Source organism: Drosophila tropicalis, unplaced genomic scaffold, assembly GCF_018151085.1.
Source record: "Drosophila tropicalis isolate 14030-0801.00 unplaced genomic scaffold, ASM1815108v1 contig_952, whole genome shotgun sequence".
NCBI classification, from domain to species: Eukaryota; Metazoa; Arthropoda; class Insecta; order Diptera; family Drosophilidae; genus Drosophila; species Drosophila tropicalis.
This window is the reverse complement of record NW_027173453.1, coordinates 61,935-206,113: the sequence shown is the minus strand read 5'-3', so window position 1 is coordinate 206,113 and position 144,179 is coordinate 61,935. Positions and strand designations below refer to the sequence as shown.

The window sequence follows — 144,179 nt, the reverse complement described above, 5'->3', positions numbered from 1 at the left end:
CAGATCAGACTAGAGTCGAGCTGATGGGGATGTTGTTTCGTCTCTCCCTCTCCACCTTCTTCTACTCCTACTTGGGCCACTCTACTCCGCCTCTCCCACTTGGACTTTCAGCACTTTGACTCGTTCAGATTTCAAGCAATTCGCAGAAAATTGTAAATGCACGACAAAGTCAAAGCCGCAGTGAATGATGCGGATGATGCTGATGATGATGATGACGACGTCGCCTCCACTTTGGTTTCAAATTTTGTCCGATGTCTGGCAATTGTGCCACTCATATACTCTCCCTCTCTCTCTCTGTTTTTTGCTTATTGTGTGTCTGATTGTTTAGTGTCCTGAGAATTATTAAAGGCCAAGCAAGTAGACTGAGAACTGGTGAAAAGGGCGAAAGGGGGAAGCAGGGAAGTTCACATGATGTTTTGTCGCTTTATGTGGAAATTAGTGGTGGCATCTTCTCTCTCTCTCTCTCTCTCAGGCTATTTACCATATTGACCTATCTTCGACGCATTATCAATTGAAAGACCACCCAATGCTTAATCAATAACGATGAGGAGAGAAAGAGGGAAAGAGAGAGAGAGAGAGAGCAAGACATACTGAATATTCTCGTCATTTTGAACCAAACTGTTTTTTCTTTCTATTGTTTCGAAATAAATCCAAATTGAAATCCATTTGCCAGCCGATAGACTTTCACCTAGAGAACTAGCCAAGCATAACTACCGCTTTGGGGCTACGCTTGTGATCTTTCACACACTGTGACAAAACTGTCTCTCGCATTCGCATCCCACATCCCCCGCACCCCGTAATCGTTCAGCTACCGCAATCGGCTACCGTAGCCGTAACCGTAACCGTCAGTGCAGTCACCACACAACAATTACATTGTTCAAGTGATGGGTTCGCATGAAACTCTCCATTATGTAAAGAGGCGACGCAACTTGTGGGCGTCAACTGAAGTGTCCAGTGGACCAGACCAGACCAGACCAGGCCAGGCCAACCCGGGCCAGACTAGACCAGAGACCAGACCATTGGAGCGCATTGCGTGGACGTTGTTGTCACATATTTTTACGCTCTTGCGATTTGCACAACAAACGACAACGAAGAAGCAAAAAGAGATCGTAAAAATAGTAATTAGGGGGCGGAATTAAATGGTTGTTGTTGTTGCTAGTGTCACTAGCCGACTCAATTGACAATACAAACAGTTGAGCAACCCGAATGCGTAAAGTATGGTCTGAGAGTCGATCTGAAACCAAAGTTAGGCAAAAGTCTCAAAAAACAAATTAGTTTTTCCTCTTATATCTGTATATAGAATCTGCGAAATCATCGTACAAGACATCTTATCCATATCCCTGTAGAATCCTCAGAGGTAAACAATGTCGTCCATGTCCAAATCAACGACAATAATCGAAATAAAATGAATAAAGACACTGAAACACATCTAAAAATTCTTCACAAAAAAAGTTTGAGTCCTTTAAATTTGTGACTTTGAATACATTTATAGGAATATAGAAGTGCCAATGAGCTATAAACTATATCAAAACCTTTCCTTATCTATAACCGTCAAAGTGGAAAACGTTTTATCTTCCAAGCCCAATGGTTACGAAAAAACGGCCTATACTGTTCGTGACTTTGCTGTTAGTGTGGGAGCTATATGATATAGTGGTCCGATCACGCTGAATCCGAGATGTACAACTGTAGCTCTGGGATAGGAGATAGGATAGGGAGAAGATCGAGTCAATCCAGGTGGACGAATGGACGGACATGGCTATTTGAACTCGTCTCGTAGTTATGATCAACAATATATATACTTTATATAATCGGAGATGCCTCCTTCTATGCCTTGCACACCTCTGCCCATAATAAATATACCCTTTTTGCAAGAGTACAATGACCAAAGATACACTAAATGTTTATTAATCTAGAAAAGGTATTTCGATTTCTCCAAACGATTCATGATCGAGTATATATTAAAGATGCAAAGAACAGTTAGCAAAGAAGGAACAAAAAAAGACATCACAATAAAGGACATTAAATTTTAAATTTAGAGCTAGAGGACAAATTACCTTTTCTGGACGCACTTGAATACAAAGTGAACAATCACATAAAACAACAAGGTATCAAAATTCTACAAAATTATAAACTAACACTCAACTTGAAATGGTTAACAAATTTTATTGGGACTAAATTGAAGTCCATAGATGAACTTTTTTAAGAAAGCCTCTTAAATGAGCAGGTTGGAGGACATTTTCGAAAACCAACAATAAATGAGCAGGTTGTCCGTATAGCGCTTTTTCAACAACTGCCAAGTTCTCTCATCAGCAGAATTTCAAGGCCTAAAACCAGTTGGGAATTGTAACTGGTTGAAGCGAAACAAGGCAAGCAAAGCTTTCAAGCTTCTGTTTTTATTCATGGACCCCGACTTGGTCAAAACAAAAGGTTCAATATCAATCAAAGAGGTCGCCAAAATCAACTTAATCAAATTGAATCTAAACAACTTTTGGCTTTACATAAAATGGCTAACAAATACAAAATTGTATAATGCGGTTTGATTCCTTTAGCCCATTTGCTAGCCATCCCTATTTCCAACTATAACTTCGCAATGTCGAATGCCATTTTATTAATTTTTGGTGGACCGATAGATAATTGTGAGATGTAGGTATTTGTATTCTTATTTTTAAAAATCTTACAGATTGCAATTAATTTCATAGTTTTAGCTCTCGAGAGGGTCCGATGAACAGGCAGATATGGCCCAATCGGGTTCGCTGTTGATGCTGATCAAGAATATATACTGATGCACAAATTTTGGCGACATTATGGTCTGCAGTTCTGCTTAAACTTTGTTTTCCAAACAGCTAATCAAAAAGAAACAAGAAACTATAAATAATCCTTGTTTAATTCTCTAATCAGCATCAAAATAGAAGGCACAGGGTTTTCTCTAAGGCCTTTTGGCAAACGATTGTAATTAAGTAGTTGGCTTTTAGTTAGTGTTTACTGTCGAAAACCCAACAGAGTTCATTGTTTATCGGTATGTTTTCGTTTTGTGCCTGTTTAAGAATAAACATCGTGTTCATCTGAAGCGGCTTCACCAAATCAGATGCACTAAAGAAAACATAATACAACTGTACTTTTGTCACAAACAAGTAATCTAGCATATGACTAGAATTACAATCAGCCACACACATTGTAGAAAAACACTTGTAATTCTAAACTAACCCAAAATATCACAACGGCAGGATGTCAAGTGGCCGAAGCCGTGCCCAAAAATAATAATAATTTTCAACCCCCGAAATCTTGGGTTTGAGTCTCATTAGGATAAGATATTTTAAGAACAATTGTTACCTCCTAGAGCCTAAGATTCCCTATATAAACTCAATACTTGTGTTAATAAAATCAGTTCATATTTTGAATTCAACGAATGAAGATTGGGTTATTCTTCTCCTCCGGAATCCCTATTCATTTTGGTCCTTCGAGCCGGATGGTTCATTTTGGTCCTTCGAGCCGGATGGTTCATTTTGGTCCTTCGAGCCGGATGGTTCATTTTGGTCCTTCGAGCCGGATGGATCATTTTGGTCCTTCGAGAAAAAGGAACTCTGTAGTTTTCCCCCACCAGTGGTAAGAGACTCAGAGAATGAATCAGCTCCTTAAGAGTTTGAGATCTTATGCAAGTGTAAATGCTAAGACCAGCTAAAGGTAGCAAAAGAAAGAACTCTGTAGTTTTCCCCCACCAGTGGTAAGAGACTCAGAGGTTCAATCAGCTCCTTAAGAGTTTGAGATCTAATGCAAGTGTAAATGCTTAGACCAGCTAAAGGTAGCAAAATAAATAACTCTTGTTTTCCCCCACCAGTGGTAAGAGACAGAGTATAAAATTAAAGCAAAATATTATTGCTTAATAAATAAAAAATGCGTGCGTCTGAATTTAAAGGCAGTTTGGCTAGTGGAGCAACTGTAGTATCTTCGGCGGCGGGAGAGTTTTTAACCGATCTTAAAGACAGTTTGGCTAGTGGAGCAACTGTAGTAATTTCGGCAGTCGGTGTTTTTTTGGAGTTTGGCGTTTTCGAAGCCGTAATATCGAAAGTATAATAAAAATATTGAGTGTGTACGTACACTAATATCGTTGCAAACGCTGTATGTAGTTGCAAGTAGGCAACAAAGATCAGCAGCAGAGCAATGAAACAGTTGCAATTAGGCAACAAAGGACAGCAGAAGAGCAATGAAATAGTTGCAAAGAGGCAGCATGTTAACAGCAGAGCCACAACATAGTTGCAGAGACGAAAAGGATAGTGCCAGGTGGCCGCAGGAGCAGATCGGAGAGGCGAGCGGAGTCCGAACGAGCTTAAGAAGAGGCGAGCGGAGGCAAAGCATGGTTTTTTAACAATTTAAAGGTCGATTAAATCAAAAACTAACTACATACTATAAAAATAAACTCCAAAACACCACATTTGGCGGCCCTTTGCAGAATGTTTAAGAATAAAACATCGTGTTCATCTGAAGCGGCTTCACCAAATCAGATGCACTAAAGAAAACATAATACAACTGTACTTTTGTCACAAACAAGTAATCTAGCATATGACTAGAATTACGATCAGCCACACACATTGTAGAAAAACACTTGAAATTCTAAACTAACCCAAAATATCACAACGGCAGGATGTCAAGTGGCCGAAGCCGTGCCCAAAATAATAATAATTTTCAACCCCCGAAATTTTGGGTTTGAGTCTCATTAGGATAAGATATTTTAAGAACAATTGTTACCTCCTAGAGCCTAAGATTCCCTATATAAACTCAATACTTGTGTTAATAAAATCAGTTCATATTTTGAATTCAACGAATGAAGATTGGGTTATTCTTCTCCTCCGGAATCCCTATTCATTTTGGTCCTTCGAGCCGGATGGATCATGTTTGGTCCTTCGATAAGAAAGAACTCTGTAGTTTTCCCCCACCAGTGGTAAGAGACTCAGAGAATGAATCAGCTCCTTAAGAGTTTGAGATCTTATGCAAGTGTAAATGCTAAGACCAGCTAAAGGTAGCAAAAGAAAGAACTCTGTAGTTTTCCCCACCAGTGGTAAGAGACTCAGAGGTTCAATCAGCTCCTTAAGAGTTTGAGATCTAATGCAAGTGTAAATGCTTAGACCAGCTAAAGGTAGCAAAATAAATAACTCTTGTTTTCCCCCACCAGTGGTAAGAGACAGAGTATAAAATTAAAGCAAAATATTATTGCTTAATAAATAAAAAATGCGTGCGTCTGAATTTAAAGGCAGTTTGGCTAGTGGAGCAACTGTAGTATCTTCGGCGGCGGGAGAGTTTTTAACCGATCTTAAAGACAGTTTGGCTAGTGGAGCAACTGTAGTAATTTCGGCAGTCGGTGTTTTTTTGGAGTTTGGCGTTTTCGAAGCCGTAATATCGAAAGTATAATAAAAATATTGAGTGTGTATGTACACTAATATCGTTGCAAACGCTGTATGTAGTTGCAAGTAGGCAACAAAGATCAGCAGCAGAGCAATGAAACAGTTGCAATTAGGCAACAAAGGACAGCAGAAGAGCAATGAAATAGTTGCAAAGAGGCAGCATGTTAACAGCAGAGCCACAACATAGTTGCAGAGACGAAAAGGATAGTGCCAGGTGGCCGCAGGAGCAGATCGGAGAGGCGAGCGGAGTCCGAACGAGCTTAAGAAGAGGCGAGCGGAGGCAAAGCATGGTTTTTTAACAATTTAAAGGTCGATTAAATCAAAAACTAACTACATACTATAAAAATAAACTCCAAAACACCACATTTGGCGGCCCTTTGCAGAATGTTTAAGAATAAACATCGTGTTCATCTGAAGCGGCTTCACCAAATCAGATGCACTAAAGAAAACATAATACAACTGTACTTTTGTCACAAACAAGTAATCTAGCATATGACTAGAATTACAATCAGCCACACACATTGTAGAAAAACACTTGTAATTCTAAACTAACCCAAAATATCACAACGGCAGGATGTCAAGTGGCCGAAGCCGTGCCCAAAAATAATAATAATTTTCAACCCCCGAAATCTTGGGTTTGAGTCTCATTAGGATAAGATATTTTAAGAACAATTGTTACCTCCTAGAGCCTAAGATTCCCTATATAAACTCAATACTTGTGTTAATAAAATCAGTTCATATTTTGAATTCAACGAATGAAGATTGGGTTATTCTTCTCCTCCGGAATCCCTATTCAGTGCCCTTGATCCTAGCTCCTGGTTCTGATTCTGAATGTGTTTCGGCTCTTCTGTGTGGATCAAGTCAACCCGCAGAGGTTGTTGTTCCCGCTCCGGATCCCGTTGCCGTTACCATTGCAGCTGCCAATTGCCTGAGTTACGGCATCAGCTGGAAATGGATCGATGCAGTCAAGTAGATTTAATTGCTGCAAGCCCTCAATTTTCCGTTCTCATAAGAGATTTGCAGTTTGCATTTTTCTATGAGTGTGTGTGTGTGTGTGTGTGTGTGTGTGTGTGTGTGTGTGTGTGTTTTTCGGATTTGCAGTATTTGCCCAGCAAATGTTCTCAATTTCATTGATTTCAATTGTTGTTCCAATGCATCGACAAGAAAGAAAAGAAAGAGAAAAATATCGATTACATTCGTAAATCCGAAATGAGGGAAAACAAAAGATCTCTCTCGATTCCCTAAGTTACTACTGATGCGGGGGTGAAGAAAGGACAATGCCATTAGATAGAGGCAGAGAGAGAGAGAGCGAGAGAAAGGGAGAGCAAAACGGGGGAGGGAGAATCGTTTAATACCATTAAGTGCAATGGATTTTGATGTTTTTTTTGTACCTGGTTGGAATTGCTTGCGGCATCAATATCAATAATTAGAAGGATGATTGTCCGCTTACTCCCCTCCCACCACCTAAACAACGAAAATAAAGAAATCCGTTTGGATTTTTGTGAAAAGGATCACTTGAATCCATCCCCGCCATTGGAGCATTCATAGCAGCTGCAAGTTGATTGCTAAAATTCACTTGTAATCGATATTTTCACAATGATACAGAGACATCTCTCTGGATTCGAAGTGAACTTTTCTTTTGGTGTAGTTTAAACTACATTCTTGTGATTCGACAATTGTCGAAATATTGAGAGATAAACACAATACTTTAGCAGCTCTCAGCCTCTTTCACCCCCAAGGATTTGAAGCCACCCGCCAGTTGTTTGGGCACTTTACGCGTAATTGACGCACATCGTTGTCTTATTGTCATTGCCGTTTGGCATCGACAGCGGTCTAAAACCATTCATCAAAGCCCATTGATTGGCCTTTTCTCTCTTCGTCCCCCATCCCTCCGCACGCCACCCATCCATACATGTATCTCTCTGGCCATGTAACTCTGTATGTTTGTATCTATTTGAGTTAAGCAAGACCTATTATTTGTAGGTCATAAATTTTATTGCTCAACTGCCGTTGCTGCAATTAAATCTCAATGGCTCTACGGCGGTATCTTTTGTCATTTGGCCATTGGGAGACGCGTGTGCACTTGAATGACTGACTGGGTGAAAGGCGGAGGGCCAGTGACGCTTTGGTGGGGGTGGCCAACAACTTTGACTGGCAATCCCTTGGCAAAATATTTTGACAATCAACAACTATGGGAACAATAGGCCTGGGCCCGAGTATCTAATGAGCCAGTGCCTCTAACCTCTTCGCATCTCTCACTTTATCTCTCTCTCTCTCTTGATGTGTCCCTTGGCATGGTCACGATTTGATCTTATCGATAGCTTCTTATCTTCGTGTGGTCATGTCACTGGGACTATTAACCACAGATGTTGCCTCTTTATCAGTGGCTGGGCATCATTTTATCGGTAGCAGCAGGTTCAGCTATTCAAAGTTATGACTTTACTCTTGAAACAAATTCATAAAAATTAAGTGACAAAATGCTGTGGCCATTTTGGTGACGAAATCTTGAAGTGTAAATCTCGTGTCCATGGAGGCGGATAGCATTTTCCCACAGGCGCCACCATCAGGCGCTTGGCTAAACGAGCTACGTGTCGCCCTCAGGTGCCTGCGGGGCATCATCACCATCATCAATGAGTAGAAGCAAGAATAAAACAAAAAAAAAAACAATATCAACATCAACATCCTCACGTCATGGTTAGTCTTCCCGTCATCCGCATCGTCATCAGCATCATCGTCATCATCATCATCATTAGGGAGGGCAGCTTCTGTGGAGAAGCTTAGACAAAGTCAACCCTTTGATAAACGCCCCCGACCTCTATGGCCAAGCCCAAGAACTGTGTTTGTTGCTGTGATTCTATTAGCAATTCCATGGAAATCGTTGTCGCATCTCTCACTCTCCATCTAGAAACCGTTATGGTTTGGCCCATCAAAGGGGAGCGCCACTTGGCAGACCGTTCCGTTCCGTTCGGTTCCGTGCCGTCAGCTAGCTCTGCGCTTCAACGAAAACAGTAGCGCCGTTCCAGCCACCGTCATCCCCATCTCCATCCTCATGCTCATTGCCATCGCCATCGCCACTTGCAAAAACAAATAAGCGAGTTCAAAGCCTAATGCGAAAAATTCGCAGAAATCTGTCATCGCCTTGTCAACGCGGCGTCATCGGCAGGAAGAAGCTCGAGTCCATCCCATCCCATCCCAAAATCTCTCGACTACTAAAAGCCAGCAAAGCAAAGTGTGGCGCGTAGCTGTAGCTCCAATTGGCGCTTAAAAGACCCCCCATGCCTCCTTCTCATTCTCATTCCCACCATCTACCAGCTGAATCCCAGACAGACAAGCAAAAATATTATTCCATCAAAAATCTCAGCAACGTCATCGTCAACATCAACTTCGTCGTCGTCGTCGTCGGCGGCGGCGGCGATCATATCAAAAGCATCGCAAAACGTCCACCAAAAAAAAAAAAAAGGAAATAAAACACAAAGTGTAGGAGTGGGAGACAGAGAGAGAGAGAGAGAGAAGAGGAGTTTGTGTTGGAGGTAGTAAAACAGAAGGACCAGGCCAATTTGCTGGCGTCTATCAAATTCTTTGATGCGCTCCCCTGAAAGGTGAAGGGTTAATTTATGTACCGCAAATGAGGAGAATGCGTCACGTATAGAATAACTGGCCAAGACCAACTTGCTAAAAGATTAAATGAACCTGTTAACTATTCCAATTTGTGGCAAAGTATCAGTAAGCTAGTCGAGAGATTCTATTGCAGGTGACCTCTGGGAAACATTGGGTTGAGGGTCAATCGCCAGCTCCAGAAGAGTATCTGCTGACCGTTGTTTCGTCGGGGGAGAAGAAGGGAAATGATTTACTCATTCTGGTTTTGACATCTTGTCAGAACGCCAACGGAACAGATTTCGCTGTTCTTTTCAATCGTTTTGTTTTGTTTCTTGTGTGTGTCATTAGTTTTTTGGTTCTGCCTGAGATTCAGTGAGTCCACTCGCAGCCAGTCGTCAGTTCGCTCGGCGCTATTAAACTTCAAAAACCCCAAAACGCAACTGGGCGCAGAGCATTTAACGCCGCAAATTCCGGCACAAACAAAAGGCCGGGCCAAAACAGACTGCCGGTGGGGAAGGAGATGGGGGAAAAGGTAAAGAAAGGTGCAAGCACCTAGACCCGGGTCTTTCATACTTGGCCAAATGGGTCTGAGTCAGCGAATACCTCAAATATTTGTCGTTAGATTTTCCTGGTTCTTTTTCGTTTTTTGGTTTTGTTTTGACTAATTGCCGCAATTAATGTGGGGCAGGCTTTGTAGTGATGCCACGGTGCAAATGAAATGGGCCAGCTAATTTTCATTTTCATTTTCGTTTCCCTAAGGCAAATCATCAAAGGAGGCTAACTGAGAAATGTTTCAAAAACGAAAAGAAAGAATTGAATGCAGTTGAAATAATTTGGATCGTGGATCATAAATAAATGTATTTTCCCATACCATATCGCTCTCTCTCTCTCTCTCTCTCTCTCTCTCTCTCTGTCGTTCAGTCATTTGCAGGTCTTGTTCACTTTCACACGATTGCCAAATGATTTAAGCCAACTGACGCTGTCAATAAAATTTGCGTCTGGCACTGATTTGGCCAAAACGAGGGCTTAAAAGGGTGGAAAGGGGGGAGGGGGATGGGAATGAGTATGGGTATGGCGATGTGCAGCAGATTGGGAGGTGAAGGTGAAGGGGAGTGCCGATGAAGCGACCAACTGGCGCGCCTGTCGCTGCCGATCAAAATCAATGCGCCATGGCATTGCGAATCAATTGCAGAACTTTAGGGGACAGCATTTTGTGTGAGCAAACGGTATCAGAGCTCAGTCAGCTCACTGAACGTTCAACTTGGAACTGTTCAGTCGTCGCCGTTGTCACCGTCGCCGACCTGATCGTCGTCGTTCTTGTTGTTGCTGTTGCTGTTGTTGTCGTCGTCGATCAAAGACAATATCCCGGCGCTCGCTCTCTGTGATCCTGATCGCTGAGACAATGAGCGCACAGGTCGGGGGCTTCAGATTCAAATTGAGATTCAGCTTCAGCTTCTTAACCGAATGAAGACGACGTTTTGCTTTTTTTGGCGACAGCGCCGACACTGACATGACAACCAGTGAACAGTGAACAGTGAACGGATCCAAACCATCCAAGGGATCCAACAAGGGGACCACGTAGTGGTATATTCAAATGCAAGATTTTCGTCTGCCGATTGTTTCTCCTGATGCAGAATCAGTTGCTTCGTTGCTCTGTTGCTCGTTGCTGGTTCGTTTGTTCAGATGGCTGGTAGGTATTTAGGTAGGAAGGTAGGTAGGTAGGTAAGTAAGTATCCCTACCTTCTTTGTAGGTAGAATGAGGCTTCTGCCTTCAACTTTACCCTACTCTTGCCTCACGTTTCTTCGTCTCTCGTCGTGGCGCTTGCAAGTTGATCGATGAATGGCCATTCGACGGAAGGCACACACAGTGTCCGCAAGCAAAAGAGACAGACAGACACCGAGAGAAAAAGAGAGAGAGAGAGAGAGAGAACGAGACGTAAAGACATGGACTCGGCGCCGCTGCCGTTGCGAATTCAAGCGCCGCTTTTGAGTTGGGGCTCACACAATGCCCACATCTCAGTCTCAACCTCGGTTTCAGTCTCAGTCCCAGAGGCCAGTCGCCAGTCAGTCAGTCGATTTTTTGGCAGAGATTAGGCTGCACTCACTTGAGCTTATGCGCTACAAATGATACCAAAATAAACAAAAAGGGATTAAGATGATGGAAGGCTCTAAAGGAGTTCAAGTACAGTCTGCTTAGACTGTTTCGCTTAATGAAATTTTATTTGATATTAAATTTTTGTTTATCTATCCAACTATCTCTCGCACACACACACTCACCTGGAGTTATTAGTGGGGTAATTAGGAAATGTGTTCTTTTTTACGATCGCTTGGATCGATGTCACTGCAGGGCATCGGGTCATGGTGTTAGACTTGAACCCTTTTGCTTATGCTCAAAATGAAATGCAACCAACATAGTCATGTCCACTTTGTTTGCCTTCAAATGACAGCTGATTGCTTTTCTTCTCCTTCCTCCCTCTCCAGTCTCCAGAGTCACTAATTCCCTCTCTCTCTCTCAATCTCTCTGTCGCTGTCTATCCTTGTTTCGCGCCCCGCGTTTCGGCTTCCTCCTTTTTCTCGGTGTGTTTTGATACCAAGCATCCAAAGAGTGACCTGGCATATTAAATGTGACTAAATGTATGTAAGAGGAAGAATGGAAGTATTAAAAGCCGAGTCGATCTAGTCCATTATCAGCAGGACAATTACAAAGGCAAAATTGATTGCTAAGTACTTGTAAGAGTGAGCGAGATAGCCCGTTTTTCCAATGAGAAAGTTTGGCTTTTTAATTGTTTTACCTGCTGCATGGTATGGCAAAGTCGGCGAGATGACCCATTTAGTTTTGGTTGCTGTTTTGGTAAGGTTCCTCACCTTGTTAAGGTTCGTTTTTGGCTCAGGTTGGTTGGTTCGTTTGACGTTCGTTTCGATTCGAGCTCGACTCGATTCGACTGGACTCGTTTTGGTCTCGATTCGTTTCGATTCTCAGGTTCTGGGGACGGCCGGCGCCTTTAATTGGCATTTGAATGATGTGCACACGCTCCTTTTCCTTTTCATTTCGCCCTGTCCCCCCTCCCTCCGTTGACAAACCTGCAACCCTATTGCTCTCTATCTCTCTCGCTCTATACCTTATCACACACTGTGGGAGCTCTGAGCCTTATCAAACTTGTTGATCGGCTGGCTGGCGGCTGTTGGCTGGTGGCTAGTGGCTTTGCGGGTACCTTATCTGATGCTCGTTTTGGATAAACGCATCATTATTACTGTCGCCGCCAAAAAAACACACACACACATACACACACAACAACCACAACAACAAAAAAAGGGTTAAGCCCAGCGGAACCATTCGATGAACGAATGCGTGTTCTTCTGTTTTGTTCTGTTCTCTTGTTGTTGTTGTCATTATCAAACGATCTCAATCGCTGCTAATTAATTTCTAGGGTATTTAAGTTAATTTACATATGTATGTACAAGAACAAGAACAAATGCCCATGACATGCACCCGCCCTAATGCCCTTTATCCATAACCCTTTAGCCTGGAGCTTCCAGCTGTCTGAATTCTCGTTCCCCTTCTCGATCTCTTTCCCATTCTTTCTTGACTTACGCAATCCCAAAAGCGTAGGCGTCGACAGATAGCAGAACGGCGTTTGGTCTGTTGCTGTTAATTAAAGCAACTGTCGGAGTTAGTAAGTTGGTTATCCAACCATCCATCCAGTGAATAGTCTGCCGCATCCAAAAGCCAAAAGGGCGACAGGGTCTGACTCAAAGTGGCGGAAAAACGTTGCATTTTCACTGCCATTGACAGGGCCTTGTTTCGGTTTGGTTTCGACATTCGATTTCCGTGTCATTACACAAATCAAAATGGAAATACAGTTTTGATAGAAAGAGAAACGTCTACTTGTGAAGTCTTCTAACCAATCTTTGGGTTAACTATGACAAGTATTCAATTGGACCACTGAAGAAAAAGTATTATGTCTAGTGAAACTAGTAACTAACTATGTACATATATATGTTTGTACATACATTCTACAGGTCTTAATGAATACATTCATTTCCAACATCATAGTACTTTTTAGTGGTATAGTGTTGTTAAAAATACTGTACTCATTTCTTACTGTAAAGTATATTCAAGTATCCATCGAAATAGTGTAAAACATTTTTACTGTACTCACTTAGAGTGATAGACAGTATCAGTCCTACACTTCGAAACTGAGTCCCCATTTATCTCGGTTTGACTTGATGTACACCAAACATAACTATGAGTACACCTTTTGTGTGTTGTACAGATGAGATAGACAGATATAAATGTTAGCCGTTCCAGCGAGCAGTGCAGCATCCGGAAGATCCTTTTCGGTTGCTAAAAACTTAATAAATAATAGACACTATTAAATTGCAACCACAGATGATATGATGAATAAGAGAATGTTCTTAGAATACAAAGACACGTTTTCTGAAATAAATTTGTAACTGAACTGAACCAATTTTAGTGTACTCACTAACTGCTTTTCAACACTGGAGTGAGTGAGTTCACAAGATGTCAATTCATATAATTTTCACAACATTCACTCACACTCATTCGAAACTGCACAGTAAAAAGTTGTACACGTTTTTAGAATGAATGTTTCACTTGCCATTTTGGATGCATTCACGCAGATGTCAAATACATTCATCCTAAAGAAAGGTAAAGTTTTAAATAAAAGTCTCTTGAATTTTGAAACACAATTTTTATACCAAACACCCATATGGTATATTAAAGTCGCCAGGCAGAAGGAAGCTTCTCCGACCCCATAAAGTATATATATTCTTGATCAGGATCAACAGCAGAGTCGATCTAGCCTTGTCCGTCCGTCTGTCCGTCTGCATGAACACCTAGATCTCGGAGACTGTTAAAGCTAGAGGCATCAAATTTGGTATGTAGACTCGTGTAGTATGTAAAGTGATCAAGTTTATTTAAAATTTTTGCCACGCCCCTTGCCGCCCCCGTAATTTGAAGAAAAAACTCTATTATCTCCCGTATTTTTCTACCATATGCAATCAAATTTGGCACACTTAAATTTTATACTAATATCCAACAAATTACCAAATTTGATCAAAATCGAACAAAAAATAGTCGCGCACATATAAACGTTTTTCCATTAGGCCGGAGTTGGCCGTTGGTTGGTGGGGGGCGCTAGGGTGCTCGTATGCTTCAGTGAGCGAGATACCAAAAGATACTTGTAAAAAACACTTGAAAATGCTTTGTTTAATGTGAATTTGTTTAATTTGGTGTATGGTATACCTAAGTCGGCGAGACGACTTACTTACTTCATTTAATATTACATTGAATTTCATGACTGGAAATAGGTGACAACTAAAAAATGGGCGTGGCGAAAATCTGAAAGAAATGTGAGAGTCTAAATACCATATAATATGATGGTTCTTGTTTTTCAACAGTGTTCGAAATCGAAGATCGAACGAATAATTTTCCGTTATTGATTAGGCACTTCAAAATTAAACTGTAATAAATTGGCAATCGAATGAAAGAATGCAACAAAATGTATAAGAAAGACCACCGTATAGAATTTTTGTTGTTTGTTGTTGTTGTTATTGTGGCTGCTGTTGCTACTATCTGGCGGCTATTTGATTTACTGAACGATAAAGGGCGGCAAATGCTATCACATATACACAACGACACCCAAGAATACCCAAAAAGTACCTATAAAAGTATGAAGGCTGACGCCAATTGGCTCTGCGTTGCTTAGCGCCAACACCACACACACACACACACACGCACACACGCACACACATGAGGTATGAGGTTGAGAGAAACAAAAGGAACATGGATGGCATTCCCGACTATGTCGTCGACGACGTCGAAGAACCGCCGCTTGGTGGCGCCTCCTCAAGTAGCAAGTAGCCAGAGCAAGAGCCAGAGCAAAAGTAAGAGACAGAGCCAGGCCATGGACATGGACATGGACATGGACATGGGCACGGGCACGGGCGCTCGCATAACTTGGCGGCATTTCGGCTTCTGATCAAACGTTTCGGCGGCAACAACAGCAACAGCAACGACTCCAGCATCAGCTTTAAGACAAAAGCGCGTTGGCAGCCAAAACCGAAACCGAAATACATAAAAGAGGAACGACCATTGGACCGAGGCAATCCTTAAGTCGTGTTCTTTTCATGTCCTTTTGCATTTAAGTGTAAGCACTCGTTCGATTTTGGTTTTTTTTGTCTTCTTTCATTTTTTTTGTATGTGCTTCTTGGATTGGATCGTCTCTTTATTTTAACAGAAAGCCAGCCTTGGGTTATGGCATGGGATGGTTGTGGCGGGGAGGGGAGGGGTGGGACCTTGCCTTGCTCTCAATGTCCGCAAGTTATTCAAGTGGCGCCAGTCAAACATTTTTTTGTGCAGCAGCAAGCAGCACCACCACCAACAACAACAACAATCAGAGGCAAAGCAAAATCAATGAAAACGAAAATTTGGGTAAAGGGTAAAGGATAGTGGGGATTGACTCCAATACTTGTAGAAAGTTTTCATCTCTGCCCAGTGACTCTCAAACTGTGATATTGCAACTAATTTGTCAGCTAGCATGTGGTCGAAGGGATGGGATGGGATGGGATGCGGTGGGTTGGGGTGGCATGGAGTTTGGAGATTAGCTGACAATTTGGTGTCACTTTTCGGCGCATGGTGATGATGATGATTATGCTGATGCTGCTGAAGGATGTCTGCAACGGATGTTTCAATTCGCAAGCTTCACTTCCTTCCTTTCGATCACGTGACCCAAACGCCAATGCCAACTGCAGCCCGTTTGCTTCCGTTCAGTCGATAGCTTCCGTCCGTCCAACTAACTGTCCGTTTCACCCTCAACGCCGCCGACGCCGCCGCCGCCGCCAGCCGCGTGACAATTACTCATGAATACATTTTGCGCCTGATAAAAGTAAGCAAAATGCTCAACTGGGCCGACATTTGCGTTTTATTTATGGTTTTATTTGTGGCAAACACAAAAGGACAACGCCAACGATGGCATCACCACGAAGGATGTATGTAGCATGAGAGTAGAAGTAATGTGTGCGTGTGTCTGTCTCTATCTCTGTCTCTGTGTGTGTCTTTCTATCTGTGTATCTATCTATGTATGTATGTATGTATGTAAGTATACTCGCCATAACCATAAAGTCAATTTATTTATTAAGTTTTTATCGCAAACGTCTCGAAATGGAGAAAACTCTCCACTCTTTTGGCAACAATGAAGGCAAAAAAAGGGGAAAAAAAACGAGAAGAGGAAAACCATTCGCAAACATATCTCTCACATGTCCTTTGGGCATGGACTGGGGACAGGGATGCTACTCGGTTTTTGCTATTAGTTAGTTGTTTTGTTGCTTCTTTTATTCTTGACGGTTTGATTTCATTTGATTTGATCAAATGTGTTGTAATATGCGCTGGAAGAGACTCAAACACTTTGTCTAATTGCAAAAACCGAAATTCCAAGTATGTAACATCATTTCCAGCAATCGAATGAACCAAAAGCAGGTAGCAGGTCCTCAAGAGAACCCAAAATGTTCTTTAGATGACTCTTTTAGAGCAAATAGTTTTTAGTTTTCATATACAAACGCATTGACTTGCCGAAGATACATTGCAGTTATTGGCAGCTGTGATGTAATAGAGCATTCCAGGAACACATTTAAGAGCCCAAAAGATTCATAGGTGTACCGAGTAGTATTCGGTTTTTAATTCTACTCAAATCAACACCTCATCTTTCCGGATACAAATGGGAGTTCAACTTGGCTTGGTCATTCTATTCCTTTTCGTTTGACTAACAAGTTCAGTCCAGGCACTATGTATTGGACCATTCGTTTCGGTTTGTTTCCAGCATCAAATGAATACAAGTAACTTAAGAGTTCCTAAACTTAATTGAGTGTATTCATGCCTGTTGAAGCTACCTAGAACATTGATTATTTTGAAATACTAGCCATTAGTATGTAGATAAAAGGGACTGAATGAATGTGGTGACAGAATGAATACATACCCATACCTTCGAATAGGTACGAGTATAGTTTGAGTATTAGTAAATGATTGAAAAGTAATGAAGAAGATCCTGTTAATATCAAGTCACTCGAAGTTACTCGAATAACAATGTTATTGATAAACTGAGTAATGCTTTGCAGTTCCTTTTGGCCTTCCCTATACTTGTGAGTACAATACAAATACTTAATTAATTTGAAAATGTACTTTGTATTTCTCCATTTCTATTCATTCATGCTAGATTTGGATGGCTTGTGAGTGAGTGAACAAAATCGAACGACTTCCTTATTTTGACTCGCTGATTGAGTGACTAACATATTCATTGACTTACTAGTTTAGTTTTTATCAAGTTGCAATTACATACAGTAGTATAAGAACTGATCGGGGACCTCAGAGACCAATAAAGTGAGTACAGAGTGAGTCCAATAGGTGAGTCTATTCACTCATTAATAAGTCAGTCAGTGAACTTGTTCATGAAAATTAATCACTAAGTCATAAAAACCCTCAAATACATTGACAAATTTTCAAAACGGGCAATTAAAGAATGAGTGCACAATGTATTCATTTAGGCTATGTTCATTCATTTGGCGGACATTTAGACTTAGAATTAACAGTTTCCATTGTGATATTGGAAATTGTCTTAACTTAGTATAAAGATCCAAATATTAATCCCATTCTTTTAGTTCGATGAAATTCACTATTCATATTACATTGATAAATATGAGTTGAATGGAATATTCGGATATATCTTTTGTGTATCCTTAGGACAACTTGTTTAGCAAGTAACTTTAATTAACTAAGTGAAGTGCATATGTATAACTATTGGCTAATATCAGACAGAAGCTTTTAGTTTTGGAACTTTTTTTGAGTTTCAAAGTAGAATATAATGCCATACGATGTGAATCAATATCGATTCCGATTCATCAAAGGCTTATTCAACAAATTTAGAGATTTATTCAACTATTCACATTCAGAAATAGATTCATATCTATTTGGTTATTGTTGAACAGTTTTGTTTACAATTTGCCTGATCAAGACAGAATTGGAGGACAACCAATTGCTATTTATCGTACATCCTTGAATGAAACAGAGAGGCAATTCGAATTCAACTCAAAAATTTACAACTTTTCATTGATTAATCAAAATGAAATTAAACAAAGGCTAATGCCAGGGAAAATGGTTGCTGGATTGGGATTGACATCAAAATGAATTAATTGACTCTTGGTCTCCTGTTTTTGCCCTGATGGACTTTGGCATTTGCATATATGTGTTGGAAAGGGAATTCGGCCAGACCCATCTCAACATTTAACCGATTTGTGATCTGATCTTAACCCCGGGACAAGCCTGTTTAAGCTTCATTTGAACCCTTTGCCTTGCCCCTTTCATGATTTTCTAAAGCCCCGCATGAAAAACTAAAATACGCAGCAATCAATCGATTTAAAAGTTAAGCAATTTGAGAAAGAAGAAAAAAACAAACCCAAAGGAGAGAGAGTCGAGATTGCTCCGCTCACCTATGTACGTATGTATGGATGGATGTAAGGGACCCCGGCCTGGACACACGAACAGATGAAATTGAACCCGCAGCTGGCTTTGCGTAATGCCTCGCTTATCTTGATATTATTTTGCCATAAAAAAAAGGGACCAGCCCAGAATAGAATAGACAAGACCGGAGCAGACCAAATAGCCGGGACACGAACACATGTCATTTGTTATGTGTCCTGGCACTGGACCAGGCTCCTTTAGTTTTCGTCCTTCGGGCGTGGGCATGCAAAATGTTGTAAAGTAGCCAAAATACAAGAAACAAGCAAAAGGCAAGAAACAAAAAAAAAAATAGCAACAAAAAAAAAGTCAAATAAAAAAAGTGAAAGAAGGGAGAAACTTTTCACATGTCACAAACGAGGGCAAGTCGGGCGACACATCCTCATCCCAGTCCGAGTCTTAGCTCAGTCTCATCTTCATCCACATTCATGTCGTCGTTGCATGGAATGGACCGTAACGAATCCTGCGGGTTCCGTTGATTTTCGTATTACCCCACAGCCACCCTCTTCAGCCATCAATCCAGCATCTAGTTGCCCTACACCAAACAACTTGACTGTCGCTGCACGCGCGTTTCAAATCCCTTTAGTTACACTGTTTCAAAATTAAATATTTACATTTCGTATGCGACGCCAAACAGGATGTGGATGTGGCATGTGGCATGCGGCAGCGGCATGCCTTGTGCGGCATGCGGATCCCCATGAGCTAGAAAGAAAGAGGGATAGAGCGAAATGGACCACCTTACTGCGATGGTCAGCTCTGGCAGAGTCTATCTCTGGCATCGTATCTCTCCTCTTGCCTTGGTGTCTAACTTCAGTGTATTACACTTGACATGGGCCCCAAGGACAAGGGCGTCGTTTGGATATGATGGCAGGGGGTAATGTGACTAGAATATGACTATGAATATGTATGAGTACAGTACGAGTATATACTTTGAATATAGATTCCTGCGACTGCAGATTGACTTGAGTTTTGAGGGTCATCTAATGGCCTTCCCCGTTTACCACGCCCATGTACATACAAGGAGACCTCTTTCATATATGTACATTTCATAACTGGCAATTTCCACATACCACATCCAAGTTAGAGGCACTGCGCTGGCATGTTTATCCCATTGTGTTGTGGTCTGTTTTGTGTTCCCTGCAAGGGATGATAACTGATTTCATCTGGACGCGTTTATTTAGCAATTTGTTTGGACTCTTTGTGACAATTTTTGTCATGGTTTCTGGTTTAACATTTATTTTATGACCATGGAAAATCTGCCTGTCTTTGTATCAATATCAATCGGAATAACACAACCGCCACCCCCTTCCACAGATGGATTTGGTATGTATCTGTACGTGTATGTGTAGCCGTATCCGGATCAGGTGCAGCACTTAGTGCCAATTTTGATGGCAATTTATTAAGCAGCAGATTCAAGGATATTGTGTGAATTTTTCACGGTTGGTGCAACAATTTTGACACTGACTTTTGCCGGGTTTCCGGGTTTCTCTTCTTATTTTTTGATTAAATCAGAGCAATGCGAATGGTGGAGCTTAGGGCTGACCATGGCTGCGGGATGAAATGGATAAGAATGCTTCGACGTAATGCTCTATTGTAAATGCATCAATTATGTTATCAAGGGTTGTGGAAGGAGACCGAGAGACCGAGAGAACGAACTAACCTCGGACTGTATAGAGAATTATTGGCCTATAAACTAATCGCATAATTGTACAAAAGTAATTATCCTAGTAGGGCTCATCCTTTTCATCTTCATCTGCTGCCGCTTATCCTTTTCTGCCTTGTGATTTTTCCACCTAGCTGGCGAACTATGGCGACTCATGCGCTTCGTTGCATCCTGCAAAAAGGAAGTGCCCACCAGCAGAACAACAGAGGCAACCCAAAACAGGATAGGAAACGAAACGAAACGAAACTACAACGAAAGGCATGACGAGGCAAGGCAAAGAAGAAGCTGAGAAAACAGTCGGAAAAATACAACAGGACATACGCGCGCTTTGTTTTGCGAACAAATTAAAATCAAGCTGTTGATAGCAATCACACACTTGAGGTAACTGAAGTGATGGATGAGGCTCCTCCTTCTCTTCCTTAGCCGCCGCCGCCGCCGCCGCCGCCGCCGCCGCAGCCGTCGCACTACCGCACATCCATATGGATGCATGTGGGATGTATGCATCACTAGCAACGCCATCATCCTCATCCTCTCTCTCGTTGACTGTTTCCGGCTGCAATGAGAACGAATCCAAACGAATCCCATCGCCATTCGCCATTTGCCATTTGTTGTTTGCATTTCTCTTTCGTCGTTTTCTTTTTCGCTGCTTTTCCTTTCGGTGTGTGTGTGTGTGAGTTTTGTTTTCTTATGGCTTGACATCCTAAAGTGCCTATAGTTGTTGTTGTTTCTGTGTTGAGCGTGCACTAATTAAGTTGAAGAGGCCACTACACTACCCTACACTCCACAACAAAACACAGATGGCTCCGATGAGATAAGCCCAAGTGATCGCTGAATAAAGAAAGAAGATTTCAAAATATAACGATCCTCAGCTTCGATCATCTGATGTGTTTGCTTCAATCATAACTAAACTATTGGTTTAGTGAGTAATTAAGATCATTTCTGACTTCAGATTCACATTGATAACTTTTCGATTGAATTCTTTCAATCTGATTTATCAAGAACTTATAGCAACCATTGGCTAACTCCCTATTAAGATTGCAGTCTTATCATCTGCTCTCTCCCAACATCTTTTACTAATCATAAGTAAACTATTGACTAACTCTCTGATTGCATATTGATAGGTTTTGTCCGATCCTATGTATATCTATACCTCTTCATTAGAAAAGGGTTAGAGGGTTTCCTCAAAGTTTCCAATCCATTTCAACCAAAGGACTTCTTCTGAGGAAGTGAATTGATCATCATTTTACTGATCACACAGTGTTATAGATCATTATCTTGTGAATGTGATTGATCTAATGTGTTTATGATTGGCAAATTTTATCACCACTTGCAGGAGAATCTTTTTTTACATTCTCTCATCTCGTTTTATCTGATGATCTTTGGCTCTTCGCTGTGATTGAAAATCGATTTGGCCGTTTCGCCGTTTTGCTGACCAATTAGCCAGACGCTGCAAAATGAAATCATTTCTCACAGCTTTTTCTCTTGCACAAGAGCACAAGAGTTTCTTTTTCTTTTTTTGTGTGTTACGTACGCAAAAGTAATTAATTGCAGTTGCTATCACTCCCTCCAGCCAGCCAAGCAGCCAAGCAGCCATCCATCGATCCATCCATCCCTCTGTTGGTCAACCAATCGAAGCGAGAGTTGCTCACTGAGATCTTTGAATTGCATTCGGAGTCGGAGTCAAAGTCGAAGTTGGAGTCCGAGGCGAAACGCATACTTTCTAAAGCAATTATCGAATGCCAGCGTGTCAGAGAATCGTCCCCGCATCCACATTGGCACGCGGAGTAGTCGAGTCAACTGGGATCGGTTGGCTGCGGTTGATGTTGATAGGGGAACGATGGGAGCTGCGGTGGGATGGTGGTTGGGGGTAAGGGCAAACGTCTCGCCGTCGCCATCGTCAATTGCACCGTTCTGTGGGCTGCTTGTAGTTTCATGACGCCAACAACGCCTCATCGTGTTTGGTTAGCCGCCGTCAGAGGCGACGCGAGCCGACGCCAGGCAGTTGGTGGGCTCACAGGCTCCTGGAATGGCTCCTCTGACTGTGGCTCTGGCTCAGTCGCTGGCTCAGTCTCTGGCTACGTCGTGATCATTGCCTGTGTTTGCAAAATATTTCTACGCATGCCCAAAGACTTGAATCCAGCATCTTTCACCTGCTTCACCTCCACTTTTTTCCCTTCAAATTGGCCTTGAGGCAATGATTGGCTGCTGCTCCAACTTCAACTCCGATTCCAACGTCCCCTTCTCCATCTTCACTCCTCCTTTTCTGCTGCTGCTGCTGCTGCTGTCGTTACTAGTTAAGGCGCACGCGTATCTTCTCGCTCTAACTCTGTGTGTGTGTGCGTGTGTGTGTGTGCGAGTGTGTCTGGATCTGGATGAGTGCGAGTGTGGCTGAGGCGTTGATGGCGATGGCGCTGAAGCTGGCGCGCATGCGCAACGCAACTCAGACCACAAAGAAACAAACAAAAAATCATCATCATCATCATCATCATCATAATCGTTGTTGTAAGACATATATTGCCTTTGCCTCTGGTTTGGATCTCTTTCTCGTTTTCTCTGTATCTATCTCTCTCTCTCAATTGGTGTGTGTGTGTGTGTGTGTGTGTGTGTGTGCGGGACCTCCCGCAGATAATTGCCCATCATCTCATCAAGTTTCGCCCAGCTTTTTAAGCACCAGCAATAAGAACGCCAACAACAACAACAACAACAAAAAACCATCGAAAGCCCACAAAACAAGACACCAAAATGATGAACGCGACCACGCAAAGTGGAAGTAGCTGCTGTCTGGGATCGGTTACGGGCCTGAGAGTTTTTCCATCTGTATTAGCTGGGCGGATTGTAAACTTTATAATTATCGACTAACCCAAAACAGAAAATAAGAAGAGAATTTCGTAGCGATTCACGTATCTAATCAGAACTCAAACTTCTTGGGTTACTCTCGCAATACCAAGAGTTGGAGATGCAGATGGGATGGGTTGGGATTGGGAGGGAATTGAACCACGTTAATCGAGTCATATCGATTTTAGCGTAGTTCGTGTCTTGGACGTTTTACTTTGCCAACCAACCAAGCCAAGCGATCATTCGAGCAACCGACCAACCAGCAAGGAGGAGGCACTTACACAGATCTCATCAGCCGCCTCTAGACCTCGGTCTTGGCCTCGGCCACGGCTATGACATCGGCTCCGGTCTGTGGCCAGACATTGATCCACCGTGCCCCTGCCCCATCCCATCGTCCATAATCATCATCAGTTTGCCGTCTCCCGCTAACCGCTTCTTCTCCAACTAAATTGAATACAATTGCAGCAGTCGGTAGGTCGTTTGGTCGCTCAGTCGGTTGGAGGATCGGTGAGTCGAAGAGCCAGGGGTCTCTGTGGAGAGAGTGTATATAATGAATGAGTGTTCATAAAATTGGCGGCGATGCCCGGGCTAATATCTCAATTCGGGGCAAATGCCAGGTAAACAACCATCTAACCACCTGGTGGTGGTGGTCGACCACCCACAAAGGGGTAGCCACCTGCCCCATCTCCCGCTGGTGTTTCTTGGTCCTGCTACTGACGGTTGCTTCTCCCTTTCAAGCTGGCAAACAAGCCAAAAGCCAAAAAATAATAAAAACTTCTAATTGAATGCAAACATGTGTAGTCTCCGGTTCCAGTTCCAGTTCCATCTTCTTCATCATTCTTCTTCGTCGTCTTCCTCATCTTCATTTGCAACTTTACCCCTTATAGCCATGTCATGTTTGCATCTTCATCTGCCCCCCATTTCCATTCCCATCCCCCCCATTATCATCATCATCTTTAGTTTCTCTTTCTTTTTGTTGTGTCTTCCACTTGATGATTTTGCATCTTTTTTTCTTCTTCTGTTTTTGTCCTTGCCTAATGGGCACACTTGGCTTAAAGGCAGCTTGGGGCGGAGTGGGTTGGGTTCTGCCTCTTCTTTAGTTCCTGGAGCAGCACTTGACCTGTTTCCCCTCCTGTTCCTGCTCGCTCCCGCTCCTCTAGCTACTCGGCCATAGTTTTAGTTACGTGTGTGTCACAAAGCTAATTGCTCCCGGGATAAATGTATGAATGGATGGATCTGCTCCTGGGTGGGGCAGATGAAACGGATTTAAACAATCTTTACTTTATCGTTTAATCACCTGGCCACAAATCCACCCCATTCCCAAATAAGTCGAGTCACAGCGGGTGATTTTAGTCACACCTCTCTCCGTCTCTACCCGCGTACTTCTCTGGACTATGCAAATCTTCTCCAGCCTGCATTTGGGTTAATTTTGCATACAAGCAACCGTCGAAGCAAAACGACAACAATTTAATTTCCAAAAGCCATAAAAATGAAATAAAATTTTCAATTGTAGCAGTTGGGCGTGGCAAAAAACAACAAAAAAAGAGGCGAAAGCAGAGAAGGGGGCAGAGGAGAAGGAGAAGGAGGTTGAGCTGGCAAAGTGACGACGACCCTGCCAATGGCACCGTCCTCCACCTTCATCTTCCTCCAACCACTGTCATCAGCAGCGGCAGGGAAGCATCCGCATCCTGTTGACGCCTGCCAATGGATGACTGTCTTTTTGGCTGCCTTGCTTTTATTTCTCATCGTTGTCATCATCATCATCATCATCATCATCATCATCAGCATTATCATCATGAGCGACTTGTTCGGGTTTTTTTCTCTTTAACTTTTCTTTTTTGGTATTCATGCGACCCTTCCACCCACTTTTTTAACGTTTGCAACCCTCTCGCGCATAAATCACAGTCACCAAGTTCTGCTCCTCGTGGCAGGCCAAAAAAGTAAAAGGCGCGGAAAAACCGAAACCGAAACGTGCCGCGGACAAGGACGATGACAACAACAAAGTGGGTGGGTGACTTGACGGTGGGTGGTAATCCCATAAAGAATAAAAAACAAACACACAGAGAGACAACATTAAGAGATCAACTTGTAGATCATGCAAATAACAATAGAAATTGAATTTACAATGTTTCCAACTGATTTATACTAATTGCTTCCTTTTAGAATTTGGCTTGAAACAGCAGATAACGGCCCCATATCATTTAGGCCACATGGAAAGCTGGTTATGAGTCCTCCAAGAAAGTAGTCTCAGCCTAGAAGGTATAACCACCTGTTGGAAATCTATGTAACATATTCTAGGGTTGTTTCTCAGTTCAGGTGAACTAGGTGGGTTTAAAAGGGATTGAGAAGGGGGGAAAAGAAGGCGAAAGGTGGAAATGAAGAGGGGAAAAGGGGAATTGACAGAGCTACAGAGTCGGAATGTTAATCCAGCAGATTAAGGCATCTTTTAAAACATTCAAAAATTGTATTTCGGAAAAGTGAATATCCAAAAAAGCAGTTTGTTTTATCAGCTGTTACTTAGTAACTTTAGACTAAATCACACTTGCAAGGAAAACTTTTATCTTGATATCCAACAACTTTTATACCATGTACCCATAGGGTGCCAATAAAGTACCTATGGATATGCCTTCGTGATCAACATCAACAGCCGAGCCGATTTATCCCTGTCCGTCTGTCTGTCTGAATAAACACCTAGATCTCGGGGACTATGAGAGCTAGAGCCTCAAAATTTGGCATGTTTACTTTTTTGCTATACACGAAGATCGAGTTTATGCCATGCCCCTTCTGCCTCTGCAATTTAAATAATACGGCTTTTCCCAAAGAGGGAGAAAGCATATGCATGTCCTCTCTAGTGCAAAGGATCCACAAGACGCGACGACTTTCAAGTATGGGCCACTAATTGCAAGTCTATTCAAGTTAACTTTGCTCTCAGAAGTTTAACTAGTCCTGTTCCGTCATAGGACGGAGATTAAACTGGAAGAAAACAGTAAGCAAATGCTCCAGGAAAATGCTCAGAGGGTTCAGCAGGTTGTCCCACGCAAGAGATGTAAAAATATACTCAACGATCGTGGTACCTTCTATCACATATACCCTCCTTCTTTCTGGCTCGGCAGATGCTTCTACTATAAAATAGTCCAAACCATTCGGAATAAAGCGCTTCTTCGCATCACAGGAGCAAAATGATACGTGCAAATTTCAGTTCTCTGCGCCTCGTAGCCCATCCAATTCCTTTATTGAACTACTTGGTTATCAACAACTGTAGAAACACACACGCCCCATACTATATCCAAAACTATGAATATTTGTCTAGATTTCGACCTTATTGATGTTAATCAAAAAACTTTGTTTGAGCGAGGCTTCAGGTCAATCTTACTGATTTATTTGTAAGATTTTAAATTCTAGGCAGCACAAAAGGTGAGCAGGTTGTCTGTATAGCTATTTCAAGAACCACCAAGTTCTATCATCAGCAGACTTCGCTAAAGAATCCACAATTGTAATGGCCATACCATATCTTCAACGCTAAAAGTAGTTGAGAATTCAAACTACATGAAGCGAAAAAAGAACGGCAAAGCTTGCAACTGCAGATTCCACCTTTTTTTTGTGTGCATACCCATGGGCGTCAGCTGAATTGGTGTAAAGGGATTCGCCTTAACCAACTAATCAACAAAACTATGAATACTATGAATATATGATATATACATATGTACCTTAATACCTACCTAGATCTACAACATCTTCTTTGAAGACGTTTATTAAAGATTTTACAATAAACGTCGTAAATATATAACCCAGCGGTGGATCTCCGGGGGAAATGGACCTTCACCTATCACAATCGCTGTTTACAATCTGAATAAAATTTCCAACAAATAAGTGGAAAAATTGCTTCATTGAGTTACTTGGGAGGTGAGAATACCAGAACTAAAGTTCAAAAATCGTTATAAATGTTATAAATGTTATAAATTTGTGGACTTTACTGTAAATTTTGACTTATTAATTTGTATACCGAAGTCCACAAGACGACTTACTGAAATGAGTTAAGGAATTTTGGAATTTTTCAAGTAAAGTTTGGGGGATTTTACCTTTTTTCTTTCAAATTTGATGTGGCCAATTTCAGACCGATTCCAAAAAGTAGATCCCGGTTATCTCTTAATAGTTCTCACCACAATCAGTCACAGAAATAGGAGAAGCGGCTTGTGTGTGTGTATGTTAATTTGGTTAGAGGGCAATCAAAGGCTTAGCACTGGCCACTAATAACTTTAAATGCTTCTTGTTCTTCTGGTCCTTGAGAACGTGCTTGGCTGCTCTAATCCTCCAGAATTTCAATCCTCCTCCTGCCAATCATGAAAAACTTGTCCCTTTTATTGACAGACAATCAAGCACTTGAAAAACAAAGGGAAAAAAGAAAGAGAAACATACGGCGGCCGGCAAACAAAAAATCAAAGCCCCAAATACACACAAAATAAGCAAAAGAAGGAGATGAAGAAGATATCACAGATTTTCATTATGAAGCATTTAAACCACCCAGCCCACACCCACAGCCACACCCACACCGACATCCCAGATCCAATTCCAATCCCACCCCAACCATAAGTCACCTACACCATTGCATGGTCTCAGGGGTTGACTTTGGGTTCTTTGGTTTTTGGCTTTCTATGTTTTTTTTTTTTTGTTCCGTTTGCAGCAAATTAAATTAGATGCTTAATATGCAGCAAACGTTTCATTTGTTTTGCGGCTAGAAAATCAACGTGGAAAATTAGGCAAACAAATGGTAAAGGAACGGGGAATGGCGGGGTAGGGGGAGGGTGTTGCGAGAGAGCAGGACCCGGCCACTGGCTGAGGATGTCCTCTAATGAGGCGAATTACTTCTGGACAGAGATTTGAAATCATTATCCCGTTAAAACTAATCTTATTTGCCGTTTGCCTTACAAATTTCTCTCAGGACTTTTGTTAATTTTGTGCAAACATTCGATCTCCGTCTTCGTCTCATCGTCAAACATCCTACATCCTGCCGCCGAGCTGGGCCAAGTAAATATTTGGCTATTGGTTGCCAGCAATTTGAACAAAAAGAATGTATATCTCATTGGATATATTCCTGTAAATATATTCACACAAATACAAATATCCATAAAAGATGTTTTTGAATTGCTTGAGTACAAAGTATGTCGAGTGAATATATGATTCTCGCTTTAGTCCTCGGTACTGAACAACAAGGATCCGGTTTCGAATCCTAGGCTAGTGTATGGATGTAGTTTTCGTTTAAGCCTGTAAAGTATAGTTAGGTTGATAGTTTACAACTATATCCTTTACTTGTAATAAGAATTATATGATTCTCGCTATGGCAAGTATCTAAATAGAAAATCTAGTAATTTGCATACCCTTGCAAGAAGGAAAGTAATTATGGTCAGAAGTTTGTCTATATATTCTTGATCAGCACGACGAGACAAGTTCATATAGCCATGTCCATCTGAATCATCGCAAACTTTTCCTTGAACGGAAGAGCTACAGAGTTGAAATTTTGCATGAAGGATTGTATATACTGCACGGCTTAAACATGTCATTCAGCCAGATCGGATCACCCAGATCGGATGACTATATCATATAGCTCCCAAAGGAACGATCGTTCGAAAACAGAGAGTTTTATGAATATTGTCGTTACTTTTGACGCGAATGCTCTAAAATTAAACATTTGAGAGTTTAATATATCTGTTGATGACTGTGCCAAGATCGGGTGACTATATCATACAGCCCTCCTAGGAATGATCGGTGGTAAACAGTGACTTTGATCAATAATTTCGTTGTTTTCTATTCTCATCTTAATGACTGTGCCAAGTTTGATCAAGATCGAATAACTATATCATATGGCATGGCACTTTGACGGCTAAATTTAAAGGTGGAGTAACAAAAAGACTTGCCCCGGCCCTCTGGTTTAGTGCCAAATTTGAAAGTCATAAAAATTCTCAAGGATTCATTTGTGCTTGCAAAGAAAATTAATTGTATATAGAATTTCCAATAAATAATCCTACTAATTGAAGAAAATTCTCCTTCTATTTATACTCAAAAATAGGATCTTCAAGAGCAAACTTCTAGCCATGCTTAGGATGAAGGTCCTCCTTAGCTTGAAACCCCTAATCTTTCATTGGAATCATAAGGATAAAGTTCAATAAACTGAATACTAAGGGTTGGATTACAATATTGTGCGTATCAATTCGTACATAGATCTAAAGATTGTGTCCGGTATAGCCTTTGTCCAATTGATTTGAGGAGAGAATATTTTATTATAGCCAAATAATGCACTTTGGCCTTAGAAAAGAGTTATTGCCAAGGAGCCTTTGCATTTGCCTGGATTTCATTTATCGATAATTTGACTTTACTATTGTTAAATATAAATAAATATCTTAATCAAATGCTTAAAAAGGAAGCATAACCCGAAGAACTAGAGGCAAGAATAGTGGGATACTGGATGGAATGCTGGATCCATGTATGTATATATATCAAATGCAAATGCGAGCTTTAGAACAATGGACCGGATTCGATGTTGCTTTAATCAGTGCAGGATTTGCCAATAGAGCAGGATTGAGCCCCGCGTTCTCAGAGGATTGTTAAATACTTAAAGATCCATTTATTGTTCTGAGCGAAATAGGTAAATTGGCATATTCATTTATTTGGAAAATTCTCAAAAACTTTTAACTTTACGAATCTGCAATTTGGACAAATTTGATTCGATTTTCTCGAAAGTAATATCCCTTTTCAATGGTTCAATAATTCTTTGAAATTGGCCAAAATACAGTCGTTTTGTTTAGGCCGTAGATTTGAGGGCCCACATAGTGGTCCGTCCTCAGTCCGTGTGGAACTGAGGTCAGTATCATAAATATTTGAATTTCAGTTAATGATTGGATCTCAGTCGAGAGTCTGGGAAAACAGTCAGCACCATAGACGACTACGAAAAGTACTTTGATCTTTTCTGTATTCTGAGATAGAATTTCGTAATGTTAAAATACTTGATAATGAATTAGCCAAATTGATTGAGAATTTGAAATATTTTTGATGGCAATGACTTGGGATGGGGATCTCGAGCAATGCCAATCAAAATGTTGGTTGAAAACCGATTTGTCCACCATATTGTGAATATATGTAATGCAGCAGCAGCTGGCCACAAATTGAAGAAAGAGAAGATGTCTTCGTCATATGCAAATTTTTGATTGCTCCCAGACCCAAGGCCCAAAACCCCAAACCCCAAACCCAAGTCCAAGTCCAAGACGGATTCTTTGGTCTACAACTACAAGAACTGCAATGTCCAACTAAAAAACCACAACAACTCGAAAAAATAAAAGACGAAATGCGGTAGGAAAACCACACAATAAATGGGCATAAATTACAAAACATGATGGAGAGATGGAGCCCCGCCATTTGGGCATTGGGTACTCCCGTGCCGGCACGGAGACGGAGACGGTCGCCTGATGCGACCAGTTTGAAAATTGATAATTTCTGTTAGCCAGCCGCACATCGGATGGACTGGATGACTGGCGCATTGGTGGACTATCCCCCTCTGGCTGGCGCCGGCGAGTGCGGCATTGCCACTTGAATTTTTGATTTAACAAATGCTCATTTGTAAAACGGGCAACGAGAACGAGAACCGAAAAAAATTCAAATGTGCTACGTCTGGCGCTCTGTGGCAACAAATCAAGACCAGGCAGCAGCATCAGCATCAGCAGCAGCAGCAGCAGCTGGCAAAGACGAGAGAAGGCCGAGTTGTGAAGTGAAGTGGATTAGGCTGGTGGGCGGTTGGTTGGTTTGTTGGTTGGTTAGTTTTTGCAATTGGATGCCCCCCTTGGAGGGGGCTTCAGTTTGGGGAGTCCAAAAACTTTTGCACAACTCTCTTGGCAAACAATAATAATGTCACGTTTATCGTGTGCAGCTAATTACTAACAAAAAGATAGTTTGTAATCCTACACAAACCAAGAGCACAACTGAGCCACAACACATTCAGCCAGCTAGCCATTCGAGCGTGGCCAAAAGTGGCCCCTAGGACAAGACCAAACAATGATAGGAGACGGCCAAGACGACGACGATGACGGTGACGGTGACGTTGACTACAAACCAGTAGCCAGTTTGTTGTTGTTGCTAACTTTTACTCCTTTCGAGCACAAAAACAAAAAACTTAAGCAAAACATGTGCACAAAAATCTCTTTTGGCCAGAGTTTTTTGGGCATTAGCACACGCCTGAATTTCATCTTCTCCTCCTACTCTATTCCCGTCTCTGTCACTCTGGCCACACCCACTCGGCAAAAGTTTTTGGCCTGTTGTTGGTCTTGGCCAACAGCTGCTGCCGTTGCTGCTTCTGGCAGTTAGCAAAGGCATTCAACAGTCAAAGAGAAATGTTAGTCTAACACGAATCGATTTTACATTATTCTTTAATGCAAGACTTGTATATATATAATATAAATATGTATTGTATAAAGCAACAACATTTAAGTTAGTAGATATATATATAAGATATAAAAAAATGCATATAAATATGTTTCCCTTACGTTTTACTCATATTTTGCTCAACATAAGATCGATCAAACGATCAATTGAGCAGTTAATATATATTTTAATGTATATATTTAATATATCAACCTTAGTTTTCGTGTTCGTTTGTGCCATTTTTAACAATGTGCTTTAAAGTAATTGAATGCCAGATTTTGCTTTCTTTTTTCTTTTTCTTTTTTTTTTTTTTTTTGTTTCTGGACAAATCACAGATGTAAATTTTATATATAAATTTTTTGTTTTTGCTTGCAATTAGATCTGGCATTTGGTTAGAGTTTAAAAATTATTGATTTTCATCTTGGTGTACAATTTTAATTGACACGAAAAGAACATTAATCAATTGCACGCATTGTTGTCGAGGACACTTGATGTGTTGTGGCTTTTGCCGGCCTCGGAATTCCAATTGGCAATGGAATTGGGAGACGGCGAACAACTGAGCAAACGATTACAAAAGTTGTTTTCAATTTTATATATATATATATAAACTATATAACACAAAAAAAAAAAAATAGTAATAATATCCGCTTTTCATTTTGAGACTCAAATCCAAAAAAAGAAACAATTCAAAGGAAACTGCAATTAAAACAAACACATACTATAACAAACATTTTTCGCTTGGCTGTAGGTGGCCAAGTTGATGCGGTGTTGGCCATTTCACTGACGAGTCATGCCAGTGTTGTTGTTGTTGTTAGTTGTTATCAAATTTGAGCTAAACGATAACAAATCCTCTTGATCTGGTTTATCCCTGGTGGCATGATATGCCTCGCGTTCCCTATCTGGGAACTTAGTTGGCAAGTTTGGTGAATGCAAATTCACTTTGGCCTCAAAGCGTACACCAGCCACTTCGACCTCATAGTGGCCAGAGAGAACATAGTCATTTGTGACGGGCAGCTCGCGACCTTCCCTGTCGAAATTGCGCACGAATCCAAGGCACACTTGCTTCTCAAATGTGTAACCGTAGCCGGTGGTTGTGGTCATGCCGACATAGACGCCATCCCGATATATGGGCTCGCCGCCCCAGCACCACATATCCACCTCGTGATCATGGTCGTTGAGCAACAATTGCACATACATGCGTTTCACGCCCTCCTCCCGCTGCTTGAGCAAGGCACTGCGTCCTATGAAGTCAATGGGTTTCTGAAATGGGATCGATTGTACTAACAGAAAGATGACGAGATGAAGGACATTACATTCAACTTGACACGCCAGGTGCGTCCGCATTCGAGAGGCGTGGTAAATGTATCCAGATCTTGTCCCCAAAAGGCATAAAACTTTTCAATCCTAAGGGCACGAGTGGCATAGTAACCTGGCAAGTAAATAATTGACTTGAGAATAACCAACGGACACAATAGCGAGAGTTGACTAACCTGCGTGTTGAATGTTGAACTTTTGACCCGCCTGATGCAGACGAGTGTAGACGTGCAAGGCATAGTCATTGGGTATGTATAGGACATAGCCCAGTTCACCCGTGTGGGTAATATTCAAAACTCTTATACCATCGGCCAGGCCCACATCGAGTTCCTAGAGAAACACAATATGTAATATCGAGAAGCATCTCAGCAGGTTCCAAAACTTTTACCTTATACGTAAAGAAGGGAAAGTTTTTCGGTGTCAGATCTGTGTCGGTTAACTCGGATAGCAATATGCGAGAATAAGGACCCAATATGCAAATGGCCGTGTACATTGAAGTGACATCCGCTACATTGACCTTAGCCCTCAGATGGGCAGGCATGTGCTTGCGTATCCAGCACATGGAACGTGTCTGCTGAATGGTGGGAGCAATCATCATATAACTATGAAAAGAGAGAATGGTTTTAACCAATGACCATCATGATCATGCATATCCACTCACTGACGCTCCGAGAGTCTGGCCAGAGAGCAATCGTTCTCGTAGCCACCATTGGGATTCTGCATGCCCGTATGGATAATCGAACCAACGGCCACATCGACATCATTCGAGCAAAGATATTGCAGCAAATCGACCACTTCATTGCCCTTGGACCAAAAATCGTATTTGGTAAAGGAGCTGTAGTCGGCGATTCCAATGCGTTCACGACAAGCACGATATTCCGAGGCCACATGATCAAACCACGGCGGTTTGCCGAACGTACGAGTCTGTGCAATTCGAAACCGAGGCAACCCAAATTCATCTGGCAATAGCGAGGAATGAGTAAAAGAAGTCACACGAGATATTGAAGCTAATCGACTCACCTTTCTTGTCATTCTGATCATAGTAATTGGGACGCTCGTAGCCCATGGATTGTCCAAAAACTGCGCCACCGGCCTTAAGCGCCGGATAAAGGGGGTGACATGCGAAGATTTCGACCGGTTTGGAACTCCTCGAATGGATAATTGATCTCAAAGTGCTTGCCTGGGGCCTCCTTACAGCGATCGCGTAGAAATTTACGATTATTGTGCAGGCCAAGGAAGCGGCTAATGTCCAAAATGTGCAGATCCAGGTAGGTGGATCCCTTAGTTATGAGATCGGTGAGTACACGGCCAATGCCCCCCGAGGCCGAGACGCCCATGGTCTTATTGCCAGCGGCCACATAGTAATTTTGTATTTCGGGAGCCTCGCCCAAGATCCATTTGCAATCGGGGGAGAAAACCTGCAGACTATTGGTTAACCTATCCAAATGGGCCTCCTTAAAGGGAGGAACGCTGCGCAACAGAGCATCCAACAACTCGTGAAAGTGATCCCAGTCGGGCGGATGCTGGCGCGCGGCCTGTGAAAGGGGTATGACGCCATCTTCGTAAACCATTTTGGCCTCTCGCTCAAAGCCTCCAGCCAGTATGTGACCCTCGCATTCGCGAAAGAATATCCTGCTATCGAAGTCACGCACAAATGGTGTATTCGGGTCCAGATTCTCAATGGCCTTGGTATGAAGATAGTGATGCTCCACTGCCTTAAGTGGAACCTTCACAACCGGCTTAGACAGTGTGCCCACCTCCCTGGCCCAGAAACCGGTGCAGTTCACGAAATACTCACAATCCACATCGCCCGCTGTGGTCTCCACTCTATCCACTTTGCCGCGCGAACTGTGAATCTTCTTGATGGCACAGTGCTCGACAATGCGAACGCCAAGCCGTCGCGCCTCTTCCATGAAGGCCTGACAGACTAGATGCGGATCGCATACCCCATCCTCTGGTATCCACAGCCCCCCTTCAATGCCATCCAGCGATATCAATGGACAATGTTCCTTGCATTGTTCCGGACTCAAGATCTCACAGTTCATGCCCCAGGCCACAGCCTGAGATTTCATTCGATTGAACGCAGTCATGCGATCAAAATTTCTGGCCAGATTTAAACTGCCCACCTGTCGCCAGCCGGTGGGTAAGCCACGCTCCGTCAGCTGCTTGATAAGATCAATCGAGTACTCGGCCAGCTTCAGTTCAGTATAACTTGGCTCGAAGCGTCCAGCCAGTCCACAGGCACTCCAGGGTAATTCACCACCCACACGATCTTGTTCAATCAGTAGTGTGTCCTTGCCCCAACCCTGCAGGCCCAAATGATAGGCCACCGAGGCCCCAGTGATGCCGCCGCCGCAGATGACAACCCGTGCCTGTCCAGGCAGTTGTCCAGCCAGATTTTCACTCAAATCGGCTGCCTGATGGGGAGCGAATTTTCGTTTACGCAGCACTTGGTCCTCCGTGGCATCCGCTGAGGCTGTGGCAGTGGAAGAGCTCAACATTCGGCCACTCTTTATTCCTCTTTTCCAGTTGCCATGGCGCCCCACTCTTAATCCAGAGCTGGAGCAGCACCAGGCAGTTGCTAACCTTTGCATCGCTGGCGCACATTCAGTCAGCTTCATCATTATGCAGCACTGTCAATAAGAAATGAAACAAAGATAAGGAAATTCGCATGTTGTTGTTGTGTCTACACAGCTAATGTTTAAGTTTTAATAAGACGCACTTTTTTATTGTTCGTAATTAATTTTACCACAAACAGCTGATGTCCCCCCTATTTACGATAACTGGGCTACCCCCCTATTTACGCAACATCTGTGGGCTACAGATGAGAACAGCCGCAAATTTATCGATATTGTATCGATAATAATCGAAAACGATAGACGCCCCAAAAAACGGTTATTTCATTCAAAAGTGTTCCCATTTAAATCAAACTCGAAGCAATTATTCTTATTAGTTGACCTTTATTTCTACTTTTGTTCATCAAAATCATTCGCCAACTTGATGAAGAGTTATTAACAATTTTCATTTTTTGTTTTTGTTTTTCTCTTTTATCTGCTTCTGTATTCTCCTTAAAGTTTATTATATTGCGTTTTATTCAAAATTCGGTATTCATTTAACTATGTAGAATGCTGACTCATTGTCTTCTCGGTTTGCCATTTAAAAATGAATCAGAAATCAAGTTGCAAAGAAGCCGAGTATAATCTGTAGTGATGTTCAGATGAATGTACGTTATGTTTGTATGTATGTAATGATTTTTCGTTATGTATGTTTGTTTGAATATATTGTATATATTACATACATTTGTATATGTTTATTTATACATAAGTTCTCTTTTTCATTTCTCATCATTTTATTTTCCTTTAAATGTGTCTGTGTGTGTGTGTGTGTGTCTGTGTATTTGTTGACAAATATAATTGTTGTTTTTGTTTGTTTTTAATATAATATTTTACTAGGAATTGCTTTTCAAAGAATGTTCTCATTTGAAACTAAACTAAAGTAATCGATTAATCGCTTATGTATTACAAAACCTTGATCGTGCATAAGAAAAAAAAAACAACAGGATAAACGAACGAAAGGACTTGCACGTTTCGAGAGAGAGATACACGAATGCAATGAGAAATTCAACACAATCAATAATTAAATCATTTTATAAGTATTTAGGTATGTATATGTATGTATTGTATTTAAGATTTTTCATTGACGGCCTCATTTTTGACGCAACGCTCTCATAGGGAAGGCAAAACAAAGGGAAAATCATGATCAAAGATATAGTACATACATATAGTAATAATTGGCTTATAATCGGGAGAGTTTCTAGATAGACTTAACAGGGGAAAAAAGTATTTTGTATTTCATTTTTTTGTTTGGTTGACTGATACATAATTTGCTTGTAAATTGAATTTTTCATATTGTTTGCATTTAATAATCATAATAATAATAATAATAATCATAATCATAGTAATGATAATCATAATAATAGTGTTATAATACAGTTTTTATAGTATAATAATCATAAGTTCATACGCAGCATTGTATTTGTTTTGTATTTTTTTTTCCATTGTGTTTAGTTTTATTAATTTTATTTATTTTTTTTTTTTACTCATTTTTGTTTTCGTTTTTTGTTTAATAGAAGGTTCTTCTAATAACTTTCGCTTTCTTTGCTTCATTAATGTTCTTTCTCTGTCGCATTGTTAAAACTATAGATACATTTTTATGTAATTTATGTATTCATGTTAAGGGTATTCACGCGCCGTTCTCGCTCACTCTTCTTCTGTGTTGGATGTTCGGAGTGTGCCTTAGACGCTGTGTGATTCCCCCTAGCCTAGTATGTAAGGTTGTCAATCAATGGCGGAGAATTACATATTTCGATCTGGAGAGCTCTAGTTACAAACAATTCACGCCCAACAGAGACTTTGTGAATGGGCGGGGTGGGGAGTGATGTCTCCTTCTTCTCTCCGCCAATTGATTGTAATTAGATTTTCTTTGTTTTTTTTATTTTGCTTTCTCATAATATGTATCTGCACGTGCATTAATCATAATTAATACAAATAAATACGTCAAGTCGTTTATGTGTTTCCTCTTGTTTAGCTATAAGAGTTCTCTCTAAATTGAGTTACAAACTATATCAATTGGTGTGGCCCCTAGTCTGGGTTGTTATACATCCATATGTATGTGTTTGTGTGTGGGTGTGTGTTAGGGATGTATGTATATATACATATATATATTAATTGCATAACAATATACTTAGTCGAAACAACAAATTGATTTAACAGAATCCGAACAAAAATTGACACATTTTTGACTAATTTAGGATCAATTCAAGCAGTTGGATTTATGTGAATATATCTACTCTATATATGTACTTATTTTTATATTTTATGCATTGTAGTAGGATCAATATAGGATACACTATAATCTGATTAAATTCGAAATTGTTTGGTCAAAAAAAAAAAGGCAAGGGAAAAACAAATGGTTCAAAGAGTTCTTAACGAACTGGGAGAAGGTTACAATGAGATTTGGATCTTAATCTTGACTTTAATACCATTTATATGTATGTATATATGTATATGTGTGAGAGTATGTGTGTGTGTGTGTGTGTATATGTGCCATCATAAAGGACAGAACATTTGGTTTTTTTTCCACTTTGACTGACTAAGAGGCTATGCCTCTATCTAATGTATACATTATACATACAAATAAATAAATTTTAGTTTTTTTTTTTTTTTGGTTAACATTGGGATTGGCACATTATATTACATATAATACATGAAAAGCTTACGCTTTGTCTGTTTTTTTTTTATTTAATCATTTATTTGCATTTTTTGCATTTAATAAAAGTGCCAGAAAAAAAACAGAAAGTTTTTAATTCATTAATAAATAATTGTCACAAACAACTTACACACACACACACACACAGCAGTTGTAGGAGTTATAGGAGGGATCACTAGGATGATGTAGTGTGGCGTGTGTGTGTGTGTGTGTAGTTGTGTGTGAGGATATATATATTTGTGGAAAAAGGAAATATATTAAAGAAAACCGAAAAGTCTTCTCTTCTTGTTCGTGTAATAAAATGTTTTCCGCTTATCACATTTATAGAAAAATCTTAAAAACAAGTTTCCATTAATTTATTTTTTTCTTCTGTTTTGTTATTCGTTATTAACTAAAATATTTTCTTTGTCGTTTTGTTGTTTCATTTCATTTTTCTTTTTCTTTTTTTTTTTTGGTTAATAGCACACAGTGTAAATGTTCATGTATAGTATAAATTTCATTTAGTTATATCCTTGCGGTTATCCCATAAGCTAGATGGATAGACGAAACTCATTGTTAGTCATAGATAGATCAACAAGTTTATCTCTGTTCGGCAAGGATATAGTATCTTCGGCATCACCGAAGTTCGAATTCGGCAAACGTTTTTCTTTAGTTTTAGTTTTGGTTTTAGGGCACATTCAAGTTCAAAAATTAGATAATTAAAAGCTTTATTTCTTTCCTAGAGGTAAATAATTTAGTTTTAACACTGCTCATTTTGCTCTTTGCTCTTTTCTATATACACCGAAAGTATATAAGTATATATAATGTTCTCCTTTCTTGGCTTCTTTCGCTTTATTCAATAAGTTTTTGCTTTGGTTTTTTGTTTGGTATTCTTGCAACAACTAATTGCAACAAACATTTGCGGCAACAGCAGAATTTCAAGTGCAATTTAAACGGTCTTCGAGTATCAAGGAAAACCAAAAAACAAACAAAACTCTTTAAACAAAAATGTTTCATTTTTTAGTCTCTATTATATTTGATATTCAGTTTGGCTACTTTTCTGGTAAAATTCGCAAAACTCTTGAAAACTTTTTCATTTGCTGGGAATCAAAATGTCACAAAACAAAAACAAAAACAACAAAAAGCAAAACGAAGAGTTTTCAAAAATTTAATAATATATATATTTATAAATATTGATTTTATTTTTGTTTTTAATGTAAAGTTTTTTGTTTGCTTTTTGTTTTCGTTTCATTTCCACTTAATAATTAGGTAAATTTTCTCTTTTTTTTCACACACATACATATATGTATCTGTCTGTATGCATTGTTATTGTTGTTGTATATATAACTGGCGGTAGGGGTGTTTCATTTATATATTTAATACTATATATAATTCGGTTATTTTCGGTCATTTTCAAAACCAAAACTCAGAAAATGGATGATTGTTGAAGTGTGTGGGATGGAAATTGAGGGCATAAAGTAAGTCCTTTCAGTGTCCTTCATTCAAATTGGATATTTCTAGCGAAATCTAAAGTGGGCATCGGATTGCTCCTTTTTCTCTCTCGTGTAGAAGGATTAACAAGTTAGAAGGTTTGCTTTACTGTTTGCAACTAAGTGTAAGTATACATGTTTAGTATATATCAGGAGAAAAATTAAATCTATGCAAAATGTGTGTGTGTGAGTGTGTTTATGTTAAATAACACTTTTAAACTCGTTTCTTCTTTAATGGGGCTACGAGAGGGTTTAGTCAGTTATTTTTATACTTTTCTTTTTGGTTTAGTATAGTTGCTAAGCTGTAGTTTTAGTTAGTTGTAGTTGTAGGTGGAAAATTGGAAACACATGTGTAAGTAATTGTTCTTGTTGTTGTTGTTTTTCGCGGTTTTTATATCTCATTTATGATTGCATATATAGTAGGTAGTTTAGTATGTATGTTAATATGTATGTATGTATGTAGTTAGTGGCCATTAGTTAGCACTAAAATGGGAATTGATCGATCTAAAATTATCGGTGTACCGTTTATTGTTACACAAATACCAACAACTACTTTCTCTCTCTCATCTTTTTGTTAAAAAAAAAAAAAAAAACAAATAAATGAAATATATATTTATGTTTATATACACATATTTGTATATATATATGTGAGACAAAAAAAAAACCGAAGTGTTACTTCAATCTTAAATGAATATAAAGCACAAAGTTGTTCACTTTCCTTAAAGAATTTCTTCTAACTTTCATTTCATTTCATTAATCATTGAATTACTAATTAGTTAGATAATAAGTATGTATGTATGTATGTAGTTTTTCTTTGTATCTATGTATATAAGTTAATCAATGAATGTGTGTATGTGTTTGTGGGTGTGTGGGTGTGTAAATATATAAAGAACTATATATCGCTTGCGACTTTTGACTTCATTTACTTTGTTTTCATGCAAATTTTGCTTTCTTTTTTTCTCTTAGGCATAAAACTCAGTTTTTCCTTGGGTCTTGTAGGCCTCCTCCTCGATTTTGTACATATCCATAAGCTGTTAATTTGTTGTAGTTGTTGTTGTTGGTTGGTTGTTGGTTGGTTGTTGTTGTTGTTGTAATGTTAATAACAGCGCGAGCGGTGAAGGCGGGGCAGCAAATAGGTGAAGAAAAAGACAGTTTCAAAGGAAGAGAGAGAAAAACGTTTGTGTTTGATTTTAGTTTGGCTTTGATTTTGTTTTTGGGGGGGGTTTTTTTTCTTTTCTTTTTATGCTTTTACAACAATCATATGAAAGTGCATATATATGCATATGGATTAATTGATTAAGACATAGGTTTATGTATGTATAAGAAGGAGAAGAGGACACCTAGCAAATTGATTAGAGTTCAAATAGAGATAATGCATGGATGGAGAACTGCCTGAGAAATGTTCACGAAGAAAGCAAAATGAAGTGACAAAACACAAAATACACAAAATACCAATTAGCAGATAATAAAATGATAAATGAAAACAAAGAATATGACTCCATTCATTGCTTAGAAACTACATTATTTCAACTCCATCTTTAGATCTTTACAAAAGTCTCAATTGCCAAAAGGACTCTTGGGTTTTGGGGTTTACAAACTATTACAGACTGACAAACGGACAATATGGACAATCGGAATACTTATTAAATACATAAGTTGTATTTTATACTTCTAATTTATGTAACATGAAATGGAACACAATACAATTTTGTCCTTACACCAAAAAAACAAAAATTTAAATAAATAAACGAAATGCAAGAACAAAAGCGAAACAATGGAAATCAGAATGAATATATATGTATATACAAATATGTATATACTACTATGTAGAAAATAAATTGATATAGATAATTACATCTTAGCAGTTAGTTAAATTTTTTTTTGGGTTTTTGGTTTTGGTTTTCTGTTTTGGGATAGCAGCAACTACATTTCAAGTTCAATTATTAATTGGTCATGGGGTCAAGAGTTGTTGTAATCATTGTTGAAATTGTTGTTTTTGTTGGCTGTTGAGATGTGGTTGCTTGTTGAATTGTTGTTCTACATACAGAAATCGTCTCAATTTGTTTTGTTACGTATCGGATATAGGCATATATGTACATATATTATATACTATATAGGTATATATGCATTAGCATTGGCGGTAATTGGGGGTTTCTTTTAGCAGTATTATAGAGAGTTGTTGTGGTTATTATTGTTGTCTAAAGTACAGTCTCAATACTGGTTATAGTGTCGGTTTGCGGCCGTGTTTCATTTAGTACCTTTTGCACATCGGTACTAAACTCCTCCACTTGCTTGGCATGAGCCAATTTTAATTTCTCCATGGCGCGTCCCTGTTTGACGCCGATTTGCTGTAGAAAGAGAGTTGAAAAGAAAGACACGACACGATTAGTGAGAAGTTTTGGACCCAAGGAGCTTTAGAATTGTCGACATCGATTCGATTGAACAATTCACTTTTTGCGTTCGTCATCACCTTTTTCTCCTCCATGAAACGCTTGACATTATTTTGACGCTTCTCACGCAAACGACGATCCTTTTCATTTTTGGTCTTTAGCGTCTTGTCGTTCTGAACCTCCTTGGCGGTGTCTGCAGAAGTTTTGGCCTGCTTGGTGTTTAAATCTTTTAGATCTCTGTGTGAAAGGACGGACAAGAATCAGTATTAGTTCAAGTAGACTCAAATGGCAACTTATTGGTTTGTTTCAATTACCTGGCATGACGATCTTCTAGCTGCTTGATCTGAGCAGCTTGCACTGTTAGCATAAGAGCCTTCATGGCATCCTGGGAGTCCTGGACATGCTGTCGCAGCATATCCCATTCCTCTTTGCGGTGACGTGCAATCATGTCGGTCCACTGTTTGGTCTGATCATTAATGGCATTCTTGATGTTGGCATCGTTGCGTATGTCATCTTTGCTTTTGCCCTTGATTAGCTTATCGATGGCGGCATTTTGGGTCTTTTGCACTGAGGTGCGCTCCTTGGCGTGCTTTTTGCGTAGGGTATCGAGCTCCTTGATCTGCTTCTTGCCGACCTTCTGGAAGCCCTTTTCCTGACGCAACGATTCGAGCGTCACTGGTTCAAAGACCAATGGCGGCTCTTTTTTCTCCTCCTCCTTGGCCTTGCCGGCATCACGAGCGGCACCGCCGCTTTGCTCCTCGATTCCGAGAGCCTTCATCTGCTCGTTCTGCTGCTTGGCCGCACCGGCAAAGCCGCGTGGATCTGACAGCATGGCCATGAAATCCTCAAAGCCATCAGGTACATAAATCTTTAATTCGATGTTCACAAACAGCATGGGCAGCGACATTGGGAAGTTGGCCTCCGTGCGCAGCGAGACATGCCGATAGCCGGCCTGGAGACCATCCAGCGGTAGAATACGCTGGCCAATCATCTTGCCGCTCTCCTCATAGACGCCGAAGCGCAGCACTGCCAAATCCGGCAAAACAACTTTGCGGAAAACAAATGCATCCTCGTTGTAAACCGGATTCAGTCCATTGTTGGGGACCAGTCGTGTACGGAACTCTTTTTTAACCGTATCGGAGGGCAGGCCAAACATATCCACCTCCACATAGGTGCCAACCTTCTTGTCCGACAAAAATTGACCGGCAATCACTTTAACCGAACATTGAGCAGCAATCACACCGTCCACGGGGGCATCGGCAAACGGATCGAAGTCCTTGTCGGCACGCCGCATAAAGTCCGGCTTTAGCAAGTATCCACAGCCACCGTTGTATTCAAATTTACCCTGGTTCAGTTGCATGGGCAGATCGGAGGTCTGGAAATTCAGTGAGACCATCTGACAGCCGGCATTCCAGAATACCTGTGGCATATAGTTGGACGAATCGGCACGTGTGCCCTTCGGATAGATGCGAGACATCTGACGCTTATTGTAATTGACAAAATCAATGGAGCTCTGTTTCAGGTAATTCATGCCAGCCGATTCCGCAAATGATGACATATTATGGGCAATGTTCTTCTCTGTAAGGACAACATTTTAAGGAAACTTTATTAGTTTTCTCGGTCGCTCGCTCGTCTACTTACCGATTGCCTTGTCGAACCCCTGGAATTTAATGGGCTGCGCATAATTGACCATCGATGAGAGCCAGGGATGCACATTGGTGGTGGAACCACTGTAATTGGCTGCAGCTGCCTCCGCTTCGGCACCGCCGCCACCTTCAGCGGCAGCATCGGCTGCAGCTGCTTCGGGTGCTGCTGGTGCTGGGGCAGCAGCTGCCTCTGGCGGCTTGCCGGCACTGGCGTCCTCTTCCGGATCGTCATCGGTCTTCAATTCACCCTTAAGCCAAAGCTCCAGTTCGACCTTCTCCACTTCGGGCTTCATACGCTTGTTCTTAATGAGAATCTTGCGCTTCAGCTTGCACGGCGGTGGCAGGGGCAAGCCCGGCTCCAGCTAAACATAAAAGTATTCCATGTCACATGGACTGAAATTGGCGTGAAGAGCAAATTCAAACATACCGCATGATCTGGCAATGGTTCCTTCAGCAATAGATCACCAAAGAAGTCATCACAGTATTTAGCTAGTTTATATTGCTGCGCACGATTGCAATGATTCTCAAAAGACAAAATCACGGGATATTCCGATGAAACAAAAGCGCAATCCGCAATGGCTTGAATGCAGTCCTGCAAATGGGAAAATGGTTTACTTCCAACGAAGATATGGATTACAATTACAATGTGCACTCACCTTGAAGAGAATTTCTGTACAGTAGGCATGACCGTGAGTAACAATTGGCTCCTCATCCTCGCCCTTGCCATTCCAACAATCAAGCTCCACACAACGGCAGCCGGCCAACAGGGTCTGACGATACATTTCCACCGAGCTTTTGCCGCCGATTTGGCGACCCGATAGATAAGTATTGTGCGAACTATTTATATAGTAATGGGCCAATGGTTGATCCATTTCCATATAGAAGTCCAGGCGATCCAGAAACACGGGAGCATTCTCATCGGACATTAGATAACGCTTAAAGCCATCCAAAGAGAGTTGAACTGGCAAATGAGAATTGTATATTAGACTTTGGTTAAACTAACTAATTTTTTAAATGTATACCATTCTTCTTCTTCTCCTCATCTAGTTCATAATCGTTGATAATCTCCGTGCAACGTTTCTCCTCATAGAGTGGAAATAGAATTTCATTCATTCTGGGATCACGTTGCTTGTCATTCATGAATTGAATAAATTGCTCTAGACTAATGAAATCCTGTTTGCCCTTGGTTCTAATTAAATGAAAATTGATTTATTGAGTAGTTATCGAATGTTTGCCATATTTATTTAGTTTTCCAGCACTTACATGGATGTGAATAGCTCTTCGATGTCATTACGTGGACAGACTTTGTGATATAAAGCATAGAATTTGTCGAATGTGAATTGCTCCTTTGTCATGGTGGCATTCTTATCATCTGGCAAACCGGCATCTTTGATGCATGTATAGACCAGCTTTTCCGTCTTGCCCGAGGCAAATGTTTTAGCCAAAGTTTTAACTGGAATTTTACCACTCTTCTCCACGCAATAGCTCAGACGCATCCAACTGAAGAGTGAAGCAAACAAATCAAATTAGCTTAAAGTCCACCATAAACTGTAGGCTATATCCATACATACATATATAAAAATGAATGACAAAACAATACAACACAAAGAAATGTATGTATATAAATGCATACTTACGATGACTTAAAGACAATCGCTCTTACTTGAATCAAATTTTATTTATACTTTGAATCCGACCTTGAACTTAATAATGAAATGAAATTTGTGCCTTTTGAGCCAACATTTTAACAGAAACAACCAACAACTTGTTGGTCAACCTTTTCAACTACCGAATCTAAGGGATACAAGGGAAGGGAATTGTGTTGAGATTTGCCCAGAAATTGATTAACTATAATAAATAAAAACATTTTAATATCATCAGGACTATTTACGAACATATGGCTTATAGTCAAGGTGGGTTAATTTGTATTTAATTGGTTTACTCAACATACTAAACACAGGTATTTGCATATCTCAATAAGTACCTATCTACATACATACATATATAGTTTTACATGTATTGATTTTCAATTAGCACTAAATTATAGTCTAAGCTGTTCTATTTTCAATGGAATTTATAATTGAATACGAAATTGAAGCAATTTGTTGTCATGCCACGCCATGCCTCTTCGTTCACTTGGACATAATATGGCCTATGGCCATAAGGGTGACCCAATCTTAATCACAATTTCACTTTCTACATTTAGATTCAGTTTAAGTAATTGCCCCAGCCCCAGCCCCAGCCCCAGCTCCAACAGCAATAGCAGAAGGACTGAAGGAGAAAGGAAATGAAAAGGAAAGGAGTGACCATCTCATACCAGCAGGAGGGACCTTCGATGCATAAATAATGCAATCGAAAACAAATTGCAAACTAGGCCAAATAATTTACAACACAAACATGCAACTGCAACTGGCCACGCCCTGTGTTACCTGTGTTATAGGTGTCACTTGGCCACCCACTCAGCCATCCATTCACCCATCTACCACAGAACACACACACACACACACACACACGCGAGGACCCTCTTGGACTCCTCAGACTGCATAAACTGCATCGACATCGACATCGACGTGTTGCGGCTGCAGTTCGTCCACCACAAGCAGAAAACACCATCAGAAGCCCCCAAGACTGTACCGACCGCAAGCAACGCATATTCAATGAACCGCAATTCACATCCATTTGCATTGACCATTGACTGCATGTTGCTGGTCAACTGGTTTTGGTTTCGAGACAAAAAAGTAAACTCTTTGGAAGTTCAATTTTATTGACAGGCAAGACCCACTCGTTTGTCTCGAGTGCAATCGCAACGTTTCATTTTGATAGACATTTCGATTTCCTAACTGGATAACAGATTTTCAAGTCTACGGCTAGGCTCAATCTAGGCTAGGATGTTAGCAATCCAACTGAAGAACTTCTTGGAATCGACTGACTGTTTAAAAAGAACTGACTGTATACATACATATGTATGTATGTCTGTACATATATGTCTGTATGTATATGATAACGATATACTTACCCGAGTGCAACTAAAGCTACACTTATATAACACTTTGATACTTTGTTTGCTTATCGTAATATGTAATATTAACTTACTGTTTCATTAGATTCAGACGTGGACAGACATTGGTGGCTTTATTGTTATGAGTGATGAGACGCAAATTCTTTTGCCAACTCTATAACATTTTCACATTGTTGTTACATATTTTCGGTATATGTGTATATGTATATACAGATATATTGGTTTAGATTTGGATTTTTGGTATTTCACATGCAAACAAAAACACAAAATTGATGCAGATAGAAACATTATTTACAAGTGTGTGCCATGTGTATCATATAGATAGATATAATAGATAGATAAATAGATAGATATATAGATATATAGATAACAACATATATACAATCAGTGTTGCGTTCTGATTTTCGTTTCGAAGTGCATGCAAATGGGGGATAAGTATGAGGTATACATAAATGTATATTGTCGATGAATGGATGGATGGGTGGATGGATGGATGGATGGATGATATTTAGAATTTGAATTTGACACGCCCACTTACTGTTTTCTTAGACACATCATAGGGCAGATATTATTCGCTTTGACATTATGGGTTATTTTTCGTATGCCATCTAGCCAGATCTAAAAGAATTAGATGCCAAAATGAAGATTGGAAGGATTGGATACATAAATGTATAATGATTGGGGTCCAGTCCATGATTCTGTATAATTATGTTCCCTATGTATGTTTCTGTGTGTCTGTGTGTGCGTGCGTGTGTGTGACTTATATACCTTAGCCGTAGCCGCATCTGGACAAATAACATGATGATATGTTATATTGATATAATCCGTATTCGAGCATATGGTCAATGAACGTTTATCCAACTCTGGTATATTCGTGCCATTCTTTTTTGTAACCTTATCCAGTATTTTGGGATCCTGTAAGTAAAAGATAACAAACTCATTCAATTTAGTTCAACAATATATACATAGATACATATAATTGTTCTACGTATGTATATGTATCTAGACAATCGAAATTAGGGCAAAAAGCAACATCAACATCAAAATCATTTTGAATGCAATTTGGCTTGGCGCAGCAGAATCCCAGCAGAAGCTGAAACATTAATCTCGAAACGCATCATTAATCAAAGACGAAATGCTTATGTAGGGTCGAGTGGCATGAGGGGGGAGTCCGTGAGGCATTACGAAGGAAATAGCAAGTCTATTATAAACATTTATCAACATTTGCACATTGAATTAAAAACAAATAAATCTCTTTTCGAAGCACAAAAAAATTTTAATTTCATGTTTGACCTTCAATCTCATAAGACTATTTTCAAATAGTTGAAGGTGAAAAATTGTGTGTGTGTGTGTGTGTGTGTTCGCTGCTTCCACACAACACAATGAATATAATACTACTGGCTGGCTATTTAACCCTGGGCAAGTTCATTAAATTTTTGTAATTTGTGTGCAAGCAGGAAGCAGACATCACTTTTAATATCAATTTATTTAGTCGATTTTTATGTACTAGTTTACGATATTATGAAGGACTACATATATACATATGTAGGTATGTATATAGATCGTTTATTTCAGCAATTTGCAGTTGCTTACATTTGTAAAGAGCGAACATTTAACTAGTTACTAACTAGAGTTTGAACATCATCGTTTTTAGATTAGCAATAATTAGTTACTGATTTGCTGGAGTAAAATTTATAATTCATTATCATTTTGATGTATATCTCCGAAGTTAACCAGAGCCGATTTAAGTGTTTCAAATGCCGCTAATATTTAGTAGATAACTAAACTTGAATGTGTCCCAAACGAGGTATGTACTTATGTATTTGGTAAAAGATTACGGTCATTCAACTAAGTTTACTCGTTTGAAAGAGTTTATACAACCTAATGACTCTAGAAATCGAAATACAAACGCTTAGGACCCTCTTGGATTACCTTTTAATTCACATAAAGTAAGAATTCGAATTACCTATCTCCGTTTGCGGGTGTGAGTTTAACTGGGTTTCATTTAGTATGAGTTGAACTCTAATCTAATGTTCATATACAAATTTAGAGTTCCTACAATGATCTTCATTTGTTTCATGAATGCAAGTTTCGAGTAATATTTCCTGCTTATTGGTGTTTCGATGATAGAACCATTGATGGAAGGATTAATCTTATTATTGTTTCCGTTTTCTATATCCCTAAGGCAGAGTGCCCGGTGTACTGACTTGGGAAACCGGGCCACAATCTGTGAAACAATTGGATTGTAGAGCCAAAACGCTGTCATAAGTTTCCATTTACTTAGACATAGTTGAAAATAAAAAACAAAAGGTTTATTTCTTTGATTCTACATTTCTATTCCGTCTTTGGCCTAGTCGTCCATCTTTCATAGGGCCGAAACAAAAGCTGGTTTACCACCGATCACTCTTCCTTATCTACATATATTATTAGTTCATACCAATTTGGATTAGTAAATATACAAATTGCTGCAATTTGCCACATAAAAAACCAGAGCAACATCCATTTAAAATAAAATTCGTTCATCCCAATAAGTATGCTACATAAAATAGACTTTCACCCTGTAGATCTGCATTTGATGAAATAATGAAACAATTGCAAACCTAAACGGAAGGATCTACGCCCATGTCATAAGATAAACAATAGATGAAAGGGGGCCTGTGTGTGTGTGTGTGTGTGTGCGGATGGGTGTGACAGAACAACGAGAAAAAAAAAAAGAAAATAAAGTGAAAGCAAATGTTATAAAAGTTTTGCCACTTGCTAGCTTTTTGGTTTTTTCCTTTTGTTGTTGCTGCCGTTACTTAAATCACCTCCCGCTGCTGCCGCCGCCTCTGCCCATCCTGCTGCTGCTGCTGCTGCTAGTTTAGTTCGCAGGAGAAAGCGAGACTCGTGCATTATTGAATAGCTCGAAGAGAGCAATGGCGGAGAGAATGCCAGAATGGCAAAATGGTAAAATGGCGCAATGGCAAATAGTCAACAACAATGGGAAATTTTTTGTAAGAAAACTGCAACCAAGAGTAAAAACAAAATTTGTTTCATCATGTTGCCTCTGTGTGTGTGTGTCCATGTTTTCAATATTTCTTGCCTTCATTCATTTATTCTCTTCAGGCAAACCGAAACGAAGCAACTTTTAATGGTTCATTGTGCCACACACACACACACACACACACACACACACAAATATACAGCATAATAGCTGTGATTGTGTGTGTGTGTGTGTGGATGATTTAATATTGATGACCAAACATTTCAAGTGTTGGCACACACTCATTCACACATACATATATACTGGCTTATGGCCAGTTTGCATTAGACTGGCTTCTCGTTTCTCTTTTCCTGTGGCAAATTCAATTTCTAATATTTCAAAATTTAAATTTTTCCCTAGAAATCAAGAGAAAGTGAGGGGAGTTAGCAAACTTTATGTTTCTTAAGTTTACACATCGAATATCACGTATACGTCTAGTATGTTTAAGGAATATTAGTCAATGGTTTATAACTATTTCTATGTCAAATCGTTTGAACGAGAAAAGTGTTTTCCATTCCGTGGAAACTGTTTCAGTGTAAAAAGTTTATGCAAATCATTTCAATTCGTATTGCTTCTTATAAATCTGTATCCTCCACTTGTGTTTGACCAAAAATTTGTGTCTAGTGCTGCAAAAGTTTTGCATATATTGTTTGTATGTAAACTTGCTTGTTGTTTTCCTTAAGTTACGCCTTCTAATGCATCTGGATCCTTCTCTCTTTTTCCTTTTTCTTCTCTTTTTGGCATTTATTTTGCATTTTAATTGAATTTACTTGACAGTTGACATGAGTTCACCCAGAAAACAGAAGCCAACAATAAAATGACACGCCTTAAAAACCCACAAAACTATAAAAATATTGCTGATGCATTACCAAATAATAACATGAAATACAAATCTATTCAAAATGTTGACTTTTTCTATTGTCAATTTAGAAGTAAAGTTAGGAAATACCACAGCTGTGAATTGACTTTCAAATCAAGTTGCGAGGGGGTCATTAAATGGGATTGAAAAGTTTCTTTAATCAAAATATTTGTCTTCAAATCATGACTCCCATCGATCATGTACATTAAGGAATGATGTCAAACATAATAAAATCAAATGTTCTAAATGTTCTTTTCATAAGTCAAGAATATGATACGCTTGGCTTTTGAATGGCCCTAGTCGAGTTTTTTTTCGATAAAACTTTGTCACATTTTTCATAATTTTGTCCATATTTCTCGCATTTTTGAAGCGAATCTTTAAAGTTTGTTTGCAAAGCTTTCGTCGTGAACCATGTGCAACGAAATGTCCTCTATTTTTCCACAGCCACAAGCATTGACATATAGCCATAAAACTGTCCGAGTAGTAGATGTATGTGTGTGTGTGTGTGTGTGTGTGTGCGTGTGTGTGTGTGTGTCAGTGGCAGTGCCAGTTAATGTGTCAATATGTCACTTTTGCTCTCAATTGTTTTTTAGCCAAAGTTGTGACTTTTGCCTTGCGCTGCGGTAGTGTTTGCTTTTTTCCTACGCATTTTGACTATGCGCTGAAGTTGGATTTATTGTCAGCGGCCACGCCCACGGCCTTCATTCGTGTGCAATCCTCTACTGCTGGTGACCTGACTGCCATGACAGAGGCTTGTCTATGCTGGCTCTTAAACGGGATTTATAGCCAAACAGCCACCAAAATGAACCGACAGAGTAACTATTTACGACCCATGCCACGTGCATGGGATACAAAAAAGGAGAGAGAAAGAGACAGAAAAAGAGAGAGAGAGGATTCGAGGAGTATATGTGTCTAATTGAGATTTGCTTGCCCCCAATGCTTTGACATACAATTTTAATGGCTTGCCAATGATGGAGCGATGGAAAAGGATGTCGTCACCTGGCTGACTGTCAGACAAACTGACTGACTGGCAGACTGACTAACTGCATCCGTTCGTCAGCATACAAAAATGGGAGCAAAACAGGGAGTGCTCAAAGGACCCTATACTGCATTATCCACTCAATCAATCCACTCACGTTAGTTACTCGGCCTTTGCTACAGTTCGATAGGAAAATTTTTAAAAATATATCTCGAGATACGACTATAATTATAAGCTAAGAGGGTGACTAATGGAGCTGATGGGTACTAGATATGCTCTTAATCAAGACAAAACGCATTGATTCATTCATCATATTATCCCCCATCCCGTGCTGGATGTGGTACTGCAAAATGATTAATGCAATGGGCATGGTAGTAGTCCTGGCTCTCATCCTGCTCTTCAGGTTTGTCTTCCTGGTACTGAGCTTTAGTTTGGTTTCCATCATAAAGTTGTTTTGCCTTTTTTTCTTTGCTCAATTTTGCGCTTGGCTGCATAAAAGTAACTTTGATTGGTTTTTTTTTTGCTTTTCCTTTCGATGAGTTGAGGCGATAGAGATGTGATGGCTAGGGGGCAGGGGTAGGTGTGTGGGGGCTTTGGAGGGAGTGTCGTGCACTTTTTTATTATTTATTTCTGTACTTACCCTTGGTGTGCCGCCAGCACGAATGTCGCTCACTTGACACAGCTCAATGACATCGCCATCCTACAAAAAGAGGAGAAGCAAAAAAAAAAAATGAAAGAGAAGAGAAAGTGAGTGAATGAGAGACGGAAGGAAGGAGATGGAAAGGCTCTGGGCATAAATAATGGTAATTTGTACGTACCCTTCCCTCACTCTTCCAATAAAGAAAGAATCCATATTCATCCACCTTGAAGAGGGCATCACGTTCAAAGTCATTCTCTTTGGTTTCCTTCTCATTCTCGAACCAGCGATCGAATACACAGCCAGTGGTCAATTCCGGTGGCACCGGAATGATCCAATCGAATTCGTACTTCTTTGTCATTATATTTACAGTAAAATCGCTGCTATATACACATATACATACACACACACACGTAGCTTCACTTCAATTCACTTGCTCTTCCGCCTTCTCACTCGATTTCTCTCTCTTCTATTTTTTGTATATTTTTGGTTTTTTGGTGCTTTCAGTTTTGCTACGAAATATTCAAGTGTTTGATCCAAATCATTAAGATCATATATTCTGTATATATGTAAGTATATATAATGTGTATAATACAATTTTAATTATTGTAGGTCACATTGTGTTTTTTATACTCCTTTTACTCCTAGAAATTGGCTAATTGAACTAATTGGTGTTCTAGATTTCGATTTTGAGTTTTCTTGTTGCTTGGTTTTGGTTTTCAAGTTATTTGTTAGTTGATTTCCTTTTTTGGTTGGTTTTTTAAGCGTATTGGTTTTGCTTTATTTTTATTTTTTTGGTGTACAAATTGCAGTTGACCTGTAAATAGATAAAAGTAATGGAAATTTTTGAAATTTGTATAAACAATTACAATTATAGACAATGGAGAACAAGTGCAATTACGAAAGGATAATTTGTCTATGCATTTTGATTGAATCTCTGTGAAAAAGTTGGAAAACATTTAATATACATAACTAAGAAGACAAACACACAGACAATTTCAATTTAAAATCCTTAGCCATGTTTCATGTCCTTCAACATGTCCTCTTTCCCAACAAAGCAGTAAGAGAGTCTTTGTGTGCATTCCCTTAGGTGGCCTTTTTGCCTTCAACAGCAGCAAAGTAAAATTTCAAAAGCGAGAAATTTCTCAACCAATTTACTTGTGTTAGCTGCCATTTTTTAACATTTAACCTCTTAGCAACAATTTCAAATCATAGCCACATCTTTAATAAGTACAATATAATAACACATTATCCTTGGCAACAAAACCAAAGTTTAGAAAAAAAAAATCACATACACACTTTTAGATGTCACTAGAAAAAAATTTACAAAAATTATTCAAATAGTTTGAATTGTAAAGCTGTTCATTGGACACTGAACTATTTCAATTTCAACAACAAACTAACAAGCCAATCGACTTGAACAGACAACTTGTGGGTCTGAGAGACATTTGGTTAATGTTTGAGTCCTTTTAGTTCAAGCTAATTAAATATAACTAATCACATTGCAAATAGCCGGACGACACCTGTATAGGATTATTATGTATATATTATATTCCTTACACTTGAGTCACAAGTTTACGTTCCCGTTCACGTGCTCGTTGCCACGATGGCACTTCACACCAAGTTCTCGAATACAACTAAATCAAAGTGTCTTGAATGGCAAGAAAAAAAGAAAGAAGAGCCCTCCTCCATTGAGAGATAGACAACACTAATGGCATTAACGAATGTCGACATTGTCATTGCCATTGCCAGTGCCAAAGCCAAAGCCAAAGCCAAAGTCATAGCCAGAGCCAGAGTCAGGGCAAAAGTGAAGAGGCTTCTGGTTAGGTGGTAGAAGGTAGGCATCAGCTGGAGCACTTTAAGGGCTTCCTGGCCATGGCCTCGCACCTGAAAAACAGCAACATCAACAACAAATATCGTGAATGTGGCTGATGATGACGTTGGGATTTGAATTTGGCAGAACGTTAAGTAACTTTGTGTGTGTCTGTGTGTGTGTGTTGGCTTTTCAATTTGTTTGGCCATGCCCACTGATTTTCATTTTTCTTACTTGCTCGCTTTTGACAATTATGGCCACGCCCCCCCTTAACCATCAACCGCCCCTTTAGCTCCTTTGACTGATTGCTCTCCCGTGTGATGAGATTTCTTCACTTTCTCTTTTTTTTTTTGTGTGTTTTTTTTTTCATTTCATTTTATTTTTGGCAGCGAATCTTTCACATGACTTCAAATTCAATGAGCTGCAAAATTTTCGTTCATTGTTAAACTTAGAAGCTCGTTAGCCAGTCAACACACACACAGACACACTGGCAGAAGCTTTGTGTGTGTGTGTGTGAAGCGGATATGATTTCACGGTGTATGTCAAAAAAATACTTTCACGCCCCTTGCTGCCAACAGCAGTTAATGAATTTACGCCCTTTGCGCTTTTGAACTTTTCTTCCAGGACACGAAGTGCGCGAGATGAGATGAAGGACGAAAGACCACACCACATCAGACCAGTCAAGGCAAAGCAAAAGGATTTCGAGAGGGTCAGGTTTATTTTGACTTGTTGCCAAGTCAACAATTTGACCCCAAGACAACCAGCGAACAGAAAAAAAAAACTATCTTAATCTTCTGGCATTTGATGCCTTTCACACGTGCCAACAGACTCTGATGTTCCATTAGAACTAACCCCGATCTAACACTATTCTCTCCCCTCCTCGTACTTGTTGATGATCCTTATTATTGATTGGAATAAAATCGTTTTATAGTCATAATATTTTCTCCCTCCCAATTGTTAAGCACTTCAAATTTTAGTGATTGATATGATTGTGTTCAATCTAAGCCCCTATGAAAGGAACTCCCCGGCAAATATATGAATGTAATGAAAAGGGGAATTCCCTTGTACCCGTATGTGTAGGTAAGTTTCATGTTCAATACCCAGCAAAGCACTTAAAGCTCTGCCAGCTGCTTAAATTTATATTTCCCGTTTTGGGCGAACGCAAGAGAAACCCCTAACGAAACGAAATCAAAACGCAAAAACATAAGTAAAACTGCCATCCAGCTTCACCATTCACCCCATTCCGTATACATCACATCGCATCCCGTTCCCCAACCAACCAACCAATTTCATTCAGGTATCTCTCATGTTAATGTACCTATATAACAACGTTCTTTGGTTCGCATTTGGTTCCCAAGTGCCACGCCTCAACACCTGTGTCAATATATCGCCAAAATTCAGCGCTCAACTTGAAAGCAACAGCAACAGAAGAGGCAAAATAAAATGAAATAAAATATAAAAAAAAGAACGTAACGAAAACGAAAGAAAGGGAACGATGATATGGGACCAGGAGGTGGAGAAGTAAAAGTAAAAATAACTTGCATAAACTTTGCCTCAAAGGACACACACACACGCAGGAACATCTACACACAAACACACGAGCTCACGTACGCCCAGAAGCATGCTACAAATATGCTCATTACGTGAGCCCTCTCTTCCTGCCCTCTGTATATCTCACCACCCACTCCTTCTCTAGCACTATGTCTCTATCTCTCTGCGTCACTCAACCACCAGCGACAATTGCTCAATTTATTATTGCATACTTGGCGGCTATAAAACTTTCGCAGGCATTGCATATGGCTATAATGTGTGCGTGTGTGTGTTTGTTCGTAAACGAGGGCTGTTTCATATGTTATGCCAAGTTGGTTTGGAACTAGTGTAACTAGTCTATTAACTACAATAAGCGATAATAAAACGTTTCTACTTTTCAATTTGAATCACACAGAGCAACCGGAATTGAAGTTTTTCCTTTCTTGCTCTTATGTCAGAATAGAGCAAGGCTTCATTCAGTTGCTTCTTTAGTAAATGTATTTGCCCATTATTATTCTTTTACTAGTTACACTTACGAAAATTGAATTTACCGTAAGCCAAAAGCAAAACCTAACCGAAAACGAAATATTTGAGAAATTGCCATTTCAATATTTGATGAGCTGAGAATGAAAAGACGACGAAGAGACAACAACAACAACAGTAACAACAACAACAAACAAATAAAATGTTTTGCTCTGTGTACATAAGTAGCAAATAAAATATTAAAGTTTTCCTTTTTTTTGTGTTCTTGGATTTCCTTGGTTTTGGTTGACCTTGATTGAGATTTGTGTGCGGCGCATTTATCAAATTTGAATTCCATGGTCAAGTTCAGTTGAGTTTTTGATCAATCAATCAATCAATCAAACAAAAACAAAAAAACCCTTAAACTAAAATAAAAAGGAAAGGCCTCACATATAGTCAATTACATCAATCAAATAAACGGGATGGATGGGAGAAAACTTTTATTATGAGAAATTGATGTATGTAATTACGTGTAATAAACAAACACTTCTTCTTCCTCCTTGTACCCCGTTCTGTAGTCCGTCCTGTTTGTCTTTGCTCCCATTTGCAGCAAATTGAAAACTATGTACGTGTATGTGAATGTATGTATGTGAATGTATATGTGTATTGAAGGACTGCCAAATAAAATGGAACTATGCTGAATAACCTAAAACATAACGCCAACAATGCACACATACATACACTCATAGACAGTTATCTATGCATATACCCTTCAGTACGCGTAGACTGGGTATCGCCGGTGATTCCTCGGCGACATGTCGATGAGAAGCTGAGTCGATATAACCACGTCCGTCCGTCCATCGTTGCGTATGCGTTTTATTCAACCATCTTAAGAGCTATTGGGATAAATGTTGATGATATTTGAGCTACTTATAACCCCGGTAAGATAAAGTATGAAAATCGTCAGGATCGGACCACTATAACATATGGTTTTATGTATAAGAAAAATATATGAAGGAGTTGGAGCATCCCCAGTAGCAGAGCACACAAATACCCACAAAGAAGAAGCAGACATGGAAGGGAAGGAAGGTTATAACTGTCCATAAATAATTAAGTTACAAATAAATAGGTTGGAACATGTAAAAATATTACGGCTCGTAACGGCTGTCGACGGCGGCAATTTGGTATTAAAGGGTATGGTCAAGTTTATGCACAATAGACTGCCTCTGCGTATGTGTGTGTAAAGTTTGCCAAATAGTTGCATACTTCCAGGAAGGCATATACAAATTTTCATTAAATTAAATTAAAACAAGTGTGATGAACAAAACATGGAACGAGAAGCTGACTTCTAAATACCCTTAAACATTGTCCGAGCATTTGAGTTTCTGGTTGAGTTTTTTGTGACCCTCACTCACTTGTCATTGACTCACCCTTTATGGTTAGGGTATGGAAAACATGAACATTTTGACTTACGCATTTATTTGCTAGTTGCAGCAAGGAAATGACATGGAAACGTTCCTCGTTCAACATGTTCAGCTTCTGTTTTGATAAAAGCTTTTTTAATTAACTTGCCAAAACTAAAAACTTTTGATGTAATGCCAGGAAATTTGAAGGAAATGCAATAAATTTAAGGGAATTTAATGTCTGCAAAATGCTGTCCCACTAGCTAACGGCAAAAATCATCTGAGGCATTTGTATGAGTTAGAATGTATTTGATTTCTCTAAATTATTTATAGCTTAAATCTGATTTGATTCGCACGCATCGTCATGTGTCAAATGCAAATTGGCCGATGGATGTAAACTCAATTGGTCCAGAGTGGACTGATTGTCAATCGCTTGCAAGGAGAGACGGGGCTGAAGGCAAATCAACTTATAACCCTCTTGCGGAATATGTTGCAAATTCTCAGAGATATGCGAACGCAACGTCTGCAATTTTGTATCGGAAGGCCAGCGGAGTAACGTTTGCTCAGGCTCACCGGAAGCACTTAAGAAATGCAACTTCACCGTGGTCAATTCTTCTTGTCGTTTGCCCAATTCTGAATTCGTTTCTTGTCGTTTGCCCAATTCTGAATTCGTTTCACCATCGTCTATCTCCGGACACGTTTTGGAGCTCGAGGCCACTTCGGAAATCTTTGGCGAATCTACATATTGAGCAAAGCTGTGATGCACTTTCACGAAATGCTGCAGGCCAACCAAAACATTGTTTAGTTTAAGACGAGAGGAGCTCCAGATTTTCTCGCCAGTGCGCGGATCGAGAACACTTAAGCGGGGCAGTTTTCCGCAATGATAGAATGTAATGAAATCACTTCCCTCCGAGCTGGTACTGTCCACTTCCCAGAGCACGAAATGTCGCCGAATCAGACGCTTCACTTCCCCATCGTCCAGGACAACAGGGTGAATAACCTGCAGCGGATCGTCCACTAAAACCAACAGCCATTTAAGACGACTTTGAGCATAATCACGGGCACCAACAAGAGTTTCGGCAGGTACCTTCTTAATGGGTCGATCAAACGGACGATTGACAGTAGATGGAACAGGATTTAAACGAGGACGGGAATGCAGGGGCATCGCTTGTCCAGTTAGCGTCATGTCGCTTCCATTCGATGAGTCTCCCTCTTCTTGACGTGTTCGGTTTTCCAGAAGTTTACCTTCAATTACGAACTGAGCCATAGCTGCTGATACATTTCGGTTGGGTGCGGCTAAAATTTGTAGGGCCTCCTCCTGCGAACAACCACAGATCGGCATAATAAATTTCAACAGTGGATTATTATCCATGGCAAATCCTAAAATTTAAAGACGATATTAACTAGGAACAAGTAACAATTTTGTTTGTGTGTGTGTGTGTGTGTGTGTTAGTGGGGTTAGTTGTGAACTGACTGACAAATGTTTGACTACTCAATACATAGCCCGTTTGGCCCGATGAAAGGTAGTGAAAAGGATTCTAGATTAACAAATACATAGTTTGCTTTTTTGTACAAAATTATAACCCTTCATTTTAAGCCCGGACGCGTTTATTCCTTTATCCATTTTAAAGTTATCTCATTTTGTTTTAACTGGAACTTAAGTTTCTGTCTGAAGCCAAAGAAAGGCTTCTGGTTGATAATAATGATGAGTTACTTTACATTCTATTGTATTATTTGATTTCAGTTCTTTTGCTAGTTCTTGCCATAGTCGAATTTTCTTCAACTTTCAGTCCCACACACACACACACACACAAACACACAACCCACATTTTGGTTAACCCCATTGTCAATCTATAGAGTAACTTTGCTTTACTCAGCCCACTTTAAGCTTACTTAGTATATCTCAGCGTATCGAGAGCTCAACTCACAGATATGCAGATACATACACATACATACATACATATGTATGTATGTTCATACATACATATATGCGGAAATTTGCCAAAAGGCTCATGGGCGTGTAAAGGCTCTGAACCCAGATCCACAATCCCCACCCAACACCATCCCCGCCTCGAAAATGGGAATGGGGCTTCTCGTTTGGGGCACGCACCAACCTGGTAAAATCAAAACCAAACACAGGCGAAGGCATCCTTCAAACAAAACTGTCAGCAACTGTCAAAAGAAGTTAAACGAAACACACAAAAAAAAGAAGAAAAAACAAAACCTTCACATTCCCTCCGCACCAAAAAAAAAAAAAAAAGAAAAAGGAAAGCAAAACAAAAAAAAAAAAAAGAAAATCGTAATTCCCCCATTGGCCCCTCTATGCTTTTCAAACAATAACATTGACAGCATATCGGACCGTGTCCTGGTTTGGCGTTCTTTTTTATTTCTGTTTCTGCGGATAAGAGGAAAACGGTTTTTGTATACTCTAAGGAATCTTAAATTTAAACGTAGGAAATGAAATCGACAAGAAATCGAAGAGAAAGAAGAATTTACAAACGATCGAGATGAAAGCTTAGCCGTTTTTTTTTAGGAGATTTGTAACTTAAATCGATTTATAGATCATATCCTTCGTTGCGGGAACCACAAGGAGGCAAGTGGGAGTTCCTTTTGACTGTGGATCTCCTTTGTTTTTTATTAGATAGAGTATCAAAGACTCGCGAAAGGCACTTTCTTCTTTATGTTGGGTTCCTTTTCACTTTTTTTCCCCCGTCGTCATCGTCATCGTTGTCGTCAACGTCGGCGTAGACGTCGACGTCGAGTAGTAGGCACGTAGCGTACAACAGCCGGCTGGGCTGCTGGGTTTATTTTTAACGAAACTTCCTTTCGAAGCCAGGCGAAAGCAACACGAAAAACGAAAAACAATACATCATCATCGAAACGGTGGAGGAGCCCTCACTCCTTGGTAGTGGGGGGGATGGGTTGGGAAGGCGAGGGGTGAACAAGTTTATGGGCCTGGCCCCATGTTGTTGTTGTTGTTGCTTCTCTTGTCGGTTGTTTGAAGGAAATTGTGCATATTAAATATATGACAATAAACGTGGCCAAGAACAAAAATTCAAGTTCCCAGGCCGGTGGAGGCAGTGCGGCGGCCTAGGTAAGTAAGTTAGTGTCTCTGTGTGTGTGTGTGTGTTTGTATCTGTGTGACCGTGTGAGTAAATGGCATAAAGCATTTATAATAATTTGTCAATAATTTTACTTTGTCTCGTAAAATTGTACGCTTAGTGAGATATTTGTAGGTTATAATACCACATATATATAATGTGTGTGTGTGTGTGCGTGTATGTATATGTGGAAATCAAGCCAGACATTCTGTGATTGTGTGTGTGTGTCTGACTAATAGACATTTTATCGATTAGGCCACGAATACAAATTATATTTGATGAGCTTTTAATTGAATTGATTTTATTTTATTTTTTTGTTTCTCTTTCCATTCATTTGGGCCACCTCTTCATCTCTCTTTCCCCACACCAGCCCCCACTTCTCTGCTTATTTGATAAGTGGGCAATGGCATGAGGAGTAGAAGTATAATAAGGACGAGGATAGCACGCGTCCTGGCATAAGGATATGCGTATAATGACAGAATAGATAATAATAATAATAATTGAAAATATCAAATCAATCTAAGTGAATAATTAAGTGGGCAGGTGGTTGAGATGAATTAAGATTAAGGACGCAGGAACACACATAATAACTATGCCTCAAGTACAGTTGTGTTAGATAGAATCTATACACTAATCAAAAGGTTCAAGCGTGATCTATCTCTATATATATGTATGTACATTTGTACATATGTACATTTTGATATAACCTAGAGCTGTCTGTTTATTATTTACCGTCTCAGACTAAACTAAGTTAATGCTTTACGACTAGCTAATAAGTGTATATTGCTTTCTAGTTTACGGCGTAAGATTTGTAATCAGTGAATAAATTTCGGAGTTTAACGAAAATATCGGTATAAATTCATTAATTAGAGGAAACCAAACATTTTCATGGTTATATATTTTCAGTTATTGCATTTGCAGGCAATTATTCAAAGAAATATATACATATTTATATATATTTGATGGTACATATTTATTTAATTAGTCCAATTCCAACTCTCCCATCGCGGAATTTTCTCAGCCAATTGTCAGATGCAGAAGAGTTTCATTCAGCTCTCCTCCTTTTCGGATTCTCCGCTTATCCATGAAAAATATGCCAAAAGCAAAGCTTTAACAAAAATACAAAAAAGGAAAAAAAACAAACGAAACGAAACGAAAAAAAAATATATATACGAAAAAGTTTCTATCGTAAAGTTTTTAATTCTGTGCACGCTTCGAGCAACATTGCTCGACTATCGTCGTCATCTCGCTCTCGACTGCATTCGAAAATGTTGGTTATTGTTATTGCCATTGTTGTTGTTGTTGCTGTTGCTGTTGTCCTTCATGTTTGCCGTTTTGCTTATTACTTTTTGCCGTCTTCATCCTGTTTGAACGTCCCTCGACTCACTTGAATTCACTCAATTCTCAGCCAGATACTCTCTCAACGAGACATTTCACATTTTCAAATAGTTAACAAGAATTTTGAGTGCGAAGTAATACTATCGAACAGGCTTCTCATCAAAATTATCATCAAAATGATTGTTAAACTCTATAATTATATTATCCTTTCATGTGTCAAGTGGATGAACGTTTCCACAAATTTTAAAGAATGTTGCGATTGATAGAAATGAAGATTTTAAACATTTAATTCCTTTGTAAGGGTATGCAATGTTTCGTTATACATTTACTGATTTCCTACATTATTTTACCCCAATGTTGCAACGCTTTCGGTTGTAAGCTGTAAGCATAATTTAATTTAAATACTTTTTAAGCGCATTAATTATACAAACACACATACATACATACATGTACATATACATATACATACAAAAAGTGAAAGACCAAGAAAAATATGGGAATGTAATTGTTTTCCATACAACTCTCCTCCCTTTCCCAAGTGCTTTGCATTTGCCTATCTAATAAGATAATACGCGGCGGCAAATGCAAAAAATAATCATAATAAACAAATAAATGAACCAACTAAATTGCAAATGAAATGAAATGTCGTGTGAAATGCTTTGTGGACTCCAATTCTGACTGATTTACTTCACTCTGCTCCAATGAGACTTACGACCCCATAGGCTCCCTGCCTCCCACCCTTTAGCCCTTTCAGCGATTAGTGTCACATGAAAGGGCAACATAACGGTACACAATAAATTGTATAAAGTGCAAAAATATTGCTGTTTATTTCATTTGTGAACTTATTGTCATCGTAATCATCAGCACCATCATCATCATCATCTTTATCGTCGTCGTCCCTCTCTCTCTCTCTCACACTCTCCCAAGCTCTGTGTGTTCCCCCTTTTAACATTGCCTGCTTAACCCCCCCCCATTGTATGTTGAATGTAGGGAAATGTGTGACGGGAACGAGATGGATAGGTGGCATTGTGTGTGTATGTCTGTGTGTGTGTGTGTGTGACCATGACTAAAGGCGGAGGTAGCAAATTACACAATGAAAGGGGATGACTCCTACCCACCATGAGCATAAGCACTCGAGTGGCAATGTTACCTTTATATTCTCTTTTTTTAAGCGACTTGAGCCGCTTACAATAACGAGACCTAGAGAGCGCTGAACAATGCTAAATGTTACCTCCGCCCACATTAAGGAATCTGAACAACAACAACAACAATCTGAAAGACTTGAGATTTCAACGAAAAGGTACCCATACCTTACAATTAATACCTTATGTCTACAAATGTACCTAGATTGGTCTTATAATGAAAAGAGAATGTTTTTTCAAAATATTTTAGTTTTTTTTGTGCGGGAATGTTATGTGGATCACATTAACTACTTAAATTCAAAATGTTAATATTGTGTATGCGTTTTCTTTTGTGTGTGAGAGAGGGAAAAGGATGGGTTATATTTCTTTTCATTCGCTTGTGTATTCTTCAGAGTTTCCTCTTTAGGCCTAATGTGTCTATAATTGCTTGATTGCCATCGGAAGAAAAGCGAAACTAAACGATGGTGATGGATTACACTGGTGGTGGTGGTGCGCAATACTCTAATTGCCAAGTTGCCTATGAGCTGGCAATGATTATTTGATTAAATGACAGCAACTAAGCTGATTATGTGCACGTAATGCAATCCCCATTTCCCAATCCTCACACACACACACACATCTAACTCGCATATGCCACAGAGCCATGGGCATGTCGCACTCAACAAAACGGCTAATCAAAATAAGTGGAGAAAGGGGCGGTTAGGGGGGCAGCAATCCGGCAGCTTCTATCTTCTCGATTGCAAATTGTCCAGGTCGGATATCGCAAATGGCGTCACTCTATTTGGCTTTTCACTGGCTGCCACGGCTGTTGGTGTCGGTGCCAGTTCAGGTGAAGGTTATTGCAAATAACCTGCTCCACTCACAATCGGATACTCACCACCACCTCTTGTCTATGTCGAGAGTGTCGGGGGGCTATTGATGTCCCTATCTGATGCACACGCACTCACTTACCACCCACTTGTTAATTAATGCAATTCGAGCCAAGCAAGCCGAGCCAGACTGAGCTCGATTCCAACCCGTAAATCCGCTGCACTTAATGGAATAGGAAACTAATTTATGATATTGATACAATCGAATGTCGACTTAATTTGACAGCTTCTGTTTATAAGCACTTAGTACACATATTATAAATTTAGTTGACATCAGTTATCAGATTCAGATTCTGGTTCAATTTGATGATCCAGGTCTTGGTCTAGTTCTACATCGAGTTCTGAAACTTGCTCCAAATCAGATATTTGCTCGGACTCCTGTTCTTGTTCTTGACTCAAATCTTGCTCCTCCTCCTGCTCCTGCTCTTGCTCCTGCTCTTTCTCCTGCTCTTGCTCCTCCTCTTGCTCTTGCGCCTGCCTGGTCAGTTCTTCTTCATATAGCCTAAGGCGTTCGTGAACCATTCCTGTCATAGTCTTGATAAAATCAATATCCGATCGAACCATAAGAACATGAGATTGAAATAAAAACATCATACAATTGACATCCACTATATTTTCACGCAATGTCGTTATCTGTCGCTCATGTTTCTGCAAAGCCTCGAGCAGATTGAAGCCGTGATCGTTGTTAGAATTGCAGGAGGACTGCTCCTCTTCCCTCTTCTCTTCCGCCGTGTCCACAGGAGATTCATTCTCACACTGGCTTTCCCTTACGAAGTTCCGCGCCACCCCAGCAATGTCTACTGACGACGATGATTCACAAACTTGTTCTTCGCTCATTTTGTATATTGAAAATTTAGAATTTCGAAACAAAATAAATTTTTTTTTAATTTAAAAGAAATTTTGAGTTGCTGTCGTTAGATCTGTACAATGAATGAACGAATTCCAACCCGTATGTCAACAGAGCAATTTACAACGCCTTCTTATATTGTGTTTTAATCCTAAATTTTATAAACTTCACAACAAATGATACAAAACTCACTCGAAAAGTCAGTCAGCTTTTGTTCCTTTGCACCACTTCAAGCTGCCTGCTGCTGTTTGTTATGACAAAAAAGATGATTTCTTGTTTACTTTCCAGCAATTGCGTAAGAAATAGAAATACAGGCCAATGGAAGTTGTGTTTGGACTTTTACCACGTCCGCATTTACAGAGTTACAGGTAAAAGTAGCCATTGACGACAAGTTGATGCCAATTGCCAGTAGTTTTTTAATTCATGTTCTCGTTTTCCAATAAACCGTTGGCTAATGAGGCATTTTTTCTATTGTTCTTCATGTTAAAAACAGTTTCAGCCGTAATTAAATCAATTCAATTCAATGCCACTCAATAATAAAGCTCTGAGCTAATAATGATTCATATAGAGTGAAACACAAAAGACATTAAAATCAAATGAATCCATTCGAACTGCATTGAATTGAATAAGTGTCAAATATTCAATGACATAAATCAGTTTGAATACATATTTGCTTGTACTTATCAAATGTCTTTACTTCGCAATCCGGTTAAATGAATGTCCATGAATTGTCAGATTGTCAATCCAAATGAATATTTTGTCAAGCACTTTGATATTCGTATGAATTTGCATGTATTTTAAAGACACAAACATATTTGTACTCTAATCAGAAATGAATGGAGAAAAATCGGCCAAGTGGAACGAAAATAAATACTAAAATCAATTTGGATTTGAATGCATTCAAAACGCAATAACTCAATCTCTTAGATTTCAACTCTTTAAATTTGTTTCCCTTTTATTTAATGAGTCTTATGTCAGCTCACTCAAATATACTTGAACTCGATATTCATTCATTGCAATTCATTTTAAACATTGTTTCCTGGAATTGGTTTATCTGTCATTCGAATTTTATAAAATGAAAAATTGTAATAAGAATCAAATACATCAAAATTATGCGGAAGTGATGTGGATTTCCGTTTCAAAGCCTTTCGGAAATAAGAACAGACCTGAAAAGTTATTTGATTTGAATATTCTTTATTTTGAATCAGTTTAAGAGCAACTGAAAGACACTGAAGAAAGTTCTCGGATTAATTGCAACTGAATCTAACCAGTGTTCGTTGGAATTTGTTTAGATTGCGACCCACTTATAATGGTCAGCTTGATAATTGTATACAAAGGTTTTTCCAAAACTCCCAAAATTGTTTGTATTAGCGGACTTTAAAACTAAAACTACAAGGACCTTAACTTGAATGCGAAAACTAATTGAAAGTTACATTTGAAGTCATTCACCTTATTGTGCTTAACGATATAATCGGAATAGAACAGACCTGATTGGCAGACTGATGATGACGATGAATCCGCTCATGTGGCTTTTGCTTTGTCGTCTAGCACATCTATTTTTAGGTTTTGCAGTTGACCTTTAGTATTCTGTGCTATCTGGGTAGGGAGGTGGATAAGTGAGTTGGTCGTTAGCTAGGTAGGTATTCACTAAGTCTACTCCAAGTGATGATGATGTCCTGCACGGTAATGATCTGTCCTTGTCTTTTGCTTGATTGGCTTAATTGGTTTACTTGTCTCTTGGCTTATTTGAATTGTTTCTTGTTATTTTGGATTTGATTTGGTTGCAATTGCCATACACTTATGATAACGTCTTGCACTATTTATAGTCTGTCATTTGAATGGCATCTCAAACCAAAAACCAAATTCGACCCACGCAGAGAGGGAAAACGCAAGACAAACGCAGGACGGCCTCGGGTATGGGTAAGTCGGTCTGGTCTGGGTGGCACATTTAGATGGATATTTGGACAATCGTAAACAAATTTCTCTTTCCCTTCTCCCCTAACACACACACACACACAGACACATTTCTGCTACACGTGGCGGACATTTTGTTTAGGTTTTGTGTCCGTGTGCATGTGCCTAATTACATACTGATTTATTTTTACTATTTCGCGCAACAAATTGCCAAGTAAATTTATATGATTTATTTACAAAACGAGACAGAAAGAATGTCTGACTTTTCCAACTACAAAGAGATATAATGATGCATTTTTTTTTGGTCATTCACGGATATACATAGATGTTTATTTCCACTCAGATCACTATTGAGACAGCAAAATAATGTATCAATATTTTGGAATTTATTCACTAATGATTTTTATTTAAGCAATTTCCATTAAAGCTAGTTAATTTCAGATATCTCATAAAAATTATGCTTCACATGCGGAACGATCCGTTTTAGTCTATGGCATTTTATAGAGTCTTGGAGAACAACAAAAACAAACAGACACACTCATGTTAGTAGGAAACATCTTGGACAATATAAAAATAAATATTTTAAATCAGCACAACGAGCTAAGTGAAATAAATATTTCCATTACCTAACGTTTCCATGAGATTCTTAAAAGTAAGAAATGATTGCCAGTTATTCAAAATTTGCAAATATAATCATATTTATTCATAAATTTAATAAAAGTTCATTCAAATTGTACGGAGTCTTTGCCAGGATAACGGACCGCATAGCCGATACGATCTGATCTGAGGTGTCTATTTTGGAATACGTTTGATTCACCAATGCCATTTGAAATTTTTATTAACCGTTTACCATCTATCTCTCCCCTTTTTCTCTTCCCCTATTTAGCCATTTCTTTTTATGGCATGGACCACTTGCTTTTATTTGCACATTTTTAATAGTTGGGTGAAAAAGTGTTTGATGGGTTAATAGTTGTTTGTGCGTGCGTGTGTGTGTGTGGCTGGAGAAACGAAGGGGGGTCGCTGGATGGAAATTAATTTGATTTATTTATTAGCTGTCTATTATTTGTTTATAAACAATAAAAGCCAAAAGAATGCGCATTTGAGGCTTATGAATATTTTAAGCGGCAAAGCAAAAAGGCAACAAACAAAACCAACCAACAAAATTATTTTTATGGCAAATATTTATCTAACAGCGTTTGAGGCAAAAGGCACACAGCGCTCTTGGGGCCAGAGGGGGATGAGCTGCAGAATTCGGGGGGGTGTGGAAAGCGGCGGAAGGGGGGTTGTGGGGTGCTGAGTTCCCCTTGCTGTCAAAGGCAAACAAAGCGTCGAGGTCGTTAATGTTGAAATTATTAATGTGCGTTAATTACGCTGCCAGTGGCGTGCCAGAAAAAGAAAGAAAGATAGACAGAGTGAGAGATAGAGTGCGAGAATCATGTGGAGGCGTGATCGACACACGGCAAATTTCCATCTGCGATTGTTTTTAATTTTTTCCATTTGCCCTATACCACCCCGAAATATTGAAAAGGTATTTTAAGTTCATCTCTAACGTGTTCTCATTACTGAAACTTACCCAAACTTGTACAGTGGGTCTAATCGTCGATTTTTTGTTCATATCGAAACGTTGCGTATACGTAATTATAAAGCTGCATTGGTACGACCAAAAGAAAACTTTTTGGCACAAATCTATATATAGATTCAACTTCATTTTAACATTACATGTGATGCGAACCTGCGCCAAATTAGTAATGGTCGACAAAAGACCAACACTTTGGTTACATATAAAACTTTAATAACTGGCCTTCAATATCCATATTTTACATTAACTTTCAGTCTAAGCGTTGAAAAACTACAAACATTCTACGCTTGACAAAAATTTCACGCTTGTTTTATCAAAACAAACCGCTAGGAAAACAACTAACTTGAAAATACGATAAAAAGTGCAGGGCTTAAATAATATCGATATATTTCCTTGATTCCTTACATATAGACAATCTACTTGGACCATCAAAATTGAGTTTTGTTGCCATAACCTTTTCTACTTTATGCCCAAAGGTCGACAATGGAGCCCAATGAGCACCCTTCAGAGAAGACACTGCGTATACGTTATTTCGAAATTGCGTTTGGTATTTTACATACACTTTTGATCAGAGCAACAGCTGACAAAGCAGTTGGCTTTGAAATTTCTTTGAAATCGCAGTGATTATCTTATAACTGTAAGACTAAAACAAAGTTTTGTTGGGCTCAACATATCTTAATGTCAATTACCTGTCCCTGAATTGTTTAAGGAGAATTATTAAGGTTTGTGACTTTGTATCGGTTTCGTTTTTGTCAAGTTTTTTTTTTAATTTTACACGTTTAATTTCAACTTTCTATCTCGTTCTCTCAGCAGGGCTACCCTCAAATTCTCTTCAGCCTCTCACTTGAGACGCCTAGCCAGGAAAACCAGAAGCCATTTTAAAACAGAAATTTTAATTTAATTTGAACAAAAACCGAAACAAAAAATAAGGAAACAACCGAAAACTCCTCTTTAAATTTTCTCTGCTTCGTGTATTATGAATTTCCCATTTTATTTAATATTTTGAGCAAGTTGTTGCTGTTGTTGTTGGGTAGGTGAAAATGAAGTGAGTAATTCGTGTCGCCGACTTCGATATACCATGCTCAAAGTGAAATAACAGATCAACTCGTCTGTTGACGCTGATGAAGAATGTATTTAGTTTATTGGGAAAGCATTTTTCTGTCTGTTAGATACATTTTGGTGACTTTAATATACCATTTCACCACATGGATGCATGGTATAATGAGGAAAAACTTAAGAAATTGCCAAGGCAACTCGATGGTAGAACGTTTTTCTTGTCGTGTTTTTTGTTTTCACATTTCTTTTTGTATAATCTCTTTTTGTGGCTCCATTCTTTCTCCATTTTTCGCTGTCTGTGGCCATAGAAAAAGGTTAAACGCATCGAATTACAAATGGCAAGTTGGATCATCATTTTGGGTCATATGGTTGGATAGATGGATGAATTGACGCCAATAAAGGGCATTTTGTCGTAGAAAGTTTTTGTGTGAATTTAATTGCGAATCAAAACAAATTATTTGCCCCGAAAAAACAGCGAACATTCTATTTTTCGGTTGTGTTTTTCGGGTTTTTTGTTTTTGTTTTAAATAAATATAATCAAATTTAGACGTGCTAGAAGTTAATGAGCGGGCCGGAAATCATTTTCAGCGCCAGTACAAACAAAACACAAAAACACAAAAGATAGCTGAGTACAAAAAAAAAAAAAAAAAAAAAAAAAAAAAAAAAACACAAAAGAAAGAAAGAAACCGAAAAACAGAACCAAAATCTGAAATAATTTGTGTTTTTCTTTGTTTTCATTGCGCTGCCATTTTCCTAAGTTGAGAGTAATTTGCTTTAAACTGAAGCACAGGCAAAAATTAGTGTGGCTGTATTCTATCGATTAGTGTGGCTGCATCAGTGAGAGGAACTACTTGTTAAGATACATATTAATGGAATTTAAATCGAATGTTGATTGGTTATCTTTAATCAAAGAGAATAGACGTGTTGATTTCATTTCTAATGATATTTTCCAAGGAAGTAAAAGCTCATAAAAAACACTTAAGATATTTTTCGTTGTGCTGTTGTTGTTGTTAAATATTGTAACGTTAACGTAACGTTTTATTATTATTTTATTACAAAGTTTGTTGCGTTGTTTTTTTTTTTGTTATTTTCTATCTCTCTTTTGGTTTGTTTTAGTTTTTCGTTCGGTTATGTTATGGTTAAGCTTATGTATATTTCATATTTTATGCTGATTTTCTTTTGAACAGGACATTTCTCTATCTTTATCTCCCTTCTCATTTTCATTCTTTCTTTTCCTCGCTCACACACACGTTCTCTGTCTTTCGTTTCGTTCTTTCTGTCAGTGTTTGTGTGTGTGAGCCTTAAAATGAATGCAGCACACTTGTGGCTCATGTTGTATTAATATAATCACTTTGGGGATTTTGTGGCTACAGCACACACGAACACACACAGACACAGCCATAAGCACACCCACACATAGACATAGACAACATCACTGACATGTTAAATAGATATTAAACTATGACTATGGCCCGTCCATTGCATACTTTTTGGGGTTGCCTTAGCTTAGTTTATGTATCTGTTAGTTTGTTGGGGTTTGCCAGGATTTTTGTTTTATTCATCTCTACCCTGTAGAGTTTTTTGGCTTGCCTGCTGCTTTTCTCCTGCATTCTGTTTTAAAGTTTCAAACAAAATTGAAGTGAAGAAAACAAAATTTATTTAAATTATTTACAATTAAAATGCATAAAATTTGAATTAAAAATCAACATATTTGCCATTTAGCTTAAATTTGATTATGAACTTGTGGCAGTCCTTTCACGTTTACGTTTACATAATACATTCATTATCATTTTTCGGAGTCAATTCTACCCAGGATTTGGAGGGTATTCAAAAATTTCGCTTTCGTTTCGCTTTGAATCCCATTTTTGTGTTGGCTTTACAGTGTTCCTCATTTATTTGTGTCTTGTTGTTGTTGCTGTTGTTTTGTCATAATTTCGGCATGTTAATTTGCCGGGCTTATGGGTTTTGAGTGGCGTGCCGTGCGTCGTTGGTATCCTTGTCCGACAAGCAACAACAACAGAAATACTCATACCCTTATAGCCACCCGCATTGTTCTCCTTTCCACTTTTGCCACGACCAAAAATAACACACACACACACACACACACATAGTTAAAGAGTGAGAGAGAGAGAGAGAGAGAGAGACAGAGAGATATGGCAAAGAGGAAGGGAAAAAGCGAGGCCATCAAAAAGCGTAGCACACATTTGTGCGTAGCTTATGTAATGCTTGGGCATCTGATGTTGTCTGCCTTGACTTTGGATTGGGTTTGTGGGTTGGGGTCGGTTGTGTGGGTATGGGGCTTAGGTTCGGGTTGGACCTGGGCATAGTGGAGGGGGCTTGGTATGAGGTGAAGTGAGGTAAGGAAACCTTGCTACGTGCACACACATTAGCTGCGCCACCAACCAATGCCTTCATCTCATTCCGCCTTACTTTCTCTCTCTCTCTCTCTCTCTCTCTCATGTTTGTATTTATGTACATACATACATATATGTGTGTGTGTAACACTCGTTTCCTACACACTAAAAAAAACGTTACATTATATGAAGAGAAAGAAACAAAAAAGCAACCTCAAAACGAAAATGGCCAGAACGAAATGCAATTATATTAAAAGAAAGCAAACAAAATAGTTACAAACGAACACACGAAAACGCAAGAAACAAATTCGTCAAAAATGAATCGATATAGGCAAAAATCGATGGTAAAGTATCAAAAATATTGTTTAAATCGAAGTGATACGTTGTCTTGATTTTTTTTAAGACCACGAAATCTATATGGACTGCAAAATCGATTATTTATAGATATAAAAACTATAATTTCTCGCCATTTCTCTCAATGTATGTGTGTTGAGGGAGGGGGTGGTAAGGGGGGCATGAGGTTAAGTGTGAGCTTAGCTTTTGTCTCGATTCAGTTGAGTGTTTTTCCTTCCTTCTTCCCTTTTTTGTTTTCTGTTTCATTTTCGTCTTTTTTTCGTTTTTATCCTATCTCCCTCTCTCTCTCTCTCTCTCTCTCCCTTTCTATCTGTATATCTATCTCTTTCTCGTTTACCTTTTTGGATGCAGTTAATTCTGCAGTCATGTCCAAGGTTAAACCATTCATTGTAACTTTCATTGGGGTATGAGCACGATGATGATCAGGCGTCAGTTAGCACTCGGTGGCTTTTTTTTCCTTTTTCTTTCTTCTTTTTAATGCTGATGACATCCATAGGCCAAAGCATCTCAAAGGCGACTACTGCACTCAGTTGGCAATCTAGCGCAGGCGGCGCATCTGATGATGATGATGATGATGACGACGACGACGATGACTAAGAACTAAGTAGACGACAAAGACGATGAGGATGTGGATGAGGATGAGGATGACGATGGGGAATGAGGACAAAATGAGTATAATGGCGTCGTCGCACACAGTTGAACACTTTGTTGACTAATGATTTACAAAATATCCAGCTGTGTGTTGCCGTCACATGCACACACACACACACACACACACGCCACAAAAAGAATCGAAATGGGAACGAGCTAAAGATATGACGCCGCTACCGCTCGGCTTTTGTCCTAGGTATTTCTATTGAAAGTAAATGGGCGTGGCAAAGGGGACGACGGCAAGACTTTATCTCTTACCACTTTGCAATGGGGTGTGTACCCCACACCCTCTCCCTACACACAATTTCTTAAAAATTATACGACCAATATGACAGAATGAACTAGTTTACCGTTCAATTGTTACTACGCCCATGTCCTGTTTAATGAAGGGTTGGGTGGACGGGTGGTGGTGGGAGACGGAGCGGGGATTGGCATGTGTGTTATTCAGCTTTTTATCCCGATATGATGCCAATTACCATCTAATCGTCTATGACTTGGATCATATCCTTTTTGTTGGTCTTCAATTAGAACTGCTCCAAGTGCAATCAAAGTCTGTATGTATGTACATGTGAGTGTGTGTGTGTGTGTGCTGGGTATGTGCCTAACTATATCTATTCACATTATTTACACAAATTCTCTCAAACTTAATTGGTGATGGCTCAACCCAGAACCAGCCTCAACAATTGTGGGCATAAGTTTTGGGTTGGTCTCCTACGCCTTCGCCTACATCGTCACCTTCTTCTCCTCCTGCCCCACTATTCCTATATTCATTTTGTTGCTGTTGTTTGCAAATGGTTACATGTATGTAGATGACATTGAGAGACAGAATGGTGAAGAACGAAGAATGAAAGGTGTGAGGGTGAGAGAGAGTGAAGTGCTAGGAAAATGTGAGCAATTAATTATTTGTCATTTGGCTCCTCCGGTATGGCTCTTTCCGTGTGTGTGTGTGTATGTGTGTGTGTCTGTCTGTCTCTGTCTGTGAGTGTTTGTGTGCGTGTGTGTATGCGAATAACGTGCAAATATCCTGAATATCATTTGAAGGCTCTTTAAGTTATTAGCACATAAAATGTATACATATTGTAATTATATCAATTGTTTGGTAGAATGGGATCCGCGCCTCAAAGTATAAATCACATTGTTTAAATTAACCTTTCAGCAAATTTTTGTGGGAAACAGCTCTCTAAATGGCACCAGTGCAGTTTCCATTTGATGGCCCTCCTCAGTCCATTAGTTAATTAACTATTTTGCATAACAATTAGTAGATAGATGGAGAGGTTCGATTGGTTTTATGGCCTTAAATCTAGTTTTATTTCAGCTTAAAACTTACCACAAAACTGGCTTTCAAATTGAGCGTCGAGAGCTTCAGATAGCCAAGGAACTGTAGAAAGAGAAATCGTATATAGAAATAATAAAACATCATACTGACTTTTTCTTTCTTTATTCTTTCATTCTCCACATTTTTAGCTCTCTTGATGAACTAGATTCTGCTGCTTCTAAAGCCTCTTTTTCTTTACTGTGATTTACCAATTTTAATTTACACTAAACTCAAACTTTTTTGAGCCGGTTCTAATTAAGAATGGAATCTACAACTTTTTGGGTCTTATCTACAAAATGGATAAACATAATACAGTTAAAATCACAGCTCGCAAATAACTGTTGACACTTTTCCATTGTCTGCAAATAAGTGTCTTTGACTGACACAATAATAAAGACTCAGACAGAAACCGTTCTTGTCGCGACTGACTTAGCTCGCTCGCGCTCTGATCGAGACAGTCATTTCTGTTTTCATTTCGCTCAAGCGAATGAGTCAATGCAAAGCGGTTGACAAAAAACAATTTAAATTTTAAAACAAAACAAAAAGTGCCGCTCAGAGAGAGATCGTCTCTAGAGAATCTTTTCGGTTTTGATACGAAGCAGAGCATATGAGAAAAACGATCAACTATCATTTGCGAGCTATGCTTAAAATAAAAGTTACTTAATCAAAGTAAATGAAAATAGAGGTTAATAAAAAAATATTGCCAAAGATTTTACAATTAAAGTATCGGAGGATTTGTGTGTATTAGCCCAGCCCCTCGCCACTTCACTGGCTCCCTTCGTTACTTTCTGGTTACTTTTGCATACGTACACTTACTTTTCTCTACACTGTGCACTCCTATGTATCTCCCTCCTCGCCAAACGGCACCCATCCGCCAGTTTCTCACAGAGTCCCAGGACTAAGTTCCCTCTGTGCTGTTTATCTCCTCAGCTTCAGTGAGTTGCGCACCACCGTGCACATTAACCTCTTTGTTAATCATTTATAAACAAATGCAAATAAAATAAAATACATAAGGCACAAGGCACAGCTCAGCACAGCACAGCAGAGCAAAAGCTGGAGAGAATCTGATGGCACGCTGTACTTAAAGCTGGGCAGGTAGCCCCAAATAACGACGACGACAACGACGACTATGCAAATAAAAAGGCAGGCAAATGAGCAGCGAAATGGCAAAACCAAGGCACCAAGGCACCCAGTCACCAGGCACCCAGCGCCAAGCAGAATAAGTAGAAAGAGGGCTGAGCTTAAAGCAAAAACTGGCACGCCCACACACACAAAAAGAAAGAAGAGAAGAGGGAAAACTGATTTAAAGCCCACACACACACAAAATGCTGAACTTTTAGGAAATCTTTTAATAAAAAGAAATCGTTATTCGATTTTCTAGAAAATATATCGTTAGTCAGAATGCCAGAAAACATTTGTCATGACTTTATTAACGTGAAAGTTTACTTCAAAGTTGTGTGTTTTTTATAACTAATCCATCATGACTATATGTTGTTAGCTTTAATTGTTGTTCAAAACTAAACGTACTCATAATATGCGGCTTTTGTGTTAAGCTTTTCCAAAACCTTGTACGTTACGTTCCCTACTTTTAATCTATCTATTTGTCGCCAAAATCAATTACTGGTCCATAGGGCATTAAATAGTTTTTATGTTTTAGTTGTATAAAGTGCTTCTGATAAACATTTTTCTATTTCTTTTTTTCTCATAACTTGAACAAATATTGAATTATTCAAAAGTTTTCTCGACTTTCATTGCAAATTGCATTTTGGTATCACACTTGGTCAAAAGGATATTTGCCTTCTTATTTCTCTTTCTCTCCTTTCATTCTTGTGGACTTTGTAAAAGTTTTAATCAAACGGTGTGGTGGAGAGGATGGTGGGAGAGGGGGTGGCAGGTGTTCCAATTTTCAACCTGCTTTCATATGCAAAAGATTATACGCCGCAGCTTCGTCCTGGTTTTTCCTAGTATAAAATGTAGTAGGAGTAGACCGCTTCTTTCTCTCATTATTAGTTTGATAATGATGTTTGCATTTGGTCTACCTGGCCACTGTCCGCTCTCCCCTTGTCCCAACACCTCATCCGTTTTCATCCCACCATCTTTACCCCGAGGGGCTAGCAATTTGTGTCCTGTTTACTGCTTAGGAGCAGTCATTAATTTGCCAAGCGTTGCCAGGGCATTCTATGTACATATTTTTATTTCGTTTCCCGACTAATGATATTTTTATTAAAAAACTATGCAACATATTTGAGCAAAGCAAAAAGGTAAAACGAATTCTCGACACCCTATCCCATTACCATTTCGATTTCTTCTGAAACAAAGAAAGGCATTGCTACTTATTTATAAACATCTGTCTGCCGATAAATATTATCTCTATAAATTATTAACCCAATGAGAGGATATTGTGGCATTATATCAAGTACATGCAGTTTGCCTATCAGCATTTACAGAATTCATATTTACAATAAACACGCCAGGTACATATAAACAAAATTTATATTACTTATTAATCGGTCGATAGCCCTTTTCTGACTGACAACAAACTTATTTATCAGTAGTGACGCCAAAGCTTTAGGGCAAGGGAAATGGGGATAACCCATTCGTTGTATCGATGAGACCTTTCTCGATTGTAGACGCGATTTTAACATACTTATTTCGAACATAACTAGCTTTCAAGTAGCTTCCTAATATTTAATCCTCTGTTTATTCTAAATGCCTTTTATTACTCTCTGCCTCTCAAGGGGCGAAAATTGACTTTGGAAACTAACAATTGAAAAAACTTCATAAAAATGATTTGAGTTCTTTCATTTAAACAGAGTAATAATTATAATAATTAGATTTCGACCTCTTCCAAATGTATCAAATTACACCGAACCGGCTAAATGGAATGGTTTAAAAGTTATAATTAATTTCACGTCCAAAAGGACATTGTCGATTCAAATTGGATACATATTAAAAGAAATAGTATACAAGCACGATAATATAATCATCTATCACTTCTAGCTTCCTCTCAATAGTGTTTCTCCAACATTCTTAGCTAAAATTAAACAATACACAATTCCTTTAGTGGATTGCAATGAATATATGAAGGCTCATTTGAAATTGAAACAAATGAGGGAGAGTTGAACAATAACTTTATTACTAAATATACGAACTTGCATTTTAGTCAACTTTTTTGACATTGACATTGACACTCCGATCCATTTGGAGCTAGTTTATTATTTAGAACTCTATCTAGAAGAACGCTCATCTTGTTTTTATTTTCTTGAGTAAACAAATTAATCTATTAAACATTGTGTGTCCAAATCGGAAGAGCCGAATTTACAAATTTAAAAACTCTTCCAAATTCACCTCTGTTTTTGGGATAATAGATAAGTACTTTTAATCCAAAATAGAATTTTCAGATTGATTTTAAGTTCTCAGGTTCCTTACTTCAAAAAATCACATGCCACGACATCACCTACAGATCAAAGAACCTTTTGCCTTCATAAGGATTACAAAAACTTCTTGGTGATTTAAGTTAAGAAAAATGTATCTTTTGAAATAGTAAAAATGTTTTTTTATTCCTCTTATTTTGATGTCTGCACGTTTCTGACGCTTGAGAGGTTCAAAGAGTGGGGGATACTGGGGATATTCCGAGAATCACAGATTGTAGTCAAATCAAAGACAAATATAAATCGAATCAAAGCATTAATCACCGATTCGATTATTTGAGTTTGTATAAGTAACTTTTGTTTTTCTTTTCTCTGAGTTTTATATTGTAGGAACGTCTTATATTCTCACTCTTGGCCTAAGTCGGCCATGATCTCTAGTGTAAACATGTGTTTGATTCAAAATAATTTGAATGAGTAGGCCATACTTTATATTTCATTACAGTTTGGGTATAGGACAACAGCAACGGCAGCAGTATTCTCATTCATACAACTAGCGTCAAACACTTTAGCCAGACACACAACAATAATAAACAATTTTTAGGTATTTTAAAAAATTGTTACTCTTAACACATGTTGTAAGCCAAACAAAGAACCGGAAAAACGAAAATATCCTAATAATTTCGGCCTTTAGTCCTTTAACTAGCTGTTGTACATTTTTAATTCGTTGGTTATATTTGTGAGAGGTAAGTTGGTATACAGACAAGCAGCGCACTCCCACTTCTCTGTCCCTTCCTCTTTGTAAAGGACGAACCATGCTGCGTGATGAGCCAGAATATAAAGTAGAGGGAGGACGACGTCATCAACTAGAGGCTGGCATACAGGAGATCGAGAAAAAGCTGCAGGAAATGCCACCTGCTCCAAAAAGAGAGAGTTTGAGTTCATATAGAAATTGGTCGCAGCAAAGATTCTTTAACTCTTTTATGAGGGAAAATCCGGCAGCAAGCAATAATAAAAGTAGTGTAGATGGTGAGAACTTTGACATTGAGGATGAGCATGACCAGTTGAGAGCCTCAAAGTTCTTTAACTTTATGCTGATGAGACTATGGCGGCGTCGTCGTGCCGAAGTGTATGGCCTGCATACCCTAACACATAAATTTAAGGAGCATGTAAGCCCATCCTATTCCATCCCATCCCATTCCGTGGTAAGTTAATGAATTTACTCGTAGACGGAGCGCCTTCAAGAAGAATTGTGCATTCGCAATCGGATGCTTAGTTTGGAGAGACGCCGTAATGATCAACTGGCCACAGAGCTTAAGAACACCCTTGATCGGATTCGCCTCACTTCGCATTCTTGCCACCATATTGACAAGGGATCAAGACAGTCGAACAACCGTAAGGATAACCTACGTGATCAGCTAATGGCCAAATCCCAGGAATGTGAGAATTTTGAAGAAATACTAGAATCGTCTAAAAAGGAATTGTTTCGCGAGTTGGCGAAATTTCGCAACTGTTCCCAATTGTTGGCCAATGAGCAACGTCGATCTCTACAATTGGAATTGTTAAATAATGAATTGGAACACGAGTTGCGGACGCTTCGTCAAGCATTTCTAGTACAAAACAATCTAATGGCTGTCTCTATTAACATTAAACAAGAGCAACTAGCCGCGGCATTTGAGACATTGAAGATATGCGAACGTCATTTGGCCCTATTGGCGACGTAAGTTGTACGCCTTGGCCCCACGCCCCTAGTGCCTTTTGCTTTACTTCCCCTCTCCTTTACCTTTGCAGCAAATACAGCCAATTCCTCAGATTGAGGGACTTTGAAATTGAGATGGACCAACGCAAGAATGATGCAACCAGGAATATGCGTTTCATACAAAATGTACTCTTCGTACAGGCAACAAGCCACTGCAATACTCTATACAGCTGCTGGTATCACATAAGCGCCTGTGTATTGGACTATTTTATGCCATCCTCAACGGCATCGCGTCTGGATAACACAGTTCGTATATTTTTGGCACTGGCTTTCTTGTTGGCATCGTCATTCCTTTAAAATCATTGTCATTCGCAAAGACCGACGACCACCTATTCCTTTCTTCTTTCGCTTTACTTTATTGGATTTATCTTTTAGAGAGCAGCCCTTAATATCTGGTTTCAATGAGGACGAGCTTTTAAATTTTTAGATGGAATATTCTAATTATATTTTCTAAAAGTTTTCATCTTTGAAGACTAATTTCACATTCAACTCTGTCCCTTTTTTGTTTTTAATCAAATTAAATGAACTATACAAAAAAACAAAAAAGAAAAGAAAAAACAAAGGTAACACAAAGCGAGAATGTCTGGTTGGGTGGACAGTCTACACATTGATGCAATGAGGGAGTTCCAACCTTCCCTCCTACGCCTTTGTGCCTACTCGAGTATACTGTTCAAATAGTTGACAGGTGTTTGCATTGACAAATACACAAAACACACAGGGCTTAGGGGCACACACTCACTCGCACACACAGACACACACAATCCAACTGGGGCCTTGGCATATTGAATTACGTTATTTATTTGATCATTGTGGCTCTAACTAATTACAAATTTTGTTTAATTAATATTACAATGCGGTTTGCAAGCAACTTTCAATTTCAATACATTTTGCCACATTATGCCGAATGACAATAATGCGAATGTCAAAATAATCATAAAATAGACTGATTAACAACACTAGACTTAGTGTTAGGTAAGTCTTAATGAACTGAAACGTAAAATTCAAGTGGGCCGACATGAATTTTGGTGACGTTAATTTGAGGGATGCTCCTAACTGATTCGGGTACTCGGATTCTGAATATAAACTTGGTTTTTCGCCAACACGTCTAGATTTTGTGAAATCGGCAGATCTGGGATTGGAAAATAGGCTTCCAAAAGTATACAATAGAGAATGGGTTCAAATTTAACAAAATAAACATTAAAATATTATGCATTATAGAAGAAGTACCTCTTTGATATTTTGTAAATTACTTTTAAATTATATCAGCACCCCCCTAATTACTTTATGGCAACTATTAAACTTAAAAATGAAGTCCTTTATAGCTTGTAATACTTTTGCAAACATGGTCAAAGATCTATCAGAACCCTGACGGACACCGGGATATATACATATAAGTATATCTTAAGGAACAAATTTTTCTTTGTCATTTTGTGTTCAATAGGAATTTTAAAGAGGGGTAAGCCCTTTTTACACTCAGGAAACACACATAAAAAGATCATTTAGAAACACAGTCGTTATACAAATTTTGAGAGTTTGCCTTTCGATGTTCATCGTATTCCTTGCCCTCCATGAGAGCATGATCACTTCTTGGGTGACTCTGTGTAATTAAACGATTGCGTTCTAAGCAAGAGGAAGCAAAAAAAAAAAAGCAGGACTAAACGTTAAGCTTTAGACAATCTATAAGCTATATAAAACTAAACTGCTTAAAGTAGAGCTCCATGCAGTCGCAGCAGAGGGAGGGAAATCGGCCTTATATATAGAAACTGAATTAAACGCAAAAGTTTCATTTTTGGGCAGAAGTGGCCCTATGGGATGGGAGAGGTTGAATTAAAGAAAGGAATTCAAAGATTTCATTTGTGTGTCTGTGATCGTTGTTGTTTTGAAATGGGTTTGAGAAGGTTTGCCCAGTGTGTGGTTGGCAAAGCACTGAACAGAAAGACTCACCTTTACCCGTTGTGTAGAACACAACGTCTCTTTCTCTCTATCTCTCTCTCCCACGAAGTCTCCTTAAATCTTTCAAACTCTCTGTTTGGAGAATTGTTGCACTTTTACTACACATACACACGTTTTAAATATGCACATATGCCTTTTAGATGGCATAGAACTATAACAAAAACAAAAAAAAACAAAAGTATTATGAAGCTCACAGGGGCAAACAAGTGAATACCGAAAAACACGTTGCGTCTCAGTATAAACCGATACCTCCTCCTCCACCCCCGCTACAGGCACCTTTAGTCATCCGACTAACCGACCGACCGTTTGCGTTCTATGATTCGAGTAAGTTTTTATCGCCAACAAACTGACCGCGCAGCTGAGTGAGCGGACCAAGACTATGTACGCCTTGGAATCCACTGTTCCACAATTTATTCATCAGAGAGGGCGAGCGAGAGAACGGGAGAGAGAAACATAAACTTTATGTGCCCGTTTGCACCGACTTCTATGCACCCTTCTCTTGGTAAGACGCTTAATAACTTAATGTGATCATTGTTGAATTTAAGTTTATCTGGACCTTACTGCTCTTACGAAACCGATTACCAAACAGTCGAAAGAAGATCGACTGCAACTGAACTGATCTGCCTCTTTGTGTCAATTGTAATATACCCATTCAGTAGCCCAACCACCAGTACCAGGTATAGAAAAGAGCGAGTGCAAAAATGAAAGAGTGACAGTGGATGGGAGACGGGGAGAGAGAGAGATAGATAAAAGAAGGGGCGACTATGCGTGGGTGGGAAGCACTCAAATTCGATCGAACAAAACGAAAAAACCAGAGGGCCCGGCCTGGTACCGTCTAACTTTGACTAACAGTCAAAGCTTTTAATACAGTTTGCAAAAGTTATGACGTATTTTCAGTTGAATAAAACCGACAAAAAAGAAACAAAAATAAGTGACGTACCAACTGATAAGAACAACGTTAACCACACTACATATCACACACTCACATTTGTGCGTATGTACATATGTACATACATATGTATCACAGTTACCCTTTCATAGTGTTGGATAAGCACTATAGAGCACTTGAAAGAATGTAGAAAATTATTCATTGATATGATTTGATATTCAGAAACCGCAGTCGTTTTACAACACTTAAATTGGTTGACATCGGTGGCAACATTCTTCGCAATACCTTATTGTGGACATAATCTTGGAACTTTACACACCACGTCAGATTTAAAGACTATTACACTAACATTGCAAAAGTCGGGAATCTATTGTACGTCATGCAAGTGTAATAAAATAAATTTATTTAAATTTGCGGTGTGAACCAAAACAAGTTTCGTACTTTTCTGTGAGATTTTCATGTGTTTCCTCCCCCAGTTGGGTGAGATTTAGGCCCCCTTTACCCATTCGAAATGCACGTCATTGATGTCCTCCATGTAGAGCAAATGCAAGCGTTATGCAACACTAATGATGCTAATTACTGTTACACGCTAACCGTTTAAAATCAATTTGCAATCAACAGCCGACAACCAATTCCAACCACTGATCATGTCAGTCAATATAACCTATTCAGGTTATAGGGTATTTATAAATCAAAGAAATTTTCATGATTGTTCCCTCTGTTTTGGTCTCTATGTGTGTGTGTGTGTGCGTTCTGAATGAGTGTGCGGTCGGTGGCGCTGTAACGGGAGCAATTTGTTTGTTATTGTAGTTTTATTGCACAATACCAACAACAACAACAATAACAACAGCAACAAGCATAGAGTCAAGCCAAGCGAAAAGCAAACAAACAAATGAACAACCCAGCGCCAAACCAAGAAGGAAAAATCAAAACAAAAACGTTTATAAATAAAAACAAATTTATACGAAGTTTTTTTTTTTTTCAAATTCTTCTCAATTTCTTAGACCCTATTTCAGAGACCATTTTTCCAACCGACCGATCTTGTTTCCAGAATCTTGTTGATAAAGAATATACTGTTGTCAGATATAAGATCCAGGCAGAAGATCTGCTTTCTACATTGCGTTTCCATTTCACGCTTTGCTGCATATTGATAATAGGGAAATGTGATCTCCAGGAGGCAGGAAGAGGTGAGAAGGCGGCACAATGGAGACAGGGAAATTAGATTTTTCTCTGTCTCTCTATCTCTCTGGCTCTTTGTCTTTTATCCCTCTCTTTCTTCCTCTCTTTTTCTTTCTATGTATTTGCTGTTGCGTGTATAAATTTTTCGTGTGCTTCAATTTTATGAGCCTTTTTTTGCACAATTTACTTATAAACTTTGTGTGTGTGTGAGTGTGTATACACTCGCACACTCACTACACACACTTCCCTACCGCCCTACCACCACACTCCATCCCCTTTGCTTGTCTGGTGTTTGCGTCGGCGTGCGCGCAAGTAAATTTCTTCTAATTTAATATTTTGTTTACATTATTTATTCATTTACTTATGTATTTTTGTTTCCTCTCACCTCACCACCCTCTTTAGCCAACATCTCTTCTTTGCATTGTTATTTGCCTCACCAAGTGTTTTGTCGCTCTTTCCTCTCCTCATTTCAAGTTGTTCTCGCTCGCATCACACACTTATGTGTGTATGTATGTACATATGTATGTATGTAGGTACATACATATATATTTTATCTGGAGCATAAGCTGTTGCCTTTTAGGCTCATCCAGTTCACCCAAAATCATATCCAGCATCATCCAAATCTAAAACACGATGAGCATTTCCTCCATTCTAGACCTGAACCGTATCGAACGATGAAACACTTTACAAAGGCTAAAGAGAGAGTCAGAACTCCAGCGTAATCTCTGGTCAATTCTATGTCTTTAAATTTCAAGTTATCGAAGGAAAGCCATCAAATGAATTTCATACGTTTCCTACGTCGTGTTTCTCTAATGATTGGGCACTTAAACACGTAGGATGAACTTAGTGTAAGACAATTTATTGCGAATGGGTCGTGAATTTCATTTAAATCGAAACACGACGCGATAGTTTTTCACAATTCAGGTTTGAGTCACGTTAACTTTTAGATCAACCCTTTCAGAACATTTGATAAAAGTAATCAAAGTAATCATTTCTTGTATCTTGCATAAGTTTCGGCTAGGGAACGCAGAAAATACGCGAAAAATGAAAAAGCCTTTATCCTCGAAACCTCCAAAAATTTGCTCCGGGAGGTATGCAACAAAAAAAATGGACGAAAGGTTAGAATATAAATGCAGATGCAGCTGCAGCTGTAGCCTGGCAGCCTGCTGTTGCGTGGGCGCATGGCCAAGGACGAGGCCTTATCAGGCACCTCGCGCCTCCTCATTCCGACTACCACCCTCGCCACAATTTAGCTCGCTTTTCTTTTTCTTTTTTTTTGTTGTGTGCCCATCAGGCGGGCATTTTAATTAGTAGAAGTTTTTTCTCTTTCGCGCTCACTTACCTTGAAGTCAAGCTGAGGTGTATCTCCTCCCTCCCTCTTCCTGGCTGCCAGCGTTCCTACCACTTCTTGATTTTCCTTTCCTTTTAATTTTTCCTCTTTTTTTTTACACTTTAATTATTATTTCCCGTACTCTTCTGTTGTTGCTTCGGCTATTAAACAAACATGAACAAAAAAAATAAAAAAAAAATCACAATTTTTTTCCTTTTGGGATTTTATATATTTTATTTCTTTTTGTTTTCTTTTTATTTACACGCGCCACGCGAACAAATTATTTAGGATGAGAATACTGATAGGTTCTAGAGAAGGGAGGAGTTGGAACAAGAGGAGCAGGTGGGAGGAAAAGAGAAGCAGGATGTGTTCCAGGCAATGTTTTTAACGATTTCAATTTTTATCCCGTTACTTTTTTCGTTGCTCTTCTTTCTTGCGCTTTTTACTCCTTATGTCTCTCTGTGCGGGTATGTGTCGTGTGTGTTCGGTGCTTCCTTTTGTTAAAATTATTTTATTTTGTTTGATTTGATTTAACTTTACTTCTTTTTTGCTCTTTTTTTGTTTGTTTGCCGCAGTTTTGAACTGTTACCGTGTGAATGTGTGTGTGTGTGTGTGGCTCGTGTGGGGGCTGCTCGTTTTTTGCGTCAGTCAATCGAAATGCACTTTTTGTTTACCAACTTTATTGCGAAAATTGTTCCGACATTGCGACTACGCGACCGCTCGCAAACAAACATTTTATGATAACTTTGCCCCGATAATGTCGACTAACCGATAGGTTTGCCCCGATAATGTCGATTAACCGATTGGTTTGCTCCGATAATGTCGATGCTGTTCATCTGGCAACTCCATGTCAACAGCTGATTGCTGCCGCTACTTGCACAACATTTTATTTTACTATTTTACTCTCAAATTGTTTGCTAGAAATTTCATTAAATAAAATGCGTCTAACCAACGTACTATTCAAGAAGGTGAAGAGCAAGTATGTAAACAACCAAATACCGCATAAATATAAATAAAGTTACTAAGCCTACTTCCTGTTTCTTACGTCTGATAGACGCATCATGGTGGTGCTGGAAAGCGTGGTCAGTGGACATCAGTTTAATGCATTCCGCGAACGTTTGGCTGATAAACTGGAGGTGATACGCTTCGATCCATATAGTAAGTGAGAGGAATAAACAACAAACAGATTAACGAATGCCGTCAGTTTTTCCCACAATAATAGATTTGATTTACTTTCATGATTGGCATTCGTGTGTTGGTTTTTTGTGCCTTATTTCATTTTTTAACATTTTTGCCTACAGTTCAAAAGGAGAGCCTATACCGAGAACGCAAAAGGATACGTAGCGCTTAGACACAAAAGAGGGAGACCAAATAAAGTTAATGTTTAAACCAGAAATGTCTGATATCTAATTTATTATTACATATTTAGGGGTTAACAACAAATGATGTGAAAGGAAAATTTCCCTTTTATGCTCGCAGGACAACTAACAAAGCTAAGACACAAAAATTTACAAGCTTTTTATGAGCCGAGTTGACCAGGACATAAATTACAAAAATCATAGGAACAAAAAGAAAACAAAAAAAAGGATATAGTTCATGAATAAAACTAGACGTAATACGCTGGCTGGTGTTCTGGCGAGCCTTCTCGACATTATCTTCCGTTGGAAAGCAAACAGAAGAAAAGACGAATGACGGCACATCTACTTAAAAGGTGTTTCAGTCATCAGGAGGCCACGCTCCCAAAGGGCTGTAGCCACTTCAATGCGTCGCTCTGGCTTGCGCAGGGGAAGCATGGATATCTTTACATAGGCCGGATAGGTGTGCATTAGAGTCTCGACGGCAGCTGCTTCGGTGGGTTCAATTTCCATAAAATTGGCCTCATACTTGCAATACTCCAGGGCGTTGTCCACATAGTAGTAGACACGTAGATGAGACTCATCGACTACCAGACGAAGGATATTCGCTCGTAGTAAACGGATCGAAGTGTCCTCAGTTAGCTCATAATCACAAAGACATTTGCCATGGGCATCGGTGGCACTGCGTGATCCGAATACAGTACGTAATTTCTCCTCGGGCAGAATGGTGGGCGGAAGTGCTTCGTGCTGATAACGCTTGGCCAGTTGATCTACGGCGGCATCAATTTGATTCTCAGTAGGTGTAAGATGTTGCTGGACCATTTCCTGTATACCCTTAATGAGATGTGAGCGAGATGAGTTCTTGGTGGCGCCATGTGCTATTCCCAGATGCTGCCATGTGTGCAGCGGCAGGCCACGTCGCAACGACACACTGTGCTTAATGGCACTCTGTAATACCATGGGCATTAGCTTCTCCAGAAGATTGGCGTACGCCTGCTGCTGATAGACACTTAGCGTGATGTGCAATGAATGATGCTTCTTCTCCGTAATAGCCTGATGGACGGTGCCGCGCGGAAAATAAAGAACGTCTCCCGGCTTTAGGACCTCATCAAAAATGGGTTCGCCCAGTTGGTCAGGTGTATAGTTGCCGGATGATTCACGGGCCAATACATCGCTTGGTTGTAGCGGCATGTACAGACGCCAGCGTTTGCGTCCTTCCACTTGCAAGACGAAGGCCTCGATATCATCGAAATGAGGCGCAAATCCCTGACTATTCGGGGGAGTCAAGTACACATTGGCCCCCACCAGGCAATGAAAGAATTCTTGCATGAGACTGCACATGGTGCGCAGGCCGGGCAAGTAAGTAGATGGATTTAGGATCCGGATGCTGCAGCCCTCGCCATAGAAGCCCCAAACAGTGGGGGGCATGGCTCTACCTTCAGGATTGAGTGTCTCTCGGCGACCATCCTTGTAGCTGGTTATATCAATGTTGGTGGTAAATTCGAGATGATGCTTCAACATCATTTGATCGATCATCTCAAAGGAGATCAGCTCGGAAAAGTATGTAGGTGCATTCCGCTGCACCTGGCAGGCGTTTTTCTCCCAAAAGTCATTGAAAAACTCATCCGGTTTGATTGGATTGAGCACCCAACTTAGAATGCGTTTACCCTCCTCAATGCTATTCTGGCGGTGGGGCTCCTGACGACCATTGGTGTCCGTAGCACCTTCAGCAGCTGCTTCATTTTTACCACGTTTTTGAGTCGATTGACTAGAAGATGGCTTGGGTTTATCTGATAGTTGGCAAACACGTGGTTGAATCTGTTTGCTAGCCTTGCTGGGTAGGGGACAAGATGCTCCTGAGGATGATGGCTTCTCATTCTTAGGTGGCAATGGACAGGATTTAGCTACTGCTCCTGATAATGACTTTTTCTCCTTAGGTGGCAATGGACACGATTTTGCTCCTGTTCCTGATGATGATGACTGTTCACCCTTAGGTGGCAATGGACCGGATTTGGCTGCTGCCGATTGCTTCTGTTTTTTTGGTGGCAATGGGCAAGACTTGGCCACTGAGCCACCAGCTGGCAACGATTTACGTGTTAAAGGGCACGATGCGGGCTTGGTGGTGGTAGTTGGCTCCACCATACTTTTGCGCTGTTGAATACGACCATTGGTAGCAGATTCTCCCATTTGCAGTTTTTTGGCAGTTGGTTTGTTATTATTATCATCCTCAGACTCCTCCTCCTGGGTTGAACGACGCTTTTCGCCAGCCTTTTGACGCTTGGGTGGAGTTGGTTCTTCCAAAGATTGGTCCACTGAGGAATTCTCACTGTTTATCGTATACTCGGTTAAATCTTCAGTGGATTGGCTATCGTCTTCATCGCTATCATCATCGAAGCTACCATCGCTATCGCTACCATCATCGGCACCGCTGTCGTCATCATCATCGTCGTCACTGGAGAAGCTATCATCTGCTGAAGTCGCATCCGACTCTGATCCCGATTCATTGTCATCGCTATTACTGTCGTTATCATCGTCACCGTCATCTTCGTCGTCATCGTCGCTAGCGCTGCTACAGCCCTCCAATTGAGCCATCATATACGCCTCCAGCTTCTTTCTTTGTTGTTTCTGGGAGACTGTCAGCTTTTTTTTCTTATCGAATAGCTCATTGACCAAGTCATCCAATGTTTCGGGATCCATATTATCGAAACTAGTATCGGCCGTTTCTTCAGATTGTGTTGTAGACTTCGTCTTTGACTGTGATCTGACACCATTTTGGGCATTGGTACCGTTAGTTTTGCTTGTCTTTGGCCTCTGAGCGCCTTTCCCACTGCGGGCGGAAAACGCTGACATTTCTATAGAAGTTTATACAAGAAATTTGAATGGAGTCGACGAATACAAAATTTATGTAACTTTACTAACTATTACTTTGCGTATGAATCAAAAGGTTTTCAAAATCAGATTTTAAAATTCAAATTCAATGGCCTCCTTTGCCTCTCTTTTGCACGTGCTACTTCGCAGGCCGGCTAACGGAGTTGACAGAGTTGCCACTAATGAAAAAAATATTAGTTCACGGAATAACGTTACCTTTGATAGTTTCACCTCCGTGATATACAGTTTCATATTATAAACTTTCTGCCATATATGTACATATGTATTATAGAATTTTACTTGTTTGCTTATACAATTCGAGCCGTCAAATGATTTTTGCGACACCTCTTTGTTCTAATATTTTTAATCTCTATATTTATACCATATGCTATTTGTATAACGTCATTATTGCTAATCGGTTTATTTTTAAAATCAAAGGTTAAGACATTCTCGCTTTTGCATTAAACAATTTATTTGCACAAAATATCATTCTGTGTACATACAAGAAAATTATATTCTACATGGACTGATAAATTTTGATAGGTGGCATCTCTTTAAATACATATGTATAGCCACAGTATGGCAGCACTCTGATACCGGCAAATGCGCGAAACTTAAGAAATTTTTGTAAATTGTGAAATTGCACGGATAATCATGTCTGAGAATTCGCCAGAGACGCCAAGTAAGGAGACGCCAAACGAAGACACACCAAGCAATGATACGCCAACCAATGAGACATCAAGCAAGGAGACGACAGCCAAAGAAGTTCCTACCAACGAGCTGCTGATGACCACAACAGCGATCCAAGAGGACGAAGAATTGGCCAACGTTGTGACAGCCGAGGAATACTTAATGCGTAAAGATGTCGTTTTACTGGAATATGAGAAACAAATGTTTTTGGACATGGTCCAAGCTGACGGTCTGCTGGTATGCGCCAAGTGAGTATTTGGCTCAACTCTCGATTGGAATTATTTAAATCCATATTTCTCTGCAAGGGGTCTGAGTTTTGAACGAGTCTTACTGAATATACTGAAGGCATACAGTGATACGGGCAATTTGGTGCTGGTAATCAACAGTTCGGACTGGGAGGAGCAGTATTATAAATCCAAATTGGAGAGCAAATATGTACGTGAAGTGGCAAATACGGCCACAGAGAGGTATGCCAGTCAAGTGGTTCACGTTCTCTCACTCTAATCGGTGTGATTCACAGGGAACGCGTTTATGTCGAAGGTGGCATTCAATTCATAACTACTCGCATTCTAGTGGTGGATCTTCTCAAGCAACGTATACCCATTGAACTTATCACTGGCATCATTGTGTTGCGGGCACACACAATCATTGAGAGCTGCCAAGAGGCATTCGCCTTGCGTCTCTATCGTCAGAGCAACAAAACTGGTTTCATCAAAGCTTTCTCCTGCAGCGCAGAGGCTTTTACCATTGGATACGCTCACATAGAACGAACCATGCGCAATCTGTTTCTAAAGAATTTATATATTTGGCCGCGTTTCCACGCCACAGTCCGTTCTGTACTAAAGCCTTGGCAGGCACAGACCATTGAGCTCCATGTGCCACTTACTCCCTCGATGACAGCCATTCAGACGCACATTTTGGACATTATGAATTTCTTGGTGCGTGAAATTAAGCGTATCAATCGCACAGTGGATCTGGAGTCAGTTACTGTGGAGAACTGCGTGACCAAGAAGTTCCATAAGATTCTACAGGCGCAATTGGATTGCATTTGGCATCAATTAAATTCACAAACGAAGCTGATTGTGGCCGATCTCAAGATCCTGAGGAGTTTGATGATGTATGTACACGAGAATTTCCCCCTTTGCTTACTTGTCATGTATTCATTCATTCAGCTCGACCATGTACCATGATTCAGTGAGCGCCTATGCGCTGATAAAGCGTTATCGTGGCAAAGAATATGCTCTTAGTAATTCGGGCTGGACCTTGCTTGACGCGGCCGAGCAGATATTCAAGTTGTCCCGTGAAAGAGTTTTCAATGGACACCAAGGTTAAACTCATTAATTAATTAGTGGCTGTTCTTTTTGTACAAATTTGCTTTTTTACCCCTGTAGAATTTGAGCCAGAACCTTGTGCGAAATGGAAACCTCTAACCGAATTGCTTACCCAGGATATTCCCGGTGATATGCGACGCACACATGGAGCCAATCACATGCTACAGCCAAAGGTCTTGATACTCTGTCAGGATGCCCGCACTTGCTTTCAGTTGAAACAATATCTGACGCAAGGCGGACCTCGTTTCCTGCTGCAGCAGGCCTTGCGTCATGAGGTCCCAGTGGGCAAGATGAGCGATAAATATGCCAGAGAGAGCCAATCACAGGCAACACCAGTACCAGCCGAAAAGTCAAGTCAAAAACCCATAAAATCTGAGCCGGAATTGGAATCGTCTGCATCGGCAAGTCAATTGGATGAGCTCTCTCAGCTCCTCGGCGGCAATGAAACTGACCCACCCGATGGCCAGTATTTCGGGGAAAGCTATATGCTGACCATGACCCAGCCAAGTCCGATTGCAAACAATATTAAAGACGAACCCGATGTCTCGATATTCGAGTCGTTTCCCGAACTTGAAGAACTCGATGTGAGTGCCATGGTGACCGCTCATCAGCAACAGCCATTTATTTGCCTGCAAACGTTCAAAACAGAACGTGAAGGCGCCATGGCTCTGGAGCATATGTTGGAGCAATTGCAGCCACACTATGTCGTTATGTATAATACAAATGTAATGGCCATAAGGCAATTGGAGGTGTTCGAGGCACGTCGTCGTCTGCCACCCAAGGAGCGGATGAAGGTTTATTTTTTGATACACGCTCGCACCGTCGAAGAGCAGTCCTATCTGACCAGTTTGCGGCGGGAGAAATCGGCATTCGAGTTGATTATTGATACAAAGAGCGTAAGATTTTTATACCGCATATTGTATAGGTTTTCGATTTTGATACCCTTGCAAAAAATAAGTACATTTTTGACCAGTTGTGTGCAAAACTTAAGAAAAGGCAACCTTTTATATAAACCATATATGTACATATACCACAAGACCGTACAAAGAGCCATCTCTGTCTGTTAATCTAAACAGATCAATAGACATCCGTCTGGGATCTCTTTTGCCTTTACCGCTTCAGTGCCAAATTCACTTGTAGGCATTGTAACTTTTAAATTTATCCGGGTTGCAACACTATATCTTATAGCTTTAATGGAAACAATCCTTCGAAAATAGATAGACGGGTACATAACGAACAAATTTGTTGTTTTCCAAGCGATAGTTGGAGAACTCCAAATTCGTTAGCAGAATATCATATTAGTCAACTAGTTGATTATTTAAAACATGCAAGGGTATACAAGCTTCGGTATGAACGAAGTTGGCAGGCACTCTGATTTATTTTGCTTCTTTAATTGCAGAAAATGGTGATACCAGAATATCAAGATGGTAAAACAGATGAGGCCTTCATCCTATACAGGCCATTCGATAATGAGTCAGGCGACATTGACAGTGCCAATGCTAAGAGTCGCCAGGCTGGCGGCCAGGTGCGTTCAAAAACTGAGACTCCAAAGGTTATAGTGGATATGCGCGAATTTCGATCGGATTTGCCGTGTCTGATACATAAACGGGGATTGGAAGTCCTCCCATTGACCATAACCATCGGTGATTATATTCTCACGCCGGAGGTGTGTGTTGAACGGAAATCGATTTCCGATTTAATTGGCTCCCTCAATTCGGGACGTTTGTATAATCAGTGTGTACAGATGCAAAGGCATTATGCTAAACCGATATTGCTGATCGAGTTCGATCAGAATAAGCCCTTCCATTTGCAAGGAAAATTTATGCTTTCGCAGCAGACGACGTCAACAAATGCGGATATAATGCAGAAATTGCAATTACTAACTCTGCATTTTCCCAAACTACGTTTAATCTGGTCTCCCAGTCCGTATGCGACGGCTCAATTATTCGAGGAACTTAAATTGGACAAACCGGAACCAGATGCCCAACAGGCCGTCGCCTTGGGCGGTGGCAGTGAACTTGGCGAGCCTGGAGCGACTATCGAGCAGTTGCAATATAATCCAGCCATATATGATTTTCTGCTCCGTTTGCCTGGCATCCATACACGAAATGTCCATAGTCTGGTGCGGAAGGGCGGTAATTTGCGTCAACTGCTGCAGCGCACTCAAGCAGAACTCGCTGATCTTCTGCAGTCGCAGGAGAGTGGCAAACTACTTTGGGATATACTCCATGTAGCGCATTTACCTCAAAAGGACGAAGTGGCCGGCTCGACGGCTCTTTTAGCTGCCGGCAAACAATTTGGCAGCGGTTCGCACAATCGTTTCCGAAAAGCAGCACAGGACTCTCGTCGAGGCAGACGATAAACTGCAGTAAACCTGACGACCACCTCCATCCAGCTCCCCTACACCCACGCACGCACACACACACGCACACACACACACATACACACATGAGAGCAGACCAAACAAAATTATGAAAATTTTTTAAGCATTGCAATTAACTTTTCTGCATGAAGGTGGGGCAGGTGTGTCGGTACCTGGCTGTCTGGACATCACACGCATTCACACACAGACAGGCAGTCATCGGGATGGACAACTGAAACACAGTACTGGTCTGTGACAGACAACAATTTAAAAGGCGGACGGGAATGAGGCTGAAAAATCAATTCCCATGAATTTTTTATTGCCATTGAATGTGGTTGTCGAAGAGCAGCATCATCAGTGCAGGAGGTTAAAGTTCATTTTGTCCACAAACGTCCTTTAAATATAACAATATTTATACATACATATATACGATAGCCAGATATGTGATAGATATAAAATCATCCTAGAAACTGTGAAAAGTCCCATTTGTATTAAGACTTTGTTAGATTAACTATGTAAGCTCAAATTCAGTGAATAATGTTACAATCCGCTAGATTAAAATAAAGTTTATCCTTGCTTAACAAGAATTGCAAATGTGAGATTAAATTAAACTAGAAAGAATCTAACTTTTGTTCCGCTAAAGTCCCTATACCTACGGGTAGTGCGTGTCGTCAGTTCGTCAGTAATAAATCTCCTTAAATGTATTCCGTTTTCCAAATAATTTTGTATTTAATAAGGATTTCCTATGTTCCCATAAAGTAGGCAAATTGTCAAACTTGATCTTGATAGTTCAGGGCAAAAGTTTTTCTGCTTTCCCGATTGCAATAGGATAATGAAGGACTTTTCCGCGCTTTTTTATGATGCGCCGAATGGTTTCAGCAGAGACATTCTTTCCAGGTTTGGCCTAGTTGAGCTGTCAACTTTAGAGCACAATGTCTATGATTTTTCTTTACTTTTCTTACTATTTCGGATTCTTTACGCTCAGTTCATTTTTTTCGGTTGTCCCTTTTGTTTGATTCTTCTTTCAGTTCTAAATCTATAGACGATGTCACCGAAACGGATTTGGTCAATTCGTTTATTTGTCTTGGCCTCTAAATGCAGTCGGAGATGCCACATGGTTAAAATACGAATCCCAAGAAGAACCAAATATACAGGCCGACATGATTTTTGGTGGATTTCTCACCTCGGTTGTTGCACATCACTTCCAGATTTTGTAAAATCAGGGGATATGAGGTTGAAAAATGGGCCCTCAAAAGTATACTATAGAAAGTTTAAAAATATCTGGCTTAACAAAAGTAGCAAACAAAACAAAAGCTAAAGCAAAAAACTATCTAGAATATGTATATTAAAAGGTTTAATATTCCGTTTATATTATACATTGAAATATTGCAAATGCGGTTACTTTGAAGAATTTCAACACATTTTTTCGAAAACCGTGACGTGATGGAGAAAAACTAATCAGAGGGTTGAGATTAGCAAAATTTGTGTTTACTGTTTGTTTTTCAAGAAACTGTTTTCCATAGATTTTTTTATGGGTGAAATCATTAATTAAGTCAAATTTCTAGCCATTTGATGAGACTATTCTTTGTCTTTTTACTGATAAACTTGACATCGTGATATTCGAACCTTAAAAATATGTAATAAATCTAATAAGTGTGTTTCATCTTCATTGAACATTCAAATGGGGAAACTCCGAATTCATATTTTTCTTATTTTCATAAGAATATAATTACTTATCTTATATCTGTAATGGAAGTAATGATGATAATCAGAAAGAACGGAACAAACTTATGTTCATCCAGGACAATATCCTTTATATTGGAACTAGTTTTCGAAATCATTTGATTTGGAGTGTACCTTTGTCTGAATCAAATTTTTACTTTTCAAAATGCAAACTCCTCGCCCTTTTGAGACTCAGATAATTCGAAAATTTCTGAATGTTGTGTTTCAAATTCAAAACTTTTTCGGGCCAATCATAGTTGACTTTGTCTCGTAATGCTATATAGTATATTCGTATACATATTTATAATTTTTTGTCGACTTTAGACTTTAACTTGATCAATTTTCAAAATTTGTGTTTTATTCAATTTCTCCACCATTATAATGATTGAGAATGGACAAGTGGTGGAACAGCAGGATGCAAATGAAGGACATTTAATGCCCAGTTGTAGCGAATCGAAAAGTGAGATAGCTTTGGCAGTGGTTCTTGAGGTACTTAACGAACTGCACGGGGACTATACGTCACTTAAATTGATGGTCACCTCCGAGTCGAGGCGTCAGTTGGCCCAAACGGCCCGCCAGGCGGTCGACGAGGACATTGTGCGAGTGCTCCAGCTGCAGAATATGGGCATTGAGCCTCAACGGGCTCAAACGGAGGATTTCGCTCGACTTTTGCGTTGCTTTCAGGTGCATTTGCGGCTTATTCAGTCGTTGCTGCGTCTCTCACAGATGCGTAATGAGGTCCACCCAGATGCTGGCGGCGACGATGGCGGTGTGGCCAGGCATATAGCCCACTTGCGGGCCAGAGAGCAGGAAATGTGCGCCTCATGTTTGCTCAGCGTTCCCGGGGACTACGAGGATACCGAGGAATCCGATGGAGAGGGAGCAAATTGAATTGAAATTACTTAAGTTGAATAGAATTAAAAAAAGTTGAGCTAAACACAAAACTATTTCTGCTACATATCCATATTCAATTCCGGGTGGAGCATACATCGTCTTTACCTGAAATCATGCACCTGCAGCAGCATTTGCTCTGCTTATTGGCAGTCATGTCCTTTGACAAACACAAGAAATCCATTTATAAAGCATCTCCACCCGCCCCAGCCCCTCCTATCGTTGCCATCCATCTGCTTCTGCTGTGGCTCCTGTTCCTGCAAGAGCTGTCGCCTAGCTTCTCGCTCTGTTGGCCACGGTGCACAAATAATTGAATTCAATTTATTGGCATAAATTGGTTTTAATTAAAAAGCAAAGAACAAACGCAAGGAATTAAACATTTTCGATGACAAACTTAAGATACTCTCTATTCAGGGCAAAAATTATCGCATTATAAGGAAAGACAGAGTCGAAATTTATCAAAATAATTTTCTAAACCTCGAAATAAAGATTTTCAGTTTTTCAGAAAAAAAGGAATATGAATTGATTTGATTGGATACTGATTAGTTGCGGTCACCTCAAGCTGTGTATGATCTTTCGAATCTGTTTGAAATAGTTATTACAGGGTGAAGATGGCTATAAACTTCATATCTGATTATGAGCTGCTTCTTAGAAGAAAAGCTTTTTCAATTTCAAGATCCTTGTTAGTTTTTCTAGGATGAGGTAAATGATATTCACTATGCCTGCATGTTAAAACCAATCTACATATATATTAATGTATATTAATGCTTTAACTATACATGACCATTCGAATGCACCTTTTTCGTGGCATCTCTAAAAATCCACTTCAGGCACTGCTTTTCCCTTTTCTCACTCTCATTATGAATGTTCCTCCAATTTGATAGCTTGGGAATATGGCCAAACTCTGCTTCCGCTGGTAGGATCACTGGTTACACTGATCGTTGTCAATTTGGGAAATGTTTTACAGTAATTGCCGATGCCATTTACTATTCCATTTGCATTTGCTGCGACTTCGATGGGCTTATTAATTAGCGAATCGACTTCAATCACTTCAGGCCATCTAATTTTCCGTAGGGCTATTCCTGTTTCGCCTTCTGTAGCTGAGGGGGTTCAATATTCAATATTCATTTTGCCTTGTCACTAATTGAATTAGCTGCATTACCGGAATTTCGATCTTACTACGGAATGAGTTTCAATAATTGATATCCGCTTGAGAAAATATTTCAATTCAAATTGATACGCCTAAGGCGTCAAGGAGATTTTTCACTGTGGTTTAGTTGGTTAATTAACTAAATTTACTCTAAGGAAATGAATTCAAGTGTGTGTGTATGTAATTTGTGTATTGAGTGTGACTTGTTTTTTTCATTATCCCCCAATGACTGGAAAATAAATGAGTTAGCAGCGGGACACTTAGGTAAAGCTGATCCTTTGACCTAGTCTTAATCCACTTAAAGCGAATTCATTTGCCATACTTACTAAATACTCTGAAGTACGATACTTCAATTCATTATACAACGAATTCCGCATTCAGACATACCTCAGAGTCTCCTTCATTTATCCTATTTGCCCTGTTGCCCCATTCCCTTTTCGGTGTCTTCCTTTTGGTGAGCTGTACGTGAAGGCACTCCTTGTGATTGATTTCCCACAACATTCAATCACTCTCAGTCTTTCCAGCCAGGTTGACGGGGGCTGTTTGGCAGGCAGTCAGGCAGGCGTTAATGGAATTTTAACACAAATTAGCTTGTATTGGTAAATTTGGTAATTTTGGTTAATGCCAAGAGCAGAAAATTTGACCTGCGGCAAGTTTTGGTAATTACAAGCCAGATTCCTACCCCTCCAAAAAATAAAAAAAGAAGAAAAAAACCACCAACAATTTATTTTGAAGAGTTCCTCTCCACTTGGCAATCGTTTTTCTATCCACTAGATGTACTATGGGGAATTGGTAACCTTTTTTGTTCAATAAAATAATAACTCATTATTAATCAGCGTAGTGTTATTCTTTTGCATTCTATATTTGTGAATGTAACTAGTAAGGGGGAAAACACATTCCTCCCTTCCTCAAAAAGTATGCTACACTTTTATTTTTAGTTATTTTACATAGTTAAGTAAAGTAAACATTTTGTATTTATATTAAAAGAAAAATCGATTTGAGTTAAAAATCTAGTTTAAATGAATAAATCAGCTGAGGTAAGACTCAGTCGCATAACATTCAAACAAATCAAAAACGAACGGAATAAGTTTGAATGTAAGACAATTAGGTCACCGTTCTTTTTAATTAAATTTCTCTCGTCTGAATATGCCCACTCCACTTTCTATACATTTCTGATTAAATTAGTTTCTGAGAAAGTTCGTATTGATTCGAAATTCGAATGCCATAATACATTTCATAGTTTTGGCACTTAATTCATTGCCTTCCATTTTAACGAATTATTCATTTGCATAAATACACATTCGTAAATTACATTGTAATTGAGTTCCTCAATTGAGTTACTCATGCAGTTCGATTATTTATAATTGTCAATCTTGTGTCTCTTATCTTTTTTGTTAGTTAACTTACTAACCAGTTAAGTTAGACTCTTTGCTAGTTGGACAACTTTTTATTTATGTTCGATTAATGATATTTAATTATGATAAATATAAAACTTGTAATATAGCTTTATGCAGTTTCGTCCATCTACTTCATCTACTAGTATGCCAGCTAACAAATTCTTTTGTACTATATTTAAGTAAACATTTCAAGGATCGACACTTGACTTTAACTTTATAACTCTTTATTCACATTGTAAAACTGATATAAGTGTACTAAAAATGTCGCAAGTTCCCCATAGTGTTTGGGTGCGTTAGGTTGACGATAAGAGCAAAAACTGTTGCCTACTGTTTGGCGCGTACTCACAATAGAAATGGCTCGTTATCAATTGTGGCGATACAGACAACTGTTTCATGTATTTCTTACCTTACTTGTTAGTTAGTTAGGTAGGCTAGACCACTTTGCTAAAATGGACAGCTGAATTAAAGCAATGCCAAAGCAGAAAAATGCAATCACAACACTTCAGACTATTGTGCAGATGAGTAAAAATAAAACAAAGGTGACACTCTCTGGACACATGTTTGCATAAATTGTTAATTCATGAATCGTTTCGAATTGTTTAAACATTGCGAATGCAATGCGTGACTTTCTCTAAGCGCTGTCACGTCAGTCCCACTATGCCAATAAGAGCTCAAGATAGTTATATATGTACATGAATGGATGGATAGATACAACGATGGTTATGTGGAAGGAAAAGAAAGCAGGATATTGAAAATAATTTTACCGCAGGGCCCAAACTACATACATACATATGTACATACGGATATGTTCATGTAGACAGAAGCATAAACGAAAGCAAAGGGCAAAAATATTGAACGTGATTTATAAATTTCCCCTTTTTTTTCTGTTTCTTTCTTCCATTGCGTTGTCGTGGTCTTGATGCCATTTCACTTTGAGCTAAAGAAAAATATTTGAAGAGTTAAAAAGAAAAAAAGAAGAGACAAGAGATAGAGAGAGAGAGAGAGAGAGAGAGGGAGATGACAAACGATGAAGCCCATCACTTTGGAAAAACATTGGGAAACTTTTTATCTAACAATAATAGACGAGAGTTTAAAAAATGCCATTGCCATTAAATATTTAAAGCCTTCAAAAATCTTTGAAATACCAACAGACAATTGAAAAATTATGTAAATTGTGTTCATTTTTTGTTTGCTCTCCTGTAGGTTTTCCTTCGTTTTTTTCCCCCTCCCCCCTCGTTGTGTTCGTTGTCTTTTACGGCCCGGGCAATGCAATATGGTAAAATCTCATAAACCCAAAGGGTTTTCTTCCCATTGCATTCTTGCACGTTGGCAATTTATTTGGCCTGGGCGTGGTCCAAACTATTTAAAAAACAACAAAATACAGATGCACAACGGAAACACGGGAGGAACGGATAGGAATGGGCAGCAAATGCTGCTCCTTGCAATGCCTCCTGCTGCTGCTGCTGCTGCTGTCTTGATTAATGCCCGTCGTGGGCTTTTGTGTGCCTGCGCGCAGAATTTCGTGTAATCTACTTTAAGGCTGAAAGGCGAGAGAAAAGAGTGCATTGCATAATTTTAGGCAGCAGACCTAGATAGCAAGGCAGATTAGTTGTTGCAAACATTGTGAGGGGATTGTTTTGGGGTGGGGCCCGTTGGAAGGGGGAGTGGACTTTTAAGTGGCCAACAGCAGAAGGAACCATTTAAGAGCCAAGCTAATGGAATAACGGCGAAATGTTGAGAATTTTAAATGCATTTTCATGGTGGAAAGTGATTGGTTGGCTTAGCATTACATTCGACACATTGTATTACATTCCGTTTCGTAGGTTCAAGGTGCAAGAGGATTGGCAAATCCCTTACCACAAATGCAAGATTAAATTATGTTTGCTAAATTAGGTTTTCTTTTTCTTCAAGTGCATGGGCTAAGCTAGAGTTTGTGGAGAATTAAGTAGTAAAGTTGTACAGAGTTAGGTTTAGTTTTGCTCAATAACCAAGGTAAGATTAGGCTTGGCGACGATTGGGATTGCTTCTCCTTTGGAGTCTTGGCTTGGGCTGATAAGGTTATGCTTTCATTTATATATTTATTTGTTTCGCTTGTTTCTTGGCCATTCCCTTTGGCTTATCGTTGGCTCCTTAAGTACTGCTTTCTTCATAACTAAATCGGTCCGGTTATCGTTGGTGTTGAACATTAAATCGTCAGACTAAGCCGCAAATACATTTGCAATATGGCGACACATCTGTTCTAACCTTAACCACAGGCTTCTGGTTTACAACTTGCCCTCCACACACACACACACACACTTTAACGGACGCACAACAGGCTGTTGTTGTTTCGTGTTTCGCGGTTTCCCTTTTAGTGTGTCGTAAACAATTTTTACAGCCCAAACATTTGGATGTGCTTTTATTTTTATATTTATTGTGTTTATATTTAAAAAAAAAAATAAAATAAAATAAAATGGCGTAGAAGCAAAAACAATGTGCGTGTGTGTGTGTGTGAGAGAGAGAGAGCGAGGGAGAGTGACAGAAAAACGAAATGAAAATCATTTTAGTTTACGCTTAGCGCCATTCCATTTAATTTACTTGCCCTAACATTTATCACATTTGCGGCAGTAAGGGATGATGGTGGGCTGGGGGAGGGGTGCGGTATTTTGGACCAAAAAACTTGGCCATGACCAAAACGGAGGCCTGTCGCTGACGCTAAGTAGTTAAGGCCAACTTTGGTCCTCGGCGAAAGTTTTTTGTTTGTTGATTTCATTTGGTTTTTTTTTGTATTTTCTTTGCTCATTTTTGTTTTGCTTTCTTCGCGTTTTTCAGCTGGTAAAAGTTTCTGAGCATTTACTTCAACATGAATGTTGTTGAATGCATTTACAAGCATTAATTTATGTATTTCAGAATCGTGGCACATGCAAATGATTTTTGGTTTTAGAAACTTTACTTTACTTACAATACGATTTTACGATTTGCTTAGTTAAGAAAACGAAACTCTTTGATATTTCATCTCTTGAGTCTTATCGAAATTGAATTTTGTTATACCATGCACTCATGGGGTATATCAAGGTCGCCAAAATGCAGAAAGTGCATATAGATATTCTGGATCAACAGCAGAATTCATCTAGCCATGTCCGTCCGTATTAACACTTAAGTCTCGGAGTCCATAAGAGCTAGAAACACCAAATTTGGTTTTTAGACTCGTTTAGTATGTACAAAGATTAAGTATGTTTTAAATTTTTGCAACGCCCCCTTTTGTCCTCACAAATTAAGCAAACGTGTTTTTCTTAAAGACGCTTCTTGCCACAGACATCAAATTTGGTATTTATCCTTGCCTAATAAACACGCGGATTTTACTTGTTTAAAAATGTTGCCACGCCCACTTCCGCCACCGCAACTTAAGAAAAACTGATCTTTTTAAAAAGTAGCAAAAATTAAGTCCCCGAATTCTGTGAAGACTCGCCTCTTACGCCTCCATAAGTTAGAAAAACCTTGCCTACATTTTTTGACTATCATAATCAAATTAGGCAGACTTATTAATCTTATTTATTTCTACCAACCTAACTTTTTTTTTTATTAAAATCGGACTAGAAACTTGCTAAATTTACTTACATATAAACGTGTTTCACTAGGGGCAGAGTTGGTCGTTGGCTAGTGGTGGCGCTAGAGTGCACGTGTGTTTATAAGAGTGAGTGAGTAAACAATTCAATGGACCTACATACACATGTATTTACATTTGTTCTTCCAAATTTAAAATACTTGTTCACTTTAACTTTACTTAATTTTAAAGTTAAATTTCTCAAAAAGGTAATATAGAATACTTTAACTTTTTATTGCCTAAGTCAATATTCACTTGGTTAGAAAAAGTAAAAGGACAAATTTCTCCAATTAAACAGAGCGCCGAGGCTAAATTCGATCGCGCCGATCTTGGTATACCCTTGCAAGTTTTCTTGTTACTCTTTCCTTACCTTTAGGGACATATTTATGTAAATGTGAAAAAAACTTTTTATCTAAAAAGTCTAACGATCTCGATCTGGAGCAATACTGGGAAAATAACAAAGGTATTGAGAAAAGTTCGCAGTTCGTGTCTTTGATATTCGTATGACAGCTAAATGATATAGTATTCCGATCCGTCTGAAACCGACATATTCAAACTGATGATATAGTACTACTATACTCTACTACTATACTCTAGTTGCAAATTTTCTATACAAGCTCGTCTCTTCGTGATGATCAAGATTGTATGTCCTTGTATGTCCTACCACTTGGTTGACCATTCTAAATGATGGGGTATATATCGGATAAGGGAAAGGTGCAATTTCAGAGATTGTTCAACCATAAAATCAATTAATCATGCTCTTAAGATATGATGATTCTGTGGTCCCAAGGTTTAACAAAACTTTGTTGGGATATTCCTTAAGGACAAACCTTTAATATCAAATTGGGGCTTCATCTTTATAAGAAATTAATAGGGTTTAATAAAGCAAAGAATCTGCATTAATGGGATAACATTTTTGTCCATCATAGAGTCGATCGATCGATCGAGAGAGAGAGAGAGACAGAGAAGGAGGGTATCAATTGAATTGTCCAATTGTTGGTAAAAAGTATTTTTCTTTTAGTTTTATTTGCTTTTGCGCCAAATGCCATTTGCTTGTAAATTTATTTCGATTCCATTTCCACTTCCACTTCCCCTTTTCCTCTTGGCCATCATTGGCCTCATCAATGTTGTCTCTGGGTGTTGACACTGGCAATTGCTTAAATAAATAAACTAGAATGGAGAATAGATATATACATATATATATTTATATATATATACATATATGTATGCATATGCATAGAAGGAAAGGAGCTTCTGGGCAAAGTCAGCACCTACTTGTCTCTGCCCACATCTCGCCCAGCGCCTCATGCCCAGTTTGCTTCTACATTTCTCATTTCTCCTTTTGTTCGTTTTTTGAATGAAATTTAAAAGAAGAGAGACGATGAGTAGGGACAAGAGTTTTGAGTAAGGCTTTGGTAAACAAATGACTGGAAAATAAATAAATAAAACTAGTGCAAAATATGTTGGGTAATTTCTCAAAGCTTTCGTTTCCGTGTTCGTCCCCAGCACCCCTCACGTTTTTTTATTTTTGCCTTCTGGTCTTGTGGTAAGCAGCTTACGAATGTTGCCTCTGTGTGGGTTGGTGGATAGATAAAGGTAATGAACATTTTATAACGAAATTTTCAACTGCATTTCCCTCGAAATCATTTATTATTGATGCCACGGCCTGGGAAATGGATTGAACCTTTGTTTAAGGGCAAAACTCACTTAATTTAAGGTGAAACAGTTTATTTTGATTCTGGTTTTAGTTACAGTGTGTAATTTTAACACATCGGCATGGATTCCTTATCCTGATCATGAAGATATATATACAGGTATGCTCTATAAAGTCAAGGAGGGATTATTATTAAAGTAATTTAATGATTTAAAACTTTTCTTGTTTTTAGTTAGAGCTATCCTGTTAACAAATGATTCGCGTAATCGGTTTATCACATGCATGTGTGTGTGTGTGTACGCATTTTGGCAACTCATTCCATATGCTTATTTTAAAGCTATGCTTGGGATAAATGCGTCACGACATATGCAATTATTCAGTATTTTTCCATTGTTCAGTTGCTGTTGCAATTCACCATTGACACACACCCATTCCAAGCACACTCACACACACACACAGGCACGGGCACACAATCAAATACATAATGCAAGCGGCTATATGCAGGTGCAGCTGCCAATATTTAATTTAAGCTCACAGACACACATACACTCAAAGATGCACAGTGATGAGCAATATTCACAAAATCCGTGTGAAAAAGTATATATCCAAAGGCTATATACATAGGACTTGCATTACTTAGGAAGTCTAAGCGATTCGAGTTATTCGAAGTGGTCTCCATCTCCATTATGGTTTCTGCTTGAATTATATAAGAGATGACAAGAGTATCCCAAGTTCGTCTTTGGAACCGAAACTTCCGCTCATTTTCCCGTGTGTGGTGATGTTTCCGTTGCATTACGTTATTCTGGCAAGAATCAAAATATGTAACGCAAGTTGCTCCACCATGTTGATATTTATAGAATAGGTTGGTTGGTTCGTTGGCAGGTTTCGTGTTGGTTTTGGCATCGGCTGTAGCTTGGCTTTGGTCCCATTGGAGCCATCGATACGCATATAACTCACAAGTGCACATGGCGCACAGGCCCAGGTAGAGCAGGTAAGTCGGGTATCCCAGGAAGGGGGGCGAGCAAATGAAATGAAATAATGAAAACAATTTCTGCGTTCGTGCATTGAACTGCAAATGCGATGTCGTAGTAGGAAAAAAGCCAAAAGAAATCAGAGCAAATGAAAACACGAAGGGACAAAGAACAAAAAGGTAAATCGAAAGAGAGAAAAAGGAAAAACGCTCATAAACAAAACTGCTGCCAAAGTCCTATTAGTTATGCTATGTGCATTTTATGAGTTCCAGCAGGAAAATACCTAGTCTGGCCCTATCGAGCAGCAGGTGGAGAGTCGAGAGTGGAGAAGGATCAGAGTTAAACGGATGGTTGGTCTAGTTAAGACCCATGATTAGATGTGCCTCCGCCTGAACTGTCATAAACTTTTACCTTTTGATCCCATATTCTTGTTTCAATTAAAATGCCTTTGTCTCCACTCCCATCCACGCTGCCCCATATTTGTGGTAAGCAAATCTTCAGTTAATGGAATCGAATAACTAGAAGCTTTTTGTTGAGTAGTTCTTGGTGCTCTTTGGTTTCAAAATCGGCGGAAACTGTCAACTGGCAGAGAGGGGCAAAAACTTCAATGGTTATAAAATTCAAAGGGAATCTCGCTGACTGGCATACATAGCACAGTGGCGGCTAAAAGCTAACAAGACCAGAAAACAAATGGCTTCTTTTTCTTGTTCTTCCACTTCTTGTGTCTGCATCTTTATTCATCTTCTTTGCCAGTGAAGAGGATTGGGGATCGGAAGTCGAGAGGGTCGATGGGTCGGTGGGATAGTCTCCCATTCCGTTCCCTTTATATTCGTTCCATTTCCGCAAAATGTCACGTACAGTGAGCGCAACATGTCCAAACATGCAACAAACTAAATGTTTTGGATTTTAAAGCGCACAGTAGCCACGCCCCCCAGAACTCAAAGGAATAGCCTGCTGTTGCTGAAGGCATCAGGATTACAGAACATAAGGTTAACGTCGCGCCGCCCCGGAAGCTCCGCTATGTACATATGTATGTATGGATGACTGTATAGGAAAAAGGCGGCCAAAAACAAATCCTTTTTTATGCTTCTTCTCTTCTTCATCCATAATGTCAGTATCAAAAGCTGCTTCTCCCTTTCTTATTTCCCTTGTTTCATCGTTTTTTTCTTTTATTTTTTGGCAACTTTGTTTGTGCCCCTTTTGTGCCTTCAAATGTCATTCTGCCCCGCGAGCAATGGCTCACTACATGCGCGGGGGGCGTGACGTCACATTGGATATAAACGCAAAAGTGAGGAGTGGGCAGAAGAAGAACAAGAAGAGGAAAAAAAGTAACACATTGCTTTCCATTTTCAACACACTTGAACATGCTTCCGCACTTAGGCGTGTGTGCGTGAAAACGGTCGAGAGAGAGAGAGAGAGAGCGAGAGAGAGGGAGTGACTAGTGAAGTGGTGTGAGTGACATTCGACTGCAATCCCTTCTTCCTTCCGAATACACCCATCAAGTGCACACTTCACACGCTCACTAAGTTCATAATGCTTACTTAGTTGCATTTTGGTTCCATCAATGCTCCCGATGATCTTAATGATTTCGGGCTGAGCCTGACTGTGAGTGGGTAATGCTACTCTAATCTCTGATCTTAAAAGTCCAATCTTAATTTCAGTAATGTTTCATTTTTCTTGTGGCATTACCATTATCGTTATCGGATCGAGCAACAACAACAACAACGTTTCTTGAGACTTTCAGTCCTTAATCGATTTAGTTTGCCCCCGCCTCGCCGCTGAACAGAATAAGAAATCCACGACAGTGGCATTATGGCTCCCAAGGTGCACGCAAAACCCAAATGTACGAAAAATGAAGGTCTCATGGCTGAAAATTTAATTACATCACAATGGACGCAGGCGAAGAAGAACTGGGATAGCGCGCTATGGGGAGGGAATGGCTGGCCGTGGAGTTGAGTGGAGTGGAGTGAAGTGGACGGAGGGAGCCAAGAATTGCGCCACATTTTCCACATTAACGAAATGCTTTTAATTGTGCACTTAACGCTCGTAAAATGTGATTTAATAGTTTCTGGGAATGCTAACCCAAAGAGGGCGAAAAACGGAAACGGAAGTGGAAGTTTGCCTTAAGCACAAACACCCCAGCCCCCTCGCCCTTCCATGACATTTAGACAAACACTGACAGTTGAATAGGCAACGTACACACATACAAACATACATATATACTTAGATAGGTGAGCTTTTCGCAGGCATTTGGGGTATTCTTGACTTTTGTCAGTGAGCACAGGCGGTCCAAAATCAATATTAAGTGTTAAAAGTTGTTGTGGTGTGAGAACAAAACAACATTAAAATGTCAAGTGATTGGCGGGATAACCTAATAAAATCTATAATTACAAAAGGGAGCTTAATGCAAAATTGGTAACCCCGACGCCATTACACGTGCTATTCTATCAATAAGGCAGAGAAGGAGCCTGTCTTTGGAATAAACGAAATTGGTGACCCCGACGCCATTTCACATGTTTTTTGTCTAACGAATTTGCTGACCCCGACGCCATAATGATTGGTGGTCTCATCCTTCTTTATAAAAACACAATATTTTTCGACAGTTCTCTATATTGCACTGGTAACCATGTTGTTGTTATTGTACACTATTTTGAAGGCTGGATAGACGTGTCTTCGGTACTGGTATCATTGCACTCACTTAGACCCGGAGCCAGAACATAGCGGCCATCGACACGCTGTACAAACTCGTGTATACAGGCCAAAGCGAGTGTGTCAGCCACTTGGGCGCGTACTTCGTACGGTGTTTTTTTGGATACCATGGCCACATATTCCACAATATCGGAGAGTTTAAGGGGACGCTTCAGCACCATAAAGGCGGATAGAATTTGATCGCCATATTGAAGATCCTCGCCAGATAATGGCATGTTCTTGATCCGAAAACTGCTTAGGTGCTTCAACGAGAATTTTGAAACTTGTTTGTCCGCTTTTGGCTGTCGATGTTGATTGGCATATCGAAACAAAGCTATTAAAATCAGAGCCGCCTGCTTTCATTTTGTGTTTGTGTCGTTCGCCTTCTTACAACAATGTAAAGAGATCATCATCACGTTTGACAAGACCATGCAACCAGGCTGCAGTTAGAGTATTGTCCACTTCCAAGCGTACTTCAATAATTGATTTAGCTTCCATTTCAGCTACATAGTCGACCACCTCCGAAAGCGTTAATGGTCGCCGAAATACTCTAAAAGCCTCTAATATTTTATCGCCATAAAGATAATGAGACATGGCTCTAACTCGATTCACTCACGTTTTGGTGGCCAAGAGAGACAGGCTTGATAAAGTACAGAGAATTTTGTTTGTTATGTGACTTTAAAAAATATGACAGACCTTGATAAGGTTATACAATTGTGTGTGTGTGTGTGTGTGTGTGTGGGGTGTGTAACTAAATCCAAATGAAAAGTGGTGACCCCGACGTGGAACATTTATACTTGAATGAATGAGATGCTTGAAAGATGTTTTGTTACTTGAATGCATTCTATTGAAGGCATTCGACTTATGCCTACGCAAATGTATCAAATTGCTCAACAATTTGCTATCTTCCATCCATTTCTCTTACACACACACACACACACGCAGACAGAGTGTTGAGGACAAAATCGAAGGCATGTCTAATAAATGGTCCGTGCCTCCAATAGATGTGGGTGGCAATGGATATGGGGATGGGGGGTCGGTAGCAATCTTTGACTTTGACTAATGGAATTCCATTGGCATGTTAAATGTGAAATAAAATAATTGCTTCAGCCATGTCACTAATTAAAACTTATTTCAGCCTCCCCATCAACAAAGGTGTTTGAAATATTTGTTCAATTTTGATTTGATCCCTTGAAGTTTGTCTTACATCTCTCTCTTTCTCTCTCGGTCTCTTTTTGTACTGCTTGCTCGCTCGCTCCTCTCGCCAGTTTGAAATTTGCATTTTGATAATTATCAAGTAATTTCCACATGACTAGTAAATTCGTTAATTAGAACTTTTTGTTAAATACTTAGCCTAATGAGCAAAATTATTGTTTTCATCGAATAAGCAATTGAAAATGCTTAATTAATTAGAAATTGTTTTAAACTAAGCATAATCAAGAGCATTGGATTGATTGATTGATGTAAAAGAATATGATTCAATTATATTTCACTTTAAATTGAAAATTTCCAAGTTCAAGTAGATGTCTCCTATTTGGCAGGGTATATCAATATCCAGAAAGGAAAATAAATGGCATATTAAAGCAAATAGAAAATATTTCTTTAATGACTGTAAAACGTTTACCTGGCATGGGTGAAATTGTGGGAATGTAATAACATCTTGAGAATGGGAATCGAAATAAAATACAATTGTCGTGTGGCCTATAAATTTTCCAATCTAGGGCATTGGAATTGAAATTAAAGTATTTAAGCTGGATAATCAAATTGAAATTGGAAAAGTGCTTAACGTTCTTCACTACCTACTACCGACCAGTTTCAGAGTTCAACCGCAAATGAATGCCAATTGAATCAGCCACTAAGCGCGGTAATTGGCATGGCAATGGGATGGAATGGACAGAAAGGGAAAATACATTTCATTTTTGCGATTCCCTTCGTCTCGTAAAGTATCGTTTGTTGGACTCGATTGTTTGTGTGTGTGTGTGTGTGTTATGCCCTGTTGCAACTGAATTTGGATTAAAACTTTGCTGCAACTGCCGCGAATGGCAACTATTCGACGGTTAACATCGTCCTGGCCCTGGCCCTGGCCTGGTGTCAAAGCATATTTGCCAATTGGATAAGCCTCTATGGATCGACCCCGACCACACGGCCAAACCAAACTGCTCCTAACTCTCTAGAGAAATACCAGCGGATAAAGGGATGCCCGTGACTGTAGGATTTAAAACAACATTAGCTAGTGAGAAAGACAGAGACAGAGAGAGAGAGAGAGAGAGTCAGTTAGAGAAAGGAATCAGCGCTTTGTGTTTTGATATCGTTGCTTTCAGTTTGATTTTGATTTGTTTGCCCTCTGGGCAATTTGTTTACCTTTCAGAGGCCTAAAGAGTGAATCTACTACAAAAATCTAAAGGTACGAAAAGAATCAGTTTAAAACAAATCACTTAATCACACACTCTAAAGGTTTACCAATTGACTGCATATGCAGAAGCTTTAATTGGAACAGATATTAAGCTATAACTACGAGTTTTAGTTTTCAGTAGTTACGTATTATGGGAAGAGTCAAGACTTATATTGCTGATACCTTTAAGTACAATATCTTTAAGCCTTTAGTCAATCTTTAAACATTTTCCTTTTTTTGCCACTGGAAGCAAACAAACACACACATCAACAAACACACACTCACATGGAAAAGTTGTCCACAATATTTCACTAATGGTCGTGCCTGGTCTGACTGGTGGAGCGCCCGGCATATGCACAAAGCTCTTTGTAATTTGTTAAAATGTAACATCCTCGTCCACAGTCTCCTCATCCTTGTTCTCGTCCTTATTCTCGTCGTCGTTGTGCGCATTTCAGAACCCAAAAACTTATAAAATTATGATACCCAGAAAGCAACAAATTTTAATTGCAAGAAAATTTTCCTTATTCAAACACACACACATGTAAAGGGAGACCGAGACAGACAAAAACCCAGACAGAGAGAGGGAGTGAGAGAGAAAGACACAAAAACCTATATGGGGTAAACTTATCGTAGATACAAATGTATCTAAAGTAATGTTAACCAACAACAAAAACAAGATCTCTGTCTGTGCAGCATGTTGAATAAATAGCTGACTGTACAGTAAAAACTGACTATATTCAGTATACGCTATATAGTGTATACGCAGAGTGTGCCAAAGGACGATCAGATGCTGATGATCAAAAATCTTAAATCAAAATTTAACCTCGAAATAAGTCGAATTAAATGATCCTGGCAAAGGATGGATCAGCGCACGAGATCGATAAGCATTGCCAACAGTACGAATTTCTTTGTAATGTTCATAATTTGGTGTTGTCTCCTGTAGAGTCTTCACTGTATTTACGTAAAGTAAGCCAAGACAAAATGAGGTTAGCACAACTTGCTAAACTTTTTCGGGATATGCAACTGCAAGTTGCCGTCCATTTGTCTCTCTCTCTCTGTATGCCTGTGTGTGTGTGTGTGTGCATTATAAATTTATTTAGCAAAAGCGCGTAAAACGCATAAATTGCTGAGCGCTGAAGCTGTTTAAGGGATGCCCCTGTCTGGGGCGTCGCCCGTACCTTTATATCATTCTGATTCCCATTCCCGTTAGCATCCGCATCCCTGTTCCTATTCCCATAAATGCAAGCTTAAATGTTTCGAAAACGTTCTCATTCTCTCTCTCTCTCTCTTTCTTTCTGTCTGTGTGTGTGTGCGAGTGTGAAAAATTGAAATTTATTATTATTGTGTAAGCTCTACCTTGTAATGTTGTTTTGTTGAATCACTCGCAGACACAATAATAACGTAATAATAATTTTTACCAGCTCGTTAGCCAGCACACACACACACACACTCGCACACAGAGAGACACGTGTTTGTGGCAGGACCCAAAGGACTCACAAGACCCACTGCCACCCTTTAACTTGGACTTGAAACAGAGAGGAAACCCCATAGTTAAATGTGGCAAAAACACGCATACAATAACTATTGTAGTTGGATTTAACGATGCGAAATAGAACGATGAAATTCCAGCGATAAGAGGTGGGAAGAAAATGCGCCAAATGGCGTCAAGATTCAAATCAGACGATTAGGTGAGCCAAAGGCCAGGCCGAATCCTGCAAACCAGTCTGCCAGTTATCTGTTAATGAAACAATGCCAAATTCAAGAGCCACGATGATCTGTCTTAAATGCCAAAACTAGTTGTGAATCACAACCAAATTAAGCGAAAATAGATCGGCAAAGCAGAGCCGGATTGAACGTAAGGTTTGATTCAAAATTTCAAGAAAGTCGTTCCCTTGACAGATATTATAAGCTGACTTAAAACTAGTTTTTTAATGTATTCAGTCTCACAATTGACCATGCCCACTTTAGGCCTAGCAATCTCCCCTTGCGTGATGCAACGTTCTTAATGCTTTGATTATTGTAAATTGCAAGAAAATTTGCTTCACCTTCTGGACCTAATCACTGATTATACTTTAATGCTACAGCCTCTTCGCCTTTCCACTGTTCAGGCTTGGGCTACGAATTTATGAAATTATAATTACGCATACGCCATGTGGTCGTGATTACTGCCGAAACTTGGCAAACTCAAAAGTGCTTGGACCTAGAGATTTTCTAGCCTTACTCTGTGATTAGTCTGGCACCTGTGACACAATCTACAATCTACACTGAAAGCCTGAAAAGGTAACGAGAAAAGTATTCAAATTCAAAAATAACAATTGGATTGTCTTAATGAAGAAAATCAATAGCAATTTATCATAATTCAGATATGTGTGTCTGTCAAAGAGAGAGGGAGAGAGAGAGTGAGAGAGAGAGAGAGGGATAGATAGGAAGTCACTTTATTGTGTGATAAATTGTTGACAGTGTATGTGCGCCTAAAATAATGTTAAGCACTTTTGCATGCACCACTATAATGGGGGGGTACAGTGACGTCGAGAGAAAAGTGTACACCACCGTAGTCGGAGGCCAAATGTTGATGGCTTAGGCTCATTTATAAATCGACGACAGTAAATTATGAATGGCATTAGTATTACAAGCTGCCAGAGCTTTTTGTTCCCTCACATCAACGCCTTTTGCAAAATTGAGCTAAACCCCTTCCCCAACCTACCGCCGCACCATGCCGCTAGAGGTTGCAGTATATTAGAAGTTGAGGCGGGACAAGAGGGAGAGTGTGGATGAAAGGCGGTTAAGTTGGTTTTGAGGGGGTAGCAGCTGTCATTCGTTATATGTGGGCGTTTTTGGCGAAAAGCCTAAGGATGACAACAGACACACACAAACACACAATCACAAATCCTAGTTGCGTGTCGGAGAGGAGCTAAGAAACAGGAGCCAGGGGCCAGCACATTGGCATGTGTGAAAAAACAAACAAGTTCAGTGCAGGATTTGCGCTTGGCTGAGAACTAGAAAAAGAGAACGAGTCGGACCCAAAGCCAGAGACAACGCGAAGTGCGACATGGTCGGATGGCTTAGGAAGTAATTTTAGCATTGTAAATCCTTTTTGAAAATTATAGCGACAGTCAGCTTGTAGTTAGTGGCAGGCAGAAGGCAGCGAGCTGAAGGCTGAAGCCAGGATGCAGCAGGACGAAGCTATCATAAGATCAAGTACATACACGCACACAGAGAGATAGAAAGTGACTAACATGGAAAAATATATATAGATAGATAGACAAAGAAAGAGAGAGAGAGAGAGAGAGAAAGAGTGAGTGAAGAGGAAGGTGGGGTAGAAGAGGACAAGAAGGACACAAATTGTGTTAGCTTTGCCTCCAAGTGGTATGAAAATTGCAGAATTGAGTTGGAAATGTGAAAATAAGAAGAAGACGGCACACTGCTAAGGAGGGGGACAACAGAAAGCGGTGCGTGCAAGTAGCGCGACAAAAATTCATATGACATTTTGAGCAACGGCTGACTGGAAGGAAGATTCACAGAGTCGAGCTGGCTCTGAAGCTGCAGCTGAAGCTTCTCTCTTGAAGATGTTCGGGATGTGTAGTCGCCGGAGGCCAAAGTCACATAAATTTGCTGGGCGCTCTAGCAAAAAAATGAAAGAATCATATATATCCACATATATATATAATCCAGAAGAACAATTTTCGTCCTGAATGTGTCAATACTCTTCCAGAACCCTTGAAATATGGAACCAACGATTCGATTTGTTTATAATAAAAACATTCTGGTCCACTGGACATGATTTAAATCAAGTACAAAATGTTAAATATAAATAGTCATATACTCTTTATTGAAAGGGTATTTATAAAAAAAGTATAGAAAATGCATGCATACCCAATTTCAAAGTGCCTTGGCCATATAAAATATGAGCAGCAATCCAAAAGAACGTCACAGTGCATCAAAAAAAGATGCGTTTAATGAATGTTGTGAATTTCAGATGATTATACTTAAAGTGATGTGACTGAAAATAAAGAAAGAATAGAGACAAAATGATATATTGATATATATATATATTCCTTAACAGTATCAAAATCGGTCAAAACGAGTTAAAAAAAATGAATAAAAATTGAAAATAAGTTTATCTAATTAAAAGTTTAAATTTCTTGTCTAATTATTTGATTTACCAGCATGCACGCATACTTTTGTCAAACACTATAAGCATATATTACAACCTCTCCTCCTCGCACTTTGTCTCTCTTTGCATGTGTGTGTGTGTGTGTGTGTGTGTGAGATTTTAGATACATTTTGGGTTAGATTTATTTTCCCATTTGATTTGCCGCATATGTCTATGTTTGAGGGTGTGTGTGTGTGTGTGTGTGGGCGTGGGAAAGAATATGGCAAAGCCTGAAAGTCAATGCATTGGTAACGATTTGTGGTAGATAAAATATTTAGTAATTCGAGTGCAAAATTACCAAAAATATTCCAAATATGTGCATTCACATTGCACAAAAATAACTTTGTTCAATTAACATTTAATTGCATAAACTGAAAACTGATTGCCAAAGGGACACAGAGTGATTAGCCGTTGATGTTTTTGGTTGCCTTCTCTTTCAATTTACCTCATCATGTCAAATAAATCGAAATATATTTTAAGTAATATGTAAGCTGTCTCTTTTAATTGAGTTCTAAAGAACTACGTCTGTCATTTATTTAATTTTGAAATGAAACATTTGGACGGTCGGTGACAAAGTCAACGTTATCGTCGCCGCACTCGCTTCTTATCTTCCTCTCATAGAATGTGCATCCACCTTATTAATGAAAAGACAGGGACAAGAGTTGAGTCAAGAATTTTTTGGTTTGTGTTTATACTTACCTAAGTACATATAGATTATATGAGATTTCTTTGACTATTATGATAATGGATCTGTTTCCCTTTCGGCCTTTCTATATAAAAATTTAAACAAAGTTGTAATTTTTCTAATCATACTGCACTAAGAGTTTTTACTTTTGAATGTGTGTGCACTTGTGATTAACTAATTTAGCCCTTTCCAAATACTTACTAGCTCATTGAGGCTTTTATCATGTTTTTCGTTGCATACTTTGCGGGAGGCCAATGAAGTGACTACAGAACCGACTTTTATATACGCTATTTTCAGGTGGCTGAACATAGCTGCAAAATGTAAATACTAATTTAATCTCGTGCGAATTCTATAGAAATATTATAAAGGGTAATGTTATTTTTGTTGGTGCAATAAGTTTATAAGAAAAGTTGGCAAGAAATCTTTAACAATATTGGCAAAATGTGACAAGCAACTTTGCTCATATACAAGTTGCATAAGTTAGTTTAAAAGTTTCCATTCAGTGATAATCTGGTGCTATAGTTTTCCCATTGCAGTCAACTTTTTGCCCAGCTGAACTTGGATTCAATATACGTACATGCATAAGCAAACTGTATAGGGGTATATATACAGTGGCGGGATCTAAGTCATCATTTTGGTATGTGAAGTCAGGCATTTGGGAAATTTGCTTCTTTTCCTCCCCCTCCCCCGAGGATCCGCCACTGGCATATACATAAATGTAATTAGATAGATATGAAAAATATTGAGGAACTTCTTTAGATGCATAACTTTGTGTCTTTCTTGCGAAATGAAATTGAAATTGCAACGAATTGGATTGGTCAATATGGGATGCAGACTTGATACATTATTTGCAGAATGCAAAAGGCCAAAAGCATACGAGTTCCGAAAACCAAATCCCAGTTAATGCAACTACAGAAATGAGGCCAAAAAAAAGAACATATATACATACATACATACATACGCGATGGAGCAAGGGTGAAGTAGATAGATAGACAGAGATGAGACAAAGGGGAAGCAAAGCTTGAAACCAGAGAGGAAGTTAGTATTTTGGCCTGGCCAATGGATTTACTTGTCTATTCTCGCCTAGATTACGTGGCGGATGCAGAAAACCAACAAGACAAACAGAGCCAGTTGAGAATGATGTGAGAAATATTACCCAAGCGTATTGTGGCAGGCGGTAATTGGCTGCTTCTGTTCCCTGATCTAGCTTGAGGCTGTCGAGGCTATCACCACCAACATGGCCTCACGATAGGGGGACCAGACCAGGCCTGCTATAAGTATGCATGTACATATATGTATGTATGTATGTATCTATCTGGTTGTGGCAAGGTTGGAAAAAACCAGAAAAAATGAGCTGAGAATGGGTAACTTTAACCCGACGCTGATGAAAATGATGATGAAAGTAGGTGCAAGACCAACTCCAACCATACACACATACATATACACCAAAAGTATTTCGTTCAAAGTATTTTGCCAAACAAAATTTTGGCATTCTCTAAGCCCAAATGAAGTTGTATGAAATTGATGCAACATTTGGCTCAGTTTTTAGTTATGCATCTGAAAATAAACGGTGGCTATGTCGATATTTTGACAGAATATATGTATGCGCACTGGAAGAGGCTATTACCTACATTTTAGAGTGGAGTAGAGTGTGTAATAGTCTTGGTAACATTTTTATCCATGCAATTGGTTAGTCTCTTTCACTTGTTAATTATGAACTTGCATGAAAGTTCTCTTCTCCTTGCATAGTTTGCCCATCTTTTGGTCTTGAGTGAACTTGGACCACAACAGCCATGCCATATCTCATCGCTAAACTTAACTGACGCCACGGTTGCCGCTTTTGCCGCAGGTAGAGCTCTCTATACTATACATATATGAAATTATCAAACATAACACTAAAGACAGATGCCACAAAAATGTTCTAACATGTGTGTGAGTATGAGTGGGAGTGTGTGTGTGTGTGTGTCTGTGTTTGTGTTTGTGCGTCTCCGCTTAGAGAAGGAAAATTTCATCACAAGAGTTGGCAATGTTGCACTTAAAATTGTTTTCAGTTTTCAGTTAGTGGCCCTTTTGAGTTGTCCTTCTCTATGTAGTCCTTGCAGCTATTTCTCTGTTACACAAATTACACAAATTGAGTAACAATCTCCTTGAGGGCATTGCAAGGTATAAGGCACATGCATATTTTATGTCCAAAAGCCTGACATTCCTTTTTGAGGCTTTGTGTGCAAGTGGCAAACTGTAATTTACTCAATTCAAAATCTCTTAAGTAAAAGTCAAACAAATGCAGTGCAGTTGTACCTAAGGCTTAAGCATTCCATAAATACGTACCGATTGCAGTCAGAATTTTCGGCTTTGACAATCAAAATGTTTACTTTGCAATTTGCCATGGAGGTCATTTAATCATAATCATAATGATATGTGTGTGTATATATGTAGGCAAAGTCATTCAAGAATCAAAGGACTCTCAGATCAGACTTGGTGCCAGTGGTTCAGGAGTCCATTAGAATGACAATTCTTGATCAAACCATTAAGTTTCCATTTACTTCGACCTACAGACACATAAACATGTATGTGTGTATGTATGTATTAATGTGTGGAATGTATATTTTCCCTTTTCGCATGCAAATGACATTTAAAATTACCCCTAATGAACCGCCCCCAGATGGGACCCAAAACATTATGGAATATTACAAACAAACCTCTGCCTGCAGTAAAGTTTTTCCACTCCTTTTCTTTTGTCACGGCACGGAGAATGTGGCTGGCTACGGAGCCACGGGGTGGGGTGTGTGTTTTTTTTTGATAATGATAATGACTTTTTGTTGGTGGTGGCCCTTTTTTAAATAGCTGCCGCTGATGACACATTGTTGTTTGCGCTCTTTAAGGAGGCCCATGCACCAAGCGCCCAGGACCTCAAGAGAAAATACACGAAAAGGAAATACAAAAAATTCTAATAGAAATATGTATAAATCTTTGCCCAGCTGGAGGCAGCAGCAACTACCACAAAACCCAATGGCCATAACGCGGTTTGCCAGCTAACTTATTGCATTTTGTACGTTTAACATGGTAATATCTTTCATCTCTTTTTCACTCACACTCTCGTTGTCTCCCTTTCTCTCTTGATGTATCCCACTATTTTTCTCTAGTCACGAATCTTTAATGCAAATTTTTTCTTCCTGCTTCATGTGGGTAGGGACAAAACTAAAGGGTATATTTAATGTGGGGAATCGAATGCTTGATATCCAAATGATTGATATCCATTATCAATTGCATTTTCTTTATAAACTTTCAAAAGAGACTAAGAAAAATTCTCATATCTTTGGTCTTTGGGTTCAAATTTAAAGAATATGATGGGGTATAATGAAAGTCGAACTCTTGTTTCTAGCCGATTTTCTTCTGTTTTAACAAAAATTTATGCACGTATGAGCAGCAGGAGTTGTGTATACCCTTACTTAAAGAAGGGAGTCTCCACTTCGACGTGAATTGTTGCGGTTCTTGACCAATAATCATCTTAAAATAATAATAAAAGAAAATTGAAAAGATTTTAAAAAGGGGAATATAATAACTTTACATGGCTATTCTTTTGTAGTCGCAAGAGTATCAATCATTCGGTACGATTCATTAGATATAGCGCAGGTTGATAAAATGAAATACGATGTTTGGCAGTAAGTGAGAAAAATGGAGAAACAGAAACGCCGAAAGGGGGAGAGAGGAAGAGAAAGAAAGGGCTTAGTGTTTAGCTGCAAGTAATGTCAATATTGATATTGGCCATATCATTTAGACCAGAGAAGTAGCAAAATGTTAACGAGTTACCTAGCCAGACAATGTCACACTGCATTCAATTTCCATTCCCTTTTGCCCTTCCCTTTATCTGTTTTCTAGTTTTTCGTCTATTTTGTGGTTTTCGCGGTTTTCATTTACAATTTTGCTGGTCCCATGTCATCGTTGAGATTTATGAATGCATTTTTAATATCTATAGACACATACACACTATATGGTGTGAGTGTGTGTGTGCGTGTGTTGGTTGTTTGGTCAACATTTTGGGGATTTTAATTAAATTAAAAGCGACTGGCGTTTTTAATATGTAAATTATGTGAGGATTTGCAGAGATTTTCACTGCCTGCGAAACAGTTGACAGCGATTTGGTATCCCATGTTTGTTTCAACAATATTTAATTGAGAGAACAGCAAAAACAATTAAACATTTATTATGCGGAGCTAAGCTTGTAATTTAAATTATCTATGTGCAAATGCGTTTGCTAAACTCTCAATCCACTGTACAAAACTACACTATACAACAAGCAACTGGTAACTGGTAACTGATAACCGGTAACTGGTTATGTTTGTGGCCCAAAAGAAAAATCAATTACAAATCATTCAAGAGGCAGTGCTTTCGTTTTCCTTTCTTATCTCCTTCGATATGATTTTCAAATGTTGAATTCTCTATTCAGCTTCGGTGATCACGAACAACCAAAGGCAAAAACACAGAAATGATAACAAACGGAGAAAAAGGAGGGGGAAAGAATTGTATAAAAAGTTCCTTGGCATCGTTGTCCTTGCTGTCGTCGTCTTTTGATGTTTTGCTTTTTAGATGGCTTACAGAGGGATAATGAGGACAACTGTCGTTGGCATCACTGGCCAGAGAGCAAGTGCAATCCACTCAATCTCTGTCCATCTCCAACATCGGCTTTGCTTCTCCATCTGCTCAGGCTTTCCTCTTACCTGGTTGATTTGATACCATGTACTTATTGGTTGAAATGGTATATTAGAGTTATTAACAAGAAAGATCGCCTTGATATTAGCCTTGTTAAAGCTAAAGACACCAAAGTTATGAGTGAACGAGATAGTCTTTGTTTGTATTCTATGTATGTAATTTGCAATTTCATCTTCTTTGTTTCACTTGGTATACCAAAGTCGACGCGACAAACTAATCAAATTTCTGCCATGGCAAAGCTTTTGCTCTTTTTTCTCCATTTTTTTTTTGCTGTTTAATTGATGCTTGAAAAATGCAGAACTGGCAGGTGAAATCAGCATACAAAGTGACACACACACACACACACACAAACAAACACACTCCTTCTATGCCTTAGTCAAGACAGAAATCTACAGAGAGACAGAAAGAGAGAAAGGAAAGCTAGATAGTTTGAGTGATATATATATATATATATATATAAATATTATATATCTATACAGATATACATAGAGAAAGAAAGAACTAAAAATTCGCAACAAAAAGTAACAAAAAATTAGATAACAAGCAAAAATGGTTTGCAACACAAATGGGTGAGTCCTAGTAAGGGGTACCTAAAAGGATAAGAGCGAAAGAGACCGAGAGAGAGAGAGAGAGAGAGGTGGGGTAAAAAAATGGTAAACGCTTGTGCCATATTTTTCCAAACTTTTGCTTACTCCTTCGTTGGCTTCCTCAACTCAACTGGATCCGCCTCGCCTCGCCTTGCCTCGTCTCACCTGGCCTGGTCTCGCCTCAACGTGGCTGTTGCACATTGAATGCCCTTCGTCGCAGTACTCCTTTGCCACAGCTTTCACCATTGTTATCTCGTTGCTATGTGGCGTAATTAAATTTACCTGTGCTTAGTTTAGTTTTTTGAGTGTCGTTTGGCAGCGATGACAGTGTGAGAGCTCACGAATCTAACGATAATCCCAAGCCCAGACGACCTTGTAAATGAAAGTGCTGGAAAACCAAACTAGTTCTTCGACTCTTTCCAAACTTTTGATATTCTTACTTTAGCATTTGTCATCTCTAATTTATATTCCCTTTCATATGCTACACGGGCCAGAGCAATCATTGTAACTATTCTTCCTGATACTTTGGCTATACCACGCCCATTTGGAGCAACATCATCATTATCGTCATCATCGTCCTTAACTGGTGTGCCCATATGTGTTGACAGGTTACAGTCCTTCAGCCCTTGAGTGAAGTCAACAGCAGCTTTTGCTGTTATTTCTCGTGTTTCACTTCTCTTTATTGCTCGCCGGTCATCTTCAATTTGCATTGATTAATTTAATAAAAATTTCCGACATTTTCCCTTGTTGAGTATGCCAAGAGGTTTCTGAAGGGGGTACGGGTGGGGGTGGGGGTGGCGAAAAGCAATTAGATTTTCTTCAACTGCAAAGCATTGTCATCAACATTACATTCCTAATGACATACAAGCTCCCATGATTATGTTGAACAAAATCCATGTCAAATAGTTGATAATTCAATGATCAGAAGCAAACTAGGATAAAACATGCATTTTGATTTAATTATTTACTAAATTTACGAAAAAAAATATATAGTTTGCATGCAGAAACTAATTATGCGGGCTGCAAGCGCAAAATAAATGAGATGAATCGAAGGGAAAGGGAAATGTAATCATATGAAAACAAAATGTAATAAAGTGTAAATTAAAGTGAATACTAATCAGTAAACATTTGCATTAGCCCAGAGGTCTCTATTGACAATTGGCAACCTTTTCGGGCATTTGCACGGGAATATGCAAACAAAAAGGTGTACTAATGAGAAATTTAAAGGATCTGTCTGGCAAACTTGTATAGATTTATGGGTCTGCACATACACATACATAGCTATATATTCATTAAGGTATTTTAATAAAATGTTAAGTTCCCAGGAAATGAAATATAAAATTCTTTTGAAATTTTTTAATGATATTCATATTTACGTATTGATGAAGCAAAGCCTTTGCGTTAATCTCTCTGATACATAGATTACAGCGTTTTCCATTAATACAATAGATACATACATTACGTAAATTATGTACATTATGTATAAGCAGGGCCGTCGTGAGGGTGGGCCAAGTGAAGCGATAGTTTCATATCAATGACAATCTCCTGAGTAAGCAATAAGACGTATTCGTAACCAAATTTTAGTCTGAGTTATTATCTTTTGAGTATTATTTATGACCAACATGCAGAAATCTTTGTAAGGGCGCCAAATTGTGTTGTTCCCTTAGGCGCTTTGATACCTCGCTGCGGCTCTGTAGCATGTGTATGTGTATGTAAATATTTAAGTGTGCTTCGAGAAAAATACAATGAGTTGCATTCCAACTACCACCTCCTCTGGTGGTGCTGCTCTATGGCAATGTAACTGTTAGCAAAATTACACTATAAAAATGCCGTTTAATTAGCATATGGCTGCAATTAATTAATTTGTTAACGCGCTGTAATGTATGCTATATATTTTCGTATATCGCTCGAAATTGCTTGCGTGGGGTAAATGAGTTGAGGAACTGGGTGTACGTACGTGTGTAGGTGCTGTGGGTGGTGTCAGCAATCTTAGTGACGATATTAAATCAAAGATTATTGTATAATTAAATAGCCACACGAATTGGTCATATAAAGATAAACAAGTCATTGTTGAAATATCGATTCCGATCAATTTGCAATGAGACAAAGAGTAGAAGAGTAAAATGCATATGCCAAAAGAAAATCAATTCAAAAATCCAACAGCCAGCTTATAAATGTAAATAAGTGTAAATGCATTTTAACTGTTTAATTATTGGCGAAAAATGTGACAGCCATTGAGTGAGAGCCGGAGAGAGCCAGAAAACGACAGAGACACAGAGCGGGCAAGCGAGTGTGCGGGGGGAAAAAACTGAAAATAAGTACCGAGAAGCACATACATACGTACATATATACAGATGTATGAATATATAAGTATATATGTAGATGAATATATATATATTTTTTTGCATTTATGCTGATTGAGTGGATTGGCGGTATTGAGACGGTATGATGTTTATATGTTGCTTGTGCGGCCGACCGCAACTGTTGACAGCATAATCGACTTGCACTTTAAAAGTGTTAATTGAATGGCATAATATTATACGCCGACACACACACACACACAGACACACATACAGAGACAACCCAATGAGTGGCTTAGTGAATCGAAAAGTTAAGAATAAGCTCAGCATTTTCTCTGGGTTCATGGATTATTGACTTAACAATAAGAGCAAAACGGCAACAGAAACTCACTTTTAAATGCGTTTCATTTAACGAAAGGAAAATTAAATAAACAATAACCCTTAATGGCAGTTATAAAGATAGTTAGACATTTTTCATGCAGTCGAAATTTTTGAGTACTCTGCGTACTCAATTGACCTTGCCCATTCTCATACAGCGAGATGGTAATCAAACATGTCAAAAAGGAAATGAGCAAAAAATTACATAGAGAACTCTAAATTTAACTAAACTAAAGTAAAGTATTGTCTCTATTATCCATTGCCAACACGATGATGTCATACGCCCTTCTTTCCTTTTGTTCACACAAACAGAATTTGCAAATGACACAATTTGAAAACTGAAACTGAAACTGAGTGGAATAACTTTGCTCAGCTCGTCTCATTTGTAATCATTTGGGCGTTAAATTTTTCTGGCGCATTCATAGCCATGTTACTTATCCTGCACCCAAAAATGTTCAACCACCCACAGTCCACCACCCCATCCATCCGCCCTTTCGTCCACCCACCATCCAACACTCAGTTTTTGGTTGTTGTTTGCTGCTGTCGCTGTTGTTTTTTACAGCCTTCATAAATCTTAATTTTAGCGCATGCAAGGAACATAGTCAACGAACAAATTTCCTGACGATGATGATGATGACGACGACGGCAACGTTGCTCGTTTTGAAGTTTTGAGCTGCACTTTTGACGTTACAAGCTGCCGCTGTCTATCTGACTGACTGCCTCGCAAGATGTCGAGGGGGACGACGGGGGCAACAACAACGGATGGAGCAGCTAACTGAAATTTGTCGCACCCAAAAAACAAAAAATCAAAACGAAAAAGAAAACAAAAAATGGGGCAAGTTTTACTTGCTTGCTTTTGTTTTTATCGAGGGTTGGAGGCTCTTTTTGGGATGTTGTGCCAAAAATTGCTTATGCTCCATACTCCATAAGAATTTGTTGTTTCTCTCGCACTCGAACTGGCACTCTCTGTCTCTCAGTCCATTTCATCTTCATGCTCATCCCCTCTGGCTTACTTGAAACGCATTTTGAAAGCTTTTAGCTGTTAATGTGGCATAAATTTGTCTTTGTTGTGGGCGGAAATTGAAATAAAAAATAAAGAAGTAAAAAAAAGAAAAGTGCCTTAAGTCCAGCCAGTACAGAATGGATCTTCAAGTCTGTCTTTAACATTGGCGTCATCTGGCTGGCATATATAAATATATTGATTTTCATTAAAATTGAAGCAAATTGCCCCCACTTACACCCACCGCCACCACCACTCGTAAAATGTGTGTCATTTTTAGTGTCGTCATCTTGCCTGAAGGTCCTCGCACTGCATTCTGCTCAGCTTCTGCAGCTGCTGAAGCAACAGCAGCAACTTCTGTGCGTAGGCCTAGCCCCAAATTGAGATTGATGACATGCCAATGAAGTTTATTGGCGACGATGATGTGATTTTCGGTCTTTTTTCTTACTTTCCTCTAAGCCTCATGCATTAAATTGGCTAATTTGTGTCGGAAGAAGAAATTTCGTGTTTTGTTTTTGTTTTTTTTTTTTCTGTTCTTCCGTCCTCAACTGATAAATGATTTTTTAAATGAAGCGGCGTGTAATTTATGTACGCGGTTTGCTTCAAGAGTTTCTTATACCCGCATTCTCAATAGCGTTAAAAAAATGGTATATCAAATACTGCAGATTCCCTTTAATTTGACTTGGCTGACAATGAGTGTCAACTTAATTTTCAGAGACTAATTCGGGAATTGATGTGGACGTCGAGTTTATCAATTTGGCAGATTTTCGTGAAAGGGGGTAGAAATTCTTACCGTATCTAATGGAGCATTCTGTGCCTTTCTTGAATAAAGTGTTTAAGAGTGACAAATAAAAGGTTTCCCTTCTTCTACTTTAATGTTGTTTTACAACACTGTTTTAGAGAGAAGCGCTTTTGTAAGTTTAGTTCTACGAAGAGGCAAAAAATTTTGTCCGTGCCTCATTTTCTTGTGCACAGCTCTACTGTGACTGATACGTACATATGCGATTGTGTTACCATAGAATATTTAAACTCGGAGATTGTAATATTCCATCGAGAGTATTTCAGTGATGAGAAGCAACAAAATGGAGATTACTTATTCAGTTGGAAATGTACTGCACATTAAATGTTCCCGGTTTGAATAAAGTCTTTGTTCATTTTACTTGTTTTTCGCAACACTTTCATTTAACACTTTCGAACACTTAGAAGGTCCTACGCAAGTGCAACCTCTGTGCACTGAATTTGTCGAAAAGCTGAGCAACATTTCGACATTGGTAGCAACAATGTGACTAAGCAAAGTCACTGCGCATGCTTCAACTTTCAGATGCAAGTTATGAGTCTTGGCAACATGTTGCCAACGGTTTTTGGCCATTTCCGTTTGTTTCTTGGGATTGTTTTGATTTGCGGGCTGCTTGTTTATGTTTTTCCTCATACTGACAGGTGGTTTTTCCGCTTGCCAGAAAGTTCCTCTCACACACACACACACTCTGTCTCTCCCTCTCTCTCTTTGTGTGTGTGTGTGTGTGGAAATTTATGCATGGCAATTGCTCAATGTCGCCGTCTGTGTCGTCGTTGTAGTCGCTTTAGTCGTCTAAGTCATAGTCTTTCGCCATCCGCCAGTCCCCCGAGTCGAGTTACAAAGCATTTATCATTCCTGGTGCTGGCATTTATGTGAATGTTGCTGTTGCTGTTGCTCTTGCTGTTGCCATTCCTGCCGCTGCTTCCGCTTATAATTGTTTCAATTGTCCCTTATGCTGGCTAAAATATTCAATTCGTACAGTTTTTACCTACCTAAAACACTCACACACACACACGCACACAAACACTAGCAAACTCATACATTTGGCCCTTAGCGCCCGTAGGTATGCAATCATTTTTTGTTCTTGTTGTCATTTTTCTTTTTGCTTTTAGGGTTTTCAATTTTTTCGGGGGGTTTTTTTGAGTTTTATTTTTTGGTAGCTCGTCGACCCCGTTGCGATGATACTTCACACATATTCGACTGGAAGTGACATTGCTGCAGCCTAGTAGTACTGCCGTTGTCACTTTCCTACATACATAACTGGGGGTCCTGGCGGCTGAGCATCTTTGTTTTGGTCACATGCCAGTCGACCCAGTCGGCTCGATCTCCCCTCCATCCACAAATTCTCGTTTCGTGTCGGTATATCGCTGACTGGATGGCTGGCTGGTTGCCATATTGCAGCAGGATGTCTGCTGGCTATGCAGCATAATTCGTTTAGGCGAAGCGGGAGTAGTTTGCAGTTTTTAAGCCGCTTAAAGGCAAAACCAAAAACGTTCTGTACAGGTGCATAAATAACTTGCTTTCGTTGCTTGTTTTTCTCCGCTTTATGCCAGAGTTCACCTTTCCCAGAGAAGACACAGTTGTGAGCCTATTGGCAACGATTATCACCGAACCAGTGTCATTTCGTTGCAAATTTAATCTGAATATGATGCAACATCTCTTTTTCCAGACCAAGATCAAAGACGATATCTAAAAATTGTGCAAGAAGTTCAGTCATTTAATTTCAAGTGCTTTTTTGTTGTTATCCTTTCCGAGTCGAATTCGATTTCAATTTTGTATTTCGTTTAATTAAATATTTTGTTTAACTTGAGTTATGTGAGCGTACATTGCTAAATTTTATGAATTCCTTTTTCTATGTCAGCGATACTATCGAATTTTTCTCCTTAAGCTATCGAGAAAATCGTATGGAACCATTATCGATAGTTGGCCTGCTTTAGCACTCACTAGAAGGCAAACGATTTGAAACCGAATAATTTGGCTCGAAATCGAGAATATTTCTCTAGTCCGATTCCGACAAAAACAATCGGAATTGGAAACCAGAACTGGTCTGATTGTGATATTTGTTTTAGACTTCAGATATACATCCTTATATTGTTTTGAATTGTCTGAAATTTTGTTTTTTTGAAATGGCCAATAATAATTTTTTACTGTCGTCTTACTCACAAATGACCTAACACGATTAGAAACTTTTTAAACAATTTAGAGCAATGAATTCGTCATTGATTTTAGTTTTCTTGCACTTTTTTAAAAAAGTATTCAACTGTTGGGATATATGTACTTGTTAGTTTCCTTGGTCTTGTAAACACTTTTCATTGTGTACTTTGAGAGAAAACCTTGAGGCATGACATTGGAGCTGGTTTGGCAACATTCTTATGGCACATTAAGCTGGGCTTAGTCTTAATCTAATCGCTTTCGACGTGCATTTCATGCATGGATGTGTGGCAAAAAATAAGAAAGAAAGAAACCTCTATTGCCCAAGTGCAAGAGCATAACTTAGCCCTGACATCCAAGTGAAGAAACAAAGCCAATTGCCTTCGGGCTCTCGGCTTAAGCTCTAGGCAGCCCGAAGGTGACTGCAACACACTTATAAGTTACAAAAAGCGGATACTCATTTAAGTTGATTCACCGCACCAACAAAACAGAGCAAAACAGAATAGAACAGAACAGAGCAGAGCGCGAAGCTGTGCTGAATGGAAGGCAACTGAACTATGTATACACAAAGGACATAAGGAGTAAAATATGTAGTATATGGGTGGAGAGATGGTGGGGATCCAGGAGCCAACGTCAGCAGCCAATGACACTTTATGACAATTGCACTTGGCGGTATAGAACGACCCCGGCAACGGGTACACAGAAACAGGAACAAGAGCAGAAAACAAAAGGAACGTAGTGAAAATCGTTCAGGGAAAAATGCCTGCTGCCGGCTGTCGACGGACAACGGTGTCTGCCAACTGGCATCTCAAAGGAAATCCGCGCGAAGCAAGAAAAAAATGAAAATCGTAAACAAAATGCCGGAAAAGGCGAAAAAATATTGCAGTGGCGACAACGACGACAGCGTCGACACAGGGCGTCAGGGCGACGAAGTGACAGGGCGATAGGGAGAACAGTATGAAGGCGACCACGTGCTCCATATGCGGTGCATGATACGAATACTTAGCGCCAACCAAGCAACCAACCAACCAAACAAACAACCACGAAGCACAACAGAGTAGTAGTAAGTATGTACATACATACATTCAGACATACATATGTACGTCCCGGCATTGCGTCGCCGTGATAATGACTTTTTGTCTTTCGCTCAAATGTCACTTGATGCTGCGGCGTCCTTTCCTTTCCTTTCATTTCGTTTCGTTTCCACTCCTTTGTGCTCGTCGTTCCGTTTCGTTTTTATGCCCCGAGGTTATTCAAGTTCAAAACCTGCAGCAAAGTTGTCTCCTGATTAATTGGCCATGAGAAGCAGGAAGAGGGCTTTGCTCAAACTGTCACACACACACACAGACAGACACATTTGGAATATTGTTCATCGAAAATTCAAATGCATTCGTTCCCAGAAAATCAATAAACAAAAGACATGTAAGACAACTATTAATCTAGGGGATGTTAGTTACGATATCAACTTGCCAATGTTTTCATAATTTCCAGTTGCCATCGAGATGCCAGAGATAATAGAACGACACTGAGTGAGAGAAACTGAAACGAAAACTAAGCCATGCCGGTCAGCTACAATCCACGTGCCTTGCCTCGTCAGCGGCGCCTCGTCCCTAATCTCTTTCGCAACATTTTGCTTGTGCTAAGAGAGTCGCAGCGTCCCATGAGTGATGCGGAGATTGTGTCAGCATTAGCCGTAAACTATCGCCGCATCGATCCGGAATTTCAGAGACAAGTGCACATCAATTTGCGGGATGGCGTCACTTATGGCATATTGAGGCGTCAGCGCGACATTTATTCCGTCCGTGCCAAGCAGCTAGCCATGCTTACATCCTCGCTAGCTCCAAAGAGAAAAAAATTAAATAACTAAATTCAAGGTTATAAAGAAGACAATAAAATGTTTGGGAATAAATCGTCAACAACAAAAATCAAACACTCAATGGATTGCCATTTCGTCGGGGTCACCAAAAGAATTTGGTAACAATTCAACGCTTATTTTGCATGTTTGTGAAACAAACAGCTCAATCATTTGGCTAACCCAGAGATTTAGCTAATATTTCACAGCATATTCAACAATTTTAGAAAAGAAAACATTTACTCGTCGGGGTCACCAGAAGAGTTAAGCCAAATTTCACTGCATTTTTGGCATATTTATCAATTTGATTTAGTTAATCAGCTGATTTCATTGCACACAATATACGGTGAGAGAGGCAGACAGATGGGCGGGGGGAGCCCGATTAAACATTGTAAAATTATGCAAGTAAATTGCAATTGCAATTGCCGAACATAAATTGCGGCGCAATTGGGTGTGCATACACTCCCAGTTATAAATTAAGGGGCGCAGCCCAGGACCAGGTGCATATACAAGGATGTATGTAAAATACGTTAAGCGACTCCCTCGTCCTCAGGCACGGCACTTTTCAAGGGGATTTTTGTCACGTCACGTTGGAAATGTTAGCGAATGCGTTTTGTGGTAAATATTTGCGGTTATCTAAATGAAATGCATTGCAATGCATACTTTCGTTTTTCTGCACGGCACTTTGTTTTGGCATTGCGTTTTGTTTTTTGCTTTTCGCTTTTCGCTATTTGGCCTGGCCCATAAATCTCAACTACCACCTGACATAAACGCGTTGGCTATTTTGCATTTACACCGCAAAACATGCACACATATACATAGTTTATATGTAAATATTCATGTGTTAAATTATAACATAAATTAAATGTTAAAAATCAAATATAATTGCGGAAACTCCATGCAGTTAGTCAAAACTATATATTGGATAACGAAAGGTTTTCAGGTGATCCTTTTTTGTTGCAGATCTTCTAATTTATTCATTTGTGGCATACTTTTGGGAGCCGCTAAATTAAACGAGTACAGTTGCGCTCTAGTCGGACAAGTTCATTGAGTGACTTTGTGTGCAAGTTCAAGTGTCAGGCCAGGGTCTCTGTTGGTGTTAAGTTGGCCAAAACGAAAACTTCCACAAGTGTTGTACACTTGGACTGGTGCAAAAACAAAAAGAAGAAAAGAAAGACGAGAAGAGGAAAGAAATGAGAAGAAAATCTGAAAGCTCGGTTCACTTGTAAATTTCTTATGGGCTTCAAAAAAATGTGCACACACACTATTCGCCAACCATGTGGGCTGCTGGAAGTTGTCAAGTTCTTTAAGGTTTCGAGGGTTGCTGTTGCTTTTTGTTGTTCTTGGTCCGCATGCAGCACGCACAATTAAATCAAATTACCTTAAGTGCACTCGCCACTTTTTCACTGTATCAGGACTCAGACTCAGCAATTAAGCTTTATGTCAAGTGTTCTTGCTTGTCTACATCCTTCTCCTCTTCTCTTTCTCAGTGTCTTTCTTCGGTTTTGCTCTGTCTCTTTTTCGTACGTTCTTTGCCTTTGTTCGTCTTTGTTCCTCTGCTTGGCTGTCAGCGCTAAGGAAAAGGATGTGAATATGTGAGCCATTTCCGGCAATGGTCAATGAACCTGAAAGTCACCTTACACTGAAAACATTCACAAAGACATGCCTCCTCAGAATAAACTTCCGCCGTACCAAAGCCACAATGGCTCAACATGCATGCAGGTGAATTGTAGGTACATACATACATAATATACTGTTCGTAATTCCCAAGCAGATCAATTTAAATACATATGACTATCTCTCGTTCTTACAAAAAAAAAAAAAAGCATTTAAAGCGAAAGTAATTTAAGAAACTTAAACTTTGAAGGTGCTGGTACTACTGTGTTTGGAAGTCTGCCATGAAAGATCTGATCAGAAATTTCTCAGATTCAGATTATATTTCAATACGAAGGTAAAAGTGATACTTCAAACGCTGATGGGTTTTATATGACAGATTCTTGGGATGCGTCAACATATTTTACCAGGGCTATAAGTATTCATAGAAACTTGGCTAACCAAATGGTGGCTTAACTTTTCCATCTCCCGTAGGGAACGAGGCTGAGTCTCCCATGTGTCACAGCTGTTGCATTTTGCGCCTAAACTAGGCGTTTACTCAACCGCAAAACACACACGTTTCACTTTGGTTCAACTGGGGAAACTGGGCATGTAGATAGATAGATAGATAGATGGATAGATAGTTGGGAAGAGGGTCGCATAAGCGGAAGAGGGAGAGGGATTCGGAATGTGGGGGATGCGCCAAAAAACTCTCGAAAGTTTTGCTTGCAAAGTCCAAACATATGTTACTGTTCATGCATGTTATACTGCTGCCAGTCTTTATCTAAACCCTGAGCTCTACTGCTGCTACTACTACTAGTCAGTCACTCAGAGTGCCAAGTTAGTTCAGCTGGCACACACCCACGCACACATACTCACGCTCACGCTCGCACACACTCACACTCACACTTGTAATTAAAACAAGTTTTCTAGGCAATTTTTCTGCTCACACTTTTTCTCCCCTTTTTATGTTATTTTCTTTTTTTTCCTCTTTTTTTCTGTTGGTTGTTGTTGGTTTTTGGCTGTTGGATAACTCTCGGCAGCATGAAATAAGTTTTTGATAAGAAAGTTATGATGAGTTTTCTTTACACACACACACACACATACAGATACACCCCGCACAGCTGGGCGATCTCATGTACATGTACACACAGCTGTTGATTTTGGCCAAATTGGTAGAAACACGTCTTGTTTTTGAGTTGTGGGCGAAACATGTGCAACTAATTTCCAGTTATCAAGAGTTGTGACCAAATACAACACAAGAGCAAGAGGGAAAAAAAAACAAATAGCTACAAGGGTCTAATGATTGAGCCTTAAGAATGGGCATATAGGGGAATATATTTCTATTAATGGGTCAACTAACACTTAAAGAGGCAAATCTTAATACCATGCAGCCAGAGGGTGAAATGGTATATTAAAGTGGCCAAAATGTATGTAACAAGCAGAAGGAAGCTTTTCCGACCCCATAAGTATATATATTCTTGATCAGCATTAACAGGGGAGTCGATGTAGCCTTGTCCGTCTGTATGAACACCTAGATCTCAGAGACTATAGGAGCTACAGCCACCAAATTTGGTATATAGACTTGTGTACTATGTAAAGTGATTGAGTTTAATTGAAAAAAAAATAATTTATAAACGTTTCCCTTAAGGCCGGAGATATCTGTTGGCAGTTCGGGGCGCCAGTGTGCTGATATGCTTGAGTGGGCGAGATACTGAGATATGCTGGTAAAAAGCATTTGATCAGATTGTTTTTTAAAGACATAAATTGAGAAATGTTTTATACTTAAAATTTATTTGTTTTACTGGTGCATGGTATACTTAAGTCGGCGACACGACTTACTTACTTCATTTTACTTAGTGATACTTCTGATATCATATCACTTCGATGGAAGATTAAAGGCTATGAAACGGGGAAACTTTGACCTTAAAATATTCAGTAGCTTTGGAAAATGCATTGTTGTCGACAAATTTATAATTTTTGTGAGTCTTGTAACTTAACAATTTGCTTGACTAGGTAAAAATTTGTCTATTTAATTTAAAAAGCGAATTCTCGGACTCCTTTTTGCATACTTTTAGGCGCATAATTCGCTCATTTCAAAGCCCTGAATCCGTCACTGTAAGTATGGCGTAATAGGCAAAACAAACACGTTTTAATGAACTGGTTCCCTGACTGAGTTATCCACTCATTTTTATACCCTTGCAAAAAGGGCATCTTAATTTTGGTCAGAAGTGTGCAACGCATAGAACAAAGCATCTCCGACCATACAAAGTATATATATTCTTGATCAGCACGACGAGCTATTTCCTATGATTCTTTCGCAAACATAAGCCTTTTTAGATAAAACGTTCTTCCACATTGATGGCTAATGGGTAAGGAAAGAGTTACCAAAAAAGTTGCAAGGGTATACAAACTTTGACCCGGTCGAAGTTAGCCCCGGCCCTCTGGTTATTAATGATCTCTCCAGAATCCTTTGGTATGCCGATGATGTAAAAATCGCTCATCGCATCGTAGACTCTCTCTTATGCCATACCCTGCAAGCTGACCTGAATGCTTTTCAGGGGTGGTGTAGGGCTTACGCTAAACTGTTCTAAGTGCAAGATGATGTTCTTTTATAGAGGTTCTCTCTAATCAGCAAGTTACTTTTTAAATAATTTCCCGTTAGAAGGAGTTAATAATACTTCTTTGGTTGTAAAAGATTTGGGTATCTTAATAGACCGCAAACTTAGTTTTAATCAGCATATATCGACTAAAGTTAGTGGGGCTAAGAGTGTTTTTGGCTTCATAAAGCGTTGGTCGAAGGAGTTCAAGGATCCATATACTACCGAAATAATTTATACTTCTTTAGTCCGCCCCATATTGGAGTATGGATCTTGGCCTGCTCAATATGAGTTTTATCAAAACAAATTAGAATCTGTACAAAAACAGTTTTTACTGGGATCCAACTGTACAACTTCCATCTTATTCTAGTCGAATTCAGTTAATTAACCTTCCTTCTTTAACTAACCGTAGAACTTTGCTTGGTGTAACTTTTCTTTACAAACTTTTGAATGCGGAGATTGACTCTTCCGAGCTGTTGAGCCAAATTAACATTTCTGTTCCATCTATAAGGACCCGCTATGTAGTGACTACAACAGACTGTGGCACGTTATCGGTTCCGAAACTTCGCTTCCGGGTATGAAAACTGCGTTCCGGTCCTTCTTTATTTTAACCTATCCTGTTTTCTTTTTATATGTAACCTATTATCTTATTACATTTAATATTTTCTATTCCTTTAGTTAAATTTATGTAATACGCCTTTGCCATTAGGTCGCGGTAAAACCGCGTCGAAGTTTGTATACCCTTGCAAGTTTTTTGTTACTCTTTCCTTACCAATGGTCTTCAAAGTGGAAAAACGCTTTAAAGGGTTTCTTTGAAGTCTGATGTTTGCGAAGGGTATAAAAATCAACAAATATCAACAGACAAACACATCGATTAATAATTTACTTAGCTTCGCCTTTGTTTATATTAACCTTTAGAAGTGAGCATCTTTCGAATCATCTTGGTGTACATCAAACTTTTCACGATCGTAGACACACTCTTTCTCTCCCCTTCCGACCCAAATCTGAAGTTAGTCAAGTTAGTTTCAGTTTAAATTTTTTTTTTTTTTACGTTTTTTTTACATTGCTCAAGTGTGATTAATAATTTTTTTTCAAAAGAAAAGAAAAATGTTGATGATGGCTTCTGGTGAATTCTTAATAGAAACGACGTTTTATCTTCTTCGTCAATTTTATTTTGGGGGAAAGTAGCCTCACGAACCATGACTGGAATACGCGAGATATGATCGTCCATGGAATTGCTCGACTTGCCCTTCGCATCAAAGAAATCAAAATCAGTCTTCATTTTAGCAAAGGTCGACTTGGTTGTGGTATCCGACAGAGTCTCCCATTCGGTGTCGTCCAGCTGCTCCTCCGACTGTGGCGCATCGTTGTGAATGCACATTGAAAAGTGCTTCTCCTTCAATGAGACTGAAGTCTGGGCCGAAATCGTGCGTTGATTTCCGGCCGATACGGCATCCTGGTTCTCGTCAAGTTCCACTACGGACATACGGTTCATCTGAAACCAGAAGCTCCTCCTTATGTTGATTTGCTTCCCTGTCTGCAACAAATAACAAATTTGTGTCATCCCTCTCTGTCTCTCACTATCTCTATCTCTCTCTCTCTCTCGGTGACCGACAGCACTTTGCACTTACCCACTGCGTATATATCTCAAAGACGATCCAGGCAAATACGAATCCGAGTACGAATATGTATCCGAATACGTACCGAGTCGTCTCGCCATCAAAGTGTGCTAGTCCGAACCAGCATTTCTCCAGGATATCCTCAGCTTTTTCAATAAAGGACTCCCACCGCGGTTTCGGTTCTGACTCCACAGCGCTTCGGAAAACTGAGAAAAGGTTAAACATTTTATAAAATATATATTTTAGTTTGTCTTTTTCCGATTTTTCTCTGCTGGTTCCTTAACTTAGAATGAATATTTTTTTCTGGCATGCCTTGGGGTAAACACTTTTTGGCCAGCCTACTTGGATGATGTTTGGTTTTTTTTCGGTTTTAAAATTGTTTTTTCCCTCTAGTCATCCGCCTACTTGAACAGATGCAGACACACATTATTGACGCTCATGAATAGAGAGAGATCCGACGGATCAAAATTATACAGAGTTGGTCCCATGATCCATGAGTTGGTCCATGCAGGGAAGGGCAACTCCTGGCCCAATCCTGTCTATTAAGGGTGGAATCCGTATGTACTTATTGGACAAGATCAAAAATATCGACAGACAATATAGCTTTGTTTTTGTTTATATTATATATGTAAAGTTTATTATATTGATTATGTTTATTAACTAAAGTATTATAGACGATTCTGAGTGGTTAGGTTACAATACATTGGTTTTGTGAAATACAACTGAGAACAACTTAAATTGAGTTTTGCGACAACTTTCGACTGACAACTTTCAACTGACAACTGACGACTTTCAACTCTCAACTGCAACTGACTACTGTCGACTCTCGTTCCAATTCGCTCTCTCTATCTTCTTGTAGACGCTCTCTCAATTACCAGGGACGGGCATAACCTTTCTGGTCTGCACAACACCTCTTCACATTCGGCCCTCCTGATCATCATCATCTGTCCCAGATGATTCCGGATCGTCATTGTCAGCAACGTACCTCCACAGCTTCATATTGTCGGAACTTGTGGTGGTCTGATTTGGTCCTTCCACTTGGGCTGCTTTGCGTACATCATAGCGGCCGTTCCTCTTTATCTTAGTTACCTCATAAGGACCAAGAAAACAACTGGCCAACTTCCGGCCCGCGACAAACTGGGTTCGCTTGATTGCGACGAGATCACCCAACAAGTACCCATGATCCTGCTTGCGTCCTTTGTCAAAGTTGCGTTTGTAAGTCATCTGTGCTTCTAATATATTCTTCTTGGCTTCGTCACGCAAACTTTCTCGCTCAGCATTAAAGTTATTGATAAATTCTTCGTTGATTAGACATAATACTCGATCTCCTGCTTGTGCACACATTTTCGTCCCAAACATCAGCTCGAATGGTGAAACTTTTGTAGATGCGTGGACCTGTGAGTTAAGAGCCTTTTGAACCTGTGGGACATATTTGAACCATTTGCTCGACTCTTCTGCAGACAGCTTTGATATGACGGCCAGTATGGATCGATTCACGCGTTCTATTTGCCCGTTGCCTCGAGCAACTCCAGTGGTTGTAAGGATGTGTTCGACTTTATTCTCGGCGACAAACTCTGCAAATGCGTTCGACAAAAAGGCAGAACCTCGGTCACTTATAATACGTTTCGGGAAACCAAATATGTGAGACCATTCTGTCAGCTTTTTTATGACTTCATCGTGGCCTGTTGACTTCGTGGTAAAGAGCCACACGAATTTCGCAAATCCGTCTACCATGGCAAGGATATATTTATACGACTTAGACGTGGCATCCATCGGCCCCAAATGGTCGATATGCAGAGTATGCAACGGGGTGTCACCTTTATTAATTAAATTAATTAAATGCATCTGACCTTCTTGCTTGCCAAGTTTTTTGCTGTGAATTATACAACGGATACAGTTATCAATAAAATTAGACACTTTACGCTCTAAATGAGGGATCCAATACTGCTGACAAATCGCATGCATTGTCTTGCGGGTAGCAAAATGGCCAATTTCGTGTGCTTCTCGAATTATTTCATTCTCCATCTGTTTTGGCACCACGATTAAATCATTTCCATCTATTGCTTTGTACAGTACACCGCCTTTGATCCTGTAATTCTCGTACGACTGTTGATTGAGAATAGTTATCACAGCCTTAATGTGGTTATCAATATTTTGCGCCTTCTTGATGCGTGCCGATACCTCCGTTGATATATTATAAATTGATTGTGGATAGCGGCTCAGATGATCCACGTGCAGCATACTTTTTCCTGGTTTGTGAATAATATCGCAGGTGAAATCTTGCAAATACAGCACATACGATGTCACCTCTCTTGGAACGTCTTCCTTCTTTGTCGTCTGCTTGAACGCTGAACAGTCCGTCACTAATTTAAAGTGAATCCCAATCAGGTAGTGCCGGAACTTTCGTAGAGCCAGATACATAGCTTTGGCTTCTAATATGTAGCTGTGACGTTGAGCTTCGGATTCGGTCGTTTTTTTACTCCAAAAGTACACCGGGTAAAGTTTATCTTCAAAACTTTGGAGTAGCATCGCTCCAAAACCATGCTTTGATGCGTCTGTGTGCAACTCGGTGGGAGCATCTCTCGAGTATAGATGCAACAGTGGTTCGCTCGTTAGCAACTCCTTTAGCTTCTGCAAAGATTGTAGTTCAGCTGTACCTATATAAAATTTTACATCCTTTCGAAGTAAATTTGTTAATGGTCTTGCGATTTGAGAGTAGTCTTTAATGAATTTTCGGAAAAATCCGGTGAGTCCAAGAAAAGACTGAACGGCTCTAACATTTTTGGGCGTTCCAAATCGATTGACGGCATCCGTTTTTTCTTTGCCTGGCCAAATCTTCCCACCGCAAACGATGTGACCAAGAAAGTTAATTCGCGACTGTAAGAAACTGCATTTTTTCCATTTGATTTTCAACTTATACTGTGCAGCCAACTGCAAAACCTTCTGTGTCTTCTCTAAGCAGTCTTCAGCGGAATGGGCATACACGATTATATCGCCCATGTACAACTGCATTATATTATCGTTAATTAAATTTTGAAAGACATAATTGACAAATCTTATAAATGCGGCAGGTGAATTTTTAAATCCAAACGGCGTCTTATTGAATTCGAAAAGACCCTCTTTTGTTACAAATGCTGTTAGGTATTTACTGGATTCCTCCACCGGCACGTGGAAAAAACCATTTTCCAAATCCAGAACTGAATAGAATGTGGCCGCTTGAAGTTTTTCCAGAACTTCTTCTATCAATGGGACTGGAAAACGATCAGACAGGGTCATACTGTTGAGTTTTCGATAATCAATGCAAATCCTTGGTGTACCATCTTTCTTTTGAACAACAACTACCCGACTAGCCACACTCGATGTTGATTTCCGTACTATCCCTTGGGTCAGCCATTCGTCTACTTGATTTTTTACTGCTTCTGCCTCGCAGGCAGACAATCGTGATGGCGACTGGTGAAACGACTTCATTGTTGTTGCATCCGGAATAATTTGAAGTTTAACTGGACATTCCATCTGGGTTTGTTTCGGCTGCTCTTCTATGCTTTCTATTAATTCGCGAACTGCTTTTTGATAGATTGTTGGTGATTCGTATACACTGGCAACCTCAAAGATGTTGTATGAGCCTGCAATGCATTCCTTATCTGAGTCTCCAACGGCGTCACCCTTCGAAAATGTGTATTCCCCATCGGCGTATGTGACGGTGAACTTTTCAACGAAGTCGAAACCAATTAAGGCATTGCACTCAACTGCCTCATCAGGCACAATGATAAATTTCTGAGTTGTATGCAGATCGTCAACAACAACATCGGCCACAACTGCGCCTATCGGTTTGGTTTCTTTTTTGCCTAGACCAGTCAACGTAGATTCGTTCCTATGCACTTCGATGTTTGGCAACTGTTTCGCAGTGCTTTCCGAGAGGATTGACACATCCGATCCTGTGTCTACAAGCAAGTCAAGCAAAACCCCATTTACAGAAATTTTTTTAACTCGTCGACGATTAACTATATTGCGGACTTTAAAATCTCCACGAGTATCCTTTTTATCGTTTCCAACATTAAGAGGGCAATTCCTAGCAAAATGTCCATTCTCATTGCACTTAAAACATTTTGTTTCGCCCGAGCAATCTTTTATTTTGTGTTCAGCTGATCCGCATTTAAAACAAAACTGCCTTTTTGGAAGCTGCGTCTTTGCTACATCTGTTGTGGTTTTAAAAATACTCCTTGGATCGTTCTTTGCCAGTTTATCCACGATTTCATAGGCTTCCTTTAGCTCCTTAAAGGTTTTACATGCATATAGACCAACTTTGAATTCGTTCTTAAGAAACAGATTGTCGACGATGTATCGCAAAACAGCTGACTCTTCTACATCCCCATCGGAGGCGATCTTTCTCATACTGAGAATATACTCCTGAATCGATTCCTGTTTATGCTTTTTCCGTTCTCTCAACAGTTGGTGGACTTCAGCGCTACTCAACTCGCACTCAAATTCTTCGATTAGACAGCTTTTCAAATTGGCATAATTGTTAACACTTACTGATTCCAAAAACAGTTTGGCAGCACCTTTCATCTTGCCTCTCGCCTGTGCGTACATTTGCTTTTCGTTAAGCTCAAATGCATCTGCATTATACTCGAAAACTTCAAACCATTTCCTTGGGCCAGATCCCTTAAATTCTCCAACAATGTTTTCAAGGCAATTCGATGCCATATGAACTTGGCTTTCTCGCTGCTCGTCGACTTGTATTTTAAGTGTCAGTAATTGCATCATCTGTTGCAATTGACTTTGCATTTCCGCGGCGTTAGCCATCGCTTGTTCCGTTTCCACTGTTTCAATTTTGTTCATTAGGTCAAGCGCTGTTTCGGTTTCTGCTTCTGTGATTTCTTCGCTCGCTGTTTCGATCACTGTATCGGTCACTGTTTCGATCACTGTTTCGGGCACTGTATCGATCACTGTTTCGGGCACTGTATCTATCTGTTTCTTTCTTTCCTCTTTCGGCTTCTGATGCTGATTTTTTGGCGGCAAAAACGGTGCTTTTTCTGCTGACGCTGGCGCCACAGCCACGGCGTTTCGCGTTTTCCTTGGCGTTTTCTGAGACTTTGACTTGTAAGGTGGTGTACGTTCTGTCATTGGGTAGTTTGTCTGCTTGCTACGGGTTCAACTTTGTACACTTTCCGTTCTCCTTACACCTCTCCTCCACTAGGCAACGATTTTTCGGAACTCCCAATCCAACTCAGAACGGGACGAGTATGACGACACAGTTGTAACTCCTAATCCAACTCAGAACGGGACGAGTATGACGACACAGTTGTAACTCCTAATCCAACTCAGAACGGGACGAGTATGACGACACAGTTGTTACTCCTAATCCAACTCAGAACGGGACGAGCCCCCCAAGGGTAAAGTTTATTATATTGATTATGTTTATTAACTAAAGTATTATAGACGATTCTGAGTGGTTAGGTTACAATACATTGGTTTTGTGAAATACAACTGAGAACAACTTTAATTGAGTTTTGCGACAACTTTCGACTGACAACTTTCAACTGACAACTGACGACTTTCAACTCTCAACTGCAACTGACTACTGTCGACTCTCATTCCAATTCGCTCTCTCTATCTTCTTGTAGACGCTCTCTCAATTACCAGGGACGGGCATAACCTTTCTGGTCTGCACAACACCTCTTCACATATATATATTTTTATACCCTTGCAAAAAGGGTTTATTAATTTTGGTCAGAAGTGTGCAACGCATATAAGGAAGCATTTTCGTGAACACAGCTGTATATATTCTTGATCAGCACGACGAGACGAGTTCAAATAGCCATGTCCGTCCGTCCGTCCGTCTGGATCAACATAAACTCCTCCTAGACCGTAAGAGCTACAGAGCTGAAATTTTGCATTTAGGCTTGTATATACAGCAGGGGTTGTATATCTCAGGGGTTGTATTCAGCCGGATCGGACCACTATATCATATAGCTCCCATCCAAACTGCAAAGTCACAAACAGTGTCTTTTCTCAATAACTCCGTTATTTTCTGTGCTAATGTCGTGAAACTTAATATTATACAGTTTATTACGCCTATAAACTACTGTGCCAAATTTGATCAAGATCGGGTGACTATATCATATACATAGCTCCCATAGGAACGATCGGTGGAAAACAGTGACTTTGATCAATATCTTCGTTATTTCCTATGATTGTAGGCCTTTCTTTCTCAAGCTTAAGCCTTTTTAGATAAAACGTTCTTCCACATTGATGGCTAATAGGTAAGGCTAGAGTTACCAAAAAAGTTGCAAGGGTATACAAACTTTGACGCGGTCGAAGTTAGCCCCGGCCCTCTGGTTTCTATTCCTTTAGTTAAATTTATGTAATACGCCTTTGCCCTTAGGTCGGAGTGGGTAGAGGTTGTAGCATTAACTTTACTTAGGGTCATTCGTAACAGGCCCGGGCCTGGTGTCATATGGGCCACTTGTTCGTACTGAGCGTTGTACGACTACGTCTATAAGTAAAACCGCGTCGAAGTTTGTATACCCTTGCAAGTTTTTTGTTACTCTTTCCTTACCAATGGTCTTCAAAGTGGAAAAACGCTTTAAAGGGTTTCTTTGAAGTCTGATGTTTGCGAAAGGTATAAAAATCAACAAATATCAACAGACAAACACATCGATTAATAATTTACTTAGCTTCGCCTTTGTTTATATTAACCCTTAGAAGTGAGCATCTTTCGAATCATCTTGGTGTACATCAAACTCCTCACGATCGTAGACACACTCTTTCTCTCCCCTTCCGACCCAAATCTGAAGTTAGTCAAGTTAGTTTCAGTTTAAATTTTTTTTTTTTTACGTTTTTTTTACATTGCTCAAGTGTGATTAATAATTTTTTTTCAAAAGAAAAGAAAAATGTTGATGATGGCTTCTGGTGAATTCTTAATAGAAACGACGTTTGATCTTCTTCGTCAATTTTATTTTGGGGGAAAGTAGCCTCACGAACCATGACTGGAATACGCGAGATATGATCGTCCATGGAATTGCTCGACTTGCCCTTCGCATCAAAGAAATCAAAATCAGTCTTCATTTTAGCAAAGGTCGACTTGGTTGTGGTATCCGACAGAGTCTCCCATTCGGTGTCGTCCAGCTGCTCCTCCGACTGTGGCGCATCGTTGTGAATGCACATTGAAAAGTGCTTCTCCTTCAATGAGACTGAAGTCTGGGCCGAAATCGTGCGTTGATTTCCGGCCGATACGGCATCCTGGTTCTCGTCAAGTTCCACTACGGACATACGGTTCATCTGAAACCAGAAGCTCCTCCTTATGTTGATTTGCTTCCCTGTCTGCAACAAATAACAAATTTGTGTCATCCCTCTCTGTCTCTCACTATCTCTATCTCTCTCTCTCTCTCGGTGACCGACAGCACTTTGCACTTACCCACTGCGTATATATCTCAAAGACGATCCAGGCAAATACGAATCCGAGTACGAATATGTATCCGAATACGTACCGAGTCGTCTCGCCATCAAAGTGTGCTAGTCCGAACCAGCATTTCACCAGGATATCCTCAGCTTTTTCAATAAAGGACTCCCACCGCGGTTTCGGTTCTGACTCCACAGCGCTTCGGAAAACTGAGAAAAGGTTAAACATTTTATAAAATATATATTTTAGTTTGTCTTTTTCCGATTTTTCTCTGCTGGTTCCTTAACTTAGAATGAATATTTTTTTCTGGCATGCCTTGGGGTAAACACTTTTTGGTCATACACCAGCCTACTTGGATGATGTTTGGTTTTTTTTCGGTTTTAAAATTGTTTTTTCCCTCTAGTCATCCGCCTACTTGAACAGATGCAGACACACATTATTGACGCTCATGAATAGAGAGAGATCCGACGGATCAAAATTATACAGAGTTGGTCCCATGATCCATGAGTTGGTCCATGCAGGGAAGGGCAACTCCTGGCCCAATCCTGTCTATTAAGGGTGGAATCCGTATGTACTTATTGGACAAGATCAAAAATATCGACAGACAATATAGCTTTGTTTTTGTTTATATTATATATGTAAAGTTTATTATATTGATTATGTTTATTAACTAAAGTATTATAGACGATTCTGAGTGGTTAGGTTACAATACATTGGTTTTGTGAAATACAACTGAGAACAACTTAAATTGAGTTTTGCGACAACTTTCGACTGACAACTTTCAACTGACAACTGACGACTTTCAACTCTCAACTGCAACTGACTACTGTCGACTCTCGTTCCAATTCGCTCTCTCTATCTTCTTGTAGACGCTCTCTCAATTACCAGGGACGGGCATAACCTTTCTGGTCTGCACAACACCTCTTCACATTCGGCCCTCCTGATCATCATCATCTGTCCCAGATGATTCCGGATCGTCATTGTCAGCAACGTACCTCCACAGCTTCATATTGTCGGAACTTGTGGTGGTCTGATTTGGTCCTTCCACTTGGGCTGCTTTGCGTACATCATAGCGGCCGTTCCTCTTTATCTTAGTTACCTCATAAGGACCAAGAAAACAACTGGCCAACTTCCGGCCCGCGACAAACTGGGTTCGCTTGATTGCGACGAGATCACCCAACAAGTACCCATGATCCTGCTTGCGTCCTTTGTCAAAGTTGCGTTTGTAAGTCATCTGTGCTTCTAATATATTCTTCTTGGCTTCGTCACGCAAACTTTCTCGCTCAGCATTAAAGTTATTGATAAATTCTTCGTTGATTAGACATAATACTCGATCTCCTGCTTGTGCACACATTTTCGTCCCAAACATCAGCTCGAATGGTGAAACTTTTGTAGATGCGTGGACCTGTGAGTTAAGAGCCTTTTGAACCTGTGGGACATATTTGAACCATTTGCTCGACTCTTCTGCAGACAGCTTTGATATGACGGCCAGTATGGATCGATTCACGCGTTCTATTTGCCCGTTGCCTCGAGCAACTCCAGTGGTTGTAAGGATGTGTTCGACTTTATTCTCGGCGACAAACTCTGCAAATGCGTTCGACAAAAAGGCAGAACCTCGGTCACTTATAATACGTTTCGGGAAACCAAATATGTGAGACCATTCTGTCAGCTTTTTTATGACTTCATCGTGGCCTGTTGACTTCGTGGTAAAGAGCCACACGAATTTCGCAAATCCGTCTACCATGGCAAGGATATATTTATACGACTTAGACGTGGCATCCATCGGCCCCAAATGGTCGATATGCAGAGTATGCAACGGGGTGTCACCTTTATTAATTAAATTAATTAAATGCATCTGACCTTCTTGCTTGCCAAGTTTTTTGCTGTGAATTATACAACGGATACAGTTATCAATAAAATTAGACACTTTACGCTCTAAATGAGGGATCCAATACTGCTGACAAATCGCATGCATTGTCTTGCGGGTAGCAAAATGGCCAATTTCGTGTGCTTCTCGAATTATTTCATTCTCCATCTGTTTTGGCACCACGATTAAATCATTTCCATCTATTGCTTTGTACAGTACACCGCCTTTGATCCTGTAATTCTCGTACGACTGTTGATTGAGAATAGTTATCACAGCCTTAATGTGGTTATCAATACTTTGCGCCTTCTTGATGCGTGCCGATACCTCCGTTGATATATTATAAATTGATTGTGGATAGCGGCTCAGATGATCCACGTGCAGCATACTTTTTCCTGGTTTGTGAATAATATCGCAGGTGAAATCTTGCAAATACAGCACATACGATGTCACCTCTCTTGGAACGTCTTCCTTCTTTGTCGTCTGCTTGAACGCTGAACAGTCCGTCACTAATTTAAAGTGAATCCCAATCAGGTAGTGCCGGAACTTTCGTAGAGCCAGATACATAGCTTTGGCTTCTAATATGTAGCTGTGACGTTGAGCTTCGGATTCGGTCGTTTTTTTACTCCAAAAGTACACCGGGTAAAGTTTATCTTCAAAACTTTGGAGTAGCATCGCTCCAAAACCATGCTTTGATGCGTCTGTGTGCAACTCGGTGGGAGCATCTCTCGAGTATAGATGCAACAGTGGTTCGCTCGTTAGCAACTCCTTTAGCTTCTGCAAAGATTGTAGTTCAGCTGTACCTATATAAAATTTTACATCCTTTCGAAGTAAATTTGTTAATGGTCTTGCGATTTGAGAGTAGTCTTTAATGAATTTTCGGAAAAATCCGGTGAGTCCAAGAAAAGACTGAACGGCTCTAACATTTTTGGGCGTTCCAAATCGATTGACGGCATCCGTTTTTTCTTTGCCTGGCCAAATCTTCCCACCGCAAACGATGTGACCAAGAAAGTTAATTCGCGACTGTAAGAAACTGCATTTTTTCCATTTGATTTTCAACTTATACTGTGCAGCCAACTGCAAAACCTTCTGTGTCTTCTCTAAGCAGTCTTCAGCGGAATGGGCATACACGATTATATCGCCCATGTACAACTGCATTATATTATCGTTAATTAAATTTTGAAAGACATAATTGACAAA

At 39.5% G+C, this 144,179-nt stretch overlaps 9 protein-coding genes across 14 annotated transcripts; 4 read left to right on the top strand and 5 right to left on the bottom strand.

The window, feature by feature from the left end:
* Window positions 1-31,413: 31,413 nt before the first annotated feature.
* On the bottom strand, window positions 31,414-35,528 carry LOC137586238 (pyruvate dehydrogenase phosphatase regulatory subunit, mitochondrial). The gene is given in 8 exon segments (XM_068302245.1): window positions 31,414-32,686; window positions 32,740-32,855; window positions 32,917-33,070; window positions 33,129-33,342; window positions 33,402-33,699; window positions 33,761-33,854; window positions 33,856-35,373; window positions 35,463-35,528. Coding segments are annotated over 7 exon segments (2,868 nt in total). The 5' UTR covers window positions 35,365-35,373; window positions 35,463-35,528; the 3' UTR covers window positions 31,414-32,203.
* A 152-nt stretch (window positions 35,529-35,680) lies between these two features.
* norpA (no receptor potential A) lies at window positions 35,681-84,973 on the bottom strand. Of its 5 annotated transcripts, none has more exons than XM_068302189.1 (15): window positions 84,248-84,973; window positions 73,770-73,820; window positions 52,211-52,846; window positions 52,033-52,092; window positions 47,301-47,447; window positions 47,071-47,150; window positions 44,777-45,013; window positions 44,536-44,702; window positions 44,170-44,474; window positions 43,941-44,105; window positions 43,509-43,875; window positions 42,182-43,445; window positions 41,948-42,104; window positions 41,736-41,825; window positions 35,681-40,508 (listed from the first exon to the last, which is right to left on the bottom strand). In XM_068302189.1, the coding sequence occupies exons 3-15, from the start codon at window positions 52,388-52,390 to the stop codon at window positions 40,440-40,442; spliced, it is 3,288 nt and encodes a 1,095-aa protein (XP_068158290.1). In that variant the 5' UTR covers window positions 52,391-52,846; window positions 73,770-73,820; window positions 84,248-84,973; the 3' UTR covers window positions 35,681-40,439. The 5 variants fall into 5 exon arrangements, with proteins under 5 accessions (XP_068158290.1, XP_068158289.1, XP_068158291.1 ...); XM_068302188.1 differs by lacking the exon at window positions 47,071-47,150 and adding an exon at window positions 46,607-46,686; XM_068302190.1 differs by lacking the exons at window positions 47,071-47,150; window positions 73,770-73,820 and adding an exon at window positions 46,607-46,686.
* On the bottom strand, window positions 57,572-58,504 carry LOC137586264 (UBX domain-containing protein 7-like). Its single transcript, XM_068302279.1, has one exon. It carries the CDS (start codon window positions 58,502-58,504, stop codon window positions 57,572-57,574), a length of 933 nt encoding a protein of 310 aa, XP_068158380.1.
* Window positions 77,673-79,418, top strand: LOC137586239 (uncharacterized). Its single transcript, XM_068302246.1, has 4 exons — window positions 77,673-77,871; window positions 77,933-78,294; window positions 78,355-78,845; window positions 78,917-79,418. The coding sequence occupies exons 2-4, from the start codon at window positions 77,941-77,943 to the stop codon at window positions 79,179-79,181; spliced, it is 1,110 nt and encodes a 369-aa protein (XP_068158347.1). The 5' UTR covers window positions 77,673-77,871; window positions 77,933-77,940; the 3' UTR covers window positions 79,182-79,418.
* A 102-nt stretch (window positions 84,974-85,075) lies between the features above and the next one.
* mRpL33 (mitochondrial ribosomal protein L33) lies at window positions 85,076-85,631 on the top strand. Its single transcript, XM_068302195.1, has 3 exons — window positions 85,076-85,214; window positions 85,290-85,393; window positions 85,537-85,631. Exons 1-3 carry the CDS (start codon window positions 85,174-85,176, stop codon window positions 85,584-85,586), a joined length of 195 nt encoding a protein of 64 aa, XP_068158296.1. The 5' UTR covers window positions 85,076-85,173; the 3' UTR covers window positions 85,587-85,631.
* On the bottom strand, window positions 85,613-88,634 carry NO66 (Bifunctional lysine-specific demethylase and histidyl-hydroxylase NO66). Of its 2 annotated transcripts, none has more exons than XM_068302193.1 (2): window positions 88,510-88,634; window positions 85,613-88,442 (listed from the first exon to the last, which is right to left on the bottom strand). In XM_068302193.1, the coding sequence occupies exon 2, from the start codon at window positions 88,438-88,440 to the stop codon at window positions 85,936-85,938; it is 2,505 nt and encodes an 834-aa protein (XP_068158294.1). In that variant the 5' UTR covers window positions 88,441-88,442; window positions 88,510-88,634; the 3' UTR covers window positions 85,613-85,935. The 2 variants fall into 2 exon arrangements, with proteins under 2 accessions (XP_068158294.1, XP_068158295.1); XM_068302194.1 differs by having other exon boundaries at window positions 88,516-88,632.
* A 386-nt stretch (window positions 88,635-89,020) lies between these two features.
* On the top strand, window positions 89,021-93,428 carry mei-9 (DNA repair endonuclease XPF mei-9). The gene is made up of 6 exons (XM_068302250.1): window positions 89,021-89,396; window positions 89,454-89,615; window positions 89,669-90,265; window positions 90,321-90,475; window positions 90,540-91,375; window positions 91,879-93,428. The coding sequence occupies exons 1-6, from the start codon at window positions 89,113-89,115 to the stop codon at window positions 92,839-92,841; spliced, it is 2,997 nt and encodes a 998-aa protein (XP_068158351.1). The 5' UTR covers window positions 89,021-89,112; the 3' UTR covers window positions 92,842-93,428.
* A 13,373-nt stretch (window positions 93,429-106,801) lies between these two features.
* Window positions 106,802-107,643, bottom strand: LOC137586249 (uncharacterized). The gene has a single exon (XM_068302257.1). It carries the CDS (start codon window positions 107,489-107,491, stop codon window positions 107,285-107,287), a length of 207 nt encoding a protein of 68 aa, XP_068158358.1. The 5' UTR covers window positions 107,492-107,643; the 3' UTR covers window positions 106,802-107,284.
* A 19,741-nt stretch (window positions 107,644-127,384) lies between these two features.
* LOC137586251 (uncharacterized) lies at window positions 127,385-127,979 on the top strand. The gene is made up of 2 exons (XM_068302260.1): window positions 127,385-127,471; window positions 127,541-127,979. Exon 2 carries the CDS (start codon window positions 127,608-127,610, stop codon window positions 127,914-127,916), a length of 309 nt encoding a protein of 102 aa, XP_068158361.1. The 5' UTR covers window positions 127,385-127,471; window positions 127,541-127,607; the 3' UTR covers window positions 127,917-127,979.
* The last annotated feature ends 16,200 nt before the right edge of the window (window positions 127,980-144,179 follow it).

What these genes read in the sequence shown, in the direction of transcription:
- mei-9 (XM_068302250.1), top strand. Translation starts at nt 89,113, where the DNA reads ATGTCTGAGAATTCGCCAGAGACGCCAAGTAAGGAGACGCCAAACGAA. An exon ending in GCAAATACGGCCACAGAGAG is followed by an intron (nt 89,616 to 89,668) that starts GTATGCCAGTCA and finishes TGTGATTCACAG; the next exon opens with GGAACGCGTTTATGTCGAAG. An exon ending in ATCCTGAGGAGTTTGATGAT is followed by an intron (nt 90,266 to 90,320) that starts GTATGTACACGA and finishes TCATTCATTCAG; the next exon opens with CTCGACCATGTACCATGATT.
- NO66 (XM_068302193.1), bottom strand. Translation starts at nt 88,440, where the DNA reads ATGTCAGCGTTTTCCGCCCGCAGTGGGAAAGGCGCTCAGAGGCCAAAG.
- LOC137586251 (XM_068302260.1), top strand. Translation starts at nt 127,608, where the DNA reads ATGCCGGTCAGCTACAATCCACGTGCCTTGCCTCGTCAGCGGCGCCTC.
- LOC137586264 (XM_068302279.1), bottom strand. Translation starts at nt 58,504, where the DNA reads ATGGCTCAGTTCGTAATTGAAGGTAAACTTCTGGAAAACCGAACACGT.
- LOC137586249 (XM_068302257.1), bottom strand. Translation starts at nt 107,491, where the DNA reads ATGTCTCATTATCTTTATGGCGATAAAATATTAGAGGCTTTTAGAGTA.
- norpA (XM_068302189.1), bottom strand. Translation starts at nt 52,390, where the DNA reads ATGACAAAGAAGTACGAATTCGATTGGATCATTCCGGTGCCACCGGAA. An exon ending in TGAGGAGAAGAAGAAGAATG is followed by an intron (nt 44,475 to 44,535) that starts GTATACATTTAA and finishes CTCATTTGCCAG; the next exon opens with TTCAACTCTCTTTGGATGGC. An exon ending in TTAGTACCGATGTGCAAAAG is followed by an intron (nt 40,509 to 41,735) that starts GTACTAAATGAA and finishes ACAAATTAACAG; the next exon opens with CTTATGGATATGTACAAAAT.
- LOC137586239 (XM_068302246.1), top strand. Translation starts at nt 77,941, where the DNA reads ATGCTGCGTGATGAGCCAGAATATAAAGTAGAGGGAGGACGACGTCAT. An exon ending in CACATAAATTTAAGGAGCAT is followed by an intron (nt 78,295 to 78,354) that starts GTAAGCCCATCC and finishes ATTTACTCGTAG; the next exon opens with ACGGAGCGCCTTCAAGAAGA. An exon ending in CATTTGGCCCTATTGGCGAC is followed by an intron (nt 78,846 to 78,916) that starts GTAAGTTGTACG and finishes TTACCTTTGCAG; the next exon opens with CAAATACAGCCAATTCCTCA.
- mRpL33 (XM_068302195.1), top strand. Translation starts at nt 85,174, where the DNA reads ATGCGTCTAACCAACGTACTATTCAAGAAGGTGAAGAGCAA. An exon ending in TTCAAGAAGGTGAAGAGCAA is followed by an intron (nt 85,215 to 85,289) that starts GTATGTAAACAA and finishes TACGTCTGATAG; the next exon opens with ACGCATCATGGTGGTGCTGG. An exon ending in GATACGCTTCGATCCATATA is followed by an intron (nt 85,394 to 85,536) that starts GTAAGTGAGAGG and finishes TTTTGCCTACAG; the next exon opens with TTCAAAAGGAGAGCCTATAC.